We start from the raw sequence: 144,179 nt of genomic DNA, 5'->3' as shown, positions 1-144,179 counted from the left end.
AAAGTTCTTTGCTCGGAGCCAGAGCGAAATGTTATGATAGTATCGGTTGATTTCGCTGGCAGAGTGTAAAAAATAAAACAGCTAAGAGTTATTGGCGAGCTATTATCACTAATAATTTCGTGTGAGGTCTTACAATATTGCTCAGATTATATAAAAAAAAAAAAATTTAAAAAAGTCTCATTTGTATAGAAAGAGTAAATTCTGTGTGTGGAAACTCAGTGCTCTTCGATCACATCCATATGTCATCTCATATCATAGAGACATTCAAGGGGGAGTGGGATGTGGTTGGTTTGCTGTCTGTTTTGCTCTTTTTTATTTATTGCATTTAATGAAATAAGCAAATTGCGTTTCCTAATTTATTACAATATTTGTTATTATTGGACATTTGCATAAAATAAAATTAAATGCAATTACAACTGCAAATATATATGCAAATGATATCAAATTATATGAAAGCGTAAATTGAGTTTATTACACCAAAATATTTCAGTGTTTAATATCTGAATGGCCTTATTGAACTACATTGCTTGTATGTGTGTATGAGTGTGTGTGTGCGTGAATGTATTTATTTATAGTGTTTAATAATAATGCAGCACTGCGCTTTGTAATTGAGTTGTTGTGGCTATCGTTAGATATCAATATTTAATAAAAAGCCAGTTAGATAATTAGGTAGAGTTTGAATTTTTGGTAGTAAAATTCATTTGCTAAAATAGGCTTATGAATGAATACGATTGTATTATTAAAATTTCGCTTTGCGCTCGATGGCTGCTCATTTATATTATTTTATGCTGTTTTTAATACAAAGTTTACAATTATATTGCAATGATCCATAAATTGATTGCTTCAGTAAAAAAAAAAAAAAAAAAAAAATAAAAATAAGCTCGAAAAAATAAAAAAAAGCTCACATTATGATATTAAAATCAAATTTGATGCATAAATATGTTTATTTCATTTTGATTGCTATTTGCCGGTTGTTGCACTAACGAACTGCCATTGTTGCCACGCACAGGCACAGCACCCAGACCCACCCACCCTTACACCCATATATAGTATATAATATATTTATGTTTGTATATCGACAGACAGTGGCACAAACTTACCTAGCCGCGATGTTAATGATGATTTGTCAGCAGATTGCACGTAGCTAGCCCGAACAATATGCAATATATGTAAATTTCGTGCAAAAATTTCATTTGCCAAAATCAGCAAATGGCATTATGTATAGATGTGTATATATAAATATATATTGCTTTTTCTACTAGAGCAAACGTTAAAGTGTTTGATAACATAAAATATTCATGGCATGCAATATAAATTGCTCGTGGGCTCGCCAATTGTTCAGGCGACCAGAAATAAATGTGTTTTAAGCGCTAACGAAGCAATTGTGCTCGCAGCTCGGATGGCACAAAAACTTCGCACAGGGAGGGAGAACAACTTCGAATTGATACAGTCGAATCCATATGGCATTAAAAGTCGAAACTTAAATGCTCATGGCATGGCCCCAAGTTTCATTGGTCATCAAATGTGGCTGCAGATATTTTCATTTCCTTTTTTAAGAGCCCGGCAGGAGAGCTTCATTCTGACAAGTTGATAATAAAGATAGAGAGAGAGTGAGAGAGGAAGATAGAGAGCGGGAGATAGAGAGTGGGAGCGAGAGCTAGTGAAGCTGTGGCATGCAGTGATTACAGCAATTAATTTTGTTAGCTTTAGCTTGATTTCCGCCTATGCTAGAGTAATTTAATAGCTTCTTTCCGCCTATTATGTGTATTGCTGTGGTGCTTTTATGTCTTCAGCTTTCAGCTCTACTTAGCTTATGCGCATCGACTAGGCTTCAGTTAATTAATTAGCTTTGATTAACTAAAAATACTCCCATATTGTATATCAAATATATATAAAAGCAAATTTTTAATGCTTTTTATAATTATTTTTAGCTTGTGAAGAAAAAAAAGCATTCATATAAACTCAAATGCGTGCGCGTTTTGCACGCGTTTTGTGCGCGTTTTTTGCGGTTTTCTCTGCAGTCGTATAAAAGCGAAGCATACTCTTAGGCGCAGTTAATAAAAATGTTCGTTAAATAAAAACGTAGTACCATTTTAAATTGTGGCTAGAAATGAAAATGTTGCCGTTGAAAATTTTTATCATTCCGGCCAGAGTTTTATGCTGCCGTCGAACCGCTTGGCTCTACAATTTGCGGGCGTTTGCACTAATGTGCAATTAAAATCAAATGTATTTACTATATACACAGAGACTAAATATGTGTGTGTAAGTGAGTGAGTGACTATGTGTGTGTGTGTGTGTGTGTGTATATGTGTGTATGGCTGGGGCATTTAAGCGCTGCACTTTGCGAAAAAGTCATTAAAAGATAAAATCACAAAATCAATTAGCCAGAAACTTTAGCTGCCTGTGCCTGTGCCTGCGCCTCTGTTGCAGTGCTTGGGCTCTGTGAGGTACTGCGAGCGGAGCCTGGGCGCCGGCCAGCCTGCCCATAAATTGCAACACTTTTATCGCCGTCCCCGGTTCGGCTGATGTTGTCCTTGTGTCCGGGTGCCGCCTATTTGTGTTGTTGCTGCTAGCTGCTCGCTGCTGGCTGCTGGCTGCCGCCTGCTTTGGACGATTGCGTTGCACAGTTGCAGCTTCCGATTTCCGTTTCCGTTTTGCGGTGCCGCCTTGTAGCTGCCTCGCTGTTTGGTTTTTATTTGCCGCGCGCTCGGCTGCTTGCATAAGTGGGCAAGATTCAGTTTCTCGCCTTGGCTTCGCCGTAGTGTCCGTGGTGTCCGTAGTGGATATTTGCTTTTTGGCAAACGCAGTTTTTTCATTACTTTCAACTGGCCCGCGGCCAAGTAGCCGCCCTGGCAAATGGCAAATGGCAAATGGTGAATGGTGAGTGGTAAATGGCAAATGCATTTTCTGCCTCGGTCTGCTCTAACGGGCTGAGGGCTGGCCGCCTGCGTTCTTTCACTCAGCCACGAAGTGCGTTCGGTTCGTTTTCTTCTCTGCTTTGGCACTGGCCACGCCCTTAAGCAAATATATATCGCAATTTGAAATATGCTTAAGCAATTGAAACGAAAAAATGATTTATGCAACAGCATTAAATCGAATATCTGTGCACTCCAAAAAGCGGAGCGTGCCTGATATACGGCCAAATGATGAGTCCATTGCCAAGAATAGAGTCAGAGCGGAAAAAATGGATTCTCAATGCGGTTACACAATATGCTCAGATTTGTCAATTAAAATGTTGTTTAATTGGAATTTGAGTGAGTGGCAGAGAGATAGAGAGGAGGGAAATATAGGCAAAGGGGTAGAAAGTTAGATGGAGAGGCAAAGAAAAGGAGCGAGGAGAGCGAGTGAATCCGAGGAGTAGAAGGCGAGATAGAGAGACAGACAGAGAGAGAGAGAGACAGAGAGAGAGGGAGTGAGAGAGATAGTGAGAGAGATAGTGAGAGAGGAAGAGAGATGGAATGAGAGTGAGAAAGAGTGGAAGAGAGAGAGGGAAAGAAAATGAGCAAGCAAGCATATAGCATATAGGAAAAAAATATACCTATTCATTAGGCGAGCGGTTCTTATTCTAATATTCTATTTATTCATTTTAGTTTTTGTTTTATTTCTTTAATTTTTTTTTATTTAAATTTAATATTTACTATTAAACAGTGCTAGATATAAAATTGAAATTTAATTCTGCTTTAAAAGTATTTAAAAATTAATTAAAATCTATTTTCTCTACTGCACGTGGAACTCAGGTCAAAGAATATTTTGGAAACCCATCAAAGTCTGATAATAATGTGAATACATTAAAATCAAACTTAATTAAACATTAAAAATCCGTGGAATAATAAATATAATAATTGAAGCTCTCTCAATCAAAATAAATTAAAAAGCTGTCCTCGATGATGACCTTTGGCAAAAAACATATATCCCAAAAGAAATGCATAGTAAGACTTACCAGAGCTCAATAGATAAGTGAGATAAGAGACAAGTTGATTGATGTCGCGAAAAATACATAAGATTATTTATTTAATTTTATTGTTGTATTATTTTTTTATTTTTTATTTTTTTTTATAGTTATTTGTATTCATACACAACGATTTACTGCAAAAAATAATTCTACGAAAATCCCCAATATTTAATTAACTTGCACATGCTTTATCGAATATCTATGCTGTTTTATTTCAAATGCAATATCTCATTTGTACAATATTTAAATTGTGTGTGTGTATGTGTGTGTGCTTGTGTTTTTATCGATATAGTATATACTTATATATAAAGTTGATATTGAAAGTGCTATTGCAGCTGTTTTCCTTTTTAATGGAGTTAAATGCAATCGAAATTATAATTTATGCAATATTTAATGCATCATTAAATAATCCATTAATTAACAATTAGCCGTGTTTGCTCGTCTACACGTTTCCGCCGTCGACTCGTCCATTCGTCTCTTTGCGCGAATATTTGTGGCGCTGCTAATGCACGTGCAGTAGGCTTACATCATAAAACAAATATTTACAAAATTGTATTATTTAATCTGAATGTGTACAACGTAGAAATGTGTAATTTATAAAGTACTTCGAATGCCATTTTTTTTTTTTTTTTTTTGCAATTTGTTTTATTTTTCTGCGAGAGTTACGGAAGGGCGATGGGGCGAGGCTAAGCTTAAAACAATTGGCTAAACATCGAAGCCATTATCTATGCTATACACATTTCATGTTCAAGCCGTACTCTACTCAGTAATTGTAGCTAAAATGTAATCAATTTTGCATTTAACTGCCGCTTGTTATCATCCCGAACATGGGGATTATGGGGATTAGGCAGCTCACGAAGAGGCTGCTGTAGCTGTAGCCCTGCCAGCCTCTGCCGGCTGCCGATGTGTAGAAATAGGTTTCCAAGAAATTCTGCAGACCCGAGCCGGATGAGAGAGTAACTGCAATAGGAAATTGAATGCGTTTGCAAATCAAATGCGAAAGGTGTTTTAGTTTTAGTTTCAGTTTCGGTTTCGGTTTCGGTTTAAGTCTTAGTTTTCATTTCAGTTGCATGTTGTGTTTGTTTGTTGTGGTTGTGGCTTACCTCTTGCCGGCACCGGATCCTTTTGCGGCGTACCCAATTCAATTTCCGTGTACTCCTGATATAAATCACCAATTTGAGCCGTGCAGCGCAGCATCAGGCCTCCGCCAGTGGGAAGTCCGGGCCCCAAAGCATTTGTCACGTGCGCATTGCGAGCTCGCCCCTGAGTCTTGCCATTGGCATTCGCGGCGGCCACAAAGTGCACCGCCTGCAATTGCAGTCGGAGGCTCAGCCTGGATGCTATTAGGTTATCAATCGTGCGAATGTATTGTGTTTCCTCTGTGGCAACCTGTCGACGAGAGAGCGTCAGTCAGTGATGAGTTAATTGCGAGTCCATCAGCAGCTGCTCGGTGAGTGCCGAGCTAACTAAATAACTAACTACCATATACATATAAAATACGTAAGCCTCGAAGTATGTTTTAAATTATTCATAGCTCTTCAGCTTGCTTCGTGTATGTGTGTGTGTGTGAGTGTGTAAGTGGGTGTGTGGCTGAAACTGATTTTGCTTTCCGCTTCCGCTTGGCAAACTAAAAATATATTTGCCAAGTGCTGCAAAAAAGTTACTCTCCGATATGTGGGCAGCCCCATGCGAGTACATCGTACGAATATGAATGGCAATTTGTCGTCAGCGGGGGTTATTATAAGCATGCTGCACTTGCGGCGTCGAGTGGGGCACGGCGTGTGCTGAGTGTGCAGTGCGACGGCGGAGCAAGTGCGACACCAGTGGCAACAAAAGCAGCTACCAATGGCCAACAGCAATGGGCAATGGGCAATGGGCAATGGGCGACGGCGGCAATGGGACAACTTGCGCTGCAAGGAAACGGATGCTGAGAATGAACGGACATGGCATGCCATATTTTTGTTTTTGTTGCCATTTCTGCCTCTGTTTGTTGGCTTTTAAAAACCGTTTTCAATGTTACAACAGCAACAGTGGCAGCATCAAAATCAACAGCAACACCAACACCAACAGCAACACCAACACCAACACCAACAGCAACACCAACACCAACAGCAACAGCAGCATCACTCATACGCCCTGTTGGCTCTTTTCGCCTTTGCAGATGTCCGACAGTTTGTTTGAGTGTCTGCCGTTCAAGGTTGTTTGTTTGCTTGTTGCTGCTGCTGCCCGTTGGTTGTTAACGCAACAGCAATGCAAACTGTTTACACTTAGTCTTTGAGTTACTGAGCCACTGCAACGGCAATGGCAATGGTAAAGGCAGCAGCAAGGGCAACACAGGCAACATTTACCATATGACTACTCGTCCGTCTGACCGTCTGTCTGTCAGTCTGTCTGTCGGGCTGCCACTCGCACTGTGTGCATTTAAAAATTTCATTTCCTTCATGACAGCAACAGCAACAGCAGCAGCAGCAGCAGCGCCTAAGCCTCACTCAGTCTTCCCCAAAAAGCCGTAGCTCAGGCTCCTCCTGCACGGCCATGTGCATGGGCGTGTGCATATTCATTTCAGCCCTTAGCTTAGCTTTCCGTTTCATTTGCGAGAGATGCTCTAGCTGCGCGACTGGGGCACATCATTTCCGTTTGGCGCATCTTTACGCACCAGGCGAAAAGAAAATCCCGTTAACTGTATTGTGCCCGGTTTTTAGTTGCAAATGCCCATTGTTGTTTGCTGCAGGAAATGCAGGCGCCATTTTCCAAATGGTTGTGTTGCCATTTCCATTTGCTGCATGTCCTGCCTGAACAACACCCAACAGTCCAACAGTCCAACAGCCCCACAGTCCGCACCTCCAGCATCCCGCCCCCAGCGAACCGCTGGCAATTTAAATACAATAAATACGCATTTCGTTTCCACTCACAAACTCATTTGAGCGCCATTTACTTATGCATGTATTTTGCGCTGTTTAGTGCCTGGAAAAGGTGTACGAAATTGAAGGCAACGTGCCCGCCCCGTATTAGGGTCGCCCGCAGCACAGACACAGCTGATCGACTACGCCATACCCTGTGTGCAGCAAACTACACTCAAATCGGAAAACATTTAGCTGTTCATGGACAGCATGCAGAAGACTTTAGAGGGTGCGGGCAGGCTTTTGGTATCTCACTTAAAGGAATATCTGAATAGCATAGTTGCTTGGGGCGTGGCCCGCTGCTCTCAGGCAAGCTCGCACACCCACAACATTAAAAAGCAAAATCGCTTTATTGTTGTGCGTGTCGTTGTCGATGTTGTTGTAGTTGTTTTTGTTTGCTGCTGTGCGCTTTTAACCCTTTTTACGGCACACACAGACACATATACACACACACCAGCACAGACATTTTATTTTTCTGCTTGTACGTTTTTTGGCTTAACTTTATATTTGAATTTTATTTTTATTTTCATGCTGGCAAAGGCGCAGCGACATAAAAAGCCATTTTTAGTTAACTCGCTTTTCTTTTTCTCTCCGCCTCTCCATCACTCGCTCTCGCTCTCTACCTCTCTCACTCTCTTTGCTCGTTGCTGTCTCGCTCGCACGCCTTGGGGAATTTAATGCCGCGTAATTTACGAGAAACTCTTAAGACGGCAAGCGCTTTAATTAAGCATGTGGCTGAGGCAGCGACCCAAAAGTGTAAATACCCTCATATTTCTTGTGATTTACCTTTATGGCATCGGCACCCCCAGCCAGGGGCCCCACAGATATCTGGCGATCCCAGCCCCCAACTACGTTCGGTTGGCCAATTAAATAAATGTTTGGCATTTGCTTGCGTCAACATTTTGCAGTTGAATTGTTTTCAAGCCAAATTCACTTTTTGCTCCAGCTCCAGCTCCGGCTCAAGCTGGCTACGAAAATTGTGTGTGTTTTGTGTTTGCGTGGCACAATTATGATGGCTGCCTATTAATATTGGCCTGGGCCACACAACACGTTCATTTGCACCCGAAATGCTTATGCGAGAAAGACGCAAGCTAAATAGTTGCCAAAGTACGGTCTCCCAGGATAGGCAAAGATATAGTGTGGATGAGTTCTTCAAGTTCTTAAAGGCAAAGGTCTTGAATAGTGTCGAACTGTTCTCCATTCCGCAGCATGTGCTCTCGATTCATTAATCACAGACACTTAAAGCTGTTGCTCAGCTTTAATTATGTGCTTATGGCATTTACACTAGTTCCGCTGGGCAGCATCGCCCCAAAAATATAATCTGAAGTAAATAATTTATCAAATAATCGATTGGCACACAAATCCCACTGTCGAACGGCCACTTGTCTCGGTCGGCAAACTCCCCGAGAGTCTCGACAGCTCTAATCCCAACTAATTCCCATGATTCACCAAAAAATTTCATTTTCAGCTACTTTTCCATTAATATGACAAAAACTTTTTAACAAATTATGTTAGTCGTTAAGCCGGCAGCCGGCTGGATGGCTGACTGGCTGCCCTCGCCTGGGTCAACATGTGGCTCTCGTTTCGCTTTGAATACGAATAAGAGACAAGACACGAAAAAAGTGGGAAAAAATAGAAACAAACGGCAAATCGTATTGCAATTATATATGTATATATATAATCCATCCCTTAAAGCTTTAAGGAGCTGAAGCGGCTTTTGCGATATTATATATCAATATATAGTAGCTGCCTGTTTGCAGGTGGCTTTAAGCTGTCATTAGTTATTTATGCCAGGCTAGTAGGGATGGATTACACTAACGAACGTCTAAGGCTGCCATTTAAAGCGTCAGCAGCCAGATCATAATTCAATATCAGAGACGCATCTCCATTCGGCAGAAATTGCTTGGCCAATGCCAGCAGAATGAATGGAATTTCGTGTGGTTCGTGTTGTTGTTGGCTGTCTGCGCCAACATAAACACCACAGACATAAAATTTTATATGGCACGCCGTGTCAGACAGACGGCCACACACACACGCACTCACACACATGTGCACACTAAAGCAGCGCACTTTTGTCTCGGTTTTTGTCATTAGTTGGTTGACTGAAAGTGGAAGGAAGCAAGCGACATCTAGATAAAATGCTCAACGGCCTGCATGGGAGCTCGTATGTGTGGTCTGTGTGTGTATGCGAGTCCCGAAAAGTAGACAACAGCGAGCGACAGATACAAAACGGCAGGATAAGACACACAGATCGGGAAGGATGCCAGTGCCACTGCTACTGCCATTGCCATTGCCAGTGCACGTTATGTCTGATGATGTGGGTAGACATAATATAAAAATTTATGAAGCGTTTAATAAGTTTTCTTTTGCAGGCAGTTGGCGGGACAATGGGACAGCGGGACAGAGGGACAGTGCGGCAGTGGGACAGTGGGACAGACGACAATCGAATGCTCGCCGCGTACGCTCTCCGTGTGGGCGTGTCAGCTGAAAAGTGTTGTCTCGTAAATTCATTTAAAGGCAGCGTCCGGCACTGCCGACTCCGGCGACTCATCCGATTTGTCGGACTCTGTCCGGGCAATTTCTGTGCAGAAGTTTAACGTAATTTATTTTATGTCGTGGCTATGATTAATAACAGCAATGCGACAAGGAAAAAGGTTAGCCAGCCCTGCGGTCAAATTGGGATACAGAAATATAGAAAGCATTTGCTTTTTAAAAGGAAACGGCACCGCCCTGCATCTGGCTCGAGGGTGGGACCTGAGCCAGTTTCCAGTTTCCATTTCATTGTTGATTTATGCAACTGATTAGCGCCGAGTCGCAAAATTGATGCAAACATGAAAATGCCGCCAAATGACTAATGATGTCCTCTCCAGGCAGCAGGCATGCATATGACTCGGATTGTGTGACCCAAGTGACTTGTTTGCTTTCGCTTCTGTTTACCATTTTCCATTTTCCATATTCCATTTCTATTTGCTATTTACCATTTACCATTTACCATTTACCATTTGCCATTTTCCACTTTCCACTTTCATTTGCCTTCTTTCGTAATGATAAATGACAGAGGCGAAATCGCACAATCAAATCAAAGCGCGTAACCCTTTTCTACGTTTATTGACTTAGTCCCGTAAGTCTCAATGTGTGTGCGTGTGTGTGAGTGTGTGTGTGTATGGGGCTCTTCTTATTTAGCTTTGAGCCAAAAATTTTAATTAAGTAAGGTTTTCATATCCATAAATAAACGACAAATTCCATGGCGCATATCGCCTGAGATTAAACACAATCCCCCGCACCACCCCCCGCTGCAGCCTATCACATGTGCTGGAAATGAGTTTAGGGCTCAGCAAGTGGCTTTTCTAATTATAAAGGATTTACGTTCCCATTTGCGAAGCCAACGCCGTTTAATTAGCCTCCGCCCCGCACTTCTGCTTTATCATACAAATAACTCATCGCAATATGCCGCTGCAGGCCTATGCGGAGAGACGCGGCGAGACGGGGTTGGGGACAGTGAGTTGTGCGGCTCCGTTGTCATACATAGAACATGTCCCGGGTCCCTCATAAAGTTGCACTTACCGGCATGTGGTTGAGTGTAAAGCGTAGCTCGGCGCGGGGTCTGGATGGCAACGTGCTGCAATTGGCGCGCAAGACATCTCCGGGCTCGTAGCGCGTCTGTTCCGTAAAGAGCTGAGGTCGTTTTTCCGGGAATTCTGTAGCAGATTCAGAGAAGAAAATCGGTTAATGTGTGGTTGCGTGTTTACTTTTTAATTTTGGATATTTAATGTACTAAAAATAAATCAAGCAACTGTTTTCTTATAAGTGTTCCAGAAATGAAATTAACAGCAAATATATAGAACCATTTTTTGCTCAAATACATGTAATTGTTAGCTATGAACTTATATTGTTATATATGCTCATTCAAGAAAGTGAAATGAGCATATTGGTTGGGCTTTTATGCTACCAAAGTTGGAGACTGAAAATGTGAAGTATGTACTCGTATTGTATACTGCAATAACAGTACGAACGCTATAAGCGGGGTCGTCATAATGGGATTCTACTGCATACATGTACTTGTTTTGAGAGCCCATGTTGACAGCAATTCCATATGCTGACCTTCTACAATATTTATATAGCAATTGGAGGCGTGATAAGACGTAAAATGGAGCTGAAAACGCAAATTAGGTATGAAGTAGTATACAGCAGTCGGTAGTGCCCGATTGCAAGCTTCTAAGTGGTTCACGTTTTGGCTATCTCGTGTGCAATAACATGTCATTAAAAATAAATAAATAAATAGAAGACTAATAATAATAATAATAATAATAATAATAATAATTATAATAAAATTAAAAATATTAAAAATAATAATAATAGTAGTAATACTAATAAATAAGTAATATAATCCAACAATAATTAATTCACTGTTCAACAAGGTCAAGCACAATTGATTGTCAGCTATGTAAGGCACAAGTAAGATGAGGTCAATATGAGAGAATCGAATATGTTTTACGTATGCTCAATTGAGAACACGTGCCTGGGGCTCTTTAATTGCTGGCGCTTAAATATGACGAGGCGGTTGTTGAGAGAGCTGTTATGCTTGAGGAATAACACAGGAATGGTGGGACTGGTGGATCGTTATCGTTTCGTATGGAGGTACTCACCCACAACTTGCATTTGGGCATAAGCGGTGGCCGTCGAGTAGAGCGGTGCATCGGCTGTCACCTCGCAGCTGAAGTTGCCAGAGAGGCCGAAGCTGACGTTCCGTATGAGCACCAGGGTGGCGTTGGAGCTGCTTTCCTGCAATAATATCAGTGTTTAATTGGATTGGCCAAGTGGGAACGAGTGAAAATGGGACGGTGGATGGGGAACGGGCGAGTGGGAGTGGGTTCAACATACGTCCACTTTGATGCCGGGATACTGAAAGACCTTCGTGTGGGGATATTCGCCGGGCGTGAAGCGATAAAACTCCAACTGGCCGCGATAAAACTTAATCGAATAGAGCGGTGCACCATCCAGCTGATACTCGCAGCGCAGCGCCACCGACTGGCCGCGTCGCACCGCCGGCGGCTCGACGAGCAGGTTGACATTGCGCAGCGTCGCCTGGGCGGCATCTGGAAATGAGCGAGAGGACAAGCTTTATGAGATTTATTATTCAAATTGATGCAGCGTGCATGAGCGTGCCATAAGCGGCAGGGAACTGGCAGTCGGCTCCCCCGTTAGCCGGCAGTCAAACTGTCAGAGGTGAAGCCCACCGAGCCGCCAGTTGTCAGGGCGACTCCTGCCGACAAGGCTGGGGCAGGTCCATGCCCAGGGAGTAGGGAGCAGGGAGCAGAGAGCAGGGAGCTGAAGGTCCTGCGCCTGCTTGTGCTGCTACGTGGCAGCAATTTGTATACACGGCAGGGACCGGGGCCGTAAAACAATATTGATACGTCGCGACAGACAAGCGGCGGCCTCATCCAACCACATTTCGAGCCAAGCCACAACATCGTCAACGCTCTGCATTTTATGGGCATTGGGCTGCATAAAATGCACGGATTAAAATATATTCTCCGATTCACGAATGCAGACGGTGTCCCCTGACTGCACCTGCAGCGAGCAGCGAGCCCTTTAAAGTCACCCAGATGGCTTCAAGTGCTGACTGGGGCCACTCTTGCCATCTGACATCTAATCAATGACGACTTCGACAAGCATACACGGCCAGCCAGCTTGCCAGTTTGCCGGCTTGCCAGTTCGACTACATCAAAAAGCAATTTTCCATTTGTCTTGCAATCTCTTTGCGCACGCACACACGTGTGTAAACTGTGTTTGGCTTTTCATAAACTCGCAAATCGTTTAAGCCGTCTTACGAGAAGTTATAAACCTCTTTGCATGTTTCTTCTCTTCTCTTCTCTTCTCTGCCATTTTATATTATTTTTTCAGCTTCTTTTTCTTGCTCGATTTTCTGTTGCTTTTTCTATCGCATTTGCTGTTATCATTGTTTCACCCTTTGCCTGTTCGCACCAGCCATTTTTTTCTTGCCTTGCCTTCTTCTTCCTGTTTCCTTTCAGACTGAGGGTATGCCAAATTTAACGTTAAGCTGGCAACTTTTCAAGAGTTTGCGAAAATCTTATAATATAAAAGTTTTTCATATACAAATATATATTTATATATTATTTTACTATTGATTTATATATTTATATTTATATTATTGCTGCTCGGATCACAGATTTATACTAAAATTTATGCTGAAATAAATCTGCTTACTACTTTTATTTATTTGCAGGGCATTTGCTCTTCGGTCAGCTGTGTTTTCTGTGCTCCATACTACAATCTTGATAGCAACCTAAAATGGACTGAGTCTCGGCCGGTCGAAGAGATTGCTTCAATTTCATCATAGTGCTGGCAGCCTCAATTCCTGCTGTCTGTCCCTCGCTTTCATCTTGGGGCTCCACTGAGCTGCCTCTGCTGCTGCTTCAGCCTTGTGGACATTCTTCAGATGCCTGACAGTGGCTCGGACTCGCTTTTTGAAGCGCTTGGCATTTGTCGTTGCTCCATTTCTTTCTGATGCAAAGGCCTAGTCGGCTTTGGAAATTAGTTCAGGATTAGCTTTATGGCCATGCTGTTGTGTCGCTGCGCATCGAGTGGCTTTAGCAGATGCCAATGGGCCCCTAAACCAGCCTAAGGATGGCCCAACGTGATGATGAATTTTTTCCATCTTCCATTCACCAAGCCAGCCACGCTCGTTTTTGTTGGTGTGATAAAAGGAAAGCAGTAGATGTAACAACATTTAGTTGTTAGCTGTTTAAGAGAGCTCGATGGGCTTTCATGACAACATGGGACGCTGACAAGCCTGCCTGTGAAGCATGTTTTCATGTGTGGGCGTACGTTTGCATCTGGTCTGCGATAAACCTATTTGGGTTGATTTAGTCAGCATAATGGCCTTCGATTTACGCAGCAGCTTTAATGCAAGTTTGGCGAGGACGCGCTGCGATATGTGCAGCTGAGATCATAAAACGTTTATTGACTGCACAAGTCAATATATCATGCTTTCAATATTATGACAATATGCACTACCCACAAGCCAGACAAGCTCAACAGGCAATCCACATGCACATTCACGAACAATTCAACTTTGCCTGCTGAGCTCACGGATTTAGCTACAAATGTTATGCGCGCATGTGGCGCGGGTGTGTGGGGGTGGGGAAGGTGGGGAGGCTGGGGCAACTGAAGCTGGGCAAGCTGCAGCCAGACAAACTTTTGCAGACACACACGCGGCCATTCACTGCTGCAAGTGCAAGTCGTGTGATGAACTCACTCGTGATAATTTATGAGTAATAATATTTTTGTACTCAAAGACAGTGAGAGAGAGAGAGAAGAGGGGGGGAAAGCAAGAGAGAGAGAGAGAGAGACTGAGTGGAGTTGAGTGAATGCTGCTCAACTGGCAAACTAATTTAACTTATTGTCTGCCCCAAAGCCTGTTTCCCGGCCGCCTGCCAGGCATTGTCCTTGCCACGCGTCTGCTATGGGCTGCTTATCCCATTTTTCCGTTCTGCGGCATGACGCGCAATCATTTTTGAAAATTTACTTGCACATTTCACAGCGCAGCAGTGGGCTGGCGTAGCTGAACTTTAAGCTTGTGACTTAAATATTTTATGTTTTTTATGTTCGTTCACAAAGTGTGAAGAGTATATTGGTTTCATGCAATTTCCTTTCATATTAATGTGAATCGTTGCGTCCCTAGAGATTTGAATTCTTATATATATTTATCGTTTAAGCTCGGCCAAATAAGTTAGTTTAACTGATGTGTGAACACAGGAGTCTAGACAGAGAGGTTTGCGTTTAAAATATATAAAGAATCAGCAAGTAATATGATATAATATGAAGAATCTATTGCCAAAAAGGCAATACATGCTTTGGGCTTTGCTGTGATAGAGACTATTCATTGCATAGGGCTCTGCTTAAATTTATCTAAACAAAATTATACAAAGTAAAATAATAAATCAAAAGAAAAATCAATTAATGTAAAATCTATATGCTCCATAGGTCTGACGCTTGTGCTTTGAGTCTTTACAGCTAACTTGTTGTAAAGATGAATAAAAATATCAGTTTTTATTGTTAGACCATAGTTGACTTTGAACATAGAAAGCAAATATAAAGTTGCAAGACATGCTTTATCGAACCCAAGGTTGACAACCTCAACAGGATGGCAGCAACGGTTAAAGAAGAAGATAGTTTGAGAACATTGATAGAGTAAAGACGTACACGGTGGTAATTAAGTTTAAGTAATCACAGTGCTTTAAAGTCGCTTAAGTTGAATCATTATAATAATCACTATCACTGATAATAATCACTATCAATATATATTACTTATAATAAACACACAATTATATACATAATAATTGTTACATGTACGTTATATGATATCCCCTGTCGACTGAAACTTATCGGAATATATTTTTTATATATATATTTTTTTTTTAAATATTATTGCGAATGAGTAATATGCAGTCGGTTGCACCCGATTGTAATTTTCATACTACTTTGTTACTTTGCATTTGCATTACTTTGACTTCCAGCTAAAGAAGGCTCTCGTTAGCTTTTTTTAATGTTCGTATTGTCTTGTACTTTTCGCATTACTGTCAATTATTTCTGTTGAAAATCCAATAAAATGCTGGCATTAAAGCTTAACAATTTTCACACATGAATTCCTCACGTAATTACGCGTGCTCAACAATAAACAAGATGAACAAAATGAAATTGTTGGCTCGGATACACACACACACTCCACATAGAGTGAGTTTGCCCAGCGGCTGTAATTAATTTTGACAGCACTCTGTGATAATTAACGCAATATTATTGTCTAAAACAAATTGCAAAAATAGCGAACAACTCTGGCATCCAGCGACGCCCCGAGCTCAATCTGCCACGCCCCGTCCCGTACCGCCCCGCCCCCACCGTTCAGCGTAAAGAATGTGAGCAATTATTTAGCATAATGCATAACCATGGCAAATAATATATGTATTTGCATATCAACTGTGAATGAGCAATGCCAGAAAATTGTTTGCATAATTTGTGAACAGCAAAATTTGAGTTGAATTCTCATTACAAATTGCAATGTGGACCGCAGGACGAAAAGGACTCAGAGCTGGCCATGGCACTTTTTGGACAAATTGGCACTGTTACAGTTTTGAAAAGTTGCTGACACAATTCAACAGAGCGAGAGAGAGAGAGAGAGAGAGAGAGACAGCAAGTTAGAGAGAGACAGATAGAGAGAGAGAGAGGGTGAGAGTTTGAGATAGAAGAGATTGCGAAATCAGAGCTAGAGCGATATAATTATGTGTTGAATTATGAATTGAAATGTTGAAAAGTTTTGTTTTTTTTTATATTTATTTTTATGGGTTTTCTGTGTTCGCATAACTTGGCCATTCAACGAACAATTTTGGCCAACATTTATTGCTAATGCTAACTGGTTGAGTGTCTGTCTATGTGTTTTTGAATGGGTCTGGTCAAGTTTATGTGCTGAACGTTTTTGCAGTATATATGAATTAATGTGCTTAACATTTTGACGTTGAACATTTTATGTATTTTAAATCAGTAAAATATGAATGTGTGTGTGTGAGTGTTTGTCTGTGAGATATCTGATAGTCTGTACCATAAGCAATAGTAACAGCCTAAGTACTTAAGCACATCATGACATTATGAAAGTATTAAAATTTAACTTTTGTGGTCATATCAAAACTGAATCATGATTAGCTCAAACTCAAATTTAACGCATTGTTTTATTTTTAGAAATACATGCTGGAATGTTTTTCTTTTTCTTTTTTTTTTTTTGCTGTGTTTATCAGCTCGCGCTTTCAAATTCATGTCAATTTTTTGTGCTCAATTGAAATGCCGGAATGGCATGCATTTGTCAAAAAGGCTTCAAAGGATTTTAAAGCATAAATGGCATGCTCGCTGTAGTTGCAGCATGCCTTCCATTCTAACTGTGCATACCAACGAGTTCTCGGTGTCGCCTATTTCTCTTTATCAAGCTGTTTCAATTGTCTTTGATCAAGTCCCATTTCTTACTTCCTCTGTCAAAACCTCTATTTCTGTTCTGTGCGAAGGACATAGCTAGCCGCCTCACTCTATAGTTGTAGCTATAGTTGTCGCTCTCCTAGTGACAATACATCATTTAATTGTCACTACTAAATCAATCGATTAATACGAACTGCCAGTATTTCTCAACACTATTGCATCAAGAAATCCCATAGTAACTTGAACAACAGTGTAATATCGCACTGATACGACATATGTATAACATATATGGACTGAATTGTATTTGTCGCCCTGTAGCTGGCAGGTGTCCTTTTAATGTGTTTCCAAACTGTTAAGCAATAAAGGATTGCTTTGTTAATTATTTGTGAATCAAAAACTCAATTTGAAATGAAAAAATAAATAAATAAGTAAACAAATAAATAAAACTGTTTCGTTTGATTGAGTGCAGAGTCCTTCACTTGAGTGTATCACATTTCGACAGTGAATCGAAAGATGCTTTAAAATTGCCAGTTTTTTTTTTTTTATTTTATATTTTCTGCATTCATTCATTTTTCATTCGATTTCCCATCTTGATTGTTACATTGTTGCATTTATTTGCAAGCGATTCGCAGCACTTCATATAACGTGTTGAGCACCTGGCAGAAAACATATTGTGAGTCGATCGGAGCTCAATAAGCAGATCAGGTTCCGCAAAAGAGGTCGATTTTGGGTTTAGATAAGGCACTCAGTGTGTTGTCGTTGTAGTTATTCTGGATGTTTGCAGGGTAAGCCTGAATTTCGATTCGATTACTTATTGTAATTAAATGTGTAGAGTATTTTAACGGCCTGAGTTGTATTTAACTTTATTTTAATTTCATATTTTTTTTTTATTGCGTTTGCCTGAGTGGTGGGCGGTGGGTGGTGGGCGGTAGCGTAGTTTGTTTTATGTTTCGCTTAAATAAATTCCAGCAAAATGTGCGTAATTAATGCGCCAAACCAAGCCAAAAGCGCGCTATATAAATCATTTGCGGCGTGCCATAGTATGTGTGCATGTATATTGTATGAAAGTTGAGTGTGTGTGAGTGTGCCAGTATCTGTGAACATTTGCGGTCAGCCTCATGTTGCACGCACAATCAGTCGCCTTTCGTTGCTTATCGACTGGCGCCATTGATTGCAGTTCATTAAGCACGCGCAGGCGGACAAGCTCACGCACATTCCTGGCCCACGGCAAACTGCTGCTGCTGCTGCTGTCGGTGGCTACACCTGCTGCTGGGGCTGGCACTCATTAGCTACGCATTGGCCGGCCCACAGCTGGCAATGGACTAACGTGGTGCTTGACCCTTTTGGGACGCCTTTAACGGATGTTGCGCTTTAACCTTTCTCGTTGCGCATACATTTCTTCTTAATTTCGCTTTCACTGTATTTTCTTTGGGGCCTTGCTCGACAGCGCTCGACAGCGCTCGTTAGCGCCTGCCTGGCTGTGGCGCTGGCCATTACAGTTGATTGCTTATTCATGCGTTCATTCATTTATTCATATGCCTGTAAGTTGGAGATGAGCGAGCCTTATCAAATTGCGGCTGCTCGTTGTCAGCTTTGGCGATTAAGTTCACGCTGCGTATACGGAATACGCTGGCTTTGCTTGAAATTCCGAGTGCTGATGCTGTTGCGAAAATTAATTGCGACTGCGTTGTTTCGTGTTTATATTTTAAATTAATTATAAATATTTATTTATCTTGATTAGTTGGGTGCCTTGTGTAAGCCAGAACAGGGGCCGGGGCAGCTCCTAGTGGGGCTGGGGTCTTGAGTGTCTGAGTGTCTAGCTGAGCTTAACTAAATTGATTTCAGTTTATTTTAGCATAGCGCAGCGTTTTCGCCTGGGGCTTGCCTGGCAAATCAATAACAAAGACTTGGCTTTAAACGTCGCTGCGCTGCCACTGGCAACAGGACCTCAATTGGTTTTGGCTTGGCCATTACTCTTCGCCGCTGTGGTTGTACAACGCCAACCGAATTCGATTCATTCTACTTGTTCTCTCTGGTTTTTTGCGTTCTTCTATAATTGATTGCAGCATCAATTTCAAAACGAAATAATCAAGCAGTGCACACACACACACACGCATACACAGTCGCCCACCGACCACATACATGTTGCTTGATTTGCTCTGTTTCTCGCTTTTTGTTGCATACTTTCGTGCGCTAGAGTTAATTTCTGTTTTAAGTTGGAGCAGCAACGGCAACGGCAACGGCAACTGCAACAGCAGCAAAAAGCCAACTGCAGCTGCAAAATCAAGGGAAATTATTGAAAGCACCAAAGCAAACGGTGAAAAACACACAGACACATATGCACACATGCACACGCGCACACACACAAAAATGAAAAACACACGTCAATTTGTATTACTGCTGTCTCAGCTGTGCTTCCATCTCGTTCTCTATCCATGTTCCTCTACCTTGCTCACTGTCTCTCGCGCTCTCTCTCTCTCTCTCTCCCTCTCTCTCTCTCTCTCTTTCTCTCTCTGTCTCTCATTCTGTTCACTAGGATCTGAGTTTTGCTGCTGCTCGTTTTATATTCTCCTATTTCTTGGCACTATTTTCAAACGTTTTTCCTTTCACATTATCCATTTACCCATACTTTACTTCTATGAATAGCGCGAGGTGTAGCGTCTTTTTGTTACACGTTTCCTGATGCTCTTTCAAGCTGAGCTGAGCTGACTGAGAAAGTAAATACCTCGGATAAGAAGACTATTTTTTGTGATTTTTCTCTACTTAAAGATTATACGAATTTTTCGAAACAATATCATATGTTTTCAAGATAAATTGATGCATAACTTCATTTAAAGTTCGCAACATATAATATGTCTAGGTCAACACTTCTATTTTCTTTATAAGAGTAGTACAAAAAGAAAAGAAATTCAAATTAAAAATGAAAAGTGCTAGAAAACCATATAATTTCATAATTTATAAATACGGCTATGTTTAGCGGAAATATATATTATAAAAAAATAAATATTGGTTGTCTTAATTTTAATCTTTAATATCAATTGAATTTAAATTTAATTTTACTTTAATTTAAATTTATTTTTCATTTAATTTAAACATAATTTTAGTTAACTATTTATTTCATTTTAGTTTAATTTGATTTTTTATTAAAGTAAATTTAAGTTTAATTTTAGTCTAATTTTTTTGCAGTTTTATATTATTTAAATTTAATCTACAAATTTATTTATTAAATTGTTTTTTTTTTTTTTTTTTTTCTTAATAATGTTAACTTCTAAAATTCTCATTTAATTTCCTCAAATTTTAAATTCTTCTTTATTTCATCTACTTTGAAAGATGTTGGTTTCGTATAGATTATAGGGTATTCATGTATTGAGCTATTCCAGTCTGCTTTTTACTTATGTATCTGTTGTGGTGTTTTAGATCTGCCCTCAAAAGCCACGGACAGAAGCGTTTTGGGGCCGTCAGTTGTGAGCGCGTTCGCTGCATTTATTTGGAGCCGGACTCTCATGTCTCGTCCTGTTTGTATTTTTTTTTTTATTTTTTTTATTTTATTTTATTTTTTTTTGCCACACAAAAATCTGCACAAAAATGCACGGAAATTCATCTTGATTTGTGTTGCGATTTTTTTTTTTTTTTGGTTTGAAATAATGCAGCAACGGTTTTTTAAGCTTGTCGTTTTTCTTAGTATATGTATGTATTTTTTATTTTTATTTCCCACCCAGATGCCAGGTTGTGTGTGGCGCACTAAATCAGAGACATTTAAGCGCATTTTGCTAAAAGTCACTTACGGCCTTTGGCCATAGCTCATTTGTTGGTTTTTGGCCGCTTCTAGTTGAACTTACCACATAGGATGCAGAGGAGCAGCAGCCAGTGCAGGATGCTGGTGGCCAAGTTGCTGTTGCTGTTGCTGTGTGGCTGGAGGCAGCGACACCTACGCTCGCATTTTACTTCTCCAGTTGCTGTTGTTGTCATCGTCATCGTCATCGTCATCATCGTTGCTGTTGCTGTTGCTGTTGTCGTTGACGTCGCGATGTCTGCTAATGTTGATGGCAGCACGCTGGCCGCATTGGTAGAGGTGGTGCTAGTGGTGCTGGCGGTGCTGCTCGGTCTGTGACTTTGCATTTCCGTGTTGCTGCCGCTAATGCTGGGGCGTTGTTTTGACCTGATGCGACGCGCGAACTGACACTTACACCCCGACGCGTGTGCGAGTGCCGTGGGGAGCGCTGTGAGTGATGCGGATAGCGTTGATAGCGTCTGCCACATTGTCAGCGAGTCCCGTTTTTTGCACACTTTGCGAGCGTTTGTCACCGGCCGAGCTCCCCACTTGCCGCCTGACATTAATTAAGTGTGAAATTAATGGAGCGGCAGAGATGTGCAGTGGGTAACGGGTAACGGGCAGCGGGTAACGGGTCGCGGGTTGCTGACGAGCGAGTTAATTAATTTGGCACCCTGTTCGCCAGATTTGGCTTAATTTGGCGCTTTGCTATAGCTTATGCTGATGGGAGTCTGCTCTGGCCTAGCATGCATTGGGCAGCACTATTATAAATGATTAGCTACACATGTACTTTTGGCTAACTTCATTTATTAGGTCTGAGACTTGGCTCTGGGCTGCTTATTTCATTTTTCAACTGCCAAGCTTGTTTGTTCTGTTATTATCATTAATTATGTGGTTTTGTTTATCATTTGTAAATATATGAAAACTATTAAATTTTAATATTATATAGAGTTTATTTATATTTTATATTTTTATTGGGATGTGTCCTCAACTCGATAATATACTGATTTATTGTTTATTATATTTATATATATTATTTATTATTTTCTTAGCTTTTTTTATTTTCTTCAACTTTTTAATATTTAGAATTAATGTTTATTATTTATTATATTTATATTATTTATTTATTTATTATTTTGCATTTTTTTTCCTTTGTGTTAAATAAGTTTCTTGAACTCGTTAATATTTTGAATTGTTGTTTACGTACAATCAGCTTCGATGCTTCTTTACTTTGCTTTGTCTGTTTTCAATACGTCATTCTGCTTAGTCGCTGCCGCAGCGAAGTCACAACGAATGCGTCACACAGCCGATAGAGGAAGACGCGCAGCCGACAGAGATACGAATGCGACTAAACGCGCACGAAGTGATTGCGTGAATGTTGTTGTTGCCATCGCTGCTTAGCAGCAATTGGTAAATGTTGCCATCGCATTGGCACCGCTTGGCAACATGTTGCTAAGCTCTAGAGTTTTATGTTGCTGGTGTGTGCCCTCTGCTGCTCGTTAGATTTTGTTATGTTTCGGCTTCTCTTCCGCGAAAATATTTGTTAGTTGACATTTATAGGCGACTTTAGTGTTGCGTCTAATTGCTTCATGTGGCAGACGCACTTGTCCACACACACACAGGCGCACTTCGTACAAAGTTTTCTAATGGTCCGCACTGCAATTAGCTGGAAAGAGATAGACAAATAATGTTTCAATTAGTTGTTGACAAAGCAGCGCAGTGCAGAATATGTATATATTAATTTTATTGCATGCCGTTAAACGCAGCCAAGTTCTAAATAAATAATTTATGGCCGGGCAAGTGGAGACCCCGCCCCATAAACAGTCCCGCAAAACAATTGCATTTCAGCAGCGATCACGTGCCACCATTTCCTGTTTGATTTATGGTACTCCATGGGCCACTCCGATAAGCATTTGAGCTGACCTTAGCGGGTCCACGCATTCCATTCAAACGCCGAAATTTGTATATGCGTATATTCTATATGGCGACATGCTCTATTCTCTATTCTGCTGGCTAATTGACCAGCAATCACACACTCTTGGCTTGAGCCCAATAGCAAAGCCTTTAATTGATGCTGCCAATGGATTTTGGAATTTGTCGGTTTCATTATTTATTGCATCCCGCGGCTGCTTAATTATGCGCTGCAGTTCCGGAAATGCACATTTTGAAATCCTTTAATCTCCGCATCTTCCTCATCTGCCCGCCGGCCTCGCAGCATCACAAATTATTGTTGTCTTTATCCCCTGTATTCCCCCACCCGCCGATGCTAATAGCCCCACGGCCCGTTGTACTCCATTTGGTATTCTAATGGGCGCTTAATGCAGCGCAAAGGCGTGGCTGTGCGCCCATAATAGCAATTTAGATGGGCGCACAAGTTGGATAGACAATAGCTCAACATTGGGATAACTGTTAATCATGTGGAGAAAGGGTAAAGCGATTGCATATCGTAAGTGTGTGCATTTCGCTGCAGAATGCATCAATGGAGCCTAAAGCGCGTTTTCATCAATTTCCAATAGAGACTTGATGTTTCGACTATGTATATAGGGCACTGCATGGCTATAGGTATTATGTGGCTTTGTCTGTTGTAAGTGTGTTTTTTATTTATTTACTTCTAATTTATCAACATTGATCTTGCTTTGGAGGGTCGCTGTGTCATAATATTTATTTTTATAATTTTAAGTAAAACTAATTGCTTTTAGGGTTAAGCTGAAGAAATGAATTGAAACAAGAATTGTTTTGCCCTTTGTATAAACTACTACTATTATTCATCAATTTTCCTCTTTATTCTCTAATCAAATTAAAATTTTAAACGTATAGATTTTAATGCTACATGTAATACTAACTGATTAATTGGGATGCTTTAAATACATATTTCAAAATTGAAAGACCTTTTGAGATTTAAGATTTAATATTTGAAATGTAAATCATCATATAATTATAAATCATATAATACATTTATAACGCTTTTTGATTGGTTTAATATTTTTCTTTTACAAATTTTAATAATTCTATAAAATATTTATAGAATTTCTTGTCATTTCAAATTAGTTGAATATTACAAATAATAATATCATTAAATTCGATATTTATTTCAACTAAATATAAGAAGAATATTATGATTTATTATAATATTTATTTCAACTAAATACAAGAAGAATATTATAATTTATTATAATATTTATTTCAACTAAATACCACAATAATATTATGAGTTTCGTATTTATTGATTTCAAATGATCTGAGTATTATACACAAAAAGTTTTATTTATGTATTTTTTTAAATTTATATTAAGTTATATAATATATTATTCCATTCAATATATATTTATTTTTGCTTTCAGCTGAGATTTCAAATACCCTGAGTATTAAAAATAAAATAAAAAAATATATTATGAAATATAATTATTATTACATTTATATTGAATTATTTTATAATTATCAATATAAATTTGATTTAAATAAAATATAAAAATATTATTAAATTTATATAATTTAAAATTTTATAGTGAATTATATTATATATTAATAAATTCAATATAAATATAATTTAAATATAAAATATAAAAAATTAATTTCGCATTCAGTAAGTAGTTCAATGCCTAGAGCACTAAATAGTAATAATATTATTATAAAATAGTAATATTAAATATGAATTGAATTTAATATATAATTTTAATCAATATTATGAGTTTAATATTCAGCGATCAGAAATAGTCTACAAACTACTTCCAATTAACAATCTTCTCTTCTAGTTAGAGCATCGCTTAGTTGTGGGTTCTGTGACTGGCTTATTGGCATAGTTATTGCAGCAACTTCCGCATTGCCGAAGCAGCAGAATTTCGCATTATGGCTCTTGATGCGGCTGACGGCGAGTTTAGCTCCGCGCTTTGCAGCAGCTGAGTCAGAAATCACTTCCGGCAACGGCCATCAAAGGGCAGAGGACAGAGAGTGGGGGCAGTGGCAGGGGGCGGGGGTCGTGCATCGTGAATCGGCTGCTGCACTTCACACATCTCATCGTAGGCTCAACATTTATTATGCCATTTGTGTGGGACCAAATTGTCACAATTACTCGACAATGCATCGGCTCGCCCAAAAGAGCAACAGTCAGAGATAGAGACAGAGAGGGGGAGAGTGAGAGAGAGTGAGTGCTTCACATCTATATTTAGTCAAAGGCTGCCTCTGTTCTCGCTGATGTTCCATTGTCATTGGCAGGCCTTCGGTGCAGCTTCATTTATCACATTTTGTCATGCGGTGTGCTCCACCCTCGAACTTTGTTTCAATCTTTTGTGTGTTTGTTGCATTTTATTAATTTGTTTGTCATATTTTTACGTTTGTTTATTGATTAAAATGTGCACACAGACGTATCTGCAGGGGGAAAGTGCACAGCTTCGGTTCGCTCGCATTGTCTGTTTCCAGCAGCTGTTGCTCTTGTTATTGTTGTTGTTGTTGTTGCTGCTCTCGTTGTTGTTGTTGTGCGGTCACATCGCATTGCTACTGTAAACATGTGTTTGCAGCAACATTATTATTGCTTTCCCTCGCAAACATTATTTTTACTGTCTGTGCGAGGGACCCACACACACACACACACACAGACACACACACACGTACATATTTCTATATTATATTGATACTGTGTTTGTCTGCTATTATTATTAAAACATCGTTTTTAAAACTCCCCCTACGCCCGTCCTCCTCCATTAAATCTGATTTATCTCTACCTTTGTACTATATAAACAAGCGGTCAACCCCTGCCGATCTACCTTTCCAGCGTGTTTGAACAAATTATTATGAAAGAGAATTTTGGCAGGCGCATTTTTCAGACAATTTTGTTCGTCCTGTTTTTATTATTATTAATATTTTTTGTTTTTGTTTGTTGTGCTCTGGGCGTTCGTTTGTTGGGCTTTATGGATTTTATAATTAATTGTCTTTGACATATTTTACACTGTTGATATTTGTATTTTTTTGTTGTGGTCAAAGGCGAGCTTGTTTCATAGCTTGATTGATTTTCTTAATATTTTGCCATCAATCATTATTGTTTGGCGAGAATTCAGGTTAATGGAATTGTTATACATTCATGAGAAATGGATTCGTAATCATTTGATATAACTGTGCAGTATATCAGAAATCTGGCTATATCAATTAAAATTATATATACTTTTATTTATAGAAAGCCAAGTTTATTTTTGCAAGATTTTTTTACATTGATTGATATTGAATTGAAATATGTTTTTTAGTCGGTTGAAGGAGTGATAAAGAGTTAAACAGTTTCCGACAAATATTTAAGATAGAAAAGGAATCTGCAATAGTAACAGTAAGAGAGGGAGAGAGAGAGAGAGAGAAACATTGTGAAACAGAATATATTACTTTTTAGATTCTTCAGAGCTTGGCAAGGCAGCACTATAACGGTGAATGCTGATATCTGTAGAGATTGCGAGGGTGCATATGGATTTCATTGTTTATGGCCTGCAATGGGCCGTGTTATTTGGCCAAGTTTATTTGTTTCCGCAATCGTCCCTTGGGTATGTTTGCGTTAGTGAGCTTAATGGGCTGCTCCCATACATAGTTTATTCATTCTCCCGGCCGTCGTCCACATAACACATCACACATACACATATATATGTATATATATATATATATATATACGCTCATTGTCATTCATTTCGTGTCATTGTCAGTGATAACATTTGTATTGTAATTGGCATCACAGCCAGGGCCAGAGCTCGACTCCTGAACGATGCCGGCAACATTTTTGGCAGGGAACAAATGGCTCTTATGTGGCCGCAATGCCACAAACAATAAAAAGCAGGCCAAGTCAAGGCAGCCAAAACAAATGGCAATTAGTTGAGTCGGCGCGGCGCGGCACGGCACGGCTCGGCTCGGGTCGAGTTGCCTTCAATTGTGTCTGACTTCTGCGAGGAAGCAAGGCAGAAGTGAAAGCTGCTTAGAGCTTTGTTCGTTGCTTTTAATTAAAAGCAGATTAACATTGCGCGTGTAATGTATTTGAGCCCCGGCTCGAAAGCCAGGTCCATAAACAAATTATTACCGAGCTCTGTCATGGAGACATTGACAGTGACAGTCGCTGCAAAGGGGTGCGGCTGCGTCTAACTGGCTCAGACAATTGCCGCAATGAAGCCAACGTCTTTTTAAGTGAGCCTCCGCCTCCAACTCCCTCCTCCCTCTGGCACGATATCCCCACTACACTCTTGTCTCTACAGCTCTCTAGTCATGTGTTGTGCTCCACAATAAAAGAGACTTTTTATGTACAAGTGCAGCTTATTACGCTCCGCTTTGCCTCGCTGAGCTTCATTGTGCCAGTGGCGATGATGGTGGGGGAGGTGGTGCGTCTGCTAGTTACTCGCCACATCAGTCACCGCTCACTTGACACATTTCGCCTGCCATGCAATTGGCACGAAGATGTTCCCGTCACATGCCCATAAAATCCGCGCCCAGCCAGCCGGCGAGGAGCCCAGGCAACAGCAGGCGACATCTAAATATATCCACAAGTTTTTCACACCAAATTGCCACAGCGCAGTGTTGGCAGCAAATTGAAATGTTTATTTCAAAAGTATTTGGCTCGCGCCCCTCTCCAGCAGCCGCTGCAGCCAGGTGAGCCACTGCGAGATCCCCTCTGCGCTGCCTAGTGCCCAGACACATAGATTGTCATAAATCTGTCGCACCAGATCGCGCCCGAAATTGTGGGTTAAGTTGTCCGTTCGAGCATCAATTTAATTGCCTGCCGCTGCTGGCAATGTTCGCACCACGTCAAAATCTTGCACATCAGCTTAATTACTACACGTGCTTGCCCGGGCTGGGTGAGCGGGTCGGGTTGGCGGGGTGGCGGGTAAGGCAGGCAACATGTGTGCTTAAATGTGGCAGTGGAAACTCCGTTTGGCCAGCATTTAATTGCCACAAAATGCGCAAAAATGCATTTTTATTAAATTCCCTTTAAAATTGATTTCACCCGTCCTGGCGCCCGCGGCATGTGGTTACCCTAACGAGCCACAGTCACCGCATTCACATACACACACACACACACTCTCACACACACACATACATATCCACATATAAACATGCCAAAGTGCCGCACTTGCGGTCGGACTTCAGGCGACTTTTGCATGAATGAAATTTATTCATAATATTTTCATTTCATGCATTCGACGCTGCTGGCAACTTTGACTTTGAATCTCTGTTTCGCCCGACTCGCGAGTCTTGTATTTCCATTTGCTTCCATTTGCCACGCTGCTAAGAATTAATTAAAAACATTACCCAGAATTCGACAGAATGGCTTGCATTGTTGCTCCCAGCACGCCTCGTTAGTCGCCCATTTAAGAAATAAAAAATTTTAAAATGTAACAAGTGAGAGTTCTCATGTTCTCGAGAGTGACCGACTGTGAGATACCTATACAACTGAGAGCTGCGAAGAGCTGTTACTCATATCATTCTATGCTCCTAATATATTATAGCTGCGATTATTGACTAAACAGTAGAGTTCGGCTATAACGACTCCGCTTATAGCATCCGTATGTTTATAGAGACGAAAATGCTGGTCCCCAGATTAAATGATATGAGCAAACTTATAGAGTAAAGCTCTTCCTCGTAAAGTAACGCTCCCTTGAGCTGCGCTATAACAGGATTCTACTGTATTATGAAATATTTGTTGTAATCAATTGATTTATTTAGTTACAGTTTTACGGATTTGTAATAACATATATATCGGTTATTTTTCAAAAGTCTAATAGGTGAGCAAATTTGGAGAAGGGATGCATAAGCCAGAAGTCAAAATAGTCTAAATTTGCAAATCATAAATTGATAACAAATGAGAGATTTTAATGCTTTCTGGTATTCGAGCTACGCTTGAAGTGCATTATCGATTTTTATCGATAGTTAGTTTATGGAATGCACTCAACGGAAAACTACACATCATTTCTATTATTCACGATATTGACCAAAATTATAATAATTTCTGGATCTTCGCCTCGATTAGCAATTGATATGCTTTAGGCACATCTGCTGCTGTTTATATTTACTCTCAATTTTCAATGGGTATATATGAGATTGGAACACCCCATAAAGTTCAGCTAGCACAAGTTTAATCAATTAGTTTTCATCAGTTCAGGGTATATGCAGTCGAGCTAGCTTTCGGAGCACAGCTCTCAAAAGTTTAATCAACTTCGTTTGTTCAGCATTTTTAAAACAATTTAATATTTATTAGAGTTCTAGTTGGATAGTGTTACGCATCGATGGATAGCTGCATTTTTAGCATATATATTTAAAGCGATAAATATGCGAGTAAACCATATATGCATATTTATATAAAAACTAGTTGATAGTAACTGGCTGACTCTATTTCACTCTGGCCATTCCAGATATTTAGTAGACTTTAACAGATTCGTGCGAACGTAATAGATCTTTGACACATTTGTGCCCGCTGGCTCAGCTATTTTCCGGACAGCACAGTGTGAAAGTTTCAATGGCAGCAGCTCCTCGCTCTGGCCGCAGTTCCTTCTCTGGTTGCAGCTAATTGGATTTGCTTGGCTTTCTTTCTCGTCTCAGCCAAATCTCGGCCATTATCCAATTACGCAAAGAGCCGAACTGAGTTAGTGTTGTTAAGGTCAAAGTTAAGCCAGGCCGTGGTCGAGCCGCACTCGAAATCCAATTTTGATAATAAGTGCGAGAGTAGCAAAGCACCCAAAAACGGATGCCCATTTCATAATAATACAATTTGCGCACAATTATCTCAACAAATTTCGCTGTGACCACAGTGCACTTCAAATTTTTTGCGCTTTGGCTTGTTGCTGCTAATATTGTTGCTGCTGTTGTTGTTGTTGTTGGTGCTCGACTTTTCGTTTTGTTGGCAAGTGGTGGGCAGCATGGAGTGCCTTCGCTCCGCTCAATGCATGTAATTAAATTGAAATTTCAATATTGCCCATGGACATGGCCCAGCGGATGGCAGAGAGCAGAGGCAGAGAGCAGAGAGCAGAGACCCAGGCAGCAGCTGTCGCTTCATGGTGGCACTTGCTCATATTTTTATTTTCATTTTCATTTTCGTTTTTCATTTTTTCCCGCGCTCCGCCCATAACAGACCAGCTCAGCCCAATCCAGCCCCGCCCCGCCCCGTCCCGTCCGGTTCTGTTGATTTATAAGCCGTGGCCAAAAATGCTGCAAAATTAAAGTGTAATTTATGTGCTTGGTTTTGCCGCGTGTTTGCCGCTGAATTGCGAGTCCTGCTTATCCGCCTGATGTCTCAGTTGGCCAAGTGCGTAATGCGGGGCGACCTTGCGGCCCAGTGACCCGGGCAAAAAACTCGCTGAGCTTAATGTGGCCTGGCCAACTTTGACCCCGCTACCCTCTCAGCACCTGCGCCACACACACACACACACACACACACACACACATATATATATATACAGGCGCTCACACGCACAAAGTGTTAATGTGTTTATGTGGATGACGCTGGCTGCCTTCTTGCCTCCAGTAGGCATGGCTGTCTGCCCGCCTCCTGATGCTCGTATGTCTGCGCCTCTGTCGAGTGTCCTTGCGATGTGCCGTTTGCCACTTGAGTTATTTAAATTGCGTAAGTGCGGACGGGGCAATGGCGATAGCGCATGAACAGCTTGGGCAGGGGCAGGGGCAGGGGCAGGATAGGGGCAACATGGGGGCAATGTGAAAAGATTGATAAAATATGTTAATTGCGCTTGTTGCTGTTGCATAGCCCATGACGACCCTGGCCCAGAGCCATTTCGTGATCACGGCTCGAACGGCAGCCAGCCCCTGCATGAGATTGTCGCCAACAATGCTGAAAAGTTAATTTTCTTGCCACTTGGCAAATGTAAATTAAAAACATTTTAATTATGTTTATGGCATACTTCAGGGCGCTGCCTTTGCTGTGCTCCATACAAATTGAAGCTACAACCTGCATTCCTCCGGATATACGCATCAATCTCCCCCCCCCCCCCCTCTCTCTCTCACTATCTCTCTGTAAGTGTAATCTGCACAATTATTTCTTCGGAGTTTCGCACTAAGCAAACTCTTTGCACAATCGTTGTTATCATAAATAAATTAGGAGCAGAAGGAAGTTCGAACTGTTAACTTAAGTAAAGTAGGAAGTTTGTTAAGCAAAGCTCAAATATCACAGCTCATTTACAGCTCGAATAGGGGAGTCTAAGTTGGCTTTGTCTACACTAATTATCCGCTCAGAGTTTCCTGGCAAAGTTTTCGTTGCAAATCCTGGGTATCTACTGGTCGAGCAGCTCCAACTTTGTCAGCGCGCGGCGGTCGCCAACGGCAGCTCCAAACAAATCTACATCAAAAATTGTATAGAGCGAGCGAAATAAAGAAATTTAAATATGTGAATGGGAATATGTTTTGCATTTTACGCTTGACCGGCAGCCCCCACAGACGGATGCTCGCCCAGTCCAATTGGACAACCTCTGACTCAGTCAGCAGCAACAGCCAGAGACACAAGCAAACATATTATTGTGCTGTGTGCATGGGAGCGTTCCTTTCACTGTTATTGGCAGCCAATCGAGAGAGAGAGAGAGAGAGGGAGCAAGAAATCTGCCGCTGTTGCTCTTTTCTTTGCACAGCAATTACCGAGTTTGCATATGTGTGAGTGTGTGTCTGTGTGGGTGAAAGGGGGGTTAAGGGGGCAAAGGGGGCAAGGGGGGCCAGTGCTGGCCACAGCCAAATGTTACATAACCAGAACCATGGGAATAGCTACAACAAAAATAGCCAAGCAACCGAATTCAAGGAATCTTTTCGGTAACCTTAACTTTGCGTAGCCACAAAAACGCTGTCGAGTTGTTTTCCAACTGTAACTGAATGTGAGCCAGTGCCTGTATGTATGTGGGTGTGTGTGTGTGAGGGCATGTGTGCTGTTATGTGTGTATTTGTGGGCTGTGTGTATTTCCTTCCTGTTTGGCGTTTTGGCTTTGTTGACTCAATTTCCGTATTTAATGACCCGTTACCAAATATGCCTGAAATTTTTAAGCCAATTCCAGAATTCAGCTCCAGAGCAAGCCAACAATTTCATACCGACATTTCTGTTGTCCTCAGCTTGAATGGTGCGCAGCTCCCGGTGCTCTCGGCATAATATAACTCATACGCAGCGTATATTAAAATGGGGCGAATTATAAAACGCATCAATTTGCTGGAATTATCGGCTTTGAAGCTCATCACAACATATTGCCGCATTTATACCGACTCCCAATTCCCCTTTGGCAATGAAACGGCACCGAGCACATTATACGAGCAGCTAATGGCAGCGTCTCTCGACTCGAAGCGACGAGGAGACATTGTGGAATGAAAACAAATAACGAAATGCGATACGCAATTATAGCCTAATCCTAGGCAATAATCAAATGCCATAACCTTGCCCAGGACTCAGCTGAACTGTGTGATCTCGCAACTATAGCAACAGCAACAACAATAGCAACAACAACAACAATTGTGGCTATAACAATAGCAACATGTGTGGGTGTCTCATTGCTTTTGATTATGGTGCATAAATGTTTTTTAACAACGGCAAACAAAAGCAATCGAAAGACGAAAAACGAAAAAAAGAAAAAACAAAATCGAAAGGCAAAAGGCGACAAGCGAAAAGCCCCGAGACTGAAGCGTAAAATGAAAATCAAAGGCGTTTGTGGGTTTCACTTTGGACAATGACAGCGTGGACCATTGGCCTGGCATTCAGATCCCGAGCACATAAACAACAATAAATACGGCTGGGCCGTGCCCACCATTGAGCATATTATTGGGGCCAGGCATCGGGCGAAGGCATCGATTTGGCATGCAGGCTACGTTCCGGCCGCTCTGATCCTGTCGCCGATGTCCGGCTGATGTCCGGCCGATGGACCGAGCGTTGCTTTCAATCCTTTTGCGCCAATAAACTTTTTTATGTTGGCTATTTGTAACCTTTTTCGGATTTAACCATCTACCACCCCCCCACGATGTGGCCTAATAGCGGTTTGCCTTCTTTCACTTTGATTTAAAAATATGTTTTTCCCCCGCTCCACACTTAACGGACTCCTTTGGCTGCATCTTAAATAGATATTGGCGTAAAGGATGTGAGCCGTCCCCTCATTGTTCAACTGTTTGCTTCTGACTTTGTAACGCATAATTTGAACATAATAGCACTCTATCGTCCTGTCATCCATTCCATTGTGTCCACTGTCCATTGTCCCAGTGTCCCATTGTCCCTTCTCGCCTGTTCTCTGTGCGAATCGAGATGTTTGTGAAATTTGGCAAGAATCTTAATTCTCCTTTTCATTCCTCCCTTTGCATCCACATCCGCATCCGCATCTGCTTCTTCTCTTTTTTTTTAATATTCCCTGTTTGTTGTGTGCACTGCACTGCGATTACCGCTGATTGTGTGAATTTTTAATTTTGTGTGTGTTTATCGGTTAAAGTGCGTGCTTTAAAAATTTATTACCGTTAAATGCGATTCATTGATTAATTTATAAACCAACGCCACTTGATCCGACATGGGCTCATTGAAATATTGATAAATACTATTTTATTTACCGATAGCCCCAGCTGTGTCACCCATCTCACTCTCCCTTCTCTCACTCTCTCTTTCTCTCTCTTTCTCTCTCTTTCTCTGTTTGTTCAACTGTCTGTGTAATCAATTTAAGCCTTAATTATATCATTTTGTGCATATACATATGAAGTGAATTCTCCATTTCAATGCGGGCATACGCATTATTTCGAAAAATACATAGACTACTGAGTGGCTAAGCATTAACGGGGCTATAACATAATCCAGCCAATAAAATGTGTAGCCTGTCGAACTCTGAGTCCAACTCATATGAGAGATAATATGATTTCATAGACCTGAATCTGAATCCTGGCTTTGTTCCGTTGTAAAAGAAACTTTTTACTTTCACTTGGGCCTAAGGTTACTTCTATTTGCCTCTCCTGGACTCACAATATTTACGCCTTGTCACACAGCGCAGTTTTATGTGATAAATTTTTTTATGTTATACGCAAAGTTTTCATGAATAATTTGTTGCGCAACATAAAACAGATGAGTTACGAGAGACAGAGAGAGAGAGAGAGAGAGAGACCAAAAAAGGAGGAAAATGAGCCAGCCAGATTCAACTACTAAAAAGTCAGCACGCGTGCTAAGCTCAACTAACAAAATAAATAAAATTTGTATATACAATAATCATATACAAATAGCGCCCAAGTCAATGAATGAATTGTTAACTGGCATATCAGAATGCGTCAATAAAAAATCATAGAAATATGATTCAGCCACTCGTGCGTGATGGCCAGAGATCATCACCCACTCGCTAACAGCGTCGAGCAGCCATTGAAAGCCCCCAATGCTCCCCATACACACACACACACACACACACAGACAGATGTCAGTGTCATCAACGTTATTGTCATTCGTTTGTTCATAGTTCACACATACACACACACATGCATACACCGACATATGTAGGACAGCATACATACACAGGCTAAGCTTCAGATTGTTTGTTACACATATCTAATAAATTTACATTTTTATCGAAAAAGTTTCGAAGCATTCGCTGTATTCTCATAGTCTCTCATATTGTTGCTCTGCTTGAGCGGAAATATCAAAAATAAATCTCTTGGCATGTTTCCGTTCCTAGAATACCAAATACACACACTAACAATTATAATTGGCGCACATCAGCTCACACACACTAACACGTATACACATGTTATTGAAACAAAAACATCAATTTGCGACTTTTAATGGCATCATCATTGACTCAATCAGTTGCGAAACTTCCATTTGCCACACATTCTCTTTTCAATGCGGAAAATACAGTGAATCGATGGTAATTAGCAGCAAAGCATTTGCTATTCTATTGTCGCAAATTATATGAATGCAAATTGGATGGCATTTGGATTCTATATATATATGTGTGTGTCTGTGTGTGGCTTAGCATAGTTAAGTTCTGCAATTCTTGAAGCAAGCCAACTTCAGCTTCATGCAACATTTTTCGGCCAGCCTGAATGGGCAAATTGAATGATTTGTGACTTTGGCAACTTCTTTGCCTACTTCCTAAGTTGCTCCAGTATAGCAACTGCCTTACGACTCCCTTGAGCCTTTTGTTGCCAGGGCAGGCAGACGCAGCGCAGCGTGCTCAATATGTCACCACGCCCCAATGTATTCCAGATTGGTTTTACCTGCCATCAGGCAGCACTTTCCTGTTTTATTAGGGATCCGCCTATTGTCACACACACACACACACACACACACACACACACACGCAGCAGCTTTCTTGTGCCTGTTTCTTTTGTGCTGCAACTTTGTTTGCCAGTTGTGTTGCTTGTATACCCTTTACATTGTTTTGTAGGGTATCACAAACTAGCACAAAGTTTTCAAAGACACTCGAGTGGCACGAACACAAAATTTTCAAATAGTTGTAGCTGTATTTCATATAAATCAAGTCCTTTTCAGCAACTATCATAAAGTTTGTCTAATAGAAAATGTATGGATCAATTTCTCATTTCCCATTTTCCATTTGCTCTAGCTGAAAGTAAACTTCCTTCTGCTACGGCTCATACATATGAATGAGCTCGAAATTCGAATGTGTGTTAGGTATCGCCAATTGGAGCATACCCAACTAGGAAACTCTGCTGCTGTTGTCGTGGCTTATTTACATGCGACGCGAATCTATGAATACGCCCTCATTAGTCTGGCTCCTGCAGACTCCGTGAACGTTCGTTTGCTGCTGCTGCCCATCAGCTAGGCATCCTGTCAGCAGTCAGTCAGTCATTGTTTCAAGCCAAGCACGCGACAATTACGAAGAGGAAAAGACAAACTTGGAGACAATTCTGGAGATTTTCAAGAATTTAAAACTGCATTTTGGCTACTGCTATTTTTCCAACTGATTTCAATCGATATGTCATCTATATCATGAATATTTATACCATGTGACGTTTCTGCTCATATTGTAGGTTCAAATGCAGCAAGAGAGAGAGAGGGGTAGAGAGTGAGAAGGAGGGGGGAGGGGGAGGTTGTCGGTGTATTAACGTAAAAACTCGTATGCATGGCTGAGTTTCCATGGCGTTCCTCCCTCTCTCTCTTTCTCTTCCACCCCCTCTGTTTGTACCATACGCCATCTGGTAGGAACGAAGATTCCTTTCCACTTTATGCGTTCCCACAACGGATAAAGTGTATGGCGGCGGCTGTCGAGGGATCGTACATTCCGCTTTGCGGCCACCAACGCGGACATACAGTGCGTATGAGTTATGCAGATAACGCCGTGGTTACTCAGCGAGTGTTACTCAGAAACTGTGTTACTCAAAGGCATCGTATTTTCTGTCTGCATTTTTTATTTTTTTCTTTTTCATCCGCTACCCGTTAAAGTTGCAAGTGAAAGCCTCTTTGCCAGATTTTTCGGACTTTTCAAGCCTTCAAAGCCTTTCACTGCAACTGGCTGCAACTGTAAATCCCAGAAATATGATTATATTTCCCCAAACTTAGGTTTCGGTTTCGGGAAATGTGTTTTTTTGCATTTACCGCAGATTTTAATTTCTATCGAAAATATTTGTATAAAAATTAATATGATTATGATATGATATATAAGGAGTATAAAAATAAATAAATATACATATGTATAAGTAAATAAATATATATGTAACAAATAAAATAAACTCTATTGAGTAGAATTATTATTATTAGAATTAAATTATTATTAGAATTAAATTATTTTTTAATTTTTTGATACTACAATTTAATTTTTGAGCTCAGTCTCTTAAAATAATTTTCTACTCTTGAAAAACTAAAATACAAATAAAAAATAAAATTTATGCAGAGGACCTAGAAGCTTTGATGACTTCTCAAATTTATGCATGAGTAGGTAAAGCCATTGAGGCGTCCAGGGTATATAGACTATCTTTTCTAGTCAGGAGAATATATGTGTATAGCTATATAGTTTCTCATTTATTTATGAGCTAGATATAAAATATAGCTATTAGATATACATATATTAAATAGGTGAGCGGATTTTGAAAATTTCTGCTTTATTCACTTTCCCCATTTGCAACCAATTTTATCGGCCATCTCATTCCCAATTTGTTAGTATACTAGAAGCAATTGGCTATTGGCTTACCACATATGCAAATAAGTATTGCTGACCGTGCAGGGTATTTGGCAATCGAAACTACCTTTATGCAGCCTCTCAGCTTGCGCTCAGCTCCTCACACTTTTTTTTTTCTGCTTTTTTCCTGGTTATGGAAGCGCCTGGTTTTTCTTTGGTTTCTTTTTTGATTTTTACACGTTTCTCTTTATTTTTGCGGATGTTGTTGTTGCCCTTAGTGCGAAGCTTGGCAAATTTAAATTAAAACTTCGGCACTTTGCATTCCATCGTTGACTTTATGACTTGGGCTAACATGACAATGAAATTGCGCTGCCCTGCTGCTCCCTCTGCGGGGGAAGGGAGGTACGACGCGTGTGAGAAACTTTGAGTCGACATTTTGTGGTTGTAAAGCGTTAAACGCTTAAAACTTAAATCAGTTTTTTGTTTTCCCTTTTTTTTTCGTGTTTTTTGCTTTCTTATTTGCTTTTGTTTTTCGAATTATCGCTCAAGTTTAGCAGCTGAAAGTTCTTCAATTCTCCAACACCAGCCACACTCATCTCCATCTTGGGTCTACTTCGTATCATAAATTGCAAAGCGCGTTTGCATTCGCGTGAATTGTTTCCAAATTTGGTACATTTTAATTTGCTCAGACGCTGCTTATGTGCCACATGAAATTGCAGGCGAGCAGCTCGCCTCGCCCTGATGCTGATGCTGATGCTGACTGAAATGCTTCTTTGAATATTTTATACATTTTTCATTCGCGCGTTATATCGCAAAATAATTTTCCACACATTCCTGGCGTAACTTTGACATTGAAGCGAGTTTCAATGTGAGCGTACGTATGTGTGTGAGTGTGTGTGCGCGTGTGTGTGTGTGTGTGTATGTGTGTGCACGTCTGCCTCTTTGCAAAGGGATCAGCAACATTATGCCACGAGGCTGGACCTGCTGCTGGCTCCTGCAATTGCATGCCTTGGCCTTTAGCACCCGCTTGTCGGTAAATTTGCATATGTGTGTGTGTGTGCGTGTGAGTTGGTATTCATTTTGGGTTGAAATTTATGCAATGGCTTAAATAACCGCAAAAATGCCATTTTACCCCTGGCAAGTGACAAAAATGTGTGCGCTTAGGAAAATAAAAAATAATTATGCAACACAAAAAATACTGTTGATTTTTTTTTTCTCATTTTTTTATTTTTTTATTTTTATTGTTGTTGGAAGAGTGACTGAGTAAATTGGAAGGGCTGGCAGGAGTGGGTTGGTCTAGCACTTTAAATATTTCGTGTCAAGTTAAACTTTGTGCGCCGCAAAGAGCTTTTCTAAACATTTGCAGATGGCCCTCGGCTGCAGCAGGTGGCGTGTGTTTACCTGCATGTTTAAATTGAGTTCTTGTTGGCACCGATTCTGGCCGGGCTCTGCAAGGTGGGACAGAATGTGTGGACCACATTTAGTTTGTTGATCAAGTGTTCGAGCAGAGCTTTACGGATTCATAAGCTGAACCTCTGCAGCAGAATGTGCTTAAAGTGTTTCGGGCAAAGGTGCTTATACTTTATATTGTATACAGCATATGGAAATGTAATCGCAAGCAATTCTATATCAGAGTTTTCATTTTCAGACACACCCACACACGCTCACCGACAGGCAGACAGACATTTTCTTTCAGTTCGCCTGTTTATGCAAAATCAATAAACAGCTCGGAAAAGTGTCAAAAGCGAACGCATGGCAAATTCGTTTTTACATGTCAAAGAGGTTAGCACCAGGCAACAAGATGATGAGGCGCTGTCAACAAGGCCAAGAGCAACAGTCGGAGCAGCCAGGAGCAACAGCAAAGTATTGCCAAAGTTTAGCGTTAAAGGGTTCAAAGCTCACTCAGAGAGCGTAAAGGCGTCGAGGTGTGCGTGCGTGGGGCCACAGCAAGGTATCAAAAATCAATTTCCTGCCAGCTAGACCAAATGAAAAGCGAAAACTTTTGGTATTAGTTTGCCAAAGTGAAAGTCAAGCTAGGCCAGCAAAAAAAAAAAAAAAAAAAAAAAAAACAACAACAACAAGAAAAAAAGCCAAAAACTTCAAAGTTACTTACAACTTTCACCTGGCGTCGGCTGCGTCGGCAATAAAAAACATCGCAGTCAAAGTCAAATCCGTTGCCGCAATCAGCCAAACAATCAATAGTTTGATTAGCTCTGACTACTACGTGTTGACGCTGACACAACAACAGCAGCAGCAACAACAACAACAACAACAACAACACTCAAAATAGCAACCAGAACTATAGAAGGGAATCAGCTCTGAGCCAAAAAGTTTTGACAGCAAAAAACTTTTAACTGTTGCTTATCTGTGAGCGAGCCAAACTTGCAGCAGCAGCAGCAGCAGCAGGAGCAGGAGCAGAGGCAGCAACGCCTACCACAAGAGCTGTTGCCCGCGGCTATTTAGCTGGCATTCATTTGAGCAGATACACATAGTGCTAGTACTAGAGCGTTTAATGTGTGTATGAGGGAAAACAACTGAAAGTCAAATGGACAAAATATGCGCATAAATTTCATAGCTTTAAATGGCGAACAACTGCAAAAAAAAATAAAAACTTGCAAATGCGCACAGATAAGCGCATACAACTGAGGCAGAAAGCACAAAAAAAAAAAAAGAAACAACGATAACAAAAGAAAACATTGACAACAACAACAATGACAACAACAAGAAACAGTTGTAGCAAAAAACAAGCTCATCAGCAGCAGATGCAGAGGCAGTAGCAGGAGATACATTTAATAAAATTAAACAAATTGCAGAGCCCGTTACCTTGCGGCCTGCTGCTGCCGCTGTTGTTGCTGCTGCTGCTGTTGTTGCTGTTGGTGTTGCTGTTGCTGTTGGTGTTGCTGTTGGTGTTGCTGATGTGGCGCAAAGAGCTCTTGCCGAGTCTTTGAATTATTGTCAACGAGCGACAAAGTTTTGTGTGTGTGTGTGTATTTTTTTTTCTCGCTCTGCTTTTATTTTTTACTTTTAACAAATCCCAAGACTGCCACGCCCACTGCTTGTTGCCATATACAAATGAGTTGTCTGGGGGCGCGCAGCAAACGACAATTCATGTAAATTGCTTAATTTATTAGACTTTTTGCCGAAGCGGACGAGCAAGAGGGAATACTGCCTGCCTGCCCGCCCCTCTACCCAAATGGTTGCCTCGCACATCCGGCTGAGCCATGCGGCTTCCTGACTTTGACTGTGTCGCGACTTTGGCTTAAGTATTTCATTGCCTCTTGTTCTTGTTGTTGTTATTTCTGTTGCTGCTGCTGCTGTTGTTGTTGTTGCTGTTGTTGTTGAATTACTGGGCTTTTCTATTTGTACGCTGTAACAATTTTGTGCCAGGGCTTTGACGGGCTTTTGTTTTATTTGCCGGTACAAAAGTTTTTCCCAACGATCTCTCTTGACGCTTCTACATTTCTGTTTCCAGCATTTCAACATCTTTCTGCTGCTGCTGCTGCTGCTGCGTCGCTCTGTGAATTTGTTATCTTAATTCTTGTCATTTAAAAAATCTGCCACCATTTGTTTTTAAATAAAACTTAAGGCAATTGAATTCGTAAGCGCAAAGTTTGCATCTTCTCGTATTTTTGGCTAAGTTTTATCGCGTCATTTTTGTTGGCCCCAATCTGCTAGCGCGCGCTCTCTCTCTCTCTCCCTCTCTCTCACTCTGTTACGCATACGCCCTGTTGCCATTTAAAATGCGTGGAAAATGGGCAACAGGCACGTAATGAAAGCAACGTACGCTAAGTTAGGCAAGCATTTCTTAGCCCACACCCAGCCTGGCTGAATGCCCCACCTGGCGCCTTTATGTGCCGCTGTTCTGTCGTCGTCAGCTTAATGGCAGCATTCATACAAATCACGGCTGCCTGTGCCGGATCCCGGCTGCCATTGCACTTTTCACTGCTCCTGCTGGTGCTGCTGGTGCTGCTGCTGCTGCTTCTACTGTTTCCCTTTTCTTTTTTTGGGTAGTGGCATGAATAATATGTACACGGAGAAATTCCATAAAATGTAAGTGGAAAAGGGAAAAGGCAGCGAGCGTAAAGTGCAAGCAATGCCCGCCAAGCCATCCACACACACACACACACACACACCCAAATTGAACACACAGAGTCTCGCTCGCACAACCTGATTCATGCACGCTGTGGTAAGGCACGAGTATCCAAACTAGGTTACAAGTTGCAACTTGAAACTTGACGCCGTTACTTTATTTTTGGCAGCAACGGCAGCAACTGCAACCAGAAACTGCAGCAAGTTGCAGTGCAAGAAAATAAGATAAATGTGCAACATACCCGATGCGCTGGTGGGCGGAACTTGCGCTTAGTTCATCAAGTGCTGTCGCTTCACAAACACACAACAATGCGGATGGTACGCGGCATGCCACAATGCCGGCTATCACTTAGCGCCGTATCGCGTCATTTGGCACTCAGAATCAAAATCAGACTCGGACTCGTGCTCGGACTCGGACTCGGACTCCGCTTGCTGAGCCGGCTGGATGCACACCAGTAACTGGCCCGAACTGCTTCACTTTGTTGGCTGCTGGCAACTGGCAGCTGGCAGCTCGCAGTCGTTGCACAGCCGATGCGGCGAAAGGACAGCCGAACGACTGACTGACTTGCTGCTCTCAATTCGCCGTCGCCGGCCGACTTCGAATGCGAGAGGCAGCCCACTGGGATGCCAAAGAGAGCCGAATGCGAGCAGAGAGCACGCATACGCCGTGTGGGGCGCTCTTAAGTCTCGTATAACAGTTTCGTCACTTGCAATGCTCCATTTGCCAGCTGTGCTGTATGTGTGAATGTGCATGTGTGTGTGTGCTTTTGTGTGTGATTGTGTGAGTGTGTGAAATTGTGTCATTAGGTGCATTTGTTTTCGTTGTGCTTCCTCGCAACTGCCGCACCTGTCGCATCAGCCGTCACTCGTGCTGTTGTTGTTGTTGTTTGTGATGCTTCTTTTTCATGCCGTGTCACTTTTAGCTAAACTTTATTTATGTGTGTCTGTGTGTGTCTGTGTGTGTGTCTGTGTGTGTGTGTGTGTGTGTGTGTGTGTGTCTGTATGGTCTCATGCCCATATAAGTAAATGGCAACAATTATGTTTCGGAGTCTCATTAGTTGCAACTTAAAGTCTTCCAAAGCGTCAACTGTGGGGCCAGCAGGAGGCTGCTCTGTGTAAATGATGCCGTTAATGATGTAAGTACAAGCGAGCCAAGCACCTAGTTTTGAGGTCGAGTCTGTGTGTCAGGTTTATGGGTTTGTTAATTGGTATTAGCTGCAGTTGCCCCTTTGGGCGCATGCATATGCATATGTGCACAAATAAATAGATAAAATGCATATGTATGCATGTCTATATATACATATATTTATCATTTGGATCGTGTGCTCGAAACCCCAAAAAAAAGTGACAGACGGCAGCAGATACAGCGGCTGAAACAAAGCGGCCACAAAATGGCACAACTAATCACGCTGACGTTGACAGAAAAGCAACGAAGCCCAAGCCAAAAACTGAAAGGACGAGGCGAAAAGCAAGCCCAATACAAAAACAAAAACTAAAAGAGGGCGAGGCATAACCGGAGCAGCCACAACAAACAGCGTCAACAATGTGGACCCCGACCATAAAAATCACATGCGAGCCTCTTTAATGGAAGCTCAGGCCACCTTAACGGGCGCTGGCATACAGATTGTGTGCAGGTTGGCCAATGCTCTTGGCAAAGGCCAGGTCCGCAGGTCAGAGCCGGATTGCATGACTCGTGGCTGGGGCCACGCCACGCCACGCCACGCCAGAGGCAACTAATTTAAGCAACGCCCGTTATAATTACATCCCGTGCGACGGCGGGGGAGGGGGAGACGGCAGTAAAAGTGCTGGAAAATGATGCGCACGTGACATCCGGTGACGCGACGGACAGGTGGATGGCTGGCCAAGGATTGAGCTTGAAGCGGGGCGTGGCTGGGCGCAAAGTGCAAAAAAATTAGCCAAGCCAACCAACTGACAGCAGTCGGATCAACACAGAGGCAGCTGCTAGAACAAAGGCCAGCAAACGAGATACACGATCCAAAGGCAAACAAAAGCCAAGTAACCAACTGCACTGCAGTGCATCCGAGTCCGCCTTCTGCTGAGGCGCAGCACGCCGCAATTTCTTTTTCCCTTCTTTTTCCTTTTTTTTTTTTTTTTTTTTTTTGTTAGAAAATTATGCGCCAGTTGTACGACAGCCAAGGTACAAGCAGGTGGAAATGCAGATGGAAATGGGAATGGGAAAGACGAGCTCTGGCTCAGGCAAGGGGTATACAGGGTATAGAAAGTTTTGCATAATTCTGCTATTTTTTCTGCCATCACAGATCACTTTTGCTGGCGCCAAGGAAGGAAGTGGAAATGAAGGCCGGACTCGGTCTGAGTCTGACTCTGAGCCTGAGCCTGGGCCTGGCCCTGGGAATGGGAATGGGCGCTGAAGAAAATTAGTCTCGCTTTTGCGCGCTCGTCGGAAAATAATAAAAACTCAAGTGTAAATTTACTTCCGCTGCAAAAATGTGGCAGAGCGCTGACAGCTGCTGGCTTGGGCGTGGATCTGGGTGTGGGCGTGCCCCAAAGCGTCGAGGTGGACGCTGCAACTTTTTCTAATTAAGCGTACGTGCGGCTGTCAGCGACATCACGAGCCACTAGTCAAGCAGAGGCTAAGGCAGAGACGGAAATGAAGGCGAGGGCGGCGCGGGTTGCAGAAGGCGGGGAGGGGGCCGGAGCGACTAGCTGTTAACTTGTATAACTTATTGTCGTTGACAATTGTTTTAATTGAAAAGTCCCGGTGCTCGTATATACACATACATACACACATACACACGTACACACGTACACATTTCTATATCTAGATTTATGTATAGGTATGCTGTAGGTTTGCTGCATGTGCAGGTGGCGAATTTTCTTCAGCTGCTTAAGCCAACTTTAAGACGCCTCCTGGGCAATAACAATAACAATTCAATCAACGCAGCCGTCCGGCTAACAAATGCTGACTCATTTATTTCCTAGCTGCCAGACAGGAGCGTACAGCCAGTAAATAGTTGGCCGAGCGCTGCGCAGCTCCTGCAACAGTTGTAAGCATTTGTCTTGCCCCATGGCGCTGAGCAGGTCGTTGCAGCCGTGGCCCGTGCTTGATGCTGCACGCTCTCTCTCCCTCTCCCTCTCTCTCCCTCTCTCACTCTCTCTCTCTCTCTTGACTGCCACTTGTCTGACCAGCTTGAGCTAACAATCGCTCGAGAGCAACTTGAAGCTCTAATTGAAGGCATGCCTCTTGCTGCTGTCTCAGTTGCAGTTGCAGTTGCAATTGCAGTTGATGTTGTTTCGGCATAGGACGCACGCAACATGGCTCGATTAAGCCAGCTCGCATAACTCAGGACACAACTCAAAGCCCATTTCCTGCCCACCGCCGCGCTGCTGCCTGGCCCATTCATCATGCCATGGGCGATGCACACGCCGCTTAGCCGTGCATCATAAATAAGCCTAGGCCAGGTATCGCAAGTGGCTGTGGCCAGGTGGAGCAAAGTTTCTTAATTTTCGTTACGTCGTAAATTTACTTAGCACCCATGCCAGCAGATCGCTCATACGACGCGTATTATAGGACATCGCCGCCATATTGTTGTGCGACGCAGCGTTGCAGAAAATCGCTTAAGATGCCTCTTCACGGCTTCGCAAAGTTTGCTTATTTTATTTTTAGTTTTTTTTCCTCCCCCTTACTCGATTACTTCTTCCTCTTCTTCTTCATTTTTGCTGAGCAACGGGTTTCAGCTGCCGCCTACATTAGTTCGCTATGGCTCAGACGCCTCAGCCGGCTTGAAGTTTTGCCAGGTTTGCGTGTTCTCAATGTGATTTGGCTCCCCCTCAGTTTGCCCCTTTCGCACATTCATTTGAGATTTCCATTTCTATTGGAAGTCGCGTCGTTTACTTTTCGATTCGTTTCGTTTTGAAACCTGTAATTACGAGCTGGCGGTTTTCATGCTCACGGTTTAACTTTCAACAGCTGCCACTCCCACTTTTCCCATTCAGCTGCACTTGCCCAAGTTGCAGCCCCCGCCCCCGACCCAGCCAAACAGAGAAAACTTAGTCATACGAGTGCATACACACACTCACACGCACACACACATAGACTATATACTATATATAATTTTCGTTGTCGATTTCGGCGTGTTTTTTGGGTTTTTGCTGCACAAGTTTGAGTTAGTTTTGTTTTGTTGGCGTTTCTAATGCTTTGGAAGAAGTTCTTGGTAGTTTCTGATTGCGTTGCAATTGCAACTGAAATCGCAATTGCAATTGCAATAGCAATTGCGAAAAGATTGCATATTTGATTTGTGCTGATTTGCGTTCCTTGGCAACGGCGCTCCTTGTCTTAGCAGCTCATTATGCGACTGCCACGCTTGATATGCGTATACATAAGAACAGCAACAGGCACCAAAATGAGTTCCCAGCAAATGTTGTTGTTGGCTTCTTCTTGGCGGATCCTAATTAGAAAAGTTGCCCCTTTCCTGCGGCACGCGCGTGAGCCGTACCCTTGGTTCCCTCTCATCTTGGCGCTTGGCGCAGCGAAGCTTCTATTAACGCGTTAATAGAGTCCCAGCATTATTGAGAGTTTTGCCAACGAGTTTGCAGGCAAATTTAAAATTGTCAGCAAAAAATGAAACAGAACCAAAAAAAAAAAAGAAAAGGGTTAAAAAATCAAGGCGCAAAATACGGTTCACTTAATTTGCATTTAATTACAAAGTTACACAAAGTCGCAGAAAAAAGGCCAGAAAAACGCATTAAATTAACGCGGACGCCTGTCACGCCCACTCGCTGGACAGGCCGGACGACAGACCGACAGCTGCTCAATGCCAGCTCAATAGCAGCGCAAATATTTGCACACACGCTGACGGAGAACTGAATGCTTAAAAAGTATAAACCATTCCAATGAAATTCCATAAATACTCTTACGATATATCCGAATTTTTATATTCGGCTGATGTTGAACCAATCAGAGCTCGACTTGTATATACTCCTTGATGAATATAAAAGATAATCCAGCTAACGGCTATATATGCTTTGCTCAGGCATTACTGAATATGGCATATTAATGCATTTTTGGGCAATCCAATTTGTTTTAGATCTTTAGCCAATTCGCATTTAATCAAAAGTTTATATATTTCGCTATAATTGCTGACCCAAAACTCTAACCGAAAAAGTTATTGTAGAAAGGTCTATCCAAGAAAAGTTTCTGATATACAATTACATTACATATAAAATGTCAATATATATAAATCTCACTTTATGGGCTTTGTTTGCTTGTTTCTTTAGATTTGAATGAGTATATAACCTTAACAAGAAATCATATCCAGTATATTTACATTAAAAGATTATAACTCGTTTGGTAGTAAAAAAGGCCTTAAAGCTGCACTGGCAATCAATAATAAAACAGTTAAGAGGTAAGTTGAAGACGGGTTCAAATGACTACAAAATACTCTGCCATGCTAATTACTTAATGAAAGGATGTGCCGAGCCTTTACTGTTTATTGATTGAAATTGATCTTTAAATTTTGCAATATTCGCTTATTACATATACAAATTTTAAACAGCGAGTTTTTTTTACTTATTTATATTTTATTTACATTTAATCCATTGCTGTATTTGATATTCGATTTCAAATTTACTTTTCACGGTGAGTGTATTCAAAAGTAAACATGATGATAAACTTTATTAACCTCGTGATGGCGTATTAATACAAAAGGTATATATTAAATGTGATAGTTGAGGGAAAAGTGTTTGATAAAAATATATATATGTTTGTTTAATAAAAATATAAATCGATATAAAAAATACATATTTTACATATTTTTTTATACCCAACAGGCAACGAATATGGACAATCCTGGCAATCGATAGAATATCGCTTGGGGCGAAATATCTGGCATTTTATGGGTCTTACTGCAGCAAAATGATGGACAATGATCCGAAGAACATGTGCTATTTGGTCAAAAAATGGATAATATATCAAGGATTCAAGTCCCCGAAGTGTCCTGAGCAATCAAATCGGTATACAAAAATGATGATCGCATTAATGAACTAAAAAAAAATAAAGAAAGCCATAGATTCATTATTAAAAAATTATTAATTATTATTAAACTTTTTATTACAAATTATTAAATTATTATTACAAAGCTGTAACATTTGACTTTCTTTACATTTTTATTTCTTATGATTATTCCAGCCAACCGAATGATTTCAAATTTTCAGATAAGACTGCTAAATATCGTACTAACAAAAAAATTAAGATCTTAATCATCCATAGAGTAGAAGCGAAAATACAGACCCTTGAAGTTGCAACATGAATTCGTGTTACAGTCTTGCTCGTCACTGTATGAATTTACTTTATTTAATGTGCCCAAAGTGAGGATAGCGTCTTCAATTGGCTGACAATTATTTGTATATATGTTCTGAATATATCAATATTCAGAAATCGTAGAAAACATATAGATAATTGTAAATAGGGAATCCTTTAAGAGCATATTCTGCAATAATCTTTAATCTCAACAAACCGTTTTCCAATTAGGACATCTCACAAAGATCCTAACTTACATATTTTAGTCAGATAATTTTATATTCTGTTTTATATACATTGTTATGACTTAAATATATATACTTCTTAAAGATTAAGTGAATGATGCGTTTATTTATTATATAAAAATATGTTTTTCAATTTAAATAAAAGGAAGCTGAACTCAAGGAGGCGACAATTTGGATTGGCCAGTTCCCTATTTAGTAAATTCTTACAACATATACTACATGCTCTGATTTTCTTCTAAAGTCTCACTCACAATTTATTACACACCATATATACATGTGTATATACATATTAAGTGCCTGATGACTAAGTGCCCCAGCAGCCAATAGAAAAATTTGAAAAAAAAAAAAGAAAAGAAACGCAGCTCAAGCGATTTGCAACGGCAGCTCAGAAATCACAATGAAAATGAAAATACAGCGAGTGAACATGAAAAACGTCGAGCGAAAACATAAAATGCGCTTAAATTGTATATTGAAAAAGTTTTCATCGGCACGCTTTGTGTTTGGGCTTCTTATAAGAATTTAAGGCGCTTGCTATCCGGCTTGCGGGCTGTGCTGATGGCTTGTTAATGAAATGAATGATGCAACAGCAGCAGCAGCAGCAAAAGCAGCAGCAACAGCAACAGCAACAAGGAGAAGAAAATACATTTCGCAAATTAGCCTTAGCACGCATCCCAATCCCAGTCCCAGGCAGGCAGTCGGGCAGCCTCCCACTTGCTGACCCCTGCTCTCAGCAGTCGCGCCGGATCCGGGGAGCAAATTCAAGTGACGTGCGTGAACTTGCGCATTTCGTGCACGTCCTGTCGTCGTGGTCCTATGTCCGCGAGATTTTGTGAATTGCTTTGCCAAAATGAAAGCTATTAAATGCTTGCTTCTGCAGCATCTGCACCCCCACACCCCCCACAGCAGCAGCATCTACCACCATTCCCAGTGGCCGACTAAAGCGAATATTTTTATGCTGCAACTTACGCAAAAGTTCCCCTATTGAAGTTTTGATTGATAAATGTATTTTTATCGCGCTCGCTTTTGGCTTTTTTATGACGTGCCTGGAACGTGAGCAGCGTTGCCAGCTTGGGCGGCATTGCCAGCACTGGCAGCACTGAAAGCGTGAAAGCGCTGTCTTACACTAACTTACTTGCCCTCCAAATTATCCAGGCAACATGAGTGCTTTTTAATTACAAATGCCATGGAGCTGCCGCTCACTCTGCAGCAGCAGCAGCATCAGCAGCAGCACGACCTAGCGCCGTGCTCATAATCTAATACAAGTCACAGTTGTTCTGTCTTCGCCACAAAGGCAGCGCGAGTACATGATTAAATAAATTGGCATAAATTAAAAGAACATGTCGCCATGCCAACAATTAAATCAAAATTGTTGCTGCCAAAGCGGCATGCGCTGCGTAAGGCTCCCATTTCTCAGTCGAGGTTGCGGCGGCTGGCGTTTTGTTTCTGCTCTGGTTACATCAACACTCGAAAGCTTCGGAGATGACAGAATACCCTGTGCTCCACTCCAATAAATGGCAAATATTTAGCATAGCTTTTCATTAAAATTTTCTTCTAATTTTGTCGATTCCTTGCATAGATATTTCATATAATCATTGAGCTGCAAGTCAGGCTGATTGTTAAGTGGCAAATCGAATGGCCTTAGCTGTGCATACCTGTTCAGGCCGCGGTAAGGGGTATCAGCACGCTAATTATGTCAGCTGAAAGTAAGCCACAACATCAGTCTACGCACTGACTGTACAGCCTGTGGAAAATATCTTTGAAGTGTTTCCACCAGACTGCGTTTCCACTGGAAGCAGCTGAGTACTGGATAAGTATATAGAAACAGCCTTCAAATGCCAATTTAAGCTCGCACACATATATACATATGTATTTGTCGGAATTTTCAATCCAAAATTCAATGCAAACTAGAAATTCATTATATTTCGCCAGTCGCTTGCAAATAAATTTGAGCATTTATATTTATTGAATATATATTTTTATACTTTTTATTTGGCATACAACATATACATACATGTACATATACATATGCAGGCAGGTATGCATGGCAAATAATCGACGAGGCAATGATGCGTGGACCGAATCGATTAAGCCGTGCAGCCCAATAAAAGCAAAGTCTACTTTCGAGCTTCAGCTGCAGCGCCAATTACGGCCGGAGGAAAACTTTTTTAATTGGCACCGCTCAAAAATTGAAGCCAACTTAAGCGTGCAGCAAACACAGCAGAAACAACTTTTCAACTGCATGTTTGTTCCATTTAAAAAAAAAAAAAAAAAAAAACTTTAATAAAATAATCAAAATAAAACAGGCCAATCATTTGCCATTCGCAATGAAAGGCTGAGAAAGCCCGGCTTAAGCCAGACTGGCGGACTTTGGGCGAGTTGACTGGCCAACAATTTGACTTTTTAGCTTGGGCTGAGAGCAATGCAGCTGCTTCATATCAAGTCTGTTGCTTTAGTATAATGATGAATATTTTATATATATTATTTTTAATATTTGATTATAATAATTTGTGTTTACAATAGCAAACAATTTCTATGATTTCTAGAAAAATCAACTTCAAGAATCCTTTCAGGAATCCTTTGTTTCCTGGGCTTAATTTTCTTCGAGTTGAAATTGAGAAAGCTCAGATAGGCAATCTGTAGATGTTACGCATAAATTAACCGCGCCCACTCTCCAACAATTGCTCGCGAATTCATTGCCGAAAGTTCATTTCGCTTGGCGTAGGACGGCAGACAAAGGGAGACTGAGCTGAGTGCGGAGCTGGCTAATTAAAAATGCTCGCGCTGCTCTTATGTCAATGGGTTTGAGCCAGGTTAAACCGCGGCAGCCTTTGACTGCAGTAATGAGCGCATATTCCTGGTCAAATTTAAGTTGGCTAATTAAAATTGCTCGCGTCGTGAGCAAGTGGAAAGCGTCCAAGGACCTCGCAGTTGGCCAGCGAGAACTCGCACGTAATGCGCGCTGGCCTATATCGCTCGTCAGATGGCGAGCAGGAGACGTATGACGTATTGTTGGAGTCATTGATATTCAGCTGGGGTACGCTGGCTGTGCTACTGTGCTTATGCTGACAAATTATGCTGTTTTATGCGTTTTTCGTCACACACACACACACACGCGTACACACATACACTCGCAGAGGCATATGCGTATATCTAGACTAGGGAGTCGGCTGAGACAACATCAAGATAAACGCACGCATGAGAGACACCGGCAAGACAGCGCCTCGTGGCACAGTCAAAGTCGACCTGAGCTTCTTGTTTTTGTGGCCTGGCTGGGGTTCAGCATGCGCGGCTGCCCCCGTCACAGCACAGCCCTTGCCCCTTTGCCCAAACTCCTGCCACAAGGCCGCACTGTAAGCTCAGTTCCCAGGAGCATTATCTGTGCGTGGCGTGGGACGGGCGCAAATATTAAATGCGGCACACAAAGTGTTTGCCACAAGTGCGACAAGCAATGGCAGTGGCAGTGGCAGCAGCAGCGGTAGAGGCGGCGCAGGGCATTGCCGGGAGTTATGCTTGTGAGCCAAGACATGGCGCATCATATGAACCGTTAATATTTCAGCTGCTGCGGCGACAAAGTCAATGGCAGCTCCTCCAGCGACAACAGCCCCGCACCGCCCCGCCCCGACCACACCAACAACTACAACAACATCAGCAACAGCAACAGCAACAGCAATGCTGACGTGTAAACAAATTGACAGCTTATAAAAACCTGAACGTCATGTGCACACCGGAGAAGCTTTTTATTATGCAATTCAAGTTATTTGCGACACGTTTCTGCCTAGCAGCCCTGTGAAGTCGACGAAAATTAATAATTAACAACGGAAACGTGTCTATCATTTTTAATAACCCTCCCCAAGGCGCCCATTCCGCCGGCTAGATGATATTTTTTTGCCCACAGCTGATTTCATAATGTCATAGAAAACGACTGCATAATGAGTGAATAGTGGCCGTAATTGCATTCCCGGGTTCAGCTCAACATTTAAATTGATAGATTTGGTAAATTGGCCAAACCTAATGATCCTAATATTGCATGCGGCAATTGGGAATTCGATAAGCATAATTTTCTACATAATTCTATCCAAAAGTACCGCATTTGAATATGCTGTTTGATTAATTAAGCATTTCATCGCATACTTCCCCTGCCTGTCGTCGGTTTCCTGCTGCTGCTGCTGCTGCCGCTGCTGAGCCTCAAGCACTGCATATCAAATCAAACGAGTATCCTGGCGCGCAGTATGCTTCACATTTGATGTGCTGATTCGGTTTGATGGCGTGTGCGTTGCCTCGACTCGTCTCGTCTCGTCTCGGCTCGGCTCGGCTCATGCATTAGGAATGAACGTTTTGCCGCTTCATCAAGTTCGGGCAACGGTTGCTTTGGCACGCGACACCTGCTCCCAGGGTAATCAAGTAGTTTTTGGTCTCTCTTTGATCTTGGCAACTATTGACAAAGGTTGAGTCTGGCCTAGCCAAACAGCCTGACCCATGGGAAAGTCAAACAAGTCCCAGGCAGGGACAAGGCGTCCGTGGCAAAGGCAAACAAACTAGCAGCCCCTCGTATAGTCTTACATATATATTTATGTTTATTCCCGATTGCATTAAATTATATTCATAGTTTCGGGGTGCAGCCATAAAAAAACAACAAACTAAACACCCATGTTTGCAGTGGAATTTAATCCGTTTCGCTAATAGCTTTTGATGGCAAGCAGTTTGACAGCGAAATCTCGTGTTTAATTGCAGCATTAATAATTGATTGCCGATCAAACTGTTAATAAGCAATTGGGAGTGTGGCAAGGCGGCATCCAATTTACGTGCACTTAAATGTAATATTAAACAGACAAATATTGCACGGCCAATCGACGACATAATCGCAGCTTAGTCGAGTTTAATGGAGGTGTGCAATGCCATCGAACCGAAAGGATTTGCAAGTTTACGAGCATTCAAATGGGGCAAATATATGCTTGTACTACATGTCATTGCCTCAATATTTCAATGTCTCAACTGTCACTTTTAGCAGAGCCGATGTCAATAGTCGATTAGGTTTTCCTTTGTTGAAGCGATGTCTAGACTCCCATTCGCAGCAGTCGTTGCACATGCAGCTATAAAGCAGCCAGAACTGATTGGCTTAATAAATATATTAGAAGTCAGTGCCAGAATACTTATTCAGTGCTCAGTTTCCTCTTCTTCTTCTGCCATTAATAAATCACTCTTACAAGCACATGTCAAATGATTAATTTATTATTAAACAATTGGCAAAAATAATGCAATATTGATTTTTGACATTTGATTGAATCAATTATTTATACTCAATTAGGTGTTAATCCAGTGAGGAGCATCAGCATCTCTTTTTCTTTAAACTACTCTGCATAAATTTGTTGGGCAACGTTTGCACTTTGAGCAATTTATTTGCTTTAACATCTTCAGACAGATTCAGCAAGGTCGACCCTCGCCTCGTCCATTTGTCTTCGACGTACTCAGCATGCACCCCTTACACGCACACACACACACACATGTTTCGCTGATGTTTTGCTCTCAGAGAGGGAAAAATAATGCCCGTCTATTTGTTAAATAGGCTTGCAAATGTGCGTTTACTTCTGTCTGCTTCTTTTATTATACCCTGAACCCATTGAAAATGGGAAATCAGGGTATAATGGTTTTGTGAAAAAGTATGTAACGGGCAGAAAGAGGCGTGGCAGACCCCACAAAGTATATATATTCTTGATCAGCGCGACGAGCTGAGTCGATATAGCCCTGTCCGTCTGTCCGTCCGTCCGTATGAGTGCGTCGATCTCAGAAGTTATAAGAGCTAGAGAGCTGAAATTTGGCATGCATACTCGTGTGTACCATACGCAGTACGAGTTTGCTTTATTTTTTCGATAAATCATCCGATACCTTTTTTATCGAGAATAATCGAAAAATTGATTTTGTTTTTTCAGCCTAATTTGAACATTTTTAGACCTGGAGTGTTCAAATTTGGGTTGTATATAAAGTTAATCGATACAAAGATTTTGTAATTTACAGATTTTGGATACCACGCCCCCTTCGCCCCAAATTTGTAAAAAACGCATTTCAAGTACTAGAGACTTGTGCTTTGGAATGTACACACATATTCATCATATGATTACACTGTGAAAGTTTCATTAAGATCTTATGTCTACAAAAGAAATTATTCAACAAATAAATTCTCATAATATGCCCACACTGCAGCGCAGCCCAAGCGCAGTCGCTGCTTACTGCGCAGTTAGCAGAGCGCAGGCTTATGCGTGCGTGTGGATGCATGTGTATGTATGTGTGCATACAAAGTGCAGAATGATTAGAATATCAGCTTAGAGGGTTCAGGGTATCTCCTAGTCGAGCAGTCTCGACTAGAGCCTTCTTACTTGTTTTTATTTTTTTTCTGTGAGGCACCCGCAGAGGAAAGTGGCTGGGCTACTTATCTGCTGCTCGCTTTGATTTGTTGGGCCTAGAAATGAATTGGCCGCAATGAAACGAAGCTGGGCCAGCAGTAGTTGGTCCGACTGTCCGCCGCAAGCTGTTAACCCAAATAATTATGGCTTCATTAAGTTGATTGTGTGTGTAAGTGGTTTTTTGATAAAGCCACTGAGTTATAGCCAAAGCGAGGTACAGCTCTTATATCCCAAACAATGACGATACCACTCGCCCGCCTGTTCCAAATTAATCGCTACAAATTTGCCCAAAAAATAAAAAAAATAACCAGCCGAATGTTGGCCACAAATGACACAAATTATGCAAAGATTAAAGTGCTAATTTTTGTGGTATTCCCGAATGCTGCCAAAGGGTTTCTGGCAATTTAAATCATCATCATCAGCAGCAGCAACAGCAGCAGCAGGAGCAGCAGACACACGCCGTCATCATCATCATCGACTACTCACCCACACACACACCCACACACATGTGCCGGCATCGGCATTGGCCTCCGGCTAAGTCAAATCACGTTGTTTGCCAATTACGCGGCGCTTGTCAAACTCTTCAGCATGTAACCAGGCTCTTGGGTTGCTCCACTGCTCTTCCTATTCTTGTGGACTGGAAATTTGTTGAGGCATTTCTTTTTATATTCGGGCATTCGATTGTTTGTGCACTTCATGTTATACAGTTTATTGAACCTCTCAGCCTAAATCCGCTGATAAATGGCAGAGTATCAGATATAAATGCCTCTTCATACGCCGCTCGCATAGGGTATACAATACACAAAAAAAGGTATCATTTATGTAGCCTAAAACTCACTGGCTTTGTAAAACAACAGCAACGACAAAAAAAAAAAAATAAATAAATAAAAAAAAACAAGTAAGAAAGCTCTAGTCGAGACTGCTCGACTACGAGATCCCCTGAACCCTTGGAGCAATAGATATTTCAATCATTTTTCGCAACTTTCAGCTTACACAAGTAATACGCACACACACACACACACGCACGTACGCACACACAGGCATATATACACACACACGCATACAGACACACTTACACACACACACGCATATATACACAAACGCATACACACACACACATAAACACACGCATACACAAACACATACACACACAAGCAACCACGCATAAACACGCATGGGCTGCAGTGTGCGCTTACTATGAGAAGTTAATTGTTTAATAACTTTTTTTATGGACGTACGATCTTTATGAAACTTTCAGAATATGATTATAACATGAATATGCATGTAATTGCCAAAGCACAAGTCTCTAGTATTTGAAATACGCTTTTTACAAAAGTGAGGGTGAGGGGGCGAATTTAGAGGTGGGGGTAAATTTTAACAAAAACCGAAATTGTATAAATTGCATATAAGCATACATTAAAAATTTGGAGACCCTAGCAATAAAGGTGTAGAAGATATAATTTTATAACTGGGTTTCGATAAGGTTTTTTATCGATAAAAAAAAGATCGAGATGAGTTATCGATTTTTAATGATAAACTTGATATGCGCGCTGTAATTACGGACATTTTAAAAAAAATTTGAAGTCTCTAGCTCTTATATCTTCTGAAATCGACGCGTTCATACATACGGACAGACGGACAGACGGACAGACGGACAGACGGACAGACAGACGGACAGGGCCAAATCAACTCAGCTCGTCACCCTGATCAAGAATATATATACTTTGTGGGGTCTGCCACGCCTCCTTCTCCCTGTTACATACATTTCAACAAAACCATTATACCCTGATTTCCCATTGAAAATGGGTTCAGGGTATAAAAATGGTATATATACAACAACCACACTATTATTTTTAATGGCCAAACATTACAAGCTTCTAGGGCAACAGCGGACTGTGAGGAGGCGGGGAGGCGAGGCAAGCGAAAGCAAACATAAAAATAAATAACAACAAATTGGCAAGCGTCTCCTTCGCCCGATCCCTGCAGCAGCAGCAGCAGCAGCTTTAAATTTGAATCTACGCCCTTCACTCTGTCTGTCTCTTTCTCTCTCTCTCTCTCTCTCTCTCACTCCAGCTCTCTCCCTCTGCTGCTTCTGCACTCGCTTAGTTTCTGGGCAGCCTTTGAGTTGCCTTTGAGCTATTTTATAATTAGTCCCAGGCATGACAAAAACTTTTGGCAGAACAACTTAAGTGCCTGGTCCGTTTTAGCTAACCAACCGCACGCGGTGCACGTAGGCAGCAGCAGCAACAGCAGCACAATAACAAACCCATACACCCACACACACACATGATAGAAATCAGGCACTGTGTATGTGTGTGTGTGTGTGTGAGTTTCGTAGGTACGCCAACTGCCTCATGTTAAATTTTATGGCAAATAATGGGCGACATATGCCAAAAAAGTTTGCCACATGCTCCACTGCGCCGAAATTAGTTTGGGGTTCGGCCAACCCAAGCACGCCCCTGGCCCAGCCACGCCTCCCAAGCGCTCTGTGTGAAAAATTCTAAAACTGTTAATTGGCCGCCAAGGCAAAGACGAACGAGTTTAGTTTAGCGCTTAGCTATTTGGCCTTTACTAATTGGCAGCAGATGCTGCTAGTTGCCCGCAGAGTAATGTCTAATGTATAAATAGATGCGCTTGGCGCTTATTTAAGCCGCATTCAATAGCTGCCAAGTGGTGGGGGGACAGGAGAGGTGCTGCAATCCTTAGATTGCAATTTCAATCAAATGATTTAAGCAATTTGTCAACTGCTTCGTGGGTGAGCAGTCGCAGCATGCGATGTTATTCTTTTATCAAAGAGGGCGTGGCGCGGGGTGGGCAGGGCGGCGCTAAGTGCATGAAACTCATCAGGTGTGTCAAAATTGCAGTAAAAGCTCAACGAGCACTGAGCACAGCTCGAAATAATGTACAAATGGCAACTGTGCAACCGGCAAGCTGCCACTGCAACGGGAGCACATCCAAAGCCAAAGCTTATGGCAAAAGGAGATTTCTTTTTAGCTGCTCCTGCTACTCCTGCTGCTGGTGCTGCTGTCGGTTTGTCTCATAAATTGTAACATTTCATCAAGTGATGGTGATTTGGTCATGGTAAGCGGGGGCGTGTGAGGGGTGTGTGAGGGGCGTGTGTGCCGGGGCTGAGCACTTCGAAAGTGATTACGCATCTACAGTGAGATTGAAAGGTTTTCAAGGTGTAAAAGAGCATTAAATTACAATTTCTTCTTTGCGCTGTCAGCATTTCTAAGCTGTGCAATTGAAATACATAAAAAATAGAAGAAGAAGAAGAAGAGTGAAGGTGTTACAAATATTAAATTTCACAATTAGAGAGAGAGAGAGAGGGAGGGAGAGCAGCTATAGCTGCCTGAGCTATGCTTAAGGCTTCAGATGGAACTTCTTTAAGCATTTGCTGCATTTCATTAACGAAATTTTCGATTTTCTTGTCAATTAGGCAACTGCAAAACTTTTGACTATTTATCTTCGTTAGCCACTCGCTGTTGGAAGCGCACAAACAGTGTCTGATAGTAATGCGAGTGTGTTTTACCGAGACTTTGTAAGCAATACCCACACATACACACATACACACACTCACACTCTCACACTCACACGTATTTGACAAAAACACTTCTGAACTTTTTGGCATTTGCGTGCTGCAATCGAATATAAATAAGCAGCGTAAAGGGGAAATTACTTGCCAGCGAAACTTTCGGCATCTTTGCTGTGGCGTATAAGAAGATCGTATAAATTACTAATTTCGCAAGTAACTAATTAATGAGAGTTTCGCAAATTCCTCAGTGGAACTAAGCACAGCACAAGTCTAGCTAAAAGTCGGCTCATTAAAATGTCGATGCATGCTGAAATATTCAGGATTTAAACCATGTAACATTATACATGGATGTGTGTGTGTGCATGTATGTGTGGCAGGTATATACATATGTGTATGTTGCTTTTTTGCCTTTTGCATACCCCTTTACGAGTGCTGTTCACTTTTGCATATTTTAGGTTTCTCTGGCTCTTTCGTTTAGCTACTTTTTGCCAAAAAAGAAAAAAATAAAAAAAGGAAATTGCGATATCCTTTAAGCCATTTCCGCTTGTTGCTCAATGCCCTCTTTGTGTAATGCGGAAATAACAATGCGCCAAGGGGATTTGCAAGTGCAACACACACACACACACACACACATGCACGCACACATAAGCATACCAAATCCAAAACATGTTCATAACAATGTGGCTTTGCCAAAATACTTGTGAAGAGCGACGCATTGAGAAATATTTGTGATATCTTGCCTTGAATTGTCGAAAAATGCTTTCGTATGTTGCGGCTTATTCTACAATACTTTCCTCTCCTTCGCCAGGCCACTGCCAAGGCTAAGAGCTATCTGCCGAAGACCCGAGGCCCGCGCAGAACGCATTAATTATTTGAGCCAGGCAGCACCTTGCAACTTTGATCATCGCTCTGCAGTGCAGCTGGGCGCAATTAAAAGAATACGTCTATTCCAGCGGAAGGCTGCAACTGCTGCTCGCCGTTCGCTGTTTGCAATCCCTGCAGGCAGCACCTAATTTGGACGCATGTCAAAAAGGGAGCAGCGACTGGCTCCAGTCACTTTGGACAGGCGGCGGGACGGAGGAGCAGGCGCTGCAACTGAAGCTGTTCGCTCGCTCGTCTGGCAGTTGGCGTCTGTTGGCGCCAGTGAAGCATTTAGCTAATTGTCTGCATTTGTCAAGCGCAGAAACTGGCACCAAAAAAATGCGCATTAAATTTATAACAATTGTTTTACAATTGCCGACAAGAAAAAAAAAAAACAGAAAAAATTGGAATAAAATAAAACTTAAATGGAAAACGTCGAAAGAAAATGCGGCGCTCCGCTCAGTAGAAGCATTGTCACTGCGTTACTTTTGTTTTCACAATGGCACATCGATCCCCAGGGGGGTGGGGGGCGGTGTGCGTTGCAGACTGACGAAAGTATTTAGCCAATTGGCAACATTATTTAAGAATTGGCCTGCTGCAGGCGCCTTGATTTATGTTGCAGTTGCCTTTTTTTCCATCTGCACTAAATTTTGGCACACACATGTGCCGTCGCCTATATGTGTGTGTGCGTGTGTGTAATTCTGCACTAATTTGCAGTTAGTTTAATAAATTTGACAGTGCGCCACATGCGTGTGCAGAAAGTTTGTGTGTGCGGGTCAAAAAGTTTTAATTTCTTGTTTGGCAAGCGGATTCGTGTTATAAATTTCCAGCACTTGACCAAGCACACCAGTCGAGTGTGCTTGTGTGTCTGTGAGTGTGTGTGTGTGTATTTGTGTGGTAATTGTATTGGTATTTATATTTGCTAAAGTGGCCAGTGCTAAGCTGCGCTCATAAATCACCCAAAGCCTGCGTAGAGTAGCAATTAATGCAAAGCAGCCAAGGAAACAGTCGCCGCTCGATAAGACGGCCAGCCGTTGACTCTTCTCTGTTGCTGCTACAGTTCTTGCTGTTCCATAAACAACTTGCAATAAAAATGCAGGCCAACTGCTGAGGCTGCAGCAATAACAATGGGCAACAAAAAATGGAAAATGGAAATTATATATATATACATATACACATACATACATACTATATATAATATAAAGCACGAATTAGCCAGAAAGTATGCAGCAGAAACGGCAACAGGAAGCGGACGCAATAAAATATGCACAAACTGCCAGTTGGCTGCGACGTGCAGAGTGTCGGGGCAAGACGATAACGATAACGATAACGATAACAATAAACTGGGTTCAGCGTGTGCACGTGCACATTGAAGAAGCAAACACCCCGAGCACCAGCCTGCCCGAATGCACTGCGTGCGTTGGCATTAAGAGCTTAGCAATGCCACTCCCCATTTTACCATGAATAGCACCCAGGGATATTTTTCTATGCCACTTAAGAATTCTTGGAAGAAACACACAAAATACAGAAGTTTAGTTTATGTTTCTATATGTATATTTTATATTTTATTATATATATATTTTTTATACTTAACGTGAAGAATCTTGCGATCTCTAAACCCAATCAGCTGTTGAATTTTTTCAATTTTATTATACATTTTATATATAGTGGCATAGCTATATACACAGTATATGTAGTAATATAACCCATTTTTGTATGTATTTCTTGCCTGTGCTCGTTTGCTCTTTACATTAAATGTAAAACGAGTTTAAAATGACTAAGGGTACTAGTATAAAATTAGTTTAAATAAATATGTTGTTAATGAATAAAATATAAAATTAAAAAAATAAATAAAATTAAAAATAAAATATTAAATATATAATAAATATAAAATATAATACAAATTTAATAATAATAGAATAAATTATTAAAAGCCAAATAATAAATCCAAGCTAATGAATATATACTCTTATGAATAATAATTATCGGAACAGCTAAAGCTACAAACTTAAATGAAAGTACACTAACAAAATGTCGTGTATCTTAGCAGCTGTCAAATGTCTTGCATAAATTATGCAACATTCACAAGCTTCCTATGCCAGCGCTCTCGTGGCCCCACATGCTGGGACGAGCCATTCATGGTTCATCTGAGCGAGGCTCCATTTGCGATACATTTGCAGAAGAGTCGCCTTAAAAATTCGGTGTTGTTGATGTTGCTGTTACTGTTGGTGTTGTTGTTGTTGCTGTTGTGCGTCGCATCCTCTATACGTCAAATGTCATGCATGTATATGATAGGTGACACTTGCTAGTTGTTTGACAAACACTGGGATTATGCAAATGAAGTTAGTAGCGTTTGGTATTCATAAACATTTCTATATTTCATGAGCACTCATGAACATTTATGCAGCACTCAAAGCGAGCATTGCGAAAACAAAAACAAAAACAAATGTTGTTTGTGTTATTTTTACCGTCCTTGTGTGTTGCCTGCATCTGTGTGCTGCTGCATGTTTTTATTGGTTGTTTGCGTCAAATGACTTGGCCGTACGTGCTTGAAAATGAATTGATTAGCCTCAGTTGGCCCCGGTAAGAAATGCCGTTGAATGCCTTAGTTGGCAATTGAGTTGTACTGAAACTGTGCCTAATTCAATCACCTGCGCTGCAGCAGAGGTTGCTGCAACTTCTATTCTCGCCATCAGCTAACTTCGCACATGGCCATGTGGCACTAAAGCTTTTATCTGATTATCCTAGCAAAGGGCTGGGGGCCTTGACGGGCAAACAAACTAGCAGCCGAAGCTCGACAGATTGCAAACAGTCAAAGCAAAACAAAAACAGATACCAACAACAACAACAACGGCGAGTGGAGTGCTTCAGCATTAACCACTAGCGACAACAATGTGAACAAAAAAGTAGAAAAAGCCAAAGGCAAAGCCAAAGGCAAAAGCAAGGCTAAAAGCCCAGCAAAGGCCGCTGAAACAATGCCCGACCAGTTGGTCACCTTTATGGACTCGGTCGCTAGGTGACAGCAGCAGGACCAGCAGCAGCAGGACCAGCAGCAGCAGCAGCAGTAGCAGCAGCAGGAGCAGGAGCCAGCCGAGACTTCAGCAAGGAAATCGCATTATGTCCCTAACTCGTTCAGCACTTGCTCCCTATTATATTTTGTCGTTTCTCTGCGGAGCTCTCTCTGCTCTCGCTGCGCTATCTTTTCGCTATGGCCGCTTTGTTGGTTTGATTTTATTCTTTTCTAACGATGCTACGTCTTTGATTGTGCACCTTTTTCTCTTTCTCTTTTTTTTTCTAGCTGCGGCCTCAGCTGCTGTCCTATCGAGGGGGCTATAAATATGAGAAAGCATTTCATAAGATATCCTTAATTAAAGTAATTTCCTCTCTGCTATGGCTGGGTCAGATTTACTGCGGCTTCGGTTTAGCTTAGCCGCACTCGCCTCGTGTGCACATGCTGAAATTAAATTTGCAAGGGAGAGTAAAAGGAAATAAGCTGCGTAACATAAAGGTGCGACCGAAATATGGCAGCACAATGACCCCGTTAAGCACACACCCACACACATAGACACGCCAACCGACAGACAGCTCCACATGTGTGCGACCCCACAGCAAAGGGTTAAGAGCGAAGCTTCGTGTGGCCATTAACATGAAATTTTTAACAACAGCCAGGCAAGAAGCTCCGCGGTTCACCTGGCCGGCATTCTTGTTAGCATTTTTGTTTGTCGTGTTGCCGTCGCCGTTGCCGTTGCCGTTGCAGCTGCGATTGCGGCAGGTGGGTGATTGCAAACGACATAAGCAGCGTCGAGGTGCTGCAACAGGAGCTGCTTTTGTCATTGCTTTCAATGGATCTGCGACTTCGCTTTCAGACCGCGGCCCTGCTGTGTTTTTATTCATTGTTGTTTTTGGACTGCGGCATTTTGTTTTTAAGCTCGGCGCCCTTCGTTTCTCGTGCTCTCCCTTTTCTAGCTCACTTCGCCCGATTTAAGCCAGCGCACAGGTCTTACCTGTGCAGCATCTACTCTTCACCTTTCCAACGCTTTGCGCTATAAGTACTCAAAGCTGTAACTGCACAATACAAAAACTACAACAACAACAACTGCTACTACTACTACTACAATCATATAAACAGCAACCACAGCAACAGCAGCAGCAGTTGTAGCGGGACTTATCCTGCCGTCGTTGTTGTGCTCCCTTTCTGGACGTCGTCGCACAGGATGCGACGCTTATTTATCGCTTTTTTATGTGATATAAACGTTTCGGAATTGGCAACGTAAAGCATTCAATTTATTGTGAGAGAAATTGAGATTGCAGAGCGAACAATAACAACTAGCTGCTGCTGCGGGCGTGCTCCATGGTAAATAAGTCGAAGCCGAACGTAATTGATTCGCCTTGGCATCTGGGACGACATTTCATGGCGACGCTAATTATATGGCATGGCCGAGGGATTCGCAACGCTGCTAAGTGGCAAGAGTTGGTCTGGGATCAGTTTAGACATTTTCAATACTTGAAGCGTAAATCATGCAATATCTTGTGGCCTTCCTCCTAACGGTGGGCTCAGCTCTGGCGATAGAGGAACTGCCGGATTCAAAGCATCTGGAACCCGCGCTTCAACCAACGAATGCCACTGCAAGTCTAGGTAAGCCAGGAAACACCACAAAGAAAGAAGACCCGAGGCTCGTGAATGTGCCCTTCACGGAGTGCAAGCGCCATGAGGTATTTACCCTCACCAAGGGCTGTGTCAATCGCAAGACATACATGCAGGATGTCATCTTCAAAACCTGGAATGATAAAAGTATGGAAAGGGTCAGGCTTGGCAATGACTCGGGAGAAATCCAGTGCGCAATCAATGAGCTACACACGATATTTGGCTGTGAGCCAATGGGAAAGAAGCTGCGCGACAGCGCCGCTCCGCGCGCGGCTGTATTGCCGAACTATCTCCATGGAAGTAAGATTTATAATAGCAAAGAAGCCATACCCCAAACAGATGACAGCGAGCCCATTTTGAATGGGAATACGGGGACGAATCCATCTCGTGCCCGTGACCGTCTCCCTTCAGAGAAAGTATTGGGAAGAAACTTACCCGTAAAAGAGCCGGAAAGTACTGCCGGAGCACCTGGTGCAGGGAATGCTACCCAAGGGGGCAGCACCAATGCCACGGGCACACCTGATGAAGAAGTTAATGAAATTCTGCAGAAAGTGATCGGCCACAATCGGAAGAGAAAGTATTCGTTCCTGCCGGGCAGGCTGCTTAATACCTACCGCAAGTGTCGCCCCTATGAGGTACTGGGAATGGGTCGACGTTGCATTCGGAAGAAGGGCAAGGTTGGCTTCAACAAGCATCGGAACCACGTCTATGGAATAAAGAAGCGGCATCGTAAACCGGCGAGTTCGCCGAGCAAGAGCAAGCACGGTAAGAGCTCTGCTCCAAGTATATCTGACTATCTGTAGTATCATGCGAACTGTCGCAGTGAACCATAAATAACACAACAATAAATTACTTCAGCTATATCAGAATCCGGTCATACAGACATTTCCTTTGAAGAACCCACACACACACACACACACACATACACACAGTGAGAGTTTTCTGTTAGTGACTCCGAGTAAGTAATTTACTCCAAGTAATTTTAAATTTTGTTTTAAGCCCGGCCATTCCGTTTAACGACTACCAATTTCATAGGTCCCTTTAATGGCATTGACAGCAAATTGGATTTTAGCCTTGAGCCACGGCACAACAAATTCAAATAGATACGTGCGGCGGGTGCTTAGGCTTCGAGTGATGTGCTGGTAAATGGGCTCGGTTATTTTATAATATGTGCAAGGCTTATAAATGTAAGAGCATAATTAAATGGGATTTGCGCCTTGGGTTACTGAACTCAGCGCCGACCTGGGCAGCCGCCTGAGAAGGGGGGCTGCGTTTGTATGATTGCGCAACGGATTACTGGGCAGCTGCAAAATGGGAAATGGACGAAATGGATGGCTTTGACATGCTAATTAGTTAACCTCTCGCATAGTTGGCTGCCAGCCGTAACCGTAACCGTAACGTACTTTATGTACAACAAAAGCGCACAAATGTCTACGTCTCCTGCGTTCGGCTGCAAAGGGTCTGCGACGGCGTTACCCATACGCCGCGTTTGACAGACCTCAGAGGATGCGAAGCGTTTAAGTGCCAGCCACCCGACACCAAACATGATGAATAGTTCTGCAATAATTACATTACTTGGCAGTTTCATGTTCACTCCTGTCGAAAGAAAGTCACACGTGGCTGCGCCTGTGGCCATATACAGATGTACACGACTGTAACCGGCCATTATTATTGTGTTGTGTATTGTGTGTTGTGTATTATCGTTGTGTATGCGATTTGCTGTGCAAATAGTGGGCCATCAATATGAGCAGCTGCTTGCGGAACATTAATCATATTCCGTGTTAATTAATCAATTAATTATGTTCTTGAAACTGTAAATTTGTCGCCTTGTGCTTAGTCAGTGCTCGGCTGCGACTCCTGCTTCATAAATTATGGCCGAGACTTTCATCCATCCATCTGCCTAACGCCTGACAGCGATGCCAATCCAGAAGCTGATAAGATATTAGTAAGTCTTTAAATCGCACGTAATTGGACGCATTACTCGATTGCATTTGCATTTCGCTTTGTTTTCCAAAATCTGCTATTGAACATGCACAAATGCGGCTCAAGGCAGAGCGTGCTTTAAGCCGCTTTGCAACCTGCACTGAGTTGATCTATCTTCGGATTATGATTTTAGTGAAATATTTAAAATCGGTTGCTCTCGAGTCGCTAAGCCAGCAATCTGACTGCAATATTGCATTTGTCAGCGCTCCAACTATAAATCGCATCGCCTCGCAAGTTGTCAGCGTGAAATTGAAATTCATGAAATATCGAATATTGAAATATTTAAATCGAATGTCAAAAATTTCTGTCTGTCCGTTCGTCAGCAGCTGGCGAGCCTGGCTGTCAGTGAATTGTACGAAAACGTTTCTCCTCAACTTGCTATATTTTCACTATATTTCCCTCTGGCTCACACACACACAAAGCAACACCAGTAACTGACATCAGCGAGTAAGAGTTTTAGATATATGTATATGTGTGTGTGTGTAAGGTACGTTTTCTTTGCAGCGTTGTCTGAAATATCAAATGTTCTATTAAGCTAAACTCGCAGTGAAACATACTGAAATGGAATATGGCAGAGTGTGTAGCAGCTTATTGGCATAAGCATGAATCGACGCCACTCTCACTCGGACTCCTCATATGCCATGGAGCAGCTCTGCTATATGCCATATTATATAGTCAGTCATGCTTAATATGCTGTGTGTAAAAGTGCTCGAGTATTGAGTTAGCCTTGCTTATTTATTTTCCCATTATACGAAAACAAAAGCAAGAACTCGCAAGATAACAAAACAAGTTGGACTTATGTTTGTTGTTTACCGATCGAAGCGGAAAGTATCAATTAGATAAGGGCTATACGCAGCAGCGGAATGCTGTTTAAACAACCTAAAACTTACTCGAAATCCCCATCAACTGTGTGAATTTTTCAGTCGGACTGCGGACTGGCAGTCGTCAATTGAAGTGGCTCTGGCTGCGTATTTGCATATTGTTGTTTGCTTTGGTAATTAAGTTACCAACTTATTAAGCGTGTTTATGATGTTTACACAACAATTTATTTACCATAATATTTGCGAGCGTTTAAGCCAAGCTGTTGCTGTTATTGTTGCTGTTGTTGTCGGTGTTATTATAGCTGGAGTTCTGCTAATATTATTACAACAGTGATTCGCGCGTCGGACGCTGCGTGGAAATTTGTGCCGATTTGCGTTGTGCAAATAAATGAATAAAATTTAAAATACCAAAAAAAAAAAAAAAAAAAAACAAATGAAAAAAATACACCAGACACTGAAACAATAATAAAACATTCAATTAAGCGCTGCGGCTGTTCGGGTAATTACATAAATGGTTTATTTATTCTGTGTCGCGGCGATTCGCTGGCCAGTCCAAAATTATTTTACTCGACTCGCGCTCGCTGGCTCTACATTAAATTAAATGCCGTGTCGCTGCTACACAGTAGGCGCTGATGTCAATTGCCATAAGAACAAGCTCATAAACGTTACGCATACGCCATGTAAGCCCTATGAGAGCACGTCGCGCCGTCGTCCGGCTGGGATGGCATCATTCAGATGTTGAGCAAACGTGGCACATGAAATACCTTACTCATTGGCCCCACAGACTGAAGTGCTTAGTCATACATGGATCCACACACACACACACACCCACACACACACGCGCGCGCCTACATTGTCCAGCTTGTGCTGGTAGACATACATATATGGGGCCGTCACTTAATAGATGCAGACACATACTGAGCATATCCTGGATCGTGTCCCTGCGCCGGGGAATGTTGATGATTTTGATGTTCGTGTCATTTGAAAGCGTTATGCGTGACGAAACGGAAGCTCTTAAAAGCCACAATAACTAAACGCTTGAACTGAAGCCAAAAGCCGCCGGACTCAGCTTGCCCTCAACCCAAAAGAGACATCAAAATATTCATAGTCGAGGCACTCTCGGTGTCTGGTGTCGTCCTGCTTGGCGGCGTATGCAGCGGTCGCCATGGCACATTAAGAAGGACTCTTTCTGGCTGTAAATTCTACTGTTTTATGCGCTTTTTGTTACGCACTGCTTGAGCGGCGGCCGGACAATGCCACGCCCCCCAAAATAATGACGCCAAATGTAATGGCAACAGCAGCAGCAGCCAAGGCAACAGCCAAAGCAACAGCAACAACATGAGCTCATTATTTTAATTAGATGCGAGCCAGGAGTCTAATAATCATGACTTCGTGCCAATTTGCCAGTTAGCTAAATGGTCACAAATGTGGCAGCTGTGTAGCATTTAATTAAATTAAGTAAATGTCATGGTGTCATTATTGTTTTTGTGAACATTTTAATGCATTTTAAATATTTGTGTTTGCAGGCAGAGATTGCGAGAGCAACTGGGCTGCGGCTGGGAGTTGATATTAGCATATTTCATATATAAATTCATAATGTGCTGGAACATAATTTAGATCAGAGAAACACAACATGACGTTGCCATAATGAGACTGGGCCCAGCAGGCCGATCAAATATCAATAGCTATGTCTAATCCACTGGGAAGCCATGTGCCAGATAAACACGCACTCCCACTCAGCGCATACGGCACGTAACCTGCGGCCGACTGAGACATATTGCGTTAGGCCACAGCGCGCTGGCCTGACCATATAAAAAACGAGGCCTGGCCTGGCAAAGGACTGATGTATAGTCTATATGTCAAATACATCAAACTTGGGTAGCTGTTTGCCCTGGCAGCTAAGCAAACATCGGCCCAACTCCGTCGAGAGCTGAGCCGCAGTCTGAAATGTGTATATCATTTGGATTGATTGCCCAGCCCGAAAAGCTAGGCCATGATGCGTCTTTGTTTGTTTATAACTGTCGGTAGGATGCCTGGTCCTTGGCCGCTCTTCGCCTGGCCCGTGTTTCCGTCTGTGTGCTTTGGACTCAGTCAGACGCGCTGTGCCCAGTGAAAAGTGGCAGCGGCGGACAGGCGAAGCCCACATATGCTTTCGTTGTCACACTTGGATTGTCGGCACGTGCAGAGACGTAAATGAGTTATGAAATGCGAAGCTGTTGTCTTTTAGACGGGGCCAAGTGGGACGTGAACCAAAATTATTAATAAATCAAAGCATAAAACTTCAGACCCAATATTGGATTTATATGGACTTAGAAAAGCTAAAGCCACCAAATGTGACATAAACTGATTATAATTTACTGGAAAAAGCTAGCATATATTTGAATCTTGAAATCCTCATCTATATGATCGGAAATAGTAATATTGATCTAATAAATAAGGTATAAAAAGAACTAGATTTATACATATTTATACATATTTTTATTTCAAATATTTTTGTTTAAATGGTGCAAGTATCAATGAATTTAAAACAATTATATCAAATAATCATATAAACCAATTTTTTTTTGTATTTCATATAAATTGTTATTTAATATTGCTTTGCTAAGAATATCAAGCAACAGAGATTTATGTATTATAAAAATAAAATAAATATAAATTTTTATGTTAAATTGCATTGATGATATAATATAATATAGAGTTTTATTTATTGCATATAGAAATGAAATAAATATAAAATAACTATATAAAATAAAAATAACAATTTGTATACACTTTTATTTAAAATTGCTTGATTAATAATATCAAATAACAGAGATTTATTCAATATGAAATAAAATTAAACATGTACAAATTTTTACTTGAGACTGTTTTGTTGAGATGAAGCAAATATCAACTAATAAAAAATTATAACAAAATAAATATAACTTAAAAAAAAAAAAAAATAAAATAAAATATTTACAAAAAATTAAAAAAAAAAATTTATTTTTTAAAATAAAAAAAAATATTTTAAAAAATATCTTTGTATTTATTCAATATTGCTTTATTAATAATATCACAATAAAAATACATATATATTTAAAATTACATTTTTCAAATGCTTATGTATATAAAATGTTGTAAGATAAAAGAGATTTTTACTTATTGCGTATAAAAATAAAATTAATGTAAATTTGTATTTGAAATTGTTTTGTTGAAAAGTTGCAGCTATCAGTGAATATTAAAATATAGTATCAATATATATGTCTTAGTTTTCAAGAAGCCGTTTATCACTTAGCTCCTCACAAACGTTCCTGAAGCGTAGGCCTGAATGATATAAAACACTGAGAACGTAAAGTTCAAAGTGACATTTCGGCAATAGTGCAAAACAATGCAAGATACAAGTGCACACGCACACAGATACCAACTATTTTGAACGCACACACACACACATGCAGGCATATATATGCAAGGACTGGATACTCGTCGTAGTGAGCACTTGAAGGCACCACAGAAAGCCAGCGGAAAGATGTCGACGAAGTGCAAAGCGCTTCAAACGATTTTCCGCAAAGTTGACTGCTCCGTGCAGTGGAAGGTGTTTCAGAGTGCCCCTGAGCGTGTATTGGTGTTTGTATCGGTGTGCATGTTTATGGCCACAACAGAGACAGCTGAAGAAGAAGCAGCCGCAACAGCAGCAACAGCAACAGCAGCAACAGAGCCTGAAATACAATTTTCGCCAAAAGCCTTTAGGTATTTCACGCCAGCAAAATATGCGAGTGGGTTAGACGGGCGCGGGGGCGTGAGGGAGATCTTCGGGCTCGTGTGTGTTGCCAACTTCACACCCAATGGCGGCAAATTTTTGGCAACAAACTTGTATGTGCGACTAAGATGAAGCAGCACTAGCCAAAAGGCGGCAGGAATAAGATGAGAATGGGACTGAGCATGAGAATGTTTATGTTCATGTGTATGCGAAGAGCCTGCCAAGGGCCAAACGTTGAGGTGTATCTGTGTCCGTGTCCGTGTCTGTGTCTGTGTCTGTGCATTTGTGTGTGTGTGTGTGGCAGTCTGCGAATTTATTGCCCAGGGAAGCATATCCTTAGCTGTGCGCCGCTTTTTGCGCTGCCACCACCACCAGCGCTGCAACATGTCGCAAAGTTGTCGAAGCGTGGGCGGCTCAGCTGCCGCTGCAGCGGGAATAGACTCTCGTAACTTGGCTAACAGCAAGACAAAACACAAAAAAACACAAAAAAAGCAAAGCAAAGAAGAAGAAGAAAACTGAGAGTCGAATATGTTTTAGTGGCGCAACTGTGCTGACAGTTGTGTAAAATATACGCGCTCTCATAATTTATATCAGTTTTGTTAACTGAACGTGACTGCGTCGCGAGACCAGAGCTACTTATCAACCGCCAGCTGCTAGTCCTTTACCGTCCTGACAGAGACTCGACCTGGCGCTGCGCTGGATGCCGGCTGCTAGGCGCTGGGTCATGCCCCAACATCGTCGGCGTGCCGTCGATGTCAACACGTTCGTGCAATTAGCCAAATGGCTCCACGGTCTGACTTGTGCCCTTTGTTCGTCTAGCGGCGAGCCTAGGGCCAAGACATAGGAATTTTTCGTACCCATATTTGTTCAGAGTATTTTTACAATCTGCTCTATGCATCACATGTTTAATACTTTAGCTTACTCATCCCACTCTAAGACAATATACAATTTGAGCTACGCAAAACCTCAAAGTGCCTAAAGTCCAAAACCCGCAATTTGAAATCCCAAGTATTCTTCAATTAGTGGTCAGGGCATAAAACAGCTGCCAAATCGAGCGAGCCCCAGCCATTGCTCGTGTTTAATTAACTAATCTACATACATGAAGTTGAGGGCAGGCAACAAAAAGGAGCAAACAGAGAAGAGATATGAGGCAAGACAGGCTCTCTAATTCGCAGACGTTAATCCAATTTGAAAACTTAAATGCTTTAATCAGAAAATGTGCTCTGACCACATAAACCACAGGATACTTGCACGTAAAATGTCGCCATTGGCTTTTGATTTTGTTTCAGTGTCAATTTACATGGGGCTGCTTTGCTGAAATGAGGGCAGAGCCAACACATGACCATTTCACTGTGTGGGTTGGTCGAAACCGCAAAGCCAAATATTTGAATTTATCAAGTTGAGCCTTGGCATTGCACAGTCCTTTCGCCAGAGGACCTCGATCAGCCGAGGGAGTCAATCAACACTCGGGCTTTCAACAACAGCTCGATAAATATAGATGCTGTCAAAAGAATTGTGATTAAGACAGGCCAAAGTAATCGAAGGCATGGAACTGAAAATTAAAAATCAAAAATAAAATGAAGACGAATAAGAAGAAGAGGAGTGAAAATCAACAACTGTTGGCCATGGCCAACAACAATGGCTGTAAATCTCATCATTCTTCATTTAATTTCACATTCTCGTGCCGCATTACAGGCAAACATCTCGTATAATAAGGAAGTCTTACACGCGGCTCCCGCCTCTCATTGTGTTTCCTCACTTTCTTATTGTTGTGAGAAACTTCGATTAAATAATAATCAAATAAAATTATGTGATGGCCGAGCGCAGTAATTGCCGCACTCTCTCTCCATCCAGATAACGATGCACATAATTGAAATCCACAATGCTCTGATTTTTATAGCTGCCCACCATCATCACCATCGTCATCATCGGCATCATCGTTGTCCGGCAATCCTTCACTGGACAGATATAAATTTTTTGCTCTTGATGCTGCCCGTTTGATTTATAATTGCGAGAAGCATTAAAACTGGACGGCATTGGGTTGAGTATCGAGTTAATTACTGTGCTTAATAGGAAGCCTTTATATACACACAATATATAGCACACACACACACACATGCACAATAGAGTACTCAAGCTCATTCATATACTTTGTACAATAATCGTTGCGAGTACTTAAGCGTGTATATGGACTGTTTGCGTATTTGGACTCAATTTAATTTCGATTTGCAATCAGTTGAAGAGCTGCCTAGTTCTTTCAGCTGGAGACGGGCACTTTTTGTGATGTTTTCATTTTCAGTTTCGTCTTCGTTGAGATTTTCATTTCTAGTTGTGCTCAACTCAATTCGAATTTGATTTGATTGCAAACATTTCTCTATCCCCATCGCATGGAAACATGCTTTGTCAGTTGCAACAATTTGGTGCATTTTACATTGTTTGTAATGTCACTCACTCTCTGTCCCATGTTATTGGTGATGTTGTTGTTGCTGTTGTTGTTGTTGCTGTTGTTGTTGTCGTTGTTATTATCACAAATTCTGATGATGTTGTTGTCGTTGTTGCTGTTGCTGCTGTCGATGTCGTTGCTGACGTCCTTGGGGTACATAATTCAACCCCATAGATTTGTGTGTCGCTTAAGAAACTAAGCAAACAAAGTTGATATTATCCACAAAGCAATTAATTTTACCCTGTTGTGAGAATGTGTTACCCTGATGAGAATCAAACTTAACTGAGAAGTTGAATGAGTTTTTAAAATGAGTTGATGAAATTATTATTTTATATACGTATATCATTATTTTTTATAAATAATATAAATATAGGAAAACATTTTAAATCAAATACATATCATTTATGTAAATATTCTTTATATTTTTCAAGTACTTAATAATTGATATTTACTTATTTATAATGCATTCATTGCATCTCAGTCTGAGTACAAGGTATTTCATCAGCACTATCACCTTCATTAACTCATTCATTGATATTACCTCCTAGACCTAAGTACAGCATTACAAAAACAAAATATCTCCCATATTTAGCTTTTATAGCTAACGTAGTTTTTTGGCAAATGATTTTAGCATTCTATAACACTTAGATGGCCGCAAATTAAACCGTTGCACAGTTATAGACTGATAGTGTTGTATGGATAGCTCATTTGAATGCATCTCAACTCAACTCATCATATTTCTTATAACTTTTTTCTCCTTGGCTAAATAAACCTATCAAAAACACGATACCCTTCCATATAATAGCTATTGAATATTTCAGAAATCTTTTCTATTTAGCTCAAATGACGTAGTAGTTGCAAAAAGGACTTTTTTATTCGGTAACGCTCAGATTGCCGGAAATTAGCTTGCACTCAAAAGTCAAGTAAAGCTAATGCAGTTATTCACCCCAGCCATTTTCAAGAACAGAGCAGTTCCTCGCTTTACTGCTCATTAACTCTTTCAAAATTATATTTATATAACTTTTATTTGTATATAGTATCTATTTTATATTTCAGAAATCTTTGAAGTTTGAGCTTGAGTGCCGGTCGGAAATCTAGTGCAAAGGATTTTTGCATTTAATATCACTGAGATTGCCGGAAATTAGATCGTTGCACAAAGTCAAAGAACTACTTAGTCCATGTCCTCGCTCTAAGTAGCTCGCTCTCCCATCAGCTAGCTTATTCATAACGAAGAGCTGCAGCAATTGGCCAATGGCAAATGGCCAATGGCCAGCTGCGAAATGAATTCCACTTTAATTTAAAGTTGAATCAATTGTTTAAATAAGAGAAACACCAAGGACGACGGCACAACAAGTTTACTCTCACAATTTCCTCGAGTGGTCAAAGCCAAACAAAATGTTTAACAATAACATAAAACGCAACTGCAGCTAATGCCATGGCCAACATGTCTGGAGTGCTTGTTCTCTGTGCGGTGCGGCGGTGTGGCGGTGTGGCGGTGTGGCGGTGCGGAGGTGCCGTGTGCGAATGTGGATTCGTCTGCGGTTGCCGGCTCTGACTCTGTGTGGCAAGTTCCCATGCTCAACACGCGCACCATTTGCCAAATGAAATTCTTCGAAAGCTGGCTATGAAACTGTTCAGCAAGTGCAGTTCCGCCACTGTAGATAGCCGTAGTTTATGTTAACTGTGAGGCTTGTATAAGCTAAGGGCGTGTACTATTAGCAGATCACTGCTCTTAACTAAGTTAAACTGTGTATTCATTCAGATATATTCAGATTCAAGAAGAGGATTATTTCAATTGCCCTTCAGCAGTTGGACTTTCTTTAATTTTACATTTTCTACGAAAAGCTACTTGAAGTACGCTGATGACAAATTAAAGTTGCGCCAGCACTGCTAGAGGGCTGAGCTTATCACTGCCTGTCCCGTGTTAAGAGCTGAACATTTTATGTATCTATGTTGTCATGGCATATAAATAACCCAATACGATTTGAATAACTGGACATATAAATATAAAAATTAAAATACATATTAAAACATTTAAAATATATTAATCCTATCATATAATCATACTGACTTATTATTATTATTATTAATATAGTTTTTATATTTTTAAAAAAAATTTTATGTATATTATATTACAAACAATATATAAGTATAGTTAAACAGACTTGATTACGATGAAAACATAAAACTGACTTCTACTGTATTAAATTTCTTTCTTTTCTCTAGATTTTCCAACAAGCCAGACACTGTTTTAAACAGATCTTTGGTACATCCAATTGTTAACTATTAAGTCTCTCACAACAACTGAACAACTACAACAATTGAAACATCAGCAGCGAAAACAATTGCAGACTGACAGGCCTCGTTGTCTTAAATTTTGCTTGGGCAACAAAACGAAATAATTAAGCTTAACGAAATGGCTCAGAAAGGCAAAAAGCGAGGGAGAGAAAGAGAGAGAGAGAGAGGGAGAGAGAGAGAGAGAAGAGACAAAGAGATAGAGGTAGAGAGTTGAATGAAAAAACTATTAAATGGAAACAAACACCGAACTCAGTAGGCGAGACACCGACACATGGCGTGAGTTGTGGGTGGTGAGTTGTGGGTGGCGAGTTGTGGGTGGCGAGTTGTGGGTGGTCGTTTTTGGCGTAATGGAAGAGAGAGCCGCCGCATTTGAGCGCTGTCTCAGTCGACGCAGCTGTCGACAGCAGCATCGGCTGCGGTTTGGATGCCGTTATGCTTTAACTAAATTGCGGCGCTTGTGGCCAGCGTTGACGGGGCGTCTGCCTGCCTGCTACTCTTCTGTGTGAGTGTGCGTGTGTGTGTGTGTCTGTGAGTCTATGTGTGTGTGTGCGTTGCGGCTAACGCTTGGCGTACAAACACTCAAGCAATTAAAAGTAAAAATTCTGCAAACTTTTCGCATTCGTTTTGTGTTGATTATGCGCACGAAAGTTGCTGCTGCGACCAAAATTAGCAGCAGCAGCTAATGCGCTAAATCTAAAGTGAATACACGTGCAAGTGTGTGTGTGTGTGTGAGAGAGAGAGAGACTGTGTGTCTGTGTGTGTGCAGTCAAAATGCATTCGCTTGTGTTTAATGCGGCGCGTCAGTGCTAAGTGTTGCGGTTTCAAAATGGCGCTCAACTTCGACTCGACTCGACGAGTATGAGAATGCGAACACGGAAGCGGATGCGTATGCGGATGCGGATGTGAGGACATGCCAAGTCGGCTCGCCCAGCATTCTTATGCGTTTTGCTGCCTTTGACTGTGCCAGCAGTTAACCGCAAGAGAACAGAGTTTTAAAGTGCTGCCTGAGGTGCGGCAAAGGCAAAGGGGCTCGGGTGTTGCAGCTCGATGCAGCGAATTAAAGTTTATTTATGCTTAATGCTAACCACCGCTGCACACACATATACCTAGGTATTTGATATGTTAACTTGCACAGCTTGATCAGCGGAGTGTGCTCAGATCAACAGCTTGTGCGACTCGTGTTGCGTGAGGAGCATACGAAGCGACGATGTAACAACATGAGCCACACATTCGCACAAGCAGCTCGATTAATGGACCAGTGGACTGACTGACCAGGGCTGCTGCCCAGCGGCTCTTGAGCCGTGGGCCATTGGCTCGTGGCTGTTGGCATCCTTACTTATACGTTGGCTGTTGCCATTGGTGCTGTTGGCCTTTGTTCTGTTTCAATTAAACTAATTAGATGTAGGTAAACATAATTGTCGAGACTAATTTACGATTTTGCTTTCACTCATGTGCGTGTGCTGGGCTGGGCTGGGCTGTGCTGTGCTGGTATTAATGCTGGCATCCGATTATCCATCCCATGGAAATTCAATCAGCACAACAGCACAGCCCAGGCGAAAGGCTGGCCGGACTTAAGGCTTTCAATAAATTTAAAGACAGCCCCGGCTAACAGGCGGCTGTCTTCATTAATTTAATGATAACAAATTGAGTTTGTCTTTGATTTGGCTTTTGTATTGCATATTTATGGATCAGTTCGTGCGGAAGCCGTTGACACTGGAATCAGGGCAGCGCCTCAGCAGGAACTTGGTGTTGTGGGCGCGTGGGCGAGTGGGCGTGTGGACTGAGCCATAACGAGTTCATTGTCGACAATTATGCTAATCGATTATCTCTCGAAAAGGCCAATCGACAATCACTAATTGCGCATATTGATGAGTCCCTCACATGACTGCCGACTGTCGTTTAATAGCCATGGCAATTGGGTTAGCTCAGATGGGAAATCATGTTGCAGGCAGAGAGCGTGATTTTTGTAGTCAAGTTGGCGGAGCAACTTGGCATTAACTTGGGGAGCGGCAAAGCGAAATTAATTAACGGTTTAACGACTGCAGCTTCAAATTGCAAAAGTTTTAATTAATTTTCCACATTTCCAGCTGCATGTAGTCCTCGCCAATTTCATATTTGCCACACAAAAAGTTTTATTGCCATTTGCAGTTTTGATTTCCTTTTCGGAAATTCGCTTTGAAATGCGAACGGTATACATGCCGACCTAACACACACACACACATATAGACACGTATATAGTTACAGAAATAACGGTATACCTATGTCGAATATCTGTGATAAAGAGCCTTTGCAGCGGGCGCCGTGGTAGGGACGTGGCCACATCAGGCAGCCGTAAATGCAGTTAACGAAGCGTTCAAGGTTAGGCACAAGCCCAGCCCAGCCCAGCCCAGCAGAAACTCGACGCAAGGCACACAAGACACAAGACACAATATACAGGGCACTGAAAACACAAGAAACACGAAGCAACGAACATGAGTTGCAATTTTATGAAATTTATTTCGCACGAATTGTGTGAAGACATTCACACAATGCGCTACCAAATGGCCAAGGCAGCCGCCGCCCGACCGACCGACCGACCGACCGGGCTTAAGGCCATCATCTGCATCAGAGTGTGAAGCAAGTGAAAAGTGTTGCTTACTTACGAGCAGCACTCTGCCCGGACTCCGGACGGCTACCGGCTACGGCTCTCGTCAGGCAATTGTGAACAGTGAGGCAATGGGCGGTGAGGCAGTTATTTGTGGGCGTAGCCATCGATTTTGGCACGTTCGCATCAACACTTTCGCTCTCGCTTTCCCGTTGAGAGCACTGATAATTCGTCTTGCTGGGCCCGGTATCAGAAGGCCAGCTAGATGTTCGTTATCATCTTTCCAGCATTCGTTTTGCAAGTCACGTTTACGCTGCACAATAAATAAAACGACTCGGAAACGGCTGCTCATCCCCGTCCGGCCAGCGACAATCCGCGTCTGTCCGTCTGGGGACTCGCAAATGTGCAGCGAGTAATTATTTAATAGCCTCAGCATAATCATATATTATTGAATTCGTGCATTAAATATAATGCCTGTAATTGATGCCGATATAAATTAGATGCGCCTACTTGCATACATACACATGCATAAGGGGCCATTTAATCGTTAATTGCACACGTGACTGCAGAAGCCATTCGACTTTAAGGCGAAGGCTCCGCCGCGTTCGTCGTGTGGCAAACTAATTTAAAAGTTAAATGGAAGTCGCAAGTATTTCGACAGTTGCCTTTTTTCCGACTACTCCCCAGCGATTCCGGGCGGGTCGGCGGGGGTGGCAAGCTGGAAAGGCAATATGCAAAATTGCCGAGGACCTTTCGATAGATAGACACAGCAACTAGCAACTGGCAACTGGCAACTGGCAACTGGCAACTGGCAACTGGCGGACAGTTCGCATGGCGTGTCGAAAGTTGCTGCCTTTTTAAATTGGCATTTAAGCTGAAATTGATTCATTGGGACATCCGACCCTCAGCGACTCTCAGCAGAGCCCAGCCCAGTGGACGGCTCGAGTTGCCACGCCCATGCCACGCTCGAGTCTCAATCTGAACTACTTACATGGCGCGCCGCGATAATTTAATTTATTTTCAAACTCAATTTCAGGCATTCTGTAAGCGCGCTTTCAACTTGACTCTGTGCATTTCTCTTCTGCTGAAGCGCCAGCTAAACTGAGGTCCAGGACCGAACTTCTCGACTGGACTTCATTATGTTCATCCGGCTGTCGACTGTCGGCTGATTGTCTGCTTTGGCCGGGAATACTTTTCATTTCTTTTCTCCACTTTTTTCGGGAGGAAGCAGAGAACAGGCCACATGCCTGAGCTGAGTGGATTTCTTGTGCGGAATTTTCACTAAAACAGTAAAAATTGCATTGTTTTCCCTGATGCCGATTATCGTGAGCTCGCTTTTATTATGCTCTATTTTGTTTTGTCTTCATGAATTGATGCTGGCTGAACACACAGTCTGCAGCATGCATTGGCCCAGGTCCACCTGGGAGTCGCCAGGCAAATATTTTCACTTCGATTTTTGTTCAGCAGCTCTCTTTCTGCACCTGGCAATTTGCTCAGAATCATTTGGATCTCTGCGCTCTCGCTCGATTCTAATTGGGCTGGCTTGTTGAGCTTCGAGTCTTTAACTCCCATGCCAGATGGAATTTAAAATCTAAAACTGTACAACAGGCAAAGTCATGCACTCAATTGAATCGAATTACCTAAATCATGCGTTTTAGCATATGCAACTTGATATAGAGAGGAAAACTTATAATTAATATATTTTGCATGATAATAAGGAATCCTTCAATTTCAGAAAAACTCTTGAGCTCATGAAAGTTAAGGCTAATCTGTGTTGCAGCAACTGGGAATCAATTATTTACAACGAGAACAAGTTCCAAATTGGAGAGAGCACAAATTATCTATATGAAGCAGAAAGCTCTCTCAACGAAATGATTCGATTTTTTCTTTTTTCTTCTTCTGCTTAACATCTGAGTCATTGTGATTGATTACAAGTTAAATGTTTTCCTTTGACGTTTTAAATTTAAGCCCAAAATAAATCACATCGTGGCGTAGCACGTCAGGATGTGACATGCACAGCAAACGCGATTGCAAAATCAATAGAGGCGCGATTCGATTTCAGTTGAATATATATATATGTATATTCTATATTCTATGGCTTCTGCAAAAATTGTCCATTCAAATACAATATACCTTTATCACTTTCATTGATCAAGCTATGCGAATACGAATTAGAGCTTCAACTCTTTAATCATAATTGGCCATGCATGCAAAAAAGGGTCATGAATTGAGCCCTCGGGCCAGAGGTTGGTGCCAAGTCTGACAATTTGCTTTTTTCTGTTTAGAATTTTGCGCCTTGTCTACGAGTTTTGTTGCTTTGGGGTCTTAAGCGAACAGAGCCGTAAATTCCCTTAACTTTTCGCATTATTTGTTTAAAATATAATTAAGTTTCATATGTACAGTTCAGTTAAGTCGGTATGGAAGAGCATGTACAGTGAAGCAACCTAACGAAGGATTTCTGCACTCCGGGCCATGTAACATGCACAAACAAATAGTTATAGTTGCCGAGTTGTTGTTGTTGTTGCTCTCTTGTTGTATCTTCTGACCAGAGGCCAAACCGGGTGGGTCTACGGCTACAGCCGCCGTCATGAATGTTGTTTTTGTTGTGGGGAATTTCTCACAAAATTAGATTTCACAACTTGAACTTTTCTATAACTTTATTCATGTAGAACTTAAGCCTTTTTCGTGTAGTTTTGCGAAAATTTCTTATTAAATTAGCTACTTTTTTCAGTTGAAACGCAAGCACCACAAAAAGTCCACGAATGCTGCTGTAAGTTTCTCTTTGACTCACAGTTCATAAGGAAGCCGGCGTTCCAATCAAAGGGCAGCCTCTTAGCCGAGGAGAAGCGGACAGGCAACCAGCAGCAGCCAGCTGCCAGGAGGACGCCATCTGAATTCTGAAAAGTTTACTCCACACGATTTTGAACACACGCAAAGTTAAGACGGCAGGAATACCAAATTATCAACAGCATTGGAATTGAGCTGAGCATAAAAAGTTTGACCGAATTGAATAGCTAATTAATTTTGGACTAGTCCAGGGCATTAAGCTGCAGAACTTTAAGCAGCAGCAGTAGCAGGAGGAGCAGCAGCAGCAGCAGCAGCTGTGCGCATTTTTGGTTTAGATGCGAAGGATACTTTTTGGCAGCGAGCCAAACCGAAAGTGTCCTGCTTTGTGGTGATCTTATCGCATTGGCTGCACACAACATTTCGCTAGGCCATATTGTGTTGTCACATGGCTTGGCTTTGTGTCGGACTTGGCCCTGACTTCTTGGCTCGGCCAGGGATTGGCCCTTGTGTCCCTTAGGTGACATATTGCACAATTTGGTTGCAACTGCTTGGAAAATGGAAAAACTACAAATGCCGTAGTCTACAGCCGGCAGCCTACAGTGCGGCTTTAAGCTCTCTGGCAGCACGGCAACACAGCAACGCGTTGCGCACTTAAGGCGCATAATGATAACCCTTGACTTTCACATAAGCAGCAACAGCAGCAGCAGCAGCAGCAGCAGCAGCAGGAGCAGCAACAACAGCAGCAGGAGCAGGAGCAGCAGCAGGAGCAGGACGCCAGCCAAACAAGTGAGGCCTAACGAGTGAGCTGCTTTTTGTGCGTTAAACTCAACGAGCAGCAACTGGCAAATGATGTCAACGAGCATGCATGCCACAGAAAGAAGAAGAATGCCCCACGAGAATGGGAAATGGCAGCAGCAGCAGCAGCAGCAGCAGCAACAGCAGCTGCGAAAGCCCAAGTGGCCCAACCATTGGCAAATACTCGCACTCGCACTCGCATTCACATTCGCATTCGCATTCGTATTCGCATTCGTATTCCTGCTCGTACACGTAAATAACGACACTGTCGAACGAATAACGTCATCCTGGTTGAGTGACTAAAAGCCAGTGACGTTGCTTTTGTAAGCGGTGCTAATTCGAGTGACAGCTACAACAATTGCCAAGCTTACAGCAACAACAGCAGCAGCAACAACAACAACAGCAGCAGTAAACCATGGCCAATAACATTTGCGGCTTAAATTTTAAATGTGCAAGCGCAAGGCGCAAATTGGTTAAAGTGTTAGAGGGTAAAAGATTGGCGTGGGGCGGGTGGGAAAATATGAGGCAACTCAATGGCATGCCATATAATATTTTATGCTGATAAATTGCCTTTTTTATTGCATTTGCTTTTGAGTGAAAACATTTTCTTGCCGGCGCTGGGCAGGTCAATGGTCTTGCCCAAGAAATATGGCAGCGCGCAAGAAAAAGGCCAAAACCAGACAGTTCCACAGACACGGCACACACACACACCCACACACAGAGCCATGTGAATAAAGTGCAAAGTATGGCAGCTAATGGGAGAGAGAGGGGAGACGCAGTTGGTAGTTGGCTCTGATTCGGTTTCGCTGAGTGAGTGGCTGCCGGGCACCCACATTTGGGGCAGCCAGGATCGTTTGTTATGTTGCTGATGTTTGATTATTATGTTTGATGGCATTTGGGAGCTGACAGTGGGTCTGCTGGCGCTGCTGCGAACGCTTTGATGAATGATCTGGCACTTTGCTGCAGGCAGCAAGTGAAACTTGAAACCGTCCAGCAACAGCAGCAACAACAACAACTTGTCCAGCGTTAAGTGCAGCCAATACCTTCTGCGAGTGAATACCCTATGCACAGATGACGATGAGCCGACCATGGCAATCGAAGATGTATTAAGATATTAAATTTAAATATTAAAACGGTACATCAACAACAATTGCATTGGTGCAGTCAACTAGAATATACAGGGTATGTCAGTAATCAGCATTGTCCTGTTTGCCTTTTGTTTTTCTTCGACAATTTCAATGTAGAGCTTAAAACGCTTCATTTCATTTTATTTCACATTTGAGTTTAGCATGAAAAGAACAAAACAAAGCGGGCAGAGTGAAACAGAGCTCAAACTAAATAAAACAAAACCAAATAAAATCCAAACACAAACGCTACAATATCCACTTTCAATTCAATTTACATGCCAAACGCCACAAAAAGCACAAAGCAAATGAGCAGCCAGCTGTAGTTGTAGTTGCAAAAACAAAAACAAAACCATGGACCCGGTCCAGGGCAGAGTTTGGCACAGTTTCGCTCTTTGCTGATGCTACTTAAAACTAGCTTTTCAACAATTGCAACAAAAATAAGCGGGGGCGCCAGCACCTGACAATGTTGGCCAACAGTGAACAATCTGGCCAAAAGCGCTGGAATATCATTCACATTGCATTTCAGCTAGAGCAGATTATTTCAATGAACGTTTCAAGCCCCGTGTGGAAGACTCTTGCATGATGTTAAACCCTGTGTATTTACCTCGAGACCAGCTCAGCTTATTAAAGTCAGCTCAGAGGATATTACAATCTAACTAAAATATGAAAATGAAAAGAAAAATATAATATGAAAGAAAAAGTATAATATCTTGGCAATTATTTTTCTATATACATACAAACATACATATATAATACGATACGTAATTGTGCGTTCGCTTTGCCTTGACAACCTGCTATACCTGTTAACCTCAGTGGCTGGCAAAGTGGTGAAGGATGCGATGGTGTCCTGCCGGCAGCTGCTAAGCTGCGCGCAACACCAACGAACGCTCAAGTGTCCTTTTTGTGCGCCTGGTTAGACACAGAAATTTAAATGGTAATAGCGTTTACTTAGCCATTGCTGCGTTGGCTCTCCGGCTCCTGCTCTCATTGTGGCTCGGTTCGAGGGCTCTGCCTGTGCTGTGACAAGTGACCAACGGCAAGGGCTCTGGACCCGCTGCTTCAAGTTGACATTTGCATGTTTTTCTTTTTTTCTTTGTATATTTTTTTCTCATTTTATTTTTATTTGCTCCTTCTTTTTTTGTATCTTATGGCAGCAAATAAAGGCCAATAGGGCTGGGACATGAAATATGCACAGTTAATTTTCAATTTATAGCAGAAAAACGGCATCGAGCGATCGCCTAAAAAAGGAGAAAACTAAAGGAAATTGAAACGCCTGTCGGCTGAGCTGACATTTTAATTGGTGCGGCGTGTGACAATCAATTACAGGGTCAGTCGTGGCGGCGATTCTCCATCGGCTGCGGTGCTTTTAAAAGCCACTCAAATATGTATTGCAGTGGGTGGTGCCAGCGCCACAGTCAAATTGACAACAGCTGCAGCTGTAGCTTCAACTGCAGCTTCAACTGCAGCTTCAACTGCAGCTGCAATTGCATTCAATTAACGCATCCTTCTGCCCCCGTCACCGTATTGATAGATGCCAAGGAAAGGCCGTCACTTCTTCTTCTTCTTCTGTTCGCTCGGTTAAACGCAACAAGAGCAATTTACTCCACTCCGTGCTCAGTCAGCCCGATTCCTGTAAGCAGCGAACAACCTGCCATATGCCACCTGCCCCGACGAGTAGCCAAGCCTGGAAAATAATTGAAGATGCTTGTACGTTTCTTTTGTGGTTCACTTTCCGAGCAACCAGTTATGAATGCATATTTCCATTGCCGCCAACTGCCCACTTGTGGTCTTAACACATTTCGAGCCCGTTCGCCCCACTCGAACCGCGTTCTAGGTTAAAGTTCGGTTCATTTAAATGTAAATTTAGTGAGTTTTTGAGACAATGTACAGCTAAAGTGATGTCAGCTTTGGTGGAATAACATACACATATGTACATTCATTTAACTACACTTTTAGCGAGAATCAATCGATTTTTGCGATTTACTTTGCGGGTATCAATGTCGTTATGCTTGTCTAGCCAGGCCATATCATAAATAAACATATCGCATGACAAAGTAAACAAACTGTCGACACATATTGATGTCATTCATGTGTATATGTGTGTGTGTGTGTATACAACGCTATCAAAAGAAATCCTGTCAAAGAGATCACAAAGCAACTTATTTACCTGAATATCTAGGCATTAGCTCGTTAGTATATAAACTCTTGTTTTTAATGTTCTCTAATGGTCTAATCTCTACGTTTCTAATTAGACTGATTCTATAAATTTATTTTATTTATGCATTTATTTAACTGGTGACTCGGTATGCAAATCGAGATAAACAGTTGTTTAACTATGCAAATATTAAATAGAGTTATCTCCATTAAATCTAAACATTTATTACATGGAATTTAATTTGCTTAAATATTTCTACTCAGCTCTATATATAAAGATGTTGTTTAATGGCCGCAGTTTAACTCTTGACAAGTCAATTTTATTTAATTAAATATCAACTTACAGAAATGCCATTCAGTTGCTTATGCCGAATATCTTAGACTCATTAGACAAACAGATCCCTTCGACATTAGCATGATGCAAGTGTAGCTTATATGGGGAAGCCAATTCAATTCGGTTTGCCTCGCATTCGCAGGATAAGCTCTCATTGAAATATGCAAATAACGAATAGTTTACGAGTATCTTATAAATAAAATGTTTGCAGTAATGAAAATCATTGCTGCAAGTAGCGGGAAATATGCGTATAACGAGCGCTACTTTTTTATGCAAATCAGTGCATTTCATAAGCAAAAGAGATGAATGGAAAAATGAGGCAGATTCTGGCGGAAAACGCACGGTCTCCAGTTTCCTTTGCCGTCGCCTGATTTCCATGCACGGCACGAGTACTGAAAATTCAATTCATGCACTTACTCAATAAGTGGCATTCAGAATGCTCAGCACTGCCATTGGGTGGTATACGAGTGGAGGGGGCTGTGGTGCCGTATCCGTGGAGTTGGTCAACTCAAATGCATTTATCATAATATTATAATATTTTATTGTGGCAAATACAATTTGCGAGTGATTGCTACAATATTTGCTCAACATTTCTAGCATCCGCCTTTTGTGGAATGCCAACCTCGTCCCAGGCGGAAGTGAAAGTGTCAATAGCGTCAATCTCCACCGAGTGGCGTCGTGCGCTATCGGTGCAACAGCGACAGCATCTGCTCTATGCTGCTGCTTGAACTAGTCCACGGGCCACGAGACGGCTAAATCGTCCACCACTTTGTGGCTAAGCGCAGCTAACAGACTTCCTCCATAGTTCGAGCGAGCTAGATGAAAACGGTTTATGCGCTTCTCCTGCATATTTCTCAGACCCCACCTTGTTTAGGGTTAATGAGCCCTAAGTTAAGAGAGTTTCGTCACAGGCCGAAACGTGGCTCATCACATGTTTTCTCTGAATGTTTATCCTAGCTACATTGCTGCACTGCCAACTGCACTCAAACACCTTAAATACGGCCCGAAGCTATTTTCAGCTCGAGCATACAAATTTACATTTATAATTTAACATTCAGCCACCACCTGGCAGGGCGAGAGATGCAAAGACGACGCCAAAGAAAACGAAGAATACGTGCAGTAGACACTGAGCAAACATTCAGAAGTGGACAAAAAAAAAAAAAAAAAAAAAATAGAAGCCAAGTTTCTACGGAAACCAAAAAGATGAACACGACCTGTGTGCTATGCACTGGGCCAGAAAAAAGTGTGCGACGCAGGAGTCGTGGCATGTGGAGTCTCAAGGGTGCCCAGAGCGCTTACAAAGTCAGAACTGCAGCGCTACACTTGACTCATGGCCTGCGTTGACGACTCGCATATTCACGGGAGCAAGCTCACCGCGGACCCGGGGCGATGTCCACGGGTCATCTGCAACTTATGCACTCAACAATGTCTCGCTTTGAGCTGCGTTCAATGCGATTACGCATACGCATAGTGTGACCATTTAGGCTAAATGGACTCGCTGCATGCACTCAAATTGATTTCACTCCCCACCTTTGACTGCTCACGCTAAGTGCTGCACTTTTTGCCACGCCGCACGCCATCCTCCCCATGCACTGCTAGAATTTACAGCGAGATTCCCATACATATTCTGCTGTATGAGAACTCATTTGTCAGCTGGCCACTGGCAGCTACATAACTGCATTAGCACTAATAACTAACCCAACTATTGGAAATGAAAATCGCAAATTATTTATGCAAATATCACATGGAATAGCAAACATCACCTGGACTGCGACCAGGTGCTGTCAAATCAGCAGAGACGTGTCACCCTTGGAGGGCGAAGTGTTATGCATGAATGATGTTTGAACTGCTGCAGCTGATGATGAGCGTGTTGACAGTGCTGAGTGAGCAGCGAGCAGAGCAGGGCAGAGCAAAAGCGTAAAAAAACTGCTGAAAAGTAGATTAATCTAATCTCAAAGGAAAGTCCAAGCCACCAGCGGCAGCGCGACCAAGGGATGGAAGCGAAAACGAATTATGGCCAACAGATTGACGATGAAAATCGAATTTCCTGCAGCCGCACCTAGAAATAAACGAACTTGTTGATAACTCTTGGTGGTTCGAATATGCAAAATAAATAAACCCCGCTTAATCAGAGCCGCGCAAAGCAAGTAATCAAACTTTGCTATTGAACTCTCTGAATTGCAATTTTGTACTATATTCGAGGCGAATTCAGTGTGAATTAAGGAGAGTCTCATATTTTTGTGGACAGCAAGCCAAGGCACGTTACTTTAAGTGGGCGTCTTCATTTAAAATATACACTCTATGCTCACAGATGCAGCAACGCTTCTCAGACAGGTAGCTGCTCGGCGAGAGAGCAGCACTCAAGGCCGCCTGCGAAATACGAAATCCACATTTATGACTAAAAATGTTTATAACGTGCTCCAACAATACAATGTTGGGGCAGGTGCAGGTGCAGGGCGGGGCTTGTCGGCAAGCAGTCGAGAATACAGCTCAAAGTGGCATGCAGCGACTGACGTGCCACTGACAGTGAGAATATGTGATGTGTGTGTGTGAGTGAGTGTGGCTTGTGTGTGTGCGATCATAATCCGAAAAACGTTGTAAAAATTCCAAAAGCAGCTCATGTGTGAAGCACTTTTCACATGCGATTTGTGTTGAAAGGCGCCCTGGGACATTATTTAAAGGTGACAGGCGACACGAGATCCACTCTCCACGTAGCCATAGTCCGAAGGCGCAGCTGGGTCAGGTGCTACAGTCTAGAGCTCACAAAGGTCATTTAGTCAACGGGCAACTGTCAAGGCGAGTGGGCGGCCGACGGCCGACGCGACGTCTAGCTAGGCTGCATCGCTGCCTGATGCTTGCATCCTTGCAGCTCGTCAAGCTCGTCTTCGGTGTGTGTGTGCTCCACTGTCCTGCCTGTTCGTCAGTCAGCGTCAGCGTCAGCCAAAAGATTCCGATGCTTAAAAGGCCAAGTGCTTGTGGCAGCTGTTGCAGCTGTTGGATGAAAAGTCTGTCCCGGTTTTAGTTTATTCTTAAAGCCTGCCAGTTAATTTAGTCGCGCTGCAACCGTCAGTGGAATGAATCTCAATGCTGACAGCAGATTTTCACTTGTTTGCTCATTTGATGCTGCTGAAGCCATTTGTAATTAAACCACAAGCAGTGGGTGGCCACGTGGAAGCCAAGCCAAGCCAAAGAGCTTGTTGTTGTTGCTGCTGTTGTTCTTGTTGTTTATCAGGCGAATGTTATTAATATTTACCAAGGCTTTGATAGCTTGTTCAACCTTATGCCTGTCATGGTTTTGGTTGACTGCAGTTGAGCAAACAGTCGACAGGTAAACACTGAAAATGTGCGTTGCAAGCTTCAACTGTCAACAGAAACTTCACGTAGAGAATTTTCGTTTTATTGCACACTCGCACACTTGCATGTAAAAGCAACAGACTACGTTATACTTATGAAATGACTATCACCTCGTATAAGTATATATACGATATACAATGTGCAACATTCGATATACAACATGCATATAAAAATGAAAATAAAAGCGATAATTGCAGCTTCTACATACGACATACGACATACGACATACGACATACGACATACGACATACGACATACGACTTACGACTTACGACATACGATAACAGCAAAGAAATGTACATTGAATGAGCTCTGATAACAAATGTCTTCGGGTTTATTAATACTTATGATGCCATTCAGAGTCATCAACTTGTTGGCTCGTATATTTACCCAAATCAATGTATAGTAGAGTTCCGCACATGGCCGAGGATTTACGGACTCGGGCACGTTAACACGTGCCAACTAATAAAATGTTTATGTGCCCGTCCCAAAGAGAAAAAGGATTGCAAACCAATAAAATTTCAGCAGCACGCACCGAGGTCTTACGTCCGAGACTGACCCACAGATATTAACCCTTTTGATATTTGCTTGAAATTTAATTTATGTGTCGAATTTACGATATTTGCCGAATTAAAATCAACACACACATACATGCACAGACCCAAGACATCATGAATCTGCCGGCATGCCTCATTTGGTGCAATTTAAAAAACATACAAAGTTTAGCAATCACAGAAGTTTGGGTTCAACATTTGCCAAACTCGGCAAACTAATGTGATATTTCTTGATAATAGAGCTGATTGTTCGGTGGCTTTGATTGCTGCTCCGCGACTCCACAGCTCCATGGCTTCATGGCTCCACAGCTGCACGGCTCAGTTGCCCAGCTGCTTTTGAATTCCGTGCTCGCATCGCTTGCCATAAAATGCGATTAATGAACGCAATTTGAACTTCCGCTTCCGTTTGTTGCCTTTTGCTCATACATAACTAAATTGGCTCCGCAATGGTAAAATGTTTGAAAACTCTGTGAATTTTTCATAAGCCAGAATCCATGTTCAAATTAAATACTTCCATGTTGCGCAGCTGAAGATCAGAGACGCATCGAGCAGCAAGCCGCATGAAAGAGTACGAATTTGTTAAAATAATGCGCTTTAACGCAACACTAACCAGCCCAACGAACAAAAACGAAACGTGGTCAGAAAGTTCAAACTAATTATGTTAAAAGCTTTCCGTCAAGCCACGTCACAAATAAGTGAGCGGACTGTGAGCTGAATGCCGCCACAGGACCTTGTAAGCGTCGAACAATACACCCAGCCAAGCATAATATGTATGCTAAATTAAACGAAAACACGCAGCAGCTGCTAAACACAGCCCGACCACAGGCGAGCTGGCGAGCAGTAGGGCAACTGGCCGGTGGAACCAGAGGCGGAACCACCAAAGGGCGACGCCAACTGTCAAATCCAAAGCCAAAAACCATCACCCAGGACACTGACAGACTCGTCATCAACTGCCATTGGGGGTCTGGGCAATGTGTCGCGCTTTAATGCGGCGCGTCTTGTCCGTTGGACAATGGAAAGTCGATGGCGGTGGGTGAAAAATATGTGGGAGAGGAGCGGGCGAGGGCTTGGCAGAGTCTCCTTGATGATATTCATAAATTTAATTTGAGTCGCCCTCTTCAAATCTGCCGAGCAGTGTCCATTTCCTTTACAGCAATTTGCGTTTTAATTATACAAAGTGAAGCTAATGCGCTCAATATAGGAAATAGAAGGAGATTTAAAGAATTTCATTGCGTGGGCGAAAAGCAAAATTAATTTGCTGAGAAAATTCAAGTAGTCGAAGGTAACTTGACAGAAATTCCTAATATATGATTTAATTGCAGTAGCTGAGATGAGTTCAATTAACAGTAAAAAACCAAATTTTATATTAATTTGCAATTTTCAGTGACTTAATTCAAGTTAAATTTACTCGCACTCAGCATCCACTTCATTAGCTTAAAGTTTTGTTCAAAGGCAAATTTTTCCAACAGTTTTTACTAGAATGAGAGAGAGAGGGAGGAAGGGTTGGCCGGTTCAAGGCCAAAATGCAAACAATGGAATTCATTTTGTAGCACAAAAGAATTTCAATTGCAGTGCATACAAATTACTTTGAGTAAACTTTTTACAACTTGCTGCTGCTCGTCCGGGTGATTGGAGCTCGCAGCTTGGCCCAGTCTTCTGCTGTCGTAGCTCTGCTCACACTCATGGAGTGTGACGAATCAGCTGCTTAAGGATTGCTCCAGCCACATGACGATGGCTGTCGTTTGCTGCTTTTGTTATTGTTGCAGGTGTCGCTACGATTGGTGACGAGCGCCATAAATTATGGCTGAGCATACACAAAGCAGCTTCATTGCGTAAACACACTGTGAATTGTGCAAGCCAAATTGCAGCCGAGAGAAATACAGAAGCAGAGCAATGCGGCCCAAAGGCCACACAGCAGCAGCAACAACAACAGCAACAATATTATGGGCAAATAAGCATATGTCTACACAATAACCCATTAAAGCGCACGCAGCTAAGTACGAAAACATAAATCATGTATCTCCAAACATGCTTATTAAATATTCTATCAATTTATGTCCGGCCGGCGAATGCCATAAAACAAAGCGAACCGAAGCTAAGCATGGCTCTCGCTCTGATTGCAGCAATGTGTTGATATCTCTCCCTCTCTCTCTCTCTCTCTCTCTTTCTCTCACTCCCTCTCTCTCTCTCTTCCTCTCGCACAGTCTGTTTCATTCATAGCCATTGTCTTCAGTATGCGTATGTGTTATTCTTACTTTTCACACTCAAGGCATATACTTCATGGTGTCCAAAAATAATATAACACTGCTGCGGTTGCTCACATTCAATATATTCGTGCACACAAAAATAATATATATATATTTATATACATATATACAATCTTCAACTATATGCATACATTTCATTTTTGTGTATATTTTAGCAAACAACGAACAGTTCAGCATGCTTCAAGGCTGCTGACGACAAAGTTTGCAACAAAATTAAAGTTTCAAGTTTTTACAGCGATTTTATTTTGCCCGGAAATTGCCTTAAATGTCCACTTAGCTCTCATTCAATTAACTTTAACTTTAACTTTAGTTACTGTAGCTATAGTAACAACGGCAACATTATTAAGTGAATCAAAAAAGTCAAATAACAACAGAAAATAGGTAACTTGCTTGCTTTCACGACTCAATAGTTTGTTGATCTTACAAATAATATAGTTTGATCTTGCAAATAAAAGGCATGTTTGGGTTAATGTTTGTAAGATGAAAATGTATAAATAAAACATTTTGATAAATAAATAAATAAAAATAAAAGAGTATCAAGTAATAAATTGTGGAAAATATGTAGATGAAGTATGAAAAAGATTCCTTCAAAAAAGATGACCAGAACGAATAAAGAGAGAGAGAGTGAGAGAGAGAGAGAGAGTATTATCTTGTGCTCTGATGTAGAAGTGAAAGTTCATAAAATTGAAAGAGGCCAAAATAAAAATCTTATTCAGGCTGTTCTGACTCTATCCATGATTAAAATAATAACTACTAAATTAAAAAGCTTTGCTTGATGGAAATTTACATACTATTATGCTATTGTCTTTTATTTCTCCTTTTAAATTTTAGTTTCATATCAATCTATACCTAATATTAGATCTAGGCTTTTGGCACTAATGAGGGATTGGCTAATCTGTTAATCAAAGCAGCGAACATGACTCATCTTTCAGTTATCCGTCTTTATGTCAAAATTCAATGGATTGAGTTAGCAGTTTTTGGAAACTAGATGTTCCAATAATATTTTCATTGGACATGACAAACAGTAAACAGTCTGTCTTATAGCTCTTTGAATGGCTATTTGGATTTTAATACACGTCCATTGAATTTCTTTAACCGACTTTATTGATTGCTCTTTGTCAACAGCTAGAAGTGAATTTATTTTCTAGAAATATTCAATATTTCTTGCTTAGTTGTTGCATGTCAGCCCGTCGGGGCAGCCATGCCCACATTCAAATAAACAGCACGCAAACATTTACTTATTAAATATAGAAGAGCAACACGAAACTTTGGCTCATAAAATGACTAAACAATGTTGTAGCCATTTAATGAAAATAATGAAGAACGTGAGACATTTCTGGGGTCTGTTGTTTGCATAGTTCGCATACTTTGTATATAAGAAAAATGCCTCTGATGGCTGCGGATGGGCATGCGAATTGGGATGTGGGAGTGGGGAATGGGGAATGGGACTGCCAATGGGGAGGGATGCTGGCACATAAAAACAAATTTTATGACAAAACTTTTCTATTGTTGTTGTTGTTGTTGTTGTCATTACTGGTGGTGTTGCTTGTTGTTTGTATTATTGTTGCTGTTGCAGAAGGCAAATGAAAACCAAACTCAAGTGTAAATAAGTGCAAAATAAATTTTGACAAAAATTGTGTGGAAAAGTTCATTTAATATGGATTAAAAGTTTTATGCTGGCGAGTCGTGTAGCGCTGTCTATCTCTCTCCCGAGAGAGCGAGAGAGCATGACTTAATTCGATTTAAATTGATGCCTTGTCCTGCATGTGAGCAATTTGGAATGCGCTCAAGAGGATCTTACATTGATTGGCAGGGCGTGGTGAAGCAATTAGAATTTAAAATAGGCAAATTCAAAGTTGCCAAACAAGTCGATAAGCCGGAGCTCAGCTTGAATTCACTTGGCGAAATCTTATGAATATTTTCACTCGTCGCCTACACATGTTCATTTGCAGTCAAATTAAATTATGCGAAAACTTTACTACAGTTTGAGTTTTAGATTCTCTGCTTTTTGCTGCATAATTCATTATGTCTTTTGAGCGGAGCAACAACAACAACAACAGCATTTCGATAGCTCACAAGTTGCAAAATTTGAGCTGAAATTAAATTAAGCTGTCACTGGACCTTAGTCCGTCCTCAATGCTCCCTCACGACGCATCGCCCTGGCCACTGTCTCATTCGGAGCACAACTCAAAAGTACATCAGGCCCAGGCCACAGAAAGTTTCTTTGCAAAGTGTCAAGTTTTTTGTTGTTGTTGGCGTGGGTGAAATTATTTTTGAAGTTTATTAGAGAGGGGCGTGCGCATGGGCCAGGATATGTTAAGGACCTCTCGGACGTCAAGCCAACACACACGGATCACTGACCAGTCTCAAAGCTCGCCTAACTTTGCTGCAGCTTCAAATTACGTCATCGGACCATTTAAGGTGTTTGTCCTGCACTCGGACATGTGAGGACATGAGAGACGTTCTTAAGTTTCAATTGCATTGTGCAACACGGTCTAAAGAGTTGCATAATTGAGATTTCAGGCTTTTATTCAGTTAACCCTTCATTTTATTGCCGCCCTGATTGCGAAATCTCCAATTAAGGTGCGCATTCATCAAAGGATATTTGACTCATATTTGCCTACTGCAGCCAGGGATGCATTGCAAATAAATATGAAATGTTCCCACACAAATGTGGAACTCATATCTTCAAGCTATTTACAGTGTGCACGCACATTAAACAATTGACTGACGCTGCGTTTCTCCAGTGGCAGCTGACAACTGAGATTTCGATGCGATTCGATTCGATTCCCAAACGGTGCACAATAACAACATCTTCCTCTCAGTGCACATTTGGTGCATGGCCAGATATGCTTGCTTTTTATTTTTTCCTTTATTTTTTTATCAATAGTTCTCTTTTTTACTTTTAATAAGTGCGTGTATCCGCGGCCAACCCAGCGGTCCATTTGTGTGCGGCTCCATTGGGGACTGGCCAGCCCACGACCACGCCCACAAGCATGACCAGTTATGACACATCGTGTCTCATGTCGTAAGTCACAGATGTCCAGCAATTTGGCGGGGCAACAGCTTGGCCATAGTTTCGGCCAAGCCAACCCACAGTCACCCACAGTCACCCACTTTATTTCCGCTCGCAATCTACTTTTATTTATTCGCATTGTGCACTTTACTTAAATGAAAATATGAGCGATATGAGCGCCCAAGTAGCCACATGGTGTCAATTGGGATGCGTTCCTTGCTGGACAGCTGCACTGAGTCCAGCTCCAGCTGCACTGCTCGACTGACAACTGAAAGTAGCATTTCATTGTGATTATTTATAAGGCACTGGGCGCAGCTGCCATTGGCTTTGGCCTCGCTTAAAGCCACTGAAAATGGATTTTGCAAAACTCTTTATGCAGCGCCTCTATTGGTCCGTCATCTCCTTGCAGCATTAATCAATCCACTCATGCACAGTTAATGCACATTTCCGTTAATAACGCTTCAGCTGTTTGTCAGACGTTTACATACGCATATGTATATCGATATACATATATGTATATGATAATGGCAATACTTGTGCAGTGCAAGCAGTAATTATCGATGCATTCAATCTGATCAGATTAAAGTGAATTTTAATGATCAATAAATGGTGGTTACCCATCCATCCGCTTATGCGAAAGTATACACAGTAGAATCCGGCTATGACGACTCTGCTTATAGCGTCCGTACGGTTAATGCAATATAAATTCTGGTCCACAGACAAACTATTGCGAATAAGCGTCTTCCGGGTATACCAACGGTCCTTGAGCTCCGTTATATCTATACAACTCTCAGCATTGGCGTTTAATCTTAACCGTCCATTTATCACTCATCAAGTTTAAGCTTTCATTTTTAGCTTTCTTTCCACGCCATTTTAAGCAAGGTGAGGCAAGGTAAGCTCGGTACTACTGGGCAATCTCAGGAATCAATTAGTCACCTCAGGATACAACATTGTATTCACACTATTGAGCAAAGTAATTACACGAGCAAAAACTAGTATCCTCTTTAAGGACTTCTCCCGCAACGCTGTCTCTTCACCAATCATAAAAACTGCAAAAATTAACTAGCTTTATTAATGGGGAGAGTGGGAAGAGTGACAGGCAGTGAAGAGTGAGTGCAGATGCAAGCAATAATCCAACAATAACGCCGACTGCAGCAGGCGAGCCGCGGTTAAGTCAGCAGAGTTTAGCTCTGGTCGAGGATGACGCCTCGAGGGCTGTCAGGGCGCGCCATAAAACCGATATGAATCAATAGAATCAATTGACTCCCCTACAAGCCCTGCTGGCAGTAACAGCAGAGCTTTAGTGTTTCTAAGTGTGCGCGAGTGTGTGAGGGTGAGAGTGAGAGGGTCTTCCATCAATCCGTGCAACGCACTGAATGGAGTAGACCACAGCGTGTGGGAAACATGATGGGGCAAGTATTTTGTCATTCGATGCGCGTAGCTAATTGATTTGAGCTGCAGTCAGTAAAAAATAATTGCAATATCAGCTAACGAAATTATTATTCAGTTGAAGCGTAAACAACACGTTCGCCGTTCTAATTCGTCGTACATAAATAAGCTCGGGCCCCCACAGGACCATTCCACATATCCGACATGGGCGACATGGCTTTTGCATGTCCCGTGCGCTGCCAGCGGATAACTGTCAACAGACGAATGCCAAACGAAATGTAAATGCAAATAAGCTGACTCCAATTAGAAGCACTGCATCATTCTGCTGTCCAGTCCCAATGCCAGTGCCAACGCCAAAGGGAGAGTGCACCTCTGTCAGCGCCCTGCTGCACGTAAGCCGGTTGCGGACAACGGACTGTGGACAACGGAGTGACAACACACTGGACACATGTACACGAAGTTGGAAACTAATTAGGGATAATGAAATTTCAATGTACGTAGCACACACAGCCTCGTCATGGATAGCTGTCATGGGCTGCATGTTGTTTAGGTATTGCAGAGTTCGAACAACCAAATGTGCGAAAGAATTAGTGAAAGATTTGATTGGTGTTTGGAATGCAAGTACTAGCAGCTAACAGATGCGGCGGCAGCATGTATCCGAATGATTGATTCGACTGTGCGAGCGAACTCAAACTGACAGTAAATATTTGAAGACTCCAATTATACGCATTCACAGCATGAATGACAGTCAGAAACTGTAAAATAATAATTACTAAATTAGTTTTGGATTTCCATATTCATTTGCTAATCATTATATATGTATATAACTGACTAATATATATCTGAAGATTTTAGGTTAGGAATACTAGGAATGCTTATTAGATATGGAACTCAAAAATAGGTCAATTAAGTTACTTTAATCCATTTTGTTGGCTCATATCCAATATGCATTCCTGGGATTCCTCGCCTTACTCTAGATTACTATTTTTGCATCGTGAAAGAGTATTATGCAGTCAGTAGCGCTCGACTGCAACACTCTTTCCTGTTTGTATAATTTGCATATCTTAAAACATAAAATTAATTAGAAACCAAGGTTTCCATTTGAGTACAGCATATGTTTTAGTCAATCAGAGGTCTCAGTCTTTCGCTCCTTCGTTCTGTGTTTACCTCAATATTTGGTGCAACATTTCAAACTATTTCATTTAATTGGCACTCGACTTGTCGACTTGCCAGCTGAACGAAGAACTTGCTGAATGAATTCCGTATTCAGTATGCAATTTGCTGTCGTCATGCGAAAGGTAACAAGTTTTGTGGGTGCCCAGTTTAAGTGAATTATTTTTTATACATACCTGAGAATATAATTTGCACCTGAATCACTCTGAACTCGTCGAATTTGTGTGTTTGCCCTGTTGGCCTCGACTTACTGTAAACTTTGTTGTTTCTCTCACTTAATCCCTATCGATTGTTGGCTACGAAATGGAGTGTATATAAATCAAAGAAAATAAGACAACAAAAATAAATAAATAATGAAATATATGGAGATAAATGTATAAATGCCTTTCCTTTTTTTTTTTTTTTTTTTTTTTTTTTTTTAATCTATAAATTTATTCTAAATATTTATTTTATTTTTATGTCGGATATTTCTGCAGATTAGATAATTTGGTGGAGTGCAGCGTGTTCCTGCACTGTTGCCCTTCTTCCTCTTGCTAATCAACTGCCTGATTTTCACTAGCACGTTCGATTACATCCATCGTAACCAACTCGCAACCTCGTCAGAACCACACTCGATATTAGTGTTAACATCTCAGTCAATCAATATTACCACTAACCAGATATTACCCAATACTATGCATGAACCGATATATCGATAAGATATTTTATTCGAATAATACTATCATCTCCGACATATATTTTATATTTACTTAAAATTGATATTATATAATTTTAAATAAATACAACAGTCATACTACTCAGCTCAAGTATTACATTCAAAGTTGATTGAGTTTCGTGTTCGAAGGTCTCTTCTACGACCTCATCAAATTATTCAAATAAAAAATATAAAAATATATACCTGAAGTGTATTACATAATAGAAAACAACTCTCGAATTGTTGAGAGACGACAATATGATGTAGCAAAATCAATAGCAGTTCTGGAGCATGCAATTAAATTGAAGTAATATTTTTGTTAGACCTTTCGCATTTGTTCATTGTTCGAGCTGTGCACTATTTTATTTATTTTTTTTTTTTATTCAAATAATGTAAATTCAAATGGCGTCGACATCAAAACAGACAGAAATCATTTCAGCAACGAGTCTGTTATTTTTGTTTTCTTTTGCACTATTTCCATGCGCAACGGGAAATGCTACAATGTTGAATACAAAACACACACACACCCACATACAGAGGGGAAAGTATTGTTGTGTAGAGCAGTGTAATTATTTTACTTGCCAAATGGATCGAGTGAGCGAGCGGCCCCTTTGAAATATTCTGTGTCAGGCCAAAAGTTTGGACTAAGGGAACTCCACGAATTCTTTGAAAAGAAAGCACAGCAGCAGAGCGCGCTTCAATAATTTTCCAGGCGAACTGCAGCAGCCAAAAAAATAAAATTTTAAAAAATAATAGAAGAGAAAATAATAAGTACAAAATGCGCATGCAGAATGGAACGGAAACGGCAACTAAAAAGCATGCCACACACAATGCAATGGACTAGATTCCTTATATTGTACTCCTTTTGGCACTTCCGCTGCGTAAAGGCAAGCTCTATTTCTATTTTTTTTTTCGTGATTTTTCTACACTTTCCAGGCAAACCGACAATGAGCAGAGGCAGTCACTGTAAAGTTGCCTTTGCCTTTGTTGCAGGAATGTTGTGCAAGATTTCCCAACGCCAAAAATCATACAAATACTTGCACAAAATTTATTGAATCGAATGAAAAGTGCATGCTATTCGCATGAATGCATCAAAACTCAAACTGCCCAGAAGAAGAAGAAGAAGAAGAACAAATAGATAAACACATTCATGGCTTGTTTTTAAAATTAACACTGTTTTTGTTTATTATTATGCAATTTCACCACCATTTACAATATGCCCTCACAAGGCGATCGTTTTACATGTAGATTTCATTTATAATCATTTAAATATATTTTACACACATTATGTTCTCTCGGCTTTGATTTGCTTTTGCATTTGCATTTCCATTTTAATTTTAGGTTTACTTCGTTTCGCTTGGTTTCAACACATATATTCGATTTACTGTTTTGTTAGTTAGCACATTTAATAAATAGTTTGACTTTTAGTTTGAATTCAGTTGTGAACATTGATTTAATGGATGCATGGAATTATCTGATGTTTCTTCTGCTTAACTAGGCTAACTTTGAATGGTTTTGCTTAAAAGTAGTTTGGTTTTTAGCTCGCTAGTGTAGACACCACATTCAAAAATGTAGAGTTCATTAAAAGCTATCAAATGGATAAATATCAAATTGAAAATGGAAAATTGAAAATTGAAAATAAATGGATAAAATCAAACGAAGCCCTAATTAAACCAACTGAACGTCGACTGCACATACTTATTTAATTCAACCGCATATAAAATATAATTTATAATTTAATTACTTAACAATTCAACTAATTTGTAGCACACACAAATAGCTCCAGCTGCTGCCCGCGGCTAGCCCCCAGGTTAATTAGGCCCGAGCTGGCCAGGCCAGCCGCTGCAGTGGCGCCTTGGAGGCGGGGCAGCGTGGACAGACGACCCTCACTGGAACTGGAATGCATGATGGCGGGCCGGGCGTCCACTGGCATGAGCTGGGCCACCAGCTCGCGGATCATGTGGCCGACCAGGGCGCCGCCACTGACAAGCAGCGCTATCATCGTCAATGTAATGGGCGCCAACTGGATGCCGCCGACGCGTCGGGATGCCGCCGATGTCGAGAAATACGTGGAGAAGAAGTTTTTCACGCTCGAGCCGGATGAGAGCGTAACTGCAGCCGGAAGTCAGCGAGCAGAGGGCATTCACGAAGAGTTGACAAAAACGGAAACGGAAGGCACATATATTATGGCGTAATTAGCTTAGAATGCTGCGAATGCCAGAGCACAAGCAGACATTCGAATTGTGCTCGAATATGTAAACTTACCACGTGCCGGGACCGGATCCTTCTGTGGGGTGCCCAATTCAATTTCCTTATACTCCTGATACAGGTCGCCAATCTGTGCGGTGCAGCGCAGCACCAAGCCGCCCGGATTGGGCATGTACATGGATCCGCCATGGCCGTACACAGAGTTCACGCCGTATGAGCTGCTATAAATCGCCGGATTAACGCTCGAGAAGTGCACGCCCTGCAGCTGCAGCTTGAGCGAGATGCGTGATGCAATCAGATTATCAATTGTGCGAATAAACTGGGTCTCGGCATTTGTTATCTGTGCGGAAGAGACAGAACGAAAGAGAGAGAGTGTGTGTGAGAAAGAGACAAACAGATAAAGCAATGGTAAATGAAATGGAGTGCATAGGCTAGAAGCGGAGACATATAATTTGAACACTCTGCCTGTTTATTCAGCGCTTCCAAATGCATTTGCATATTTTTAAGGCAACAAAAACAGCAACAACAACAACAATAACAACAAGAGCCAGAAGAACTATGAAGGCAGCGGGAAAAACAACGACAACGACAACATTTGGCAACGTTTAGCCCCGGTACTCGTTATACTTTTGTTTGTTTTCGGACAAGCAAAAAGTTTTGCCAGCTAGCATCTTGTCGCCATTTGCAAGTTGGCACAGCGCGCTCCCAAAGAGCCTGGGGAGGCTGGCTGGCTGGCTGGCTGGCCATGGGATGTTGGCCACATGTGTCGGCAATCCAGACAGCTCGGGCTGGCGGCTCTTTGCGTATGCATGGAAATTATGTATCAAGGAACTTTATCTGTGTTAATGTAATGCAGCAAAAAGCAGCGGCAGGCAGCGGCAAGCAGCGGCAGGAGACGGCAGCCGACGGGAGGCGGCGTCTGGAGTACAGCACAAACAAAATCCCAAGAAGGAAGCGTCTTACAATTGCGCACATTAGTGGCACTGGCTGTGGCTGCGCATATGGAGGCGGATGTGGAGAGGGCCGAGGCCATATGCTGGCAGGACATGCAGCTCAAATGCGCCAGACGACGCATTGATGAAAGTTTTAGCCAGTTTTTTAGCTCCCTCTCTCACTTCTTTTGGCTCGCTCGCTCTTTCTTTCTCCTTCCTCTTTACATATAAGCGCCACTTTGCCATTTATACGAATTGCGTTTGTATTGGGACATGTCCGTTTTCTGTGCATGTCCAACAGCATGTCCACATGCACTCTATCTCTCTGTGAGTGTGTGTGTGTGTGTGTGTGTGTGCATGTGTGAATCCTCACTGCGTAAGTCCACTTTATTTGCGCCAGCTCCAAGATGCTTAAACTTGCATTTAGCTTAAATGCTGCCAGCAGCTCCTTCATGCGAGAACAGCTTTTATGCTTAATGGCAGTTATTTAGTGCAATTCACTGTAAAATTGTAGCCAGGGCTAAATTTTGCTGTTGGCTCGCTCTGCTCTGGTCTGGCTGGTTCCTGTTCTGATCTGCTCTTTGCTCTGCATATGTGAGTCTGTCTCTCTATGTGTGTGTGTGTGCGTGTGTGTCAGTGTGGGCGCATTCGTGTGTGGAAAAGGATTTTCGCTTATATAAATAATTTTTATTTATGCGCATGCATTTTAGCAACACACACACACACTCTCTCACACACACACAAAGCTTTCGCATTCTACTTATGTTTTGCAAACAAGAGAAATTATATATTCTTAATAGTTTTGTGCATTTGCCAGAAGGCTCTGCTCCTTTGCGTCTCTCCCAAATGTTGATAAAAAGACGTGCCACTCGGAATGGCAATGCTCTGAAAGTGTTTGAATTATTTTGTAGCCGAGTGTTTTACTTTTGTTTGCATTTCGTAAAGCTTCGATAATTCTAGGAAAAAAAAAGACTAAAAATGTCTCCTCATTCAAAAGCCTACATAAGGGAACTGAGAATAAAGGCTGTCCAAATAATTACTAAGAAAACAAACTTGCAAGGGTCAGACTACAATAGTAGCAGAAAGAAGCCTAAGGCCCCACCTAAGAGAAAACTCTTTAAAAGTAGTTGGAAATTCTAAATCAGGAATATAAGAAATAATTCCCTTCGCTTTGCCTGTATTATTGAGGCTGTCTATCCATGTATAATGACTATTTTTAGATAACTATCCTAACAATTCCTAGTTCTTCAATAACTATCATGGCTATCTCTGGCTTTCGATCTGCTGTTGCAATATTTAAAAGGCAATATGGACAGCAATTATTGCTTAAATCTAAGCTCGCAAGGGAGACTCTTAAAAGGACACCCAACTGCTGTCATACAATAAATATATAAATACAATGACTATATTTTATAACATGTCCTGCCCGAGCTGTGTACCATTTGTCCTTTGTTTGTATGCAATGCACTGCAAACGTATCGATAACGTATAAATTGTGAATGGCACTGCAATATCTTGGGGCTGTTGCCAAGAACTTTGGCGCAAGGGGTTTGTGGGCTGACTCTCTGTCTGGCTGGATGAGAATACTACACGACCTGCCATGGGAGAAGCTTTTTTCAATTTTCCGCTAAATTTGGCAGGGCCCAAGTGCTATTTGTCTTCATTAAGGGCTCCATGCGAATGCGCCTAAGAGTTGGCACTGTTTATATATAGGTTCGTTGGCCCCAGTCGTTGCGTCTCTAACTCAAATCCGTTCTGCCTGCCTGACTGCCCGCCTGCCCGCGGACCCGCCTGCCTGCTTGCCTGGAAATTTGCGTAACATTTTGAAGCCGAATGCCAAATGACATGCAGCAGTTATTAATTGGCAATTTACATGCCAAATGATTAATGCCTCGCCCGGCGGAAGCAGCCAGCCGAAAACGAAGCCACAGCATCCCTAAGCCAGGCCACATATGTCACAGTTACGTGTGTTAGTGTGTGTGATTGTATGTGTGTATGTGTGTTGGCATTTGTGTATGCTCTGCAAATTACTGATGTGGCTTTTTACCACAAAAAACATTGTCAACATAAAGTTCAGCTCCGGCTCCAGATGCCGCTTGCGCAGCTCCTGGGCAGGTTACCTTCGAACGTAAACTTTGTTGCCGCCTGCTAAAGTTGCTGCTGCTGCTCCTGCTGCTCCTGCTGCTGAATGGCATGCCAAATATGCTACAATGTGTATGCTGTGTGTGTGTCGGTGTCTGTGTGTGTGTACCGCCCGTGTTCCCCCGGCCTCATGTTGATTTGCACAGCATGAAATATTCATTTGTTTCCTGTGATCGGCAATTGCAATATATCTTCCTTCTCCTGCGGTATCGTTTTCTACTCAATTTTAGTCAACGTCTGCCACGTTTGCTTACGGTTTGTTGCCTTCCTTCGCACTGGCACTGGCACTGGCAATGGCAATGGTAATGGCAATGGCAGTGGCACTTGCCAAAACTGCCAACTCTCGCTCCCCGGCTTGCCATTCCCGATAAGCTATCATTTCATTTTCTAGCAACAGCGAAGCTGCTTGCACATTGTTGTTGTAGTTTTGGTTCCGAGTTGTTGCTGCTGTTGTTGTTGTTGGTAGCAAGAAGCGAAGTCGCTTGCCGTTTGCCACTTGCCTCACGCTGCGTTCGAGTTATTGCGGTGCAAATGATTTGAATTCATTTATCATGTTTAATGTTCGCATGCTAGCTACCAAACTGCACGAATGTGGCAACCATTTTTCAATGGCATGACAACACTTCGAGACTGTCCGAAGCCAAGCAGCTAGATAGATAATATGAAGTCATGCAGAAAGCGGGTTGGTAATAAAACCTCAATACTTCAATAAGAACTGCAAGCTAATTCTACATTTTAATTGCATTTCATAAAGAATACTAAAAATCTATAACCAATGTCAATGAAATATTTAATTATGGATAAATATTTCCTTGACATATAAATTTCTTATCCAACAGCAGGGACATCAACAAGGATCCCATATCTGGGTCACTTGGACAACGCATGACAGCTGCTTGGATATGCTCGCTGCTTGTGACTTCAACCAATCAATCATCTCTAAGCTCAGTTCAGCTGGAACTCAAGTTTATCGACTGCAGCTCCATTCGCTGCTCTTTGTGCGAGCCATAAGAGAATGCCATAAGCACTCGATAAGAGATGTAAAATTATGCACCCTCGATCCATCAGCAATCAGTTGATTCCTGAATATATGTGTCTGTGTGCCGTCGTGTAAGCACTCTCGTTGCAGGCTCGCCATTCACCCTGCCATTGCCAGAGAAGGGACTGCTGGCTGTCCGACCGGATGAGAGAATCTTAAACTTGACCATTTAGCTGCTCTTGACATTTTACTAGAGCTGTAGCCCGTCAGCCACCAATTTATATAGAAATTGAAGGTGAGTCGCTCCGGCTGCAGCAATAGCAGGAGCAGGAGCAGGAGTCGCTGCTGCCATGACGCCAAGGCATGCATATTCATAAAATTGTGAAGCAAAATTCTTCGCTCCGACAGCTAGGCAGCGCCGACAAGGGATACCAGCAGCCAAAAGTGAGAATTCACCCAAAGTGACAGCCTTCCACAGGCGCACAGCTGTGACGTGCGGCACATGCCGACCGAAATGCAATGAAGGACTAGCAGCTGGGTGCCGAGAACTGGAGGCTGGTCGCCTCACAAAGGATGTGGTGTTTGTAATGTTTGCTAGGACCGCATAGAAATCCGTTTTTACAGTAACCATACGACAAGAAGGAGGCCACAGCTGTGCTGCATGCATTGTTAATACACATGACAATGTGTACGCTAGCTGGGAAAGTGTAAAATTGCGCATACGCCATGTTTGCAGGCGGACAAAAGCCAGCCGGAGTGGTGGGCAGCTGGAGTGCCTCAGCCCGTCAGTGCTGGCATATTTTCATTTTCATTTTCGTTTTCGTTTTCATTTTCATTTCTCATCGGAATAGACCACAACTTCAAAGGATTCAACAGCTTTGAACATTAATAATCTCTGACCCGCTGTCAGATTTTCCCATTCATTTTTCTGTATTTCTCTCCCAATTCAAGAGAACTTTTAAAGCAAACTCTTTGCACATCTTTTTAGCTAGAAAAAACGCTGCTTCTCAGCACTTCTGCGTAGCTATACTTACCACCATATTGTTAATTGTGAACTTTAGCTCCGCACGTGGACGAGATGGCGGCGTGCTGCAGTTGGCGCGTAGCACGTCGCCGGGCTCATATCGTGTGTGTTCCGTATAGAGTTGAGGACGTTTGTCGGGCAGTTCTGCAATGGGATAAAGATGTGATATATAATATATAGATATCTGTTTAAGTGGTAGAGGACCCAGCCAGGCTATTGCCACGGGCTCATTTTACACAAATATTATTAGGCCTATAAGCGGCGCCGCAGCGCTGGCCATAAGTCGAAACCTTCAGCAGCAACCGCAACATCAGACGGAGCCACACTCAACTTTTTAATTAAGTCAGCCGAAAGCAAAGTCAAACTCACAGACAGCCAAAAGCAACAGCAACAAAAGTAACTAATGAAGAAAGTAATTTCCATGGCAAAACGGGCAACAGCCACGGCAAAGGCAGCGGCAAAGGCAGCGGCAAAGGCAGCGGCAAAGGCGACGGGAACTTTGAGTTCATGCTGCTCGTCTGTGTCCCGGCTCTCGACATGGCTTAAGGCGACTCGCTTTCTAATCCGTTCACCCACATATAGACACACAGCGACCGGGTCTCTGACCAACTCATCCCAACTATTCCTCTGTTCTGTTGCGGTTCTTGCTCTTCTTTCTGGCCGACCTTTTCCGTTGGCTTTGCCGTTGAGCTGTGGCTGTGGAGAGCGTCAAAGGGCTCCTAATGAGGGTCAGTTGAGAGGAGCTGCCTCGAGTTCAATTTAGCAGCTGACCAGCCTACTTTACTTTTGGTCGGCACCTCGCTGAGCGGATCCCCGCTTGACTTATGTCATTAAGTTATTAAAGTTTAAGCCCTTCAAATGTTTGCCAACTATCTACAAACTTGCACAGCCATGTGCTATGACATCTGGGTCGCCTGCTGCGCCGTGAAGCCGTGTGCCATTGTGACTTAATGAAAGCGTGAATTAGCATAACTTTGCTCGACTCGCCTTGGCATTCAAATGCCAGCGACTATGTTGGGGCTTCTGGCGACGCCAGCGTCAGCGTCATTTTGTTTAGGCCTCACCAGCCGCTGCCGCTGCCAATTCCACTCCCCCTACCACTCCCACTCCCACGCCCACTCGATGCCGCCGCTCTCCACAAAGCGCAAGGACAAAGTGTTTATTTTATGTGTAAGGCAGCGCGACGCAGTCGCATTTGCTTCTGGCCTCGCCTTTGTTTCGGCATCTTGGGCCGCAATCTGATTGCCACTTGAGCTCATTAACACACGATTAAACCTCAGGACCATTTCCTTCAAGGACAGCGGCGCATGAATAAACGAGCTGCTGCATAAGTGAACGAGTGAGTGAGTGAGTGAGTGAGTGACTGAGTGAGCGGCACTAAACGGATGCCACAATGAGCCAACGGAAATGCATAAAACATAAGCGAGCCACAGAGAGCGAAGGACGCAGCGCCGAAAAACCGGAAAGATAACACTCACAGCAACCAAATCAATAAAGTTAAAGCCACACAATCCAAATATTCATATCGCATGTTGTTGCCTGCCTCAAGAGCATGCTATATATGTATATGCTCTAAGGAGACAAATTGCAAACAGAGTTGGGCCCCAGAGACGCATATTTCAAATAATCATATCTAATATCTTGAAAATCTTGTTAGTCTCTCTTAACTGGACTCAAGTCTATTTATCAATAAACTTAAAGCTGTCATTGTATGGAATATAGTGCATATGGGACATTGCCATACAAATTTTATATAGAGATTCCAAATATTCACATTAAATATTGTTACAAGATTATTTTACATGCAAAATCGATTTTATATAGTATATAAAACTAACTCAGAATCGCACATATCACTGACTTCTGAAAGACCATATTATCATATAAATAATCTCTCCACATACAACTATAAATTACTCCAATACAAATTATGGCCTTAAAAAAAATAAAAGTCCAACTAAATTCCATGTTAATTAAGCTGTTTTCAATTTGCATCGCATGCAAAGCTCTTTAAAATATTTACTCAAAGAATGTTTGCAATATTTAATTTTATTTTTAATAGTTTTATATTTAATTATGTATTTCATATTATGTATACTTAATTGGCCTTAATTATGAATTAATTGTTAATGCTTAAAACGATTTCATAAGCTTCATAAAACACGTAATTGGCTGTAATGTGTTTGCTTAAAGCAACAGTCATGCTCGCACCTTGGCGTTCGGTTGGCTTTGTTATGATGGGCGTATACTCAATATGCTTCGTGCCTGCTCCGGCTTGGTTTTGCAGTAATTTATTGTCTACCCCGCAAGTTATTGGGGTCTTAGTGTCGACGACATTAAGCCTTAAATGCTTAGTTGGTATAAGACAAGGATACAGCGGCAAATACACGCACACACACACACATACACACAGACACACACATACGCAGAGCGAGGGACACTCATAAGTACACAAAGAGGAGCTAGCACGCGTCTGACTTTTCAGACTGCGATATCAGGCTGTCAGAGTGTCAGGCGCGCTGGCTTATCTCATATTGATGTATGTGCAGGAATAATAGCAACAGCAACAACAACAACAACAACAACAACAAACACGTGCAGGCAATTAAAAGCCTCAACATTAAATGAAACTTGAATAACTAAAGCAATAGACCGCGCCGGGCGTCCTTGAACCACCCTAGGCGTAGCTGCTGCGAATTTAAAGCATGAATTTAAAGCAAATGCTTGATCAAAGCTTTAATCCCTTGATGCCAGTTAAGCAAAAGCGGCCAATTAAGCGAGCTAAATGCGGCGTTAAATATATTGAGCTAACCCAGCAATAGCAGGCAGCGAAGCCGGCGAAGGCAACCAAGCAACCAGTCAGGCGGTCTGACGACCAGGGCGACCAGGCGACCGGGCAGACGGACTGGTTAGATGTGGAGGTAATGGCAATCTAATAAAGGCAGCCAGTTACGTGCCAGACGCGCACATCTAAATGTTTAATGGTGGGCAATAAGCAAGCAGCCACAGAGCCACACAGCCATAGAGCCACAGAGCCACCCAGATACCCAGCTCGCGCAGTGGCAAGTGCTCAATCATACAAACACATCAGCTCAAGAGCGATGCGACGTGGCTGGGAGTGGTAAGGGAATGGGGTGAGGGGAGGGGCAAGTGGAGCAGAATGAAAATTACGCGGCAAGTGGTATAAAAATCAGCGTTTGCAGCAGCATTGAGCTGTCAGTGCGAATTTCTCGAATATTTAATGCGAAACGAATATAGAGATTAACTGCTGAGCGATGTTTGCTAGCTGCTGGCATGGGCCACGCCCAGAACATAGCCGAGATTACGCATACGCACGGCATGCCATTTATGAGCTATTGACCCAGTTGCCTAGTTAACGAATGGATTGGCAATTGTTGCTGGCATTTATTGCCAATTGCTCTCTCCCTCCCACTCTCTCTCTCTCTCTCTCTCTCTCTCTCTCTCTATCCGACATGATTGCTGTTGCTAGCACAGCTGCCGCCCTCAAGCGAGTTCCAATGAAACACTAAATAATTGTTTGACTTGCTCCCATTGTCTTTGGCCTAACACTGCTGTACTGATTAAATTCCTAATTCCGAGCGCGCCATCGCACGCTCATTTAAAACGCATGAGGCCGTCAAATGCTTCACGCGCCGTCAGGACTACCAAATGACCTCGCCAGGTGAGCTGGCAGCCTGCGCCACCTCTGCACGGCATTTATCTGCCAAGCGGAATAGCCTGTTAATGACGCAATTGCCAGCACAAGTTGCTCGGCTCGCAAAACTTTTAAAGCGGCGGCAGCTGGCGTGGCCCGGGCAACCCCAAATTACCTTTGCCACAAACAAAAACCGATTTATTTTTATTTTCCTTCCTCTTCGTTGAAGGCGTCGTCGCTACAGGTACTTAATTCAGACTTTAGGCAAGTAATCCTAGATGGCGCAAATGTCAAACGAAATGCCGCTGAGCTCGATTAAGCTATCGCTTTTAGCGGATGACTAGCTGATGATTTCCAATCGTTTCTCGTAGTTGAGATTTTGTTTGTAACTTACCTACAACCTGCAGGACGGCCAGTGCAGTGGCGGTGGAGAAGAGCGGCGCATCGGCGGTCACCTCGCACGAAAAGTTGCCGGAAAGGCCGAAGCCCACGTTGCGTATGAGTACTTGAGTGGCATTTGAGCTTGTTACCTAAAAGAGACAGAAGTGGAGAGAAAATAAGCGAAATGTATAAATAGCGGTTTTTTGTTATAATAAATCAGGTTTATGTGCTTCTATTGAACCGTACAAGCAGCGACGAGGCACTTTCTCCCTTATGTTATCTGACATAAGCTCGAGCATCAAGTGCACTTAAATATATTAGGACAGCGCCGAGCCAGGGTATATACTCTGGCAATATTGCTTCATTAAAAATAAATAAAAAGAATAACATAACAAGCATATATACTTATATATGTATATATATATGTATGTATATATTTGTATATGTACACATTGAGCAAAAGTTGTGCTGGACGAAAACTAAAGATAAACCCGTTGGCACAAACTCAATAGCCTGATGAAATATTTGGACAGATTCAGCGCAACTTTATCGGGCGAACGAAATTTCAGTGACGGGCCCCTGACCAGCCTCTGGCTGGCTGAAACTTTTTCAATAATATGGCCAACGCAATATTATCGGTCGATGGCAGCGAGGCGGAGGTGCGCGTTGCGGGTTGAGGGATAAGGGACGCCATTGCCACTTTCACGTGAAACGACCAAAATTTCAGACGCTGCCACACAAAAATTTAAATGAAAATATTTCGTAGATAGTCGCTGCCGATAGCTTGGTGGCATTCAGGCCAGCAGCTGCAGCAGTCGCAGGTGTCTTGGCAGGAACTGGCTTTTTTGAATACCCGCCAATAACAATAAAACTGCCACACTGAATATGCATGAGCCAAAAGTTATAAAATATACAATATAAATAAATGCAGTGTGAGCGCAATTAAGGGCGTCAGCTCCAGTGCCGCAGGAGTCGTGGCAACTGTGGGCGTGGCCAGGTGGCCAGGTGGCCAGGTGACGGCCAGCCTAGACAGCTGGACAGATCGGCAGCTGCATTTGCATGCAACGTTAACAAGCTGCCAGAGTTGAGTTGAGGACGCTTAAAAAGTGGAACAATTTGACGTTGTAAAGCTTTTTACGCTCCGATATTTGTTTTACTTACATCGACGTGTATGCCCGGAAATGGAAACACTTTTGTATTGGGAAACTCGCCGGGCGTATAGCGATAGAACTCCAATTGACCGCGATAAAACTTGGCCGAGTAGAGCGGCGCCCCCTCCAGATCGTACATGCAGCGCAGCACCACATGCTGGCCCTGCCGCACCGCCGGTGGTTCAATGATTAAATTGACATTTCGCAGCGCACACTCGACCAGCTCTGAAACGAAACAAGCGAAAAATCCACATGAATTTGACATGTTTGAACAGCAACATAAAGAGCGAAATATTTAAAGTAAATTCAAGAAGCGAAAAGGTTGAGTTTTTAAAATAGAGCTCAAGAGATTTGTTTAATGTATTTATCTATTTTATATATTTGGTATTAAATTATTTTTCTTATATTTTATACTTCAAATTGAACATTATATTTTATTTATATTTTAAACTAGAACTTAAATTTTATTTTTCAAATTAAATATTTTTTTTTTAAACCAGACTTTATTTTTAAAATTTAAAATTAAATATTATTATTTGATTTATATTTAAAACTAGATTTTATTTTTAATTTACTTCTGTAAATCATTTTCTAGCTTACTGTGGCTATATTGCAATCTGAACTCAAATTTTGGATAGTAAAATGTCAAAGTATATTTTTTTTTTCTTTTTGGCGTAGCTAAGGCTCTTTTCCGAGGGATTATATATAGTATACTGAATAGAAATAATGAAATACGGTTTGTTTGTGCGGTATATCCTCTGGAGTCTTCTGAGCCCTTTGCTGTGGCAGAGTCTCCTGGCAGATATGTTAAGCTGAGAGGAGAGCTTAGAGTGCTATGGGGCTGATTGTTTATTAGGTCTAAGACCCATGATACCTTGTTTGTTTGTATGGTGTTTTTATGGTGCGTATTTACCACACTTCAGCAAAGTCTATTTATAACTTAAGTAAATATTTCATATTTATAAAATATTTTAATACTTTCAGCGCCTGCTTCAAGTCCAAGTTTCTCACATCTCACGTGTCGCTTTCATGAGGCTACTTAGCAGATCAAAATTTTATTATTTACATTATTAATAACATCAAACACAGCTAACAAATTAATAATTAAAATATATATTTCATTAATTTGAATAATATTACAACATATTGAATTAAAAATATTAAAAGCATTTCCGTTATATTTGCATTTATTTCTAGGTGGGCCTAGTACACGACGCGATCCTAATTAATACAATTATAAAATTTAGAGTAAGACTTTGCCTGTTTGCTTGCACTGAAACTTTTATTAATTGCGGAGCAATCAACGCCAATTTCCGGCAACTTTATGGCCGCCATTCGAAAGTCGTTTGTCAACAAATGCGCAGCATAATTCAGGGCGCCAAGGCAAGCCATTTGGCTGTTTACAAGCAGCGGGACATTGCCTAACAAGCCACTCAAAATTTTTATATCTTATTTGGGTCACACTTCGTGCGGCTGTACCCTTAAGAATAATGGCACATCATTTGCGGCTTTGCCGTAGTCCCTCCGAAAGCCGAGCGCCGAGCGCCCAGTGCCGAAAGCTGAGAACCAGGAACTCGCCTTTCATCTGGGACGGTGTGTGAATCTCTCGCGAGGTAAATAAAATAAAATTGTTTTCATTTTTTTCTCTTTCAACAGTTGCTTGCGTTGTTTTTGCTCCTGCTGCTGCCGCTGCTGCTGCTCTTGTTGTTGCTGTTTGATATAGCAGCTGCAAGTTATAAATTACCTTTGGGAGTTGTTTGCATATTTGGGGCAAGGGCAACAGGGTCTGCATCTGCTTATTATGTATGGTATGCGGCCGATGTATGAGTTTCATTATTTCTTTGTTCAGCTCTTCTTTTGGCAATTTCTGCGCTGGCAGCCTGCAAAATATATTATTACACTTTGGCCTTAATGAGCCGCTGACCAAGCTGAGCCTTATGCGTGTCTCCTGCAGCGCTGCTTTAAAGCAGCTCCCATCAGCATTTGCACACGGAAATCGAAAATGAAAACCGTGTTCTACCCATAATTGAAATTGCAAAGTGGAGTGCAGCAACTTCAACTGGGAGCTGTGAAAGCAACCGCAAATTCTTGCTTATTGCTCGCAAAAGTTTTGCTTGTTAGTATGTGGTTTGCTCGAGCAGCTAGAAATCATAGGACACAGCAGGGCGCGCTCTACAAAAACTCAAACAATTTCTCTAAATCTCCACACACACACGCACGCATTTGTGTGTGTGTTGGTGTGTGCACATCAGGTAGAAAGTTTGTGCAAAACTTACATATTTACTCGATTCGACTAAGTGCTTGCTTACAAGTGCATTGGCCTTATCCTTTTGCGATTTGTTTACAAGCCGAACAACATACAGCTCCCTGGGCCCCTTACCGCCGCCAGCCACGCCTCTTCGTCTACTCGTCCATTCAGCTACTGTTGCCAGTATCAATGCAGCGCGCTGCTTGTTTTTGTTATACTTGCATTGCCCGCTGGCCCAACAATATTCCCTGGACTCAGTCAGCGTTTGTCCAAAGGTAAACAGTTTTCACGCCGTTTTCAGCACAGTTTCTTGGCATCCTAGCATCTACTATTTCGGCAGGAGAATAGGAGGGAGTGCTGACCGCTTTTTGCTCCCTTTATTGTTTTTCAATCATGCTAGAGTGCGTCTTTGTGGGATTCGTCTGGCCGCAACGGTGCAAAACGTCAGGTTCGTTAAAACCGCAAGTGATACTGAATTGAAAAGTTAGATGCCAATATTTTTTGCTTTCATTCTACTTTTTTTGGGATTCGACTGCTAGCTTTACTGTTGCTAGTAGTTGCTCGTGGAAAAGTTTTCGAATTTGTTTGCATTGCTGGCAAGCAAAAACAAAAAAAAACTGTGACTGCCATTTGTGGACTTTGCTTTGCTTGTTGTGCGGAGTACATAAAAAGTAAAAGATTGAAGTGAATGCAGTCTCAAATGATCGATTGACCTAAACACAGCATACATACTCCTGCTCAATTCACTTAAAGTTTCAGGCGAACATCGCAAGATTAACCACAATAAATACAGGTCCTATCAATTGTGGCTCGTAAGATTGCTTTGTTTACAAACTTAAATATAGCAAACAGCAACGAGAGGGGCTGTCAGCTGAGTTTGCATAGGTTTGGTGTTACACAACACTCTATCAAGGATTTTACCGAAGCTCTGACGAGAATAGCTTTGGGCAATAAATAGCTTGCATGGTAGCAGAAAAAGCTGGCATTTCTTTTTAAAAACCATACAGATTGCTGTACGTTAGAGCAACAGGCAGTGTTCACTGTACCAGGTCCTGCCATAAATAAATTGAAACAGATGGTGCACAGGCAGAGGCGAGGGCTGGGCGGGTGATCGGCTGAAACAAATGAAATGTGGGCATATTTATCACTGCATAATAATTTGTGGACTCACTCGCGTGCGAGAGTCAAAAGCAAACAGACGACAAGGCCCAAGCATGACATGGAACGTATCTATATATGTACAGGCGTGTGTGGGAGGGTGTGTGCGTGTGTGTGGGTGTGTGGGTGTGTGTGGGGGTGTGTTGGATGGAGTATTGTTTTGGTATTTAATAGGCTTTTGTTGCAAATTCAAATGAATATTGTTGCTGCTGCTACTTGACATGTTTACCCGGCATCGTCGACACTGCTGCTGCTGCTGCTGCTGGTGCTGCTGCCTAGGCAGCATATTGAAAGATTTATCATGCACAACAGTGCAAAACGGCAGCCGCAACACCGAAACGGGAGGCGTGCATATGCCGCTCTAAATGAACCAGGGGGAGAGCCTATGTGTCGTCCCACCAGCCATTGAGGCGTGCACAAAGACAACACCTGACTCGTTGCGGGCTTATGTTGACAGAAGGAGCACATGGACGCACATAAGTATGCTACACATAATGGAATTTCTAATAAGCATTGCATGCTGCCTACTGCCTGCTCCTGCTGCCTACTGCCTGCTCCTGCTGCCTACTGCCTACTCCTGCTGCCTACTGCTGCTCGGCTGGGTCAACAGCATTTAAGGAGTAGGTCCAGACCAGGCCGCAGTAATCACTGTAAATGCCGGTGCAGTTCATTTGTTTGCACTACGTGGCCGGAGCATACCATATACGTACCCCCGTGCCACCGTCCCTACCCCCTCCCCATCCCCATCCGGTTGATTCTGCTACCTACAGATGTGTATGTACACCCATTTGGAGACTCGAGTGCAGTGTACGGTAACCGGCACTCCATTTGGCCAGCCAACGCAATTTAATTAACATAAAAAACCCAGCGCACAACATACGAAACCATAAATCAAAAACCCCGCACACGCCCAGCACTAAACTTGGCTGCAAGCAAGCAAAAAAAAATTAAAAAATTGCCACTGTGGTTTCGTTTGTGTGCGTGTAGAAATCCATGACATGGAGACAAAAAAAAAAAAAAAAGGGTAGAAAAACGCGAAACTGTGGTCAAGTTGGAAAGTCGAATGAAAACAAAAAATATGAGGACTGACTTATTATCCGGCTTTGTGCGTGCCAAGTTTATAGAAATCAATTTTACATTCATTAAACATGCATGTGATATACCGAATGTAATATAATCTAAATGAATAAAAAATTGGGATAAAAGTATATTAAATCCAGCAAATAAATAATAAAATAAATAATTTGATAAATGAGAATAATATGTGCGGCATTGTAGGTTTTGATATAAGCTGATAAAAGTTATTGAGTTAAGTCAGTATCACTTATATGTGAAAAGTTACATATTACAGAAGATCTCGTCGAGTAAAGGCGCCTTTCTTAGGCATGGAGTCTTTCTATAGCTTTCTAGCATTTCTCACAAATAACTGTGGGGCCTAATCGTTATATGCTCGAAGTATTCTACTCAAATTCTAAAAAAAAAGCCTCAGAGAACAAATGATTACATCGGTTATTCACCAGAGATCGTTCACGATCGGCCAGAAATGGTTTTCATGATTCGCTCTAGTCGTGTGTATGTATTAGTATGTCTGAGATTACTGTGCTCGCTAGGCATGTCAGTTCGTGCATACACTGTATGCATGTCAATGTCAATGTGAAGTCTTTTTGAGTTTTCGCTCACTTATTGAATCTCATTGTGCGATCGTCAATCATAAACGTTAAGTTCGTTAAGAGAGCCTCACACGAACAGTTCAGCTCAAGGCGCTCAACAGCAAACAAAAAACGAACTGAATCGAACCCTCTTGAGAGCTAGAGCGAGAGATTATGACCTCTTAATTTCACAAAAGAGAGGTTCGATTATAATTTGCAAGCTATGATTTTTAGTGAATTGGAATGATACAAATAATTCCATAAAGTACTATGTCATACATCAGATGTTGAAACATTGCTCAGTCCTTGTCATATATAGGATTTTGCAGCCCTGGTCTTAGACAATACATATGTAAACTTGATGATCATGACAGACAACATTAGTAATTAATTACAATTATATCACAAATAGGCTAACTATAAATATTAGTACAATAAAATTTGAGTTTTCAGCTCTAATTTTCCTCGAAATTTATTTTTATTTTATTTTATTATTTATTAAATTATATCTTACATTAATATAAGCTATACTCCAACTTATAGAAAGAAAAAAAAATTTATTTTCTAGACTAAGGAGACACTCCTTTCACTTATATACTTATAACACTTCAGTAAATATTGAAGTTGTCTTTACAAGTTATGCAAATTATTAATAAACATAAATAATTCAAATTGTTCTAATAGCATTCAAATGAAATGCTAAGCAAAATAGAACACTTTAAGCAACAGGGCTGGAGCATAAAAAAAGAGGAATGGAAAGGAATTCATAATGAAAAACCTTACTCCAGTGGAGGTTTTATGGTGGTTTGCTGAGCGTGTCTTTTGCGTGGCTCAACTGGCGGCGAGCGCAATTTAATCCATTGCCTGGGCTGGCCAAGCCCACACCTCGTATTCCATGTCTAAATAACATCAGCATAGACACAGCCACAGCTCACGCCAACATAATTCTGTTGTTCTATCTGACTTTCAGTTGTAGTTTTTTATGGGCTTGGCTTGGGCGACTCAACCATACACACCCCAAACTGTCAGTTATGAAATAGCAATTAATAATTAGTTATGCTGAGTCTGTGTATGTATGTGTGTGTGTGTGAATGTCAAATAAATTGTAAAAGGCAAGGGCTAGGTTTGGTCGAGTCAATGATTGACCCTTCTATTGCAACATTATTGAGGGAAACATTGATTTAATTAAATTACATAAAACGGGAAATAGTAGAATAAATTAAAATAAAATATGTGCAGATATATGTTTAATAAAAAACAAATATGTTCTCAGGACTTCAATTAGTTTTCCTATATGCTCACTGTTTGCTTAGCCAAACACGTTGACCACGCAATCGGGAGGGCGGGGGTAAATCAAGGCATGGCAGACTCGAGTCTCCGCAAATAAACTTCACGCCGAACTCTCCAAAGCGACACCCGCATAAAGTAAATACAACAACGAAAATAAATGCGCTAAATGAAAAAATAATATGTAACTAAATTTAATCTGAGTGTTCTTCGCTCAACGAGTGGCTTGCAAGTGGATGATGATAATCATAACGATGAAGATGATGATGATGATGATGTGCCATAACGCCGCTCCCATACACAACACACACACACACTCTCTCTCTCACTCTCTCGCACTCTTTCTCTCAGTCTGCGATTCTCGTGTTGCTCGTTTGTCGTTTGTCTCACGATAGTCCTTCTTTGCAGAGAAGCGCTAAGCAAATAAAACAAAAAGGATAACAGCGTAAATATTGTGAAGCAGGCAAAGAATCTGCACACAGATACACACACACCCAAGTGAATACATAAAAACATGTATGCATGGCTGCTATACATGTGTGTGTGTGTATGTGTGTGTGTGTGTGTGCAATTGTATTTGTAGTCTGCGGGTGACATTGCACTGCATAGCATACAACTCTCAGGCTTATTTTTATGTATATATACAAATCTGTATTTGTATATATATGCATACATATATATGTGTGTGTGTGTGTAATTCTTTTTCTATTTGCCAGTTTTCATTTGGTGCGCTGTGTGTTTTCTCATTTAAACCTTTATACTTATATGCTTAAGCTTTCTATTTATTTGTAAGTGTGCGTGTGTGTGTGTGTATCATCTACTTGTGTGTGAAAAAGCCTGTATACATGCTGCGTATTTGTTTAGCTTGTTTTTCTCTTTAACTGCTGCCGCGTGTCGACACGGCGTATACGCAACGTTAGAAACGAATGCATGACGACGACGAAGAGGACGAGGACGACTCAATTGAAGCTGGAGAGCAAAACATTTTGTTATCTCGACGTTAGCATCGATAGCGATATTCAGTTTTCACTTCTTGTTCTGCACACTGGCAGCGCCCAGTAGTGTTTACTGTTAGTCGACTTTTTGCCATTTATTTTAGCATTTGGCCCCGGCGTGTCTCTTATCTCGTATGCTCCATCGCGAGCTGCTTGTAAATAGCATTCATGGCCTGACCCTAATGGAACTTTTGACCATTTGTGACGCTGCCTGGCATGTTGCTCGATGTCCGTTAACTCGTTGCTGCCGCCCCATCGCTGCAACATCAATTGGGCAGCCAGTGTGAGCTGAATCGAACCAGGTCGCTGCCACATCATCACATTCATGTTGGGGTCTGGCAGCATCTATTTTTTTCGCATCTGCCTTTGTTCGGGCAGTTCGAGTGCAGTTACTAACGTCAGTTAATTTTTGCACTTGATTTTGATGGCGAACGAGCCAAACCACAAAAACTCAACAAGTCTTTAAATGCAATTTCCATTTATATTAAGCTTAGATAAAATGATCAATTACAACTCCGTTGCTCTACGGCATTGGAGCTTATGCTATATAAACAATGCGAAAACAAAATTTTACTCTGAATAATTGCTAATCATGAAATTTGTTTAGCAACAAACAGAAACAAAGTAAATTATCAAATGGAACGCTTACCAAACAAAGTTGACAAAATTCGACGGAGCAACAAATTTAGCCGGCTTGGACAAATTAATGTGGAGTGGTTTTAATTTAAAACATAGCCAGCAGCGGAGCAGCATCTCTGCGCCGGGTGAAACTAAAATACTGCATTTAGATAAGCGACCACGGCCTTTGGAAATTTCGGAAATTTACATGAGCATGACACAAAATGCATTAGACAGTTGGCCGTAGGGTGTTTGGGTGAATCGCTGGGTGTGTGTGTGTGTGCGCTGTCTGTGTGTGTGTGGAAGCATCCATTTCCTGCTAGCTTGAAATTTGGCTGCGTTTTTGTGCATGTTGATTTATGTATAAATTGATGTTGCTCTTTGTTTGCATGTTGATTCAACAATATTGCAAAAAGCACATTTGCTGTGGCACACTTTTTGCTAACGTCCTGTAACGTTCGTAATCCTTGCGCTGGCAACAAAAAACATTCATAATTTTAATTAAGTTATAGAAGCACACACAGGCACTCTGAGGCCCTTGCGAGCCATGATCAATGATTGTATTTGCTGGACTCGGTTTTATTTTGCTTTCAATTCGAAGCTCATTCTTAATTGTATTTTCTCTCTCTTTTTTTTTTGTTGTTGTTGTTGCAGCATTGCCTAAATTACACTGGAAATGTATCCTAGAGCCTTATTAGTTATTTACGCAGCAGGCACATACACATCTCTGTGTGTGTGAGTGCGTGTGTGTGTGTGTGCGTGTGTGTGTGTAAATGTGTTTATGCAAACGCCCTGGCAACATTTGTGCAGCTGCGACTGTTGTTGCTGCTGCTGCTGCTGCTGCTGCCTCGCCCTAGCCCCTTGCCCCTTGCAGCAGATTTATTGCCCGCAGTAGTTTTTAGTGCTTTGCCTTTGTTTCGCTTTATTTTGCAGTGTGTTTTTGCAATTGTTAAGAGTTTACGGCGTTTTTGCTGCGACTGCACCATTTCGCACACTGTTTGCACCACGAACGCCGTCCCGCAAGTTATTTTTGTTGCATATTTATTTGGTTGGCGCGTTGCGAGTGGCAGCCAAAACATTTTTGTGTGGCAGTTTGCGATTTTGTCGTTGTGATTTCACTCTTTTGCTCTTGTTCCTTTTTTTTTGCTGTTTTCTGTGTTTTTTTCGTTTCATTACAGTTGCAGCTTAATTAAACGTGAAATATTGAATTTCCAGATGGTTGCGTGTAGGGAATTGCGACTACGAATAAATATCGGATGAGATACAGTAAATCAACGTAAATATTAGAAGACATTCAGCCTAATATATACAAGTGTATATATGTATATGCATGTATGTATATGAACGACAAGTCGAAATGTGAACCCATCAAATATGGCTAAGAAATATTTGCAATTAAAATTGACTTCAACTTCATACAGCTGTGGCAACAAATATCTGTTTTTTGTTTGGCATGGCAAATAATTTGTGTGAAAGACAATATTTGTATATAATAATATAATATAATCTTGGTTAAGATTGTGTATTCCCTGTTTTCTGGGCACAAAGCCTTGACTGTTTCATCTCAAGCGACGGCACCATAAGAAGATTAAAGGGATAAATCCTTGTCCAGCCGAATAGCCTCTCATTGCTAGTCTAAGCCCCATTACCTACTCTCAGATTGCTCACTCGACCTACATAATAAAAATGGGTCATATTAACTTTTAGTTAAAATACTTTACATAAGACTTAACAGCCTCTACTCTCATTTCCTTTTCAGGTCTAATCAAAAGTCTTACACATATGCCAACCATATATATCCAGCTCTTATCTCTCGAGTAGTATGCTCAGCCTCTTCAGTGAATCACGCGGCCAGCACAAGCTACTACATAATCAGCTTAAGCATTCTGAAGCAGGTATTTGGCTGTAATTAGTGTGATTAATCAACTCTTATTTGTTAAATTCAATTAGAAAGTACGAATGTATTCGCATTTCAATTCACTCCGTCTACAGCACTTGTGCATAGTCGTCGACTGTTTTTTGGCAGCCCACAATTGCACTAATTGGGCAAATTATTTCAGCTATTTTGGAGAACTCACAGCTATTTCAGCCAGCATCTTGTGTGGGACACTCACACATAGACACAGCATTCCGGCTTTGCCGAATTACGCTAATGATAAATAAATTATGCGATGCCAGCAACACACAAACGAATCATCCCCACTTTCCACCACACCACACCCCACCACCCATCCCATTCACGCCCTTAGCCATGCCCTCGCTGTGTCGCTCCATAACAGCTAGAACAAACCGCAAACAGAAAATAAATAAACTCGTTGGCAATGCCAAAAGATAAGTATGCGCCCCGTGGCCCCTGCACACATTAAGGCACTTGGATCAGCTCCTGGGTGATGGTAGGATGAGGAGGATGGGGAGGAGTAGGGCGTGGGTGGGGCATTACTGAAAGCAAACGCACATGCGTTAATAAACAAAATCTGTTGCTAATGTACAAAATAACTTAATTATGGAAAAGCGAAATGCGCTGATGGTGACAACTTTTGCAGCTTTTGAAATTCAAGCTGCCATTTTGACTACAGACATATGCGTGAGTGCGAGAGAGCGAGAGAGTGTGCGTGTGTGTGTGTGTGTGCGTGTATTAATGTGCATATGCTCAGTTGTTATTGCAGTGGCACTGGCATTAATGTGCTTGTGATGCGCTTTGCTTGTTTGTGCACGATAATTGTATTTTATGGCAGCAAACAACCGACGAGCAACAGACGGACAAACAAACAAAAATAGATCCAGCTAGCATTGCTAGCATTGCAAAACCCAATTCATTGTTGAGGTCAGCTCGGCACACGGCCAACAGCCACAACAACAAACATTACAGATTACAAATTGCATTAATAATAAACAAATACAGACGCAGACACAACGATGGACAGACCAAATCAAGCCTACCTGTTTACCTGCCCACCTGACCACCTGTCAACCTGTCCAGCTCTCCACCTGTCCACCTTTTCAGCTATCGCAACTCACTGTTTAGACCATTTTTACGAGCTGCGAATCGTTTTTGGCCAAAAATCGCAAAAACATATTCATCATGTTTATCAACGCACGCGACGCACAATTCGAAATTGATGCGGCAAAAATATTCATGTGCACAAACCGTGAAATTTGCATATTTTATTTGTAATTTGTTAGCCGCTTGTCAATATTATTTTGCAATTAAAATTTAATTATATTTTCCCCAAATGCGTCATTTTATTATTTGTATTTTGCTGATTGCTTTCCCCCAGCCCATCTAACCCTCCCTCCCCAACTGCCTCCTGCCACCTGCCACCTGCCTATTGCAGCAAATTTATTTCACACAATACGGCCAACAGTGTCTGTCAGAGTTCGACTGACCAAATTATGGCTGATGGTCCGTGTGGATTAAAAATAACATATATGTATATGTATGCATAAATCGCTTAGCATGCGGCTTGTGCATGCATAAATTTCGCATACAATTTCCATTGCTCGAATTTCTAGTGGCAAATCAAATCAGTTTTATTATTATCGCTTGTTTTTGCGAGTGCAATATGTCATCGATATTGAATTAATGTCGGAAAGAGCTGAACACATTAAATTCGACTTTGGGCTTCACTCTATTCTTAGCCATCAAATTCCATTTAACTAGATGCCCCAGAAGCCCATTAGCTGTCAGCATTAAGTGCTTTAATTTATAAACTATCCCACCGAATTCCTTCTGCTAAACACTCTCTGGAATGTAGAGCTACAATCCTCTACTTTACCTCTCACTCCCTCTCACTATCTCTCTCTCCATGAACAACCGAAAACAATAATCCTATTGAAATCAACTGCACAGTTGCCGCCCTGCTGAGTCCTTAAGCGATTCACTCTTCATTAGCGACCACGTGACGAATTGAGATTGGTGATGATGCTCTGCCAGTGGCTGTGGCAGCTGCAGCGGCAGCGGCAGTGGCAGTGGCATTGGCGATGCTTTGAGTGGCAAATGAGCAGCTCCTAGGTTGGCGATACCATTAAAAACTTTTTACAAGCATTAAGCATCAACAAGAGCGACGACAACGATTGCCATTGAGCAGCACTTTGGATGGGGCTCTGATTTCGACTTCCATTTCGATTGCGTTGCGTTTACGGAATGTCATCGACAGTCAGTTGGCTGCAGTCTATAGCCCGTCTATATACATCTAGCTGTCTATCAGTCGATCAGGCGCTTGGTCGGTTTGTCTGATTGCCTGCCAGGCCATGCCAAGCACATCGACGCCTGTCACTATGGCATTGTCACCTCCTCCACTAGGCAGCAGCATCGGCAGCATCTGCAGCAGCAGCAGCAGCAATGCCGCCCACTTTGACTGGCTGCCTGACTGCTTGACTGCCTGACTGCTTGGCTGCTTGGCTGTCAATCCTTTTAATGGTTTGCCGCTTTTAATGTCACCCGCTCTCAAGTGGATTTCGAATACTTCGTCAATCGTGTGGCCCATTTGCCGTTATCAAGTGGCCACGCTTCTTCTTCTTCGTTGTTGTCGTTGCTTTATTTGTATTTTATTAAGGCAAAGTATTTGTTTCAAATGTCATTTGCTGCATCTCAGCCACTTCACTGCTATTAGAGTGGCTCTTATATCTGCATTTTAAGAGTGTGACACTCTTTAAATTTATACCATCACTATGACTCTCTGTCTGTCTGTCTGTCTGTCAGTCTGTCCGCTAGCTATTGTCCAATTGTATGGCCCGACAGCCATATAACTGTGAAGCTTTAGAAGTTTCCTAGATTGCTATGGCTGCTTATAGCTGGAAAATGGATGCCATTATCTTAGCCCAGTGAGCTGTAGACAAAACATAATTTATGCTAATAGAATGATGCAGCGCTATCTCTCTCTCTCTCTCTCTCTCTCTCTCTCTCTCTCTCTCTCTCTCTCTCTCTCTCTCTCTCCCTCACTCTCTTGGCGGATTGCTATAATACAGTATAGTATACGAAATGAGCATTTAATGATGCATTTAATAAATCAGATTTGAAATAGTTTCGTTTGTAAAAGAATTATAATTGACTTGTATTGAAAATGTTAATATTAGTGATCCATTGCTATTATTTGTGTATGTATTTGTGAGTCCTAATAACATGTTTTATATTTATTCAACATGGATGTTCTGGGCTATAAATTAAAATACATGCAACAGATGCATGCGTGGCTGAGCTTACCAAATATTTATTATTTATTTATAGTTTATTTATTTTTAATGAATCAGAATCATCAGCCGATAAAGGTTCTTCTCGCAGTTTTTGTGTTTGGCTTATAACTCAGATTTTTTTTTTTTTCTAATTAATATGTTTTTGTGTCTGCTTTTCTCTGATAATCATATTTATATATTTTTTTAGCTTATATAGAGATAAGCTTAGATTATGGCAAACGCTCTTGACTATTGCTTGCAATAATTTCCGGTCATCTCTTCGTAATAATATAACAAAATTTAAATATTAATATACAGAAATATATAAAATAAATATTTATAGAAATATCTGATATAAATAGATCTCATAAATCTGAAGAGTAAACCGAAAAAATATTCCCAGTTGAAGTTTCTTTTTTCAACATTTACTTTTAGCTGTGTCATGGAATTCTTTCTATTCTCTTTATCAAATAGTATAAGTAGATTAAACAAAGTGCCAACTTACCCATTGTGGAGAGGGCGAGGATCAAAACAACGGCATGCCAGATCAAGCCGCTTCTGGCCTGGGCGGTCCACACGCTGTGGCGTCGCTGTCGCGACTGTCTAAGTCCGTGTCCCATGATTGCATCCATGGGCTGCTCTGTCATTTGGCTTGCAGTGGCTGACAGGCCGTTGGGCATTTGGCGCAGCAACATGATCGGGGTCGGGCCGTATCTTTCACTCGCAGACAGGCAACATTTGCCGCGCATTCAATAAACACTTCAACTTCACACGCTGCGCACAGAGACTGTTTACAGTTAGCGATTGGGGAATATGCGAATTATTAATGCGCGTTGAGGGAGCAAATCGCTTTGAATGTTCGGCGGGTTAGCTCGTCCGTCCGTCAGCCACAGCGGCTGCCGCCACTCGAGTTGTTGGCCCCCAATAAGCGGCCAGATAATTTCAAAATTGTTATTTGCCTCTCGCGACTCTGACTCGAGCGTCGAGCGTTGGGCTGCACTGAAAATTTGCTTTTGATTTGCACTTTTCGGATTTTCACATTTTTTGCTCCGTTTGCTTTCGTTCGCTTTCAGTTTACAACTCAATTTCCGGCTTTTAATTGTTTTTCGTTTGTTTGGACGGCGCGCCGTCCATTTGGCCGCAGTCCCTCACTTTACGCTGATTATAATCCACGGAATTGAATTGACTTTAATGCGGCAACAATAATATTCGCTCTTGCGGTGGCTCTCCACTAATTGTCGGTGTGCATCCAGCTGTTGTTGCCGGAAGTGCGCTGCAAGTGCAAGAATAAACACTGTTGTTTAGCTTTTGTTGTTGTTGTTGTTGATATTGTGATAGACATAAAACCAATTCGATGGCCAGCGAGCGACAGAACAGACAGAACCGAACAGCCCAATGACTGGCCGCACACACGCAATTTGCCGGTCTGAAGCGTGCCTAGGACAAGTTGACAAGCGACTGAAAACTGTTTGTTGTCGCCTCTGCTCGCAGCTCGCAGCTCGCTGCTCACACGGCTCCGAAACACACCCCAAAAATAATTGCGTGACGTAGGCGGGCCGCGCAATCCCAAAATAAGAACTGTTGGAAAATGTTGCCAGGCATGGCAACAATGCTGCTGAGCAGTGTTGCTAAGCATGTTGCCAAGCAATCCGAGGAGAGAACGCCTCTAGCTGTCCGTCGAGCAGCAGCTGCGGCAGCGGCAGACAGGAAGCAGCGCTAAGCAAACATGACAAGCGATCATAAATATTATGTTGCAACATCAAAAAAAAAAAAAAATAAATAAATAAATAAAACAGAGAGCAAAACAAAGCGGAATAAGCGGCTCAAAAAAATAATAATAAAAAGCATAAACGAGATTCGCTTGAATTTGCGCAGTGGCAACAACAGGCGCAGCATGCGTCGCTTTAAGCATCAGCGAATTCGTTGTTTTTGTTTATAATAATGAGACTGTGCACAAGTGGCTCTGCATGGCACTTGAACCCCAGCTGCTGCAAGGATAAGTGTGCGACGCCTTTCAGGCTCGCACACACACGCACACACATGTTGCCTCACTCTGCGCACATCAAGCGCTATTTTAGCTGCCACTCAATGTGGATGCTGCTGCTGCTGCTGAAGTCTCTGCGGCAGTTTGTTTATTTAAGTTTCAATTACTCAGCTGCCCTCAGATTGACATGCATTCAAGCCAGAAATTTGCAGCCTTTGTTGCCCTTCGCTGAATGCACGCTTTTGTGCTTGCCCCACACACACACACACACACATCAGAAAGCATAATCGCCGCCGCACAAGTGCCTTTAATGTGCTCTCTGGCTGGGGTGCTCGCTGTGCTGGTCGCACATCATTAATAAAATGCCACTTTGGTGCACCTCGGCCCGTGCCAGTGCTGCTTGGCGCTCAAGTGCACTGACTTCAATTGGCAAAAAACATTTTGCCGAGCATTCATAACGCTCATTAGCAACCAGAGCTCAGCTGCTACCACACCCAACAGCCAACACTCCAGCGTCTTGGTGGCCACGTCAAATAGCCTTCTTTATGAAGCACACACACACACACACACACACACACACTGCACTTATTGTGGCAATGAATGTGGCCAATGGCAATGCCACTGGCACTGGCACTGGCACTAGCACTGGCACTAGCACTGGCACTAGCACTGGCACTGGCTATAGCAGCTTATCGACTGCAGCAGTTGCTTCATTCAGCTTTTATGGTTGCCTGCACACCTTAATACACGGCATAAACAGATAAAAACGAAAACATAAATAGCATTATACATATTTATATACATCTAACACACACACACACATACACATACAGCAACACACACCAATATGTACCATATATGGCAGAACATGCCCATGCACTTAGCTATTTTATTGGGCAACGCGGAACCCCTTGACAAGCGCAACACGTGCGACTTGAGAATTTTATAAAAGTGTTTATTGGCCCGCTCAACTGTCGTTGTGCTCGCCGTTGTTGTTATTATGTTATTATTTAGCCAGGAGACAGACATACGAAAACGACAGCCAGGGGCACCTCTACCCTACCTCAGCTCTACCAAAGATCTACCCCAGCTCTACCCCAGCTCTACCCCAGTTCTGCCGTGCTCTCCGTGTGCACGTCATGGCGCTGACATTGACGACGCCTGCGACGCTGTGAACGACAAATTTTAGTGCTTCAATGAAAATTGAAACACATAAAAATGCGTGAAAAACACACACACAATTAAGTGCGTGGAGGGTGTGGCATATGCCACAGGCAGCCCCTGCTCGACTATATGTATGCATAATAATGTGTCGCCCGTTGGGATCTTTAATTACAACTTTGTTATATGTTTCCGCTTTCAAGGCCAAATTGTACAAGCCCTCTCTATATGGTTCCTGTGAATTCGTATCATTGTAATCTTAAATGCTTCCATTAATGAAATGTCACTAGAAATAAATTAAAGCTTCAAATCTAAGAAATTTTGATGTAATTTAATATTAATAATAATAATGACATTAATAAATAAATAGTAATAGTAATTATAAAAATAAAAATAAAAATTATAATATAATATTAATTGTTAGAAATAAATAAATATTATAAAATTAATAAAATAATAAGAAAATTAATCAGGATTAATTAGAACATTTAGAAAAAAAATTTTATTTTTTATTTTATTTTTTTTACTCATTTATTTATTTATTTTATTTTATTTATTTATTTTTTTTTTTTTTTTTTTAATATCTGCTGCTGATTTAAAATAAATTGGTTTATTGATTACTTTTGTGAGTACAGAGTAATTAATTTTCTGATTTTTCTATGTCAAAAATAGATTTTATTGAAGCCAACGTCAATATGAAATAAAAATCAATAAATAATACAAAAATAACATGAGATGAGAATTTGTATTTGCTTTTAGCGCAGACTTATAAAAAGCCTTCAGAAAATCATATTCTAATCCCTCATTATTCATTCCTAGACAATGGCTTTCCATTATTTAAGTATTATGAAGCGTAATTATTGCTGGCCGGAGCGTAAAATCTGTATTTGCAGAGCTATAAATAGCAATACAAAATATAGCTAAGCTAATTCAGCAATGAAACTTATAAAGACGTATTAGCTATTCTAACTGTTATTAGATATTCATGATAATGATTTTTGAATAACAATTAACGACAGATATTGGCTTGAGCTAAAAAACAACATCTACTCACTGGCCTGCAAATGCAGCTTGATTTCACAAAGCTAACTGCCTGGCTGACCGCATTGAAGCCTGTTTGTTAGCAGTACAATTTAGAATTTTCTATGGCTGCATTTATTTGAGCAAGCAGAAGTTTAGATATGTATATGTATATGTATGTGGCCAGAGCCTTTACAATTGCCAGCGCTCATGAAGAATGTCAGCTCTGCACATTGTTGCTTCACACACACACACACACACACAATCGGTAGCTGGAAACATGCAATGACAACGCCCCACAGAGAGCCACGTCGACTGCTATCGAGCATACAGCGCCCATTGTCATGCCCAGAGATGCAAATTGTCTTTGACATGGGCAAGTACAAGATAATATTTCTCTCCTGCATGCACACAAGCACGCTCACACACACACACACACACACACACACACATACGCATCGCCACCCTTCAAGGCTGCTGCTGACAATTTCCGGTTACAGGTCGGTCCGTCCGTCTGTCTGTCGGTCTATCGGTCGGCGTGTTTGTCTAGTTGCCTGTCAATTGTGTCTTTCTCTAGCTGTATCAAAACTTCAGCTCTTTGTGACATTGTATGATGCTGATGATATTTTGCCTATACCAAAGGCAATTACACCTTGTTTTTGTTCGACCAAGATGTTCAATCGGGTTTTTATTCTACTCTGTATACATATTGAAAATATTTATTGCCATCACCTAATTGTATATATTCTCTGAGACCTTTATGTAAGGCGACAAATATTGTTTTATGCATATCACATTTTGGATTTAATAAATAGTAAAACTAATCGAGCTAGAAGCCCTTTGGAATTGTGGGAAAATATTCGTCTCAATTGCTAATTTAAATTCATTTTAGTTCCCATGAAAATATAAATATGTATATTTAATATTTATTTAAAGATTCTGAGAACTCCAAATTTATTTTGGCAGTAATAATAAAATTTCTTTTCTAATTACGTCTACAGGTAAATGTATTCATAGGGTATTGCTTAGCCCGCCTGAGAGCTGTCGCACTTGGACTTCAGTTGTCGTACGCTCGGCTGCATATCAACAAATTTACATTGTTGCTTTGCCAAAATTGAAAAGTGTTTTTCGGTTCTTTCTGTTCGCTCTGTCTGCTCGGAGTCCTTTTTTGAAATGCACATATTAATGAGGCTAGCATCTTGTTGTTTATTCATTGGAATTTGTGTCCGAATTTTCCAATTTGATTTGTTGGCTCGGGGCTACGACGCAAAACGCATTGTATCCTAGATAGCAGATAATGAAACAAAGCCGTTGCAATAATGCCCACCCCTCGCCCCCTCAAGCAACTAAGCCATTGTTCTTTACAAAATACCAAAACGATTCTTGCGATTTGCTCGAAACGCTCTGACATGAAGTCAAGTGTAAACTCAAACGGCTCTTTTGATTAGCAGCGAACATTATATGCACTAATTAATGTTCACTGCTGCACCAGGGATATGTATCGCAAATGATAAATCATGCGGCAACCATAATACAGCTTTGTGCACGGCACACAGCCATTCACACAGACACAGCCACGCACACACTCAAATGCCACGAAGCGGCGAGCGGGGGATGCATGAAGGCGACGCCAGGCAGCGATTGCCTGCAGCAAGCGGTGAAATGCACAAATGTTTGCCTTGTTTGTGTAGTCGCACGCAGATCGTATAGCCAGTGTAAACAACACATCAAAAAAAGAAAAAAAAAAGTCGGTTTGTTGTGTTTGCAGTGCATGAAACTATTTATTTTCGCTTATATAGGTAAATGCAGAGCATGGGCTAATAATTGTATAAATATGTGCACAAGTGCACATACATATATTTCAATATGCTCAACTTTTAATTATGAGAGCACTACAATTGATTACAAAAAAAAAAAAAAAAATAAATAAAAAATAACTGAACAAGAAGTGGCGCAAAATACATTTGACATCTGTCAAAAAAATGAAATCAAAACTCAATTTGAATTGAGAGCGAATTTAATTTTCTATCCACAATTTTACTCTACATATATTGTATTAAATTAAGACTACAACAATACAAATAAATTAGAAATAAAATGAAAGGAAATTGCCAAATATTTTCCTATGTAGGCATGCCGAGGCTTAGACTTTTCTTGCTATTCTGATTTCTTCTTTGTCTCGCATTGGCACCAAAATTCCTAAGAAGCACCACAAAAACGCCGTCAAATAACACGGGATCCGTTCGCGGCGAAAACAAGCGCGAAGGCAACCACTTCAAAACAAGAACAAGAACCAGATGAAAACAAAAAAGATGAGGAAATAAATAGAGTCTTAGAGAAATCCAAACAAATTTTTTGAATGTCTGCGCTGGAGATCTGCAGCTCGACTGTGTTCTATATTTACTCTGGCCATTGGCAGTGGGCGGGTGGGTGGTTTGATGGGCGGTGTCGGCTGTCTAAGATTTGCGTTCGTAGCACAATAATCATTGACCTTTTTATGGCTCCGGTACGCGCTTTTTAATAAATTGTTTACTTCCTAGCCTTGTGGACCGACAGGCCGCACCGATGGCAAAATCAATGCCCCAATAAATTGCTGCAATAACCATTGAGAATATCGTCAGAATTTGGCCAGTTTTTATGTTGTTTCCTTCATGCTCTTCCTCCTCTTCTTCCTCCTTTCTTTTTTTTTTTTTTTGGCAACGTCTGGCTTGTCGTTTGACAATTTTTGAGTGGAGAGTCCAAAGGAGAGATACAATTCAATTTCAGTGTTGGCAATTTAATTTCTTTTGTTGTCAGCGGCATAATCATAAAGAAAGTGCTGGCACGCCCCCCATACTGTTGGCACAGGCGGGCGGCCCCAGCGTTTGGCCAAGTGCTTTACAGCTACGATTGCTGCTGGCATTTTGTTGACAGCAGGACAATGGCAGAGCACGCTGGGGTATCCGGCGCACACAAAATTAAACAAACAATGACAAGACAAGAACCAAAGTGAGCCTCGCTGCGTAAGAAAACAACAGCAGAGCCGGCGTACAAAATACAACATGAAGCTGACCCCAAAAAGTGATTCAACAAAAGGCAGGGGCCGAACGGCTGGCTGCGGGCCGAGTTCGGGTGGGAGGGTGGTTGGGGGGTTGGGCGACGCAGACGTGTCAGCAGCTGCGTTAGCGGAAGTGTAAGACACAGCAGGCGCTGCTGCAACAATGTGTATGCCACATCATAACAATAAGCAACGCAACGTGCAGGGCTTCAAGTAATATAAGAGCAAATTTACCCAGTTGGGGCAAACAGAAAAACTGGAAAGAAAAAAAACAACAGCCACAGCAAGCAAGCGTGACAAGGCTGAAAGCGGGACAAGGTCGTTGCTTGTTGACCAAAAATTCAGTAACTACAAATAAGTGTCGTGATCCCGCCTGGCCGGCTTCGCTGACCCACTGCCCCTGGTGGCCAGGCATATCAACTGCTTCTCAACACGTTCTAGTTCTCATTCACTTCAGGCAAACAATGCAGCCAGCTAGGCAACCAGCCAGCCAACCAACCAGTCAGTCTGTCAGTCAGTCAGCCTATCAGTTGGTTTGGACTATGAGAGTCTCACGGCAGACTGCACAAAAATGAACTTGATTTTTGGCCACAGGTTTGCAGTTGCAGGAGCCGAAATTGGAATCGCCATAGAGCCAGAGTGGCAGAGTGAATGCTGAAAATGTATCGCTCTTTGTGTAGCTTACAGCGAGCTGGGGGCGTGGCAGCCGCCTAAAACAATTGTTGTCGTTTGTTACACTTCTCCGCACTGAGGCTTGACCCAATAAGCAATGAACTACGGCAGTCTGCAAATTGCAGCATGCGGTCGACCAGAAGGCGGAAGAGCAGAACAGATGGAGAAAGAGCGTAAAACAAGCCACTTCATGCACAACAAGAAAACGGCAATCAGGCGGCACCACGCAAAGAAGAAACCGAACAATCAGTGAGCCAAAAAAAAAAAACGAAATCATACAAGGAATGTGAATGTCATAGCCGACTTGCAGATGTCCTTTGCTTTGATACTTTGATTGAAAACCTGAATTTTGTTGTGCCGTTCCTCGGTTTTGAAATTGAAGTTATAATAGAGCTTATACTCAGTATGATATGATTCATGTGAATATTTGGCAGTATAATGTGATTAGCTACACACTCCCCGAAACTCAACTAGTTTATTTTGAATCCTATGCATGTTGGTTTAGGTTTTTATATGAAATCACATCGTTTCATTCTATTTATTTTAATTGCAAGAAAAATATGAAAATATAGAAATAAAATTGAATGCACTTTGTTCTAACATATCAAAACTTTACAAAAGCCTATAAATTTAATTTAACAATCTACTCAGCTTAAAAATCTCTTCACTTAAAAAAAAAATCAAATTGAACCTTTTCCTGTTGCAAACACTGTTACCAAACTTATTTACTTTACTCAACTATTTGCTTTTTGCCTAGGGTCACAAATAAATATAAAACAAAATAAAATAAATATGCGCAAAACCGAAAGAAGTCTGCCCCTTCAAAATTTTATTTTCCGAGCACTGTCGAAATGAAACTCTGCAAATTTATGCAGCTTATAAATTATTTAAACGTAATATAACTGTAAAACTTATGCAAATAATTTCACACCTTTTTTCTTTGGCTACAACTTTGTTCACAGTTGTGAATTGGCAACCATGTTTTCATAAGTAGCCCGAGATGTTGTGCACTTTGATAAAAGTTATTGAAGGCAACTCTTATTGAAGTGCACCGAAATGAGAGTCGATTCTAAGTTTTTTTTTAACAAGATTCAAGTATTATTAGTCTACAGGTGAATCAAGGTGCACCTATTTATATATAGAGAAAGAGAAATGTTTCCTTAGAAACTGAACTAACTATTAATACGTTTAAGACACCTCACATAGGCATACCTGACTGTGTGCCTAAAAAAAAAATTAGATTAAGTTAAGTTATAAATTTGAAATTGTAAATAAATTTTATAGTTAAAAAAAAATGTCTGTGAAATTGATTTTAATCGATTCTGCTTATACTTATGCTATTTACAAAGACTTCTGGTGAAGCGTTTCATACATATATTTATAAATACCTACTTATAAATACAAAAAAAAAAAATAAGAAAAAAAGTAACTGTTTTAAAATATATATAGAAATCTTATCGACTACATGAGCATTGACTCGTATATATTGACATACATATATACAGTAGAACCTGATTATAACGACTCCGCGTATAGCGTCTATGTATATCAATATCTCTCTGTATCTCTCTCTCTCTCTCGCTCTCTTACACTCTCATTCACCCACTCCATCATACACACTATCTCTCTCTATCTCTCTCTTTCTCTCCCTCTCTCTCTCTCGCTCTTTCTCTCCATCACCAATAGCAAAGTGGTTATTCTAATTGTATTTCATAGTTAACTAACTGACAAGTATTGTCTGGAATTATAAACCATTGCAATATTTTCAAATAAAACTTTTTGAGTCGTCGACTTAAATACTTATGGACCATATCGTCGAGTCTTGCTTAATGACCAGAAAGCCGCAAATCACATGCCGCCGAAGCTTTATGAAAACGCCCACACAACAATGACTCCATTAGCATAGTCGGCGTTGTCAAATCCAAAACCCCAAGGCAGAGCAGAAAGCCAAAAGCTTCCTTTGGGCGGATGTTATGCTTCCTGGAAATTGTCGGAAATGGCGTTTTGAAGATGAAAAATTTTGCTGGCTACGCTGCGAGCTCGCGTAGTGTTGACAATGCCTACATTTATGTTATTATGTTGATGGCAGGCAGATGCCATGCCATCCCAGGCCCAGTCCAGACTCAGCTCAGCTCAGGCCCAGCTGTTGTTTGTGTAATTTTTAGCTCAGGTAGCAGGTGGCGACAATAACAGGAGTACGCAGAGAACACAGCAACAACAACTAGATCTACAAGAGAAATGAACAAGTAGCAAAACAGAATCAGAGAAGTCTTTAAGCCAAGCGGAAATTGTTACACTGATGCGTAAGCGGCTTTAAGAGAGGCCTAATGCAATCACTGTCAATGGCACTGCCAATGCATCTGAAGTTAAGTTAAAGGGCCAAAACACTTACTTAATGGAAATTACTTGAGAGTCGTACTCGACAAGCCACTCGTACACGGCCAACGGATAGGCATGACCAGGAGCTGAGCAATCACGTACCCAGCTGGGGGAGGCTGCTCAAGCCAAGGGCCGAGGCAACGTCAACCAGGGGCCATGAGGAAGGCAATGGAGCCACTTCAGTGTGTCATGTCCGCTCGATTTTTGCTAAAATCATTTAACGGCAATGTGCTAGAAATGTGAGACACTCTCCAATACACACAAACAGCAAGAGAGACAGACTGAGTGTGTGAGTGTGAGACAGAAAGAGCGAAAGAGAGAGCAGCACATGCGAAATTCAGTCAATTGATTGAGTCGGCGCCGGGACCCAGAACTGTTTAAATTTTTACTTGCTCGTTGTCAGCAGCAATGTCGCATGGCACGTAATATGTACGTGTGACTCTTGCTGTATATAAGTATGTATTGATAAATGCGAGTGTGTGAGTCTCTCTCTGTGTGTGTGTGTTTGGCAATTTGAAAATTGTTGTGTTCAATCAGAATCATTCTGCGAACGCCCAGGCAAACATGGCCAGAGCATCAGGGACACCAACAGCAAAATCAAATCATCATCATCATCATCGTCATCGTGTTTATCGTCTTCAAGTGCTTGAATTCAACTTCTCCTTCTGTTTGCCAAGGTGTGTGCTTGAGTGGCAAAGGAAGTATAAATAATCGCCGGCTATGTTTATGTTAAGCGACGCACAACGACGTCTGTATATCCCGATGACCTTTTCAGAACTCTACAGGACATATGTCCTTGTGCAGAGTCTTTAAGGAAATGAGAGCTATGTCTACTCTATGATTGAATCGCACATGGAAATCAGTTAATCGAGCGACTCACTTAAGTAGAAAAGTTTCGTAGATGCTCAAGCAAACTTTTAGTTGAGGCTCCATTGTAATTGCTGGCCCAACTAGCATAGGCGCCTTACATACACGCACACACATATCTGCAAACGTGTTTGTGTATAACCCAGTGACCTTAAAATGCAAAATAAGAAAACAAAATACCGAAATGCACAACAAAAGGGCAAAAACTTTACGCATAAATAAAAGAGACGGAGACGGCGGCAGCAGCATCTCCTTGCCCCAAGTCAAAGACAATAATAATAAAAAACCGCTCAAAGATGCTGCCGACAGCAAAGGGAAAAAAATAAAACGAAAAGAAAAACAAAAGAAGTTGCAAAACAAAATTTAAAGTCTTTTTCCTCAGCTTTTTTCCTTATTTTTATTATTTATTTTTATTTTGGTATTTTTGTATTTTTCGTTTTTTGTCAATTTTATTTCATGTTGCGTGGAGTTGAGTGAGTTAGCGTTGGCATTTGTCAGTTGCTGCCTGTCAGTGTGTACTTCCTCCACTTACTGAATGTATATGAAAGATATTTTTATATAATATATAATCGCATACATATATATAGGGACGATGCTAGAGGATGCTCAGACCACAGCTCGCCGCAACTTTTAATAAACTTGCCAACTATTTTATCTTTTTTTAATACCCTGCAATTGTATAAAAGGCGAGTGAGTTAGTGGACATTTGAAAGCCTTGCCTCTACTACTGAAACTTGCTTATAGTGAAAAGTGTATTCAGCAACTCGAGAAGAGAGTGAGAAGTCTAGACTATCTCAAAGTATATTCATAGAAGTTACTCAGTTTAGAAGTAAGCCAAGTGTTTCAGTCTATCTATAAGTCACATTTGTAATGCAAAAGCTAAAGATCTAGTCTGAATGCAGCTCAAGGCCCATTCTTAATATAAATTCAATATTCTGACATAAAATTAAAATATCTACTAATATATTTTATATCTAACCCAGCATATGCGGAGTATCTGTCCGTTAAGCATTCCCTACTGTCACTTGCTTCTGTTTAATATTTTTATTTAATTTTTATTTATTTTTTTTTATTTTTTTTATTTCACAAGTGCGACGAAGGTTGCCAATAAAGTTAGGAGGCAAAAAGAGTGCGCAAAACAAAACATCGAGTTGGAGCGAAACTTTTACAACCAGTCTCAAATAGAAGCTGTTAGAAGAGCGTATTGTTTTGCAAAATACTTGGCCAACTGTCCGAAGTTTGGGGCGACAAATTTTTGGAGGAGGAATTTTTATGCACTGTTCGAGTTGAGTTTTACGAGCCCACCAATTGATGCAAATTTGACGGCCATTTAAGTAGTGTGTCTTAAAATCAGCGTAACATTTGGCTGCTCGGAGGCAATAATATTTGTAGCCACAGCTGAGAATGCTAATTAGCGGAGCAACTGGCGACCGCATGCTGCGGCAATAACTGTATCATGACTTTGTCTGCCGCAACTATAATATTAGCTCAATTCAGCGCGAGTGCCGACAATGTTTTATAGTCATCTGGCTATGTGTGTGTGTGTGTGTGTGTACTTAGTAATTGCTGCGGCATAAGCTTTGCTCTGGGCTTCAACCAAAAGTTTCAACTAGGCCGCCTGCCATTGAAATTATGCTGAAAACAACATAACCAGCTACACTCACACACACATCAGTGCACACAGAGAGTGAGAGAGTGAGAGAGAGAGAGAGAGAGAAAGAGAGAGCGAGCGTGTTGTTCAGTTAGAACTACACTTAGTTGTAACTTGTAACAGTGCAGTGTTAGCCCCAACTCTTCTGCCATACGCTCTGCGCACCCCCCTCCTCCCTTCCCCCGCAGTCGCTTTACCGCAGCCGCTCTGAAGAGCATCTGTGCTTTGGCGCTTTGCGAGCTTGTTGCATACACTTTGGCGCACTAATTAAAGAAAATTTGCTTAACAAACAAACAGGCAACAGCAACAGCACCAGCACGAGAACGTAAACGAAACAGAGTGGGACAGCTAGCGGGGTGGTGAGAGAGATAGCAATAGTAGAAGCAACTTTGCAATTTGTTTATTTACATTTACCTTGCACGAAAATTTGCATAAATTGCATTGCAAACAATTTAAGAAAAGACTTCAAATGCTTTGCCAGGCAGTGCAACGCCCTGAGTCAGCAAAAATATTTGCGCAGATGATTTAAATTGAGTGCAATTTAAAAGAAAATGATATTTAAGTCCTCTACGTCATGTGCAACCAATTATCTATGCACACTTCACTTCATTTGCATTCGCATTCGCATTTCCATTTGCATTTGCATTTCCATTTTTCTCATCGCGCATTAAATATCAAACATAAATTTCATTTTCGTCCTTTTTTTGTGTATTTTTTTTTCCTGTCTAGCAAATTTCCTAAAGCGCACGCTCATAATTATATATGAAATGTATATTCAAAAGTTTCACTTTTAGCGAAAAATGTTAATTAATTCTTTGGAAAATATTAAACTATTGTACGTAGCACAAAGTTGGAGTGCAGCAAAGCAGCTTAAATGTATTTTTATGAGCTGCAACCAAATTCCGATTATATTCAATGAGCATGATTATTCGCTGGTTGTATTACTTGCACAATGTTTTAATGCCACATTAAGAGCGGAGGTCAAAACAGAGAATGAAAGCAAAAAATAAAAATAAAGAATAAAACAAAAAATATAACAACATAAAATGTGGTTCTCTTGCAAATAATTCACTTTCATTACATTAAAAGTAAGTTGAAAGTGAACAAAAATAAAGCTGCATAACCGCGACTTAATGAGCGCCCAAAACGTGGCCATGCCACACCCTCACGGCTCACAATTCACACCCCAACCCAGCCAACCACCCTACGACCCACCCACCCACGCCTCGCTCATTAAAAGTAACCAAGCTGGCGGGACCACAAACCAAAACACAACAACAAAACGGCGACCGCAACACATGAAAAGCGGACAAAAAGGCAACGCTCCGGATGCCTCAGCCCACGTCAGAGCCATCAACGCTAATGACAAAAGTGCGCAAAGTTTGCATTCGGACGAGCCCTGGCTCCAAAGGCTGGCACTAAACATCACCACGGGGTGTGTCCAGCAGCTGGCAGGCGAGCACAAAAATCACAAAAGAGCATAAAATTAGCGAACGATGCCGTCTCAGCTCCTCTAGCTATCTGACCACTCACTGTTCCCCTCTCTCTCTCCCACTCTCTCTCTCTCACAGTCGACTTTGTGTCGTTACTTTATTTTAAATTTGCTCCACAAAGGCTACACGGCAGCAGGATGGGCAGCAGGACACGCAGCCAGCTAGAGCGCCCTCCCATGATGAATTCATGCCCATCATTTTGCTTGTAACAAAACTTGTGATTGTTGTTGTGGTTGTTGCTGGCTGTGGACGTGGCTAGAGCAGGGGACTTCTGCTTGCCAGTTGCCAGTTGCCAGTTGCTGTCCTGATTTTTCACTGGCGTCGTCATCGTCGTTCCCGTTCCCGTTCGCGTTGTCGTTCCCGTTGTCGTTGTCGTTGTCGTTGCTATTATGGTTTTCGTCGCACTTACACAAGCTGGTCATTAGCTGCGCCTGGCAGCAAATTATTTGGCAGGGCGCGGCAGCAGCACCACCAGTACCACCAGCACCACCAACAGCAGCAGCAGTAACCATATTGTTGCTGTGGCTTTCGCCATGAAGCCTCTGCTATGGCCGCCATTGATGTGGTTGTTCTTCTTGTAGGCGGTTATGATAAACATCAGTGGACGGCACTGCTGCACCAGCAAATACTAACGAAAATAAGAGCAACAACAACAACAAGGACGACAACAATGCGGCCTTCTTGGTCACTGGAGCACAAATTTTCGCGTGCGTTGCGCCATAAGTTTAATTTTTCAGTTGGGCATTGCCTTGTCGTGTTTTATTTTGTTGCCGCTCGAGCTGGAGTAGGATTTCATTGAGCGTGTTGCTGAAATTTTGATGTCAAGTACTTAAAACTGGCGCTGTTGTTGTTGTTGTTGTACTTGTTGTCGAAATCATAGGGGAGCCACAGCGCAATGTAAAAGAGACTGTATACATATAAATATATATGTATGTATGTATATATATATTAAATGTTGAGCAATTTTTTCCATGCTTCATGGTAAAAAATTAACGCAATTTGTATGTCTCAGAATGTTTGGGCTGGGCTCTCTGAGCGGGAGGCAAAATTGGCCTTCGTAACCTAATGAAAATTATATAAATTATATTGTTGTGGCAGGGCGGTAAGTTAATGTGGGATATTTAATTAAAAAGATTGAAGTAAACAAGTGTTTTGATTATGCAAACGCAATTAGGGCGGGAATAATAATAAAGACTGAGTTGATAAGCATTTTCTGAAAGATAAAACACAGTTCATAAGCTGATATACATATGTATATGTATATGTATGATTATATTATATAATACATTTGGGCTAATGCCAGCTCAACATTGAAATAGCAATCAAAAGTCTTTAATATGTTATTTCCTTGAGTCTATCGAGTAGTGAGAGCATCATAAAACATGTGCTCTGTCGCCCATCGATTTGTCTTCATATTTTTTCAGACTCTGCCAAATACACAGTGCTTATCTCGGCATTTGTGGCGTCCAGTGTCGAGCGTATTAGTTATAAATAACGCACATAAAATGGATAAATAAAATCTATTAGCATTCAGATGATTTATTAACATGCACTTATGGCACTTATGGCTGTTCGCCACGCGGACTTTATGCGTTGCAATTTCAATTGGATGGACAGTGAGCCAGATTACGTATACGCAAGGTATACGCTTAGAGGGCGAGCATTAAATTATTGGACGGCAGCATTGATTGCATTCCATTTTCGTTTTTGCCTTAATAAAAATGTAAATTTGTCTTTTTCTTTTTTATTGTTTCAAGATTTATTATTCGACATTTTTGGTGTGTCCCAAAAGCAAAACTGCTGATTTGCAGGGATTATTTCGGTGCAGAGAGGCTGCCACCTAGCAAATAGCTGCGACGGTTCTTATGTCGCATAAATTTGCTGTACACACACACACACATACATCTATTTGTGTATGTGTGTATGTTTGTATATTTGTATATAGAGGTAAGCGAATCGATGGTATTTTATGTCGCGCTCGGCTGCCACGTGGAAGCGCTTTTATGTTTCTGTTTCAAATTTATTATCGTTGCTAACTGTTTTTATGATTCTATTTGATGATTGTTTTGGTTTGAAGGCTTAGCTTCTGGCTGGCCACCCACTTTAAAGGCGCACCACGTCAAAAGCATAAATAAAACCGCTCTGTCTGTGACCGCCGGCTTCAGCTTCTACGTATTGTGTCTGTCCGGGATTATCGCCTTAAAGCGCCGCCGAAAAATATATCCATCTCTGGGCGTATTTAAAGCAACAAGCCATTTAGCATTGAGTTGGCCACAGCGGCACGTACTAATAAAAGCCGGCGAGCCTCTGGTTCAATCAATGCCACAGCCCGTCTGTCAGCCGTAAACAAGCCCAACAGGGCGCCAAATTGACGGATGTACGGAAAGAGCTTCAATTTTCATTCCTACTTTGGCATGCTGAAAATGTGTGCCGAAAGTTGCGTGAAAGCATGATTTAATGAATTTCCGGCAATAAAATAATTTAATTTTGGCCTAGTCGAGCAGACAGCGCTCTTAGGATGCTATGCTGGCTCATCATTAAAACGTCAAGAGACCAAAAAAAGCGCACAAATCTCCGCATAATTTAATAACGTCATGTTGAGCGTGTGGGGGGGGCCCACGAATAGCATCTCTCTATAGGTATCCGAAGTGTTTGCGTGTCGCATAATAAAATGTCAGCCCGGCAATTGCCATGGCTCAGATTTTGACTAGCATTACGTTCGAGACAGCTAATCTATGCGATGTGCGACAACTAAGCCGCCAGCTTGAATATTTCAACATTAACTCTGCTAAAATCAACATTATGAATTTTAATTCTCTGCCTGCGACATAAGACGTGCCAAACTGCCGAATGGAAGGCAAAGCCCCATCAGCCAGCAGCCAGCAGCCGGCAGCTGCTGCACACATTGAGCTACCAATAAGTCAGCATGGAGCAGCAGCGTGCTCGAATATTGTTCGAAAAAACAATGCCTCAGATTTCCAGTTGAAATGCTGAATGTGGGTGCTGGTGGGGCGCACTCTCGATTGCTTGAGCAAGTCTCGCCAATCGCCTTACAAGTGCAATGTCAATTTGTGCACAAAGGATGATAAGGATTTATGTCAAATGCTAGCAGTGTTTGAGTTTTCTGACATTTGCCAATATTTTTACAGTTGACTGCTCTTGGCGCGACTGCAATCGCAGCCGCCTCTCACCCATCTCAGCATCCAGCTGAATCGGGTAGTTCGCCCTCACAGCTCATCTCTCTAACGCTAAAAGGCTCTTTGGCTATTACATACTTAATAATAATACGCTCTAAAACTTGGCAACTTTTTCAATTGATTCAACTTTTCACTTTGCCAACTGATGGCTGCTTGACTTATTAATTTCCCGTATTAACAACAATTTACAAGCGCCGCTCATTAAAGTTGCATCAACTTTTCTGAGTGAAAGCTATTAGCAAGTAATTTGCTGAAAGTCCAAAACTCCCTTCAAAACGAGAGCGCTACAATGCCCTCGTGAAAGTTTACAAAATTACAAAAAATAAAAAAAAATAAACAAATATTTATATATATATAAGTATATTGAAGCAGCTAACGTTTGCTAGCAAATAAGATTGTATATAGATTCGGACATTCAAAATGTTCTTTGAGCACAGATAGCAAGGCGAATGAAATTAGAGCAGCTGCTCATATTTGGAGTCCACATGCTCTTAAAAGTATGCTATGCATTTTTTCTGTTCACTTGGCTTCAATGTAAACATCAAAATAATAATTGTTCATCGTTTTTATATTTCATTGAATTTTCTTTTCAATTACAAAACAAACTAATTATTTATAATTATACAGACAAATCTTTTCTTATGAATTCATTCTCGTTAGCTACCCCGAAGTGTATCCAATTACAGGGTATTCAAATAACATACACACAAAAAGTCAGTTCAACTTTCGTGGAGCACTGGGAAAGTGCTCTTTGATGCTTAACAAGTTTTTCAGTGATTGTTTTTATTATTTTTTCAATTTTGTTATTTCTGCATTTTTGCTTGCTTTTGGGCAGCCCACAATAAGGCTTACCCCTAAGTAGATACAACAAACACACACACACACAAACACAAACACACACAGTGTGTCATGAGGGACACTGTCAGAACCGAGGTAATCAGGCTGCGGTGCATGATGTGGGCAGCCAACGGGTGGCTCCAGCCGGCTACGAAGCCAACCTCAACTTTGATAGGAATCATGCTGAGTTGTGAAACGTAAAATTGAATTTACTTTGTTGAGCGACGCTCACCCTTTTCACTCAACCCCTCCCACAACAACAACTGACCCCACTCTTGTGGCACTTCTGCTTTTTTTTAGCGCATTTTGGCAGTCAGCAGTCGGCAGACGGCTGTGTGAGTGGCGCGCAGTGGGGCAGTAACTTAGTGCTTGGTCGCAGTCATAAATCATTAGGCATTTGGCATATGCAAACGGCTGGACGAGCCGCCAGACATCAACTTCGTGGCCATCGCTGTTATCGCTAATCCCAGCATTAAATTTGGCTTTAACTTTCATTACACTGTGATATCATACCAATTTGTGGCCAAGCCTAAATGTGCTACCGAAATTGAGCTGTAATCGCCCACTATGCCACACACTGGCCCACAGACCCACAGCTTCACAGCTCCACTGTTACACTGCCCCACTGGCGCATTTCCCCGCTGTCCACTTCAGGGGGGACGCCGTTTGCTTGCTACCACAGCTGAGTGAAATTTGCTGTTCATGTACATTCATTGGTTTTGCTGCAAAGTTAATGATTTTGTTTTGGTGGCAAATTCATTGAAATTTATAACCCATGTTCAGCATTGGGCTTGCGTGCGTGTGCACGCATTATCGTAAGCAGCTTAAAGTAGCCATCAGCTTGTAAGTAATATTGAATTAAGTTGCTTTGTTTCTGGCATTGTCTGTTGTCAATGGCAGCTCCTGCTACTCCTGCTGCTGCTAGTGCTGCTTGCGGCATGGTCAGATTTGATTCCTGCCTTCCATTCGTGTTTATTTCAATGTAATTAATTTGTTCGGAGCTCAGGCAATTAGTTGTCACGCCAAGTTGAGCTTAACCAAAACTTGTGGTACACAATTCCACCAGACGAACCAAAAATGGGCAAATGATAGCAAGTCGAGAATGTATGCTAATTAAGCAGCCCATGCCAGCCTCAATAATAGCTATATGGAATGTCTGCACAACTCAAATTCTGCAAGTGAAACGTATTAAATTAATCAGGAATTCTATACATTTGCAGGATAATGTGAACAGCCAGTTATCGTAATTCATCATTAAATAAGATGTATGTATGGATATTAGATATACTTGATGCTTGCAAATTATTGAAAGCTTGCAAATTATTTCTCATTGCTGTGCTTATATAATTAATGGGAAATTACAATGAAATTAATTTCAATGCGAGTCAGTTCGATATTAAATGAGAAATATTTAAAGAGGAATATTTAAAAAAGAATTTATAATATATAAATTAATGTTTAATGTTATTATTCTTTTCAATATACAAATAATTCTGAAATGTAAAGTCTAATTTTATTTGAGCTTTAAATGAACCAGGATAATCAATGGAAATTTTTGTAGTTTATCAAAAAAAGTAATTCAGGAAAATACTACATTTCTAGTTAAACTAAATGATTCTTATAATAATTTAATTTGATGTGTTTTAATTAACTTTTAAAAATATAATTATTTTTTTATTTTGTTTTTGTTTATTTTTTTTTAATTTGTTGCCTTATTATAATTAGCATTTTTTTTTTTTTAATTATTATTATTAGTAAATAGTTTTTTTCTTTTTTTTATTTATGAATTTTTTTTATAATATGCATATAATATTTTTTATTATTTTGAGTTTTGAATGAATTATTGAAGAAAAAACTCCTACAAAAATTATTTATTATTGAGATTTTTAACGAATTAATATTTTATTTTATTTATTATTATCTACAATATTATTTTATAAAATTAGTATTTTATTTTTATAATCTTTTAGTAATTTACCATTTTATTTTGGCTGAAAATTTCTTGAACTAGCCTCAATTATAAAGGCAAGCAAGAGAAGCTCGTTAATATTTTAGTTTTCTAGTCCATCAGTCAGTCAACAAACGATAGCAAGAAATTCTTAGAAAGTACTCATCCAAAGCTAAGTGTTCAATATGTTCGTATAACCGTTTTACGCCAGCTATAAGCCAAGCAATATCGCGCATAATTAATACTGTTCACTTCATTTCTCAATTCTGCGGAACTTTAAATGAAACTTAAGCAATTTATTACGCTCACACGAACTAAGCCCAAAGCCGAATGAGACACATGAGGCACGAGCGTGGAGGCCAAAGGCAAGGGTTTGCGTGGGGTGGGGATTGGCTGGTGACTGGCGAGTGGTGCGGGGCTAATGTTGGCTGGCTGGCGTGGTACGTGATCCACGCTAAAACTTGTGCAAATAAATAGCAGTGAAATTTTATAGCACACTTGATAATTTACGCAATAATTCAGCAGAGCTAATCACCACATAAATAATCTTAAGGACAGAGCCACCACACAGCAGAAGCTACAAATATCAATGCACAAGTGAATGAGAACATATATACGGATATATACATATGGACTAAGTGTGCTCATACATGAAGTAGTATGTATGTATGTATGTGCAGTGAGTAAATAACACCATGCAGTTGAGAAAAACAAATACAGGGACAACGAGTTGAAGCTGGAATGGAAATGAAAATGGAATTGGAACTAAGATAGCTATTAGAACTGTTGTTGCTATTAGAGTGAGGGAGACAGTGAGAGTGGGTGTGTGAGAGAGCGAGTGACGCAGACAGCGAGGACTTAGCAGCTAAACAAATAAAAGCGAACAGCACCAAAACTCATGAAATTGAGAACTCGGTCGAATGGAACGTGAGCAAAATTTTAGCTAACGAATGTTGACTTTCGCAAAGCACTAAAATCAAATAAAAACAACACCAACAGCCAGAGCAACGGGAATAGCAATGGCAAAGTCATGGCAACGGCAACGGCAACAGCAACAGCTGTAAACAACAACATCGCAAGACAGATCAAACAAAATCGACAATCATTCTGCAAAAGTTGGCAAATTGATGATGCCAAATGGACACGAAACGGCCAACGGACAACGGCCAACGGCCAAGTTTCAACTTGGACTGCTCAAACTATTTCGGGCATAATAAAAATTAATAAAAATTGTTGTGCTTTCAGCCGTATACTTGTAGCGCTTTAGCTTTTAGCATTTACGCCGAGTAAACAAACAAATAAACTAACAAGGCGATGGCTAAGCAACTCACCAGCCAGCCAACAGACGAGCAAACAACAAACACACAAACAAACAACAAACCAATAAAATCAACTCGCCAGCTGGCGCACAGTCAGTTAGTCACAAACAAACTGGAATTGCGTATACGACGCGTAGACCGGCTGTAGCATGGCCCACAACACAAAATATATAATTTAATGTGTGAGCTGTGTGTGCGAAATGTTTAAATTACCGCAAAAGGCCATAATTTATGCCACTTTATAGTGCACAAAACTTAAAGCGAATATATTTACCAGCTGCTTGCAGACACAAGAACTCCGTGGCAACTGTCTTTCCAGCACATATGTTGTATTCGGTAGATAATAATCTCAAGTTTTTATTTTGATTTTCTTTTATTTTTATTTATTTGTAAGTTTTCACTTTCTGTATTTGCTCATTCACTTGCTCAGTTGGTAGCACTTTAACAATCGAATGTTATTCACTTGCTATATATGAGTACACATTATGCTTGATTTTATTATGGAGTCTGCGACAACGTACTGGAGGCTGCTCGGCATCGAGACAATAGACTTCAGCGTTTCTGCCACTTTCACTGCCAAACCGACCGTTAAATTCAACGTTCGCCACGCATCTACCAACTGATTTGCGTGCTACGCGTCAGATAGGCGAGGAGGCTGCACGCATTCAGATGGTCTCGTGCTTCGCCGCACCCGAAGCCGCATTCGGCTCGTCTGCCACACGCTCGTCCGCAGCTGAACAACGAATCTGTGATACGAGCCATGCGATTCGTGTCCTACTAAGAGCAGAAGAGCGTATTTCGAAAACTCGCAAATCGAACTGCGGCCC

The 144,179-nt window shown here is 41.5% G+C and overlaps 3 protein-coding genes and 2 long non-coding RNA genes across 5 annotated transcripts; 2 read left to right on the top strand and 3 right to left on the bottom strand.

The window, feature by feature from the left end:
• Nucleotides 1–4,568: 4,568 nt before the first annotated feature.
• Nucleotides 4,569–21,640, bottom strand: LOC6573826. Its single transcript, XM_001999849.4, has 6 exons — nucleotides 20,673–21,640; nucleotides 11,734–11,948; nucleotides 11,499–11,634; nucleotides 10,417–10,550; nucleotides 5,056–5,341; nucleotides 4,569–4,912 (listed from the first exon to the last, which is right to left on the bottom strand). Exons 1-6 carry the CDS (start codon nucleotides 21,166–21,168, stop codon nucleotides 4,752–4,754), a joined length of 1,428 nt encoding a protein of 475 aa, XP_001999885.2. The 5' UTR covers nucleotides 21,169–21,640; the 3' UTR covers nucleotides 4,569–4,751.
• A 190-nt stretch (nucleotides 21,641–21,830) lies between these two features.
• Nucleotides 21,831–41,260, bottom strand: LOC122756796. The gene is made up of 2 exons (XR_006356646.1): nucleotides 40,962–41,260; nucleotides 21,831–22,271 (listed from the first exon to the last, which is right to left on the bottom strand). It is a non-coding gene; the product is annotated as an uncharacterized LOC122756796 (long non-coding RNA).
• Nucleotides 41,261–62,511: 21,251 nt separating this feature from the next.
• LOC6573829 lies at nucleotides 62,512–63,549 on the top strand. Its single transcript, XM_001999852.4, has one exon. It carries the CDS (start codon nucleotides 62,554–62,556, stop codon nucleotides 63,481–63,483), a length of 930 nt encoding a protein of 309 aa, XP_001999888.1. The 5' UTR covers nucleotides 62,512–62,553; the 3' UTR covers nucleotides 63,484–63,549.
• A 1,440-nt stretch (nucleotides 63,550–64,989) lies between these two features.
• On the top strand, nucleotides 64,990–66,978 carry LOC122756842. The gene is made up of 2 exons (XR_006356683.1): nucleotides 64,990–65,110; nucleotides 65,168–66,978. It is a non-coding gene; the product is annotated as an uncharacterized LOC122756842 (long non-coding RNA).
• Nucleotides 66,979–97,343: 30,365 nt separating this feature from the next.
• On the bottom strand, nucleotides 97,344–143,972 carry LOC6573831. Its single transcript, XM_001999854.4, has 7 exons — nucleotides 143,627–143,972; nucleotides 122,293–123,060; nucleotides 108,671–108,885; nucleotides 107,523–107,658; nucleotides 103,484–103,617; nucleotides 98,454–98,736; nucleotides 97,344–98,300 (listed from the first exon to the last, which is right to left on the bottom strand). The coding sequence occupies exons 2-7, from the start codon at nucleotides 122,534–122,536 to the stop codon at nucleotides 97,945–97,947; spliced, it is 1,368 nt and encodes a 455-aa protein (XP_001999890.2). The 5' UTR covers nucleotides 122,537–123,060; nucleotides 143,627–143,972; the 3' UTR covers nucleotides 97,344–97,944.
• Between the last annotated feature and the right edge of the window lie 207 nt (nucleotides 143,973–144,179).

Source organism: Drosophila mojavensis, unplaced genomic scaffold (assembly GCF_018153725.1).
Source record: "Drosophila mojavensis isolate 15081-1352.22 unplaced genomic scaffold, ASM1815372v1 contig_16, whole genome shotgun sequence".
Taxonomy (NCBI): domain Eukaryota; kingdom Metazoa; phylum Arthropoda; class Insecta; order Diptera; family Drosophilidae; genus Drosophila; species Drosophila mojavensis.
The sequence above is the reverse complement of the archived record's forward strand: the minus strand, read 5'-3'. Positions and strand labels throughout refer to the sequence as shown.

Excerpts from the sequence above, each read along its gene's own strand:
- LOC6573826 (XM_001999849.4), bottom strand. The coding sequence starts at position 21,168 with ATGTCAGGCGGCAAGTGGGGAGCTCGGCCGGTGACAAACGCTCGCAAA. Across the intron at positions 10,551-11,498 it reads TGCCCAAATGCAAGTTGTGG|AATTCCCGGAAAAACGACCT; the intron begins GTGAGTACCTCC and ends AATCTGCTACAG. Across the intron at positions 5,342-10,416 it reads TTACACTCAACCACATGCCG|GTTGCCACAGAGGAAACACA; the intron begins GTAAGTGCAACT and ends TCTCGTCGACAG.
- LOC6573829 (XM_001999852.4), top strand. The coding sequence starts at position 62,554 with ATGCAATATCTTGTGGCCTTCCTCCTAACGGTGGGCTCAGCTCTGGCG.
- LOC6573831 (XM_001999854.4), bottom strand. The coding sequence starts at position 122,536 with ATGCGCGGCAAATGTTGCCTGTCTGCGAGTGAAAGATACGGCCCGACC. Across the intron at positions 108,886-122,292 it reads CCTCGCCCTCTCCACAATGG|AGCTGGTCGAGTGTGCGCTG; the intron begins GTAAGTTGGCAC and ends GTTTCGTTTCAG. Across the intron at positions 103,618-107,522 it reads GGCCGTCCTGCAGGTTGTAG|AACTGCCCGACAAACGTCCT; the intron begins GTAAGTTACAAA and ends ATCCCATTGCAG.